The sequence below is a fragment of the Pithys albifrons genome, chromosome 12 (genome assembly GCF_047495875.1).
Source record: "Pithys albifrons albifrons isolate INPA30051 chromosome 12, PitAlb_v1, whole genome shotgun sequence".
Lineage (NCBI taxonomy): Eukaryota > Metazoa > Chordata > Aves > Passeriformes > Thamnophilidae > Pithys > Pithys albifrons.
This window is the reverse complement of record NC_092469.1, coordinates 19,956,368-20,097,681: the sequence shown is the minus strand read 5'-3', so window position 1 is coordinate 20,097,681 and position 141,314 is coordinate 19,956,368. Positions and strand designations below refer to the sequence as shown.

Here is a 141,314-nt window from a genome sequence, read left to right as displayed (position 1 = left end):
GGGCTCTCCTGCTGCAGCGGCGTCCCCGTGGACAGCACCTCGATGTCGTCGCTCGAGTTCTGCCGCTTCGGCCTCTGGCATTCGAGCCCTTTTTGCGTGCAGGGGGAGAGAGAGGGGGAGACAGAGGCGAAAGGATTATTTCTGCCCCGTGGGTGCCCACCGGGCTGTCCGTTTGGAGGGTGGGGGGCAGCGGGGTGGGACCGGGGCAGCAGCGGCTCAGCACAGCAAACAGGCACTGCCACTGCCGTGGTGTGGCACCGAAGCTGCCCTCGCACCACCCCGGTGCCCGCAGAGCCACCAGAGCTGGCACAGCAATGGGTTTGCAGCCCCGGGGACATGGGGAAGGCACCAACAATGCTGAGCTGCTGGGGGTGGTGGTGGGGGGGGGTTGTTAGTGAGTTTTTGAATCCATCTGACCACCCTTCCCCATCGGTTACCAGGCTGGAAGCAGGAGAAGGGTGTGATGTGGTTGGTGGCAGCCCGTGGCTCACCCTGTGCTCTGTGTTTGTGAGTGCTGGTGGCACTGGGGTCACCCTGTGTGTGCTAAGTGCCACTGGGGTCACCCTGTGTGTGCTGGGTGGCACTGGGATCACCCTGTGTGTGCTGGTGCCACTGGGGTCACCCTGTGTGTGCTGGTGGCACTGAGGTCACCCTGTGACTGCTGGTGCCACTGGGATCACCCTGTGTGTGCTGGTGCCACTGGGGTCACCCCATGTGTGCTGGTGCCACTGGGATCACCCCATGTGTGCTGGGTGGCAATGGGGTCACCCCGTGTGTACTGGTGGCACTGGGGTCACCCTGTGCCCCTGGATGCCCCATGGATGCCAACAGCCCTCACGCCTCTCCTGGATGGGAAACAAACTCACTTTCTGGCTCTGAGATACAGAAAGGAAATCTCACCTCAAAGGTTTCATAAGGAGGTGGCAACATCAGGGCAGATGAGCAAGAACCCCCTCACACACACACACACCCCTCATACCCAAGAGCTCTCCTGCCCCACACAGAGCAGGAGGACATGGACATTTCCCTCCTCAGCACCCCTGGATGTGATGGAGAGCACAGGGGTGGTCAGGCCTCACATGTTCCCAACAGCCTGAGCACAACATCCACCATCCTCCTTATCCCATCCTGCTGAAGGCTCTTCATTCCCTTCTAGTCCAGAGACTTTCCGGAGTCTCCCTGGGAACAGGGACTTCTAAGGGACTGAATGTCTCCTGCTGCTGAAGGAACAGTTACAAAAAACCTCCTGCTTGTTAATCATTGATGAAGCACCAAATTATTTCAAGGGGGTTCAAGCTAATAGTGGTTAATTCTCATTTTCCCCTCTCAAATAGTTCCCAGCTAAAGCCATGCTAAATTATGGGGATAATTTGATAAATATATTAAGTGCCTAATGCCCCTGAAAGGCGTCTAATTGCGATTGCCATGGCTAGACAAGAGATGAGGCTCCAAAAGGAGGAACTGAAATCCTTGTCATCGCTTCAAAACAAACGTTTGGAAAGGTCTGCTCTGATCTCTCTGCTGCCACTGAGGGATTTTCCCCATCACATCTTTCTGGGGAGCTGCTGGTGCCAGGATGTGCCTCCACCCAGAGCCATCCCCGTGTCCCACCACGCCAGGAGAGTCCCCATCAAAGCTCTTACAGGGCAGGTAAATAGTGACAAGGCTGGGAAATCTCCTACTGAAGCAATTTATGGGAATGATCACCCAATGACTCAGTTTTTTTTGGACAATATTCAGATGGTTCAGTCTTAGTTTGTTTTCTGTGTCCCTGTTTGTCTGTGGGATGCTCAGTCTCCTGGGATTTGTCTGAGGAATCCTGGCACTGGTGGGAAATTGCTGTGGAGGACAAAGGTGGAGCTCAGCCCTCTGTTTCCAGCAGAGTAACTGTCCTGGGATAAAACACAAACTGGTTTTGTGGCTGATGTTCAGACATTCCCGTTCCAGCCACCCTTTGGCACCACAAACAGGGAACTGAGGCACGGAGGGATAAGTGGCTGTGTGTGAGAAAGCTGGAAAGGCACAGCTGGAATGGGCTCACCCAACTCTGGAGTGTCCCTGTTTGCCTCAGGAATCTTCCCCAATTCCAGTCTCCAGGGGTATTGCTGGAATTTCAGGGACTTGAAATCATCCCACCAGCTGCAAGGACCCCAAAGCTGATCCCCAACAGCACCATCAGCCATGGCCTTGCTGCCCCCACCACTCCTGCACCTTTCCCTGGTCCCCAGAGCCCCACAGCGGGGGCAGGAAAACCCAAGGATGCTCCAGCGCCCTCCCCCTGCAGACCCACATCGCATTTTTAAGCCCTCCCCATCCCAGATGTTCCCCACCCGCACCTGCAGCGAGTTGAGCCAACTCAACCCCTCCATGGGTTAATTCCCAGAGTTGTGGAGCCCCTGGCTGGGCTCTGGGAGCAGCAAAGACCGAGGGGCTGGCACGGTGGGGGCACAGCAGCCCTCCAGCCCCGGGGCCAGCGGGATCCAGGCGATTCCTCCCGCAGGAATCAGCAGCGGCAGCGCTGCCGTCCGTCCTGCCGCTTCCCACCCCCGAGGATGCGCAACAATTATCCCGAGCTAAAATTAGGGGGGGAGCACGTGATGTTCCTGGAAAAACGGCTGCGAGAGCGCGAAGGAGGATGCAGAGCACGGAACTTGGGCTTTCCAGCAGCCCCGAGGCAGCTGTGCCCAGTCCAGGGGGCTGCAAAGCCAAACCCGTGCCCTCTGAGCACCCACATCTGGGATCTGGGAGGGTGCTGAGCTCCTGCCCCGGACACTGATGTGTCACTGTCACCTTGGGGGATTCGCTTCACCAGCACCACGGGCTGACCCTGCTGCGTGCAGGAACCGGGGGGGAACAACCTCAGTGAGAGGGAGGGGATGGGAGAGATCCCCGCGAGTGGTGAAGCTGGAAAACCACAGGGGAGAGGGTGGTGCAGGACACCGAGCAGGATATTTTCATTTTTCCCAGGTAGGCACTTTCACCTTCCAGGTAAAGGCGTTGCTGGAGTTGGTGCCTGCAGGTCTGGAGTCTGTTCTGTGGGAATGACCGGGGCAGGATGGTGGTGGGGCTGACCTTGAGGTGGGCATGAACCCCCCTGTGAGTGTCCCACAGCACCCACAAAACCCTGCAAGGGTCCCACGGCTCCCACAAACCCTGCAAGGTGGGGACACAGCACCCACAAAGCCCTGAAAGAGGGGGACTCAACACCCACAAAGCCCTGAAAGAGGGGGACTCAGCACCCACAAAGCCCTGAAAGAGGGGGACTCAACACCCACAAAGCCCTGAAAGAGGGGGACTCAGCACCCACAAAACCTTGCAAGGATGGGACACTCAGCACCCACAAAAACCTGTAAGGGTCCCACAGCACCCACAAACCCTGTAAGGAGGGGACACTCAGCTCCCAAAAAAACCTGCAAGGGGACACCCAGCACCCACAGCACTCACTGGGCAAGGTGGGTGGTACCCAGCACCCACCACACTGCAAGGAGCACATCCAGCACCCACGATGCTGTGCCAGGAGGGTACATCCAGCACCCATGGTGTGGGTGGCACAGCACCCACCACAGTGTGTACAGGGGGTGGCACTCGGGACCTGCTGCACCCTGGAAGGGAGTCACATCCAGCACCCACAGTGCTGTGCAAGGGGGGCAAATCCAGCACCCACAATCCTGAAGGAAGGGGGCACATCCAGCACCCATGACAGTTAACAAAGGGAGCACACACAGCACCCATGGCACTGTGCAAGGGGGGCACATCCAGCACCTGCAATCCTGTGCCAGGTGGGCACACAGAGCGCCCATGACACTGTGCAAGGGGGGCACACCAGCACCTGCAATCCTGTGCCAGGTGGGCACACACAGCACCCATGGCACTGTGCAAAGGGGGCACATCCAGCACACAGGACCCTGTGCCAGGTGGGCACATGGAGCACCCATGGCACTGTGCAAGGGGGGCACACCAGCACCTGCAATCCTGTGCCAGGTGGGCACATGGAGCACCCATGGCACTGTGCAAGGGGGGCACATCCAGCACGCGGGACCCTGTGCCAGATGGGCACGTAGCGCTCCCCCAATGACGTGCAGGATGGTGGCAGCTCCCCCAGCCCCGTTCAGCCCGTTTGCAGCCCGGGGTCCCGCGGTCTGTGCGGTGTCACAGCCACTCGCACCTGTTCTTCTCTGCCCGAGTCGCTCCGCAGGCGCTTCCAGCTTTGCCGACGAGTCTCGGCTGTTGTGTTTGGTTTTTAATGCGCTCTAAGCGGAGCCTCCTCCTCTCCCTTCCCCTCCATCCCCTCCCCGCACGCCCGACCCGCCCCGCCGCACCAACCCCGGCACGGCCGAGCACCGTGTCCCCGTCTGGAGAGGTAGTAAAAAATGTATTACCTAAAAATATCTTTCCAAGAGGTGATTTAAACCAGCAAAGTCTCCTGGCAGGAGGAAATGGAGCTGAGGAATATCTCCGGGCCGCAGAAGCCCCTGGGGCCAGGCTCAGATCCCTCGGTGGGAGGGAGGGATGCTGGGGGGGCTGAACATCCTTCAGCGAGCAGAGCCTGAGGCTCGGAGCTCTGCCAGGGAATGCTCCGCCAGCCCAAATGCCCGGGGCTGTGCCCTGGATGAGAATGTGCCTCGGCTCGGGCGGGATCGTGGCGGGAGCCGCGCCCCACACCCCGTCTGGCTCGTCCTGCTGAGCCTCGGGATGCCCCGATCGCCCCCACAGCCCAAGCGAGGCTGGACCGAAAGATCCAGTGATCCTTTTCCCCATCCTCAGGGAACGTGAGTCACCGGCACCAGCCCCTGGAGCAATTAAGCTGAATGAGTAATCTTCACTTGGAGAGCTGGGAGGGGGAGAAAATAATGACAGACGCCTCCTAATGAGGGCTGGGTGCAGCAAAACTTTTGAATAAACCCATTCCCATATATTAATTATTATGTTAATTATTGCTGTGGGGACTTGGAGCCGCCCTGCAGCCCCTTGACCCACCTCGACTCCCTCCTCCCTGAGCCTTTGCTGGGCCTGAACCTCTTGTCAAGCAGCACAAACCAGCAGGGAATGTTGAAGATGGAAGCAAAGCAGGGCTCAAACACAGGTTTTTCCAACAGCTTGGCAGGAGTACACCACTGATTTCCTGGCCAAGGGAAGGATGAGTGCCCAGAGTGCCAGTCCAGCATTCCAGAGAAACCAGGACCCACACAGGCCATGGGTGTGAAATCAGTGGTGACCTCTGGGATCATCTCTGCATTTTCCATCCAGAGCACTTGTTGGTTTTGTCTGTGCAACCATCGAGGGCTATGAATTAAAAACCGGGAATGTTCTGGTGTGAAAAGAGGAGACAAAGAAGCCCTGGACAAGGTGGAAGTGTTGAGGACTGAAAGGCTTGTGCTCCACCTTCTGAAATCTGGTATCACTGGCAGTTTCCCACCCCAAGAATGCCCATGGGGACCGGGAGCTGCAGGCACAGCCCGAGCCCGTGCCCAGGGCTCGTGGTTGGGGCTCTGGATGCCCGCAGGGCCCCGCACTGACCGTTTTCCCTGTGCTGGAAGGAAGGCGAGAACTCTTTGGCAGTGATCCTGGCGATCCGCGCTTCCTCCTGCGCCTTCTGCGCCGCCGTCACGGCGGCCTCCGCCTTGGCCCGGGAGTGGGAGGTCCTGCAAGGCAACAGGAGACAGCAGGGCCACGTTAGGCAGCCGAGCCCCCCAAAGTGCCCCCACAAACCCCCCTGTGCTCCGGGACCCTTCGGATGCCAAGGGGAGCGTTGGGGCTCACTGAGGAGTGAGGGATGGGGGTCACTGAGGAGTGAGGGATGGGGCTCACTGAGGAGTGAGGGATGTTACAGCCACAACACGTCCATGAGCTGCTTCTCAGCCTGGAAATAACCAGGAAACAGGAGCAGGATGGTTTGTCACCCCAGGGATGCATCACCCCAGAGCAGGCTGGTCCCCTCCATCCCACATCCCTCCAGGGGGGGGATCCCAGCCTGCAGCCTCCCCGAGCATCTCCCACGAGCCTCTGGGGCTCAAGGCCTGAATTTAAAGCTGGTTTGGTTTTTTTTTAACCAAACCCATTTGCTTTAGGATGAAAAAACCTGAAGATTTCCATCCCCACCCCCACGTTCTGTGTAAAACGCTGGATGTAAATAAATACTGAGGCTGGAATGGGGGTTTGGCACCAGTGCCACCTCCACCATCCCTTAACACATCCTCCTCTGGCATTTTTTCCACAGCTGTCCCCTGCACTCCCCAGTGACTCTCCAGACACTCCTGTTGGATGGCATTTCATCCCACCACTCCGGATTCACACCCTTACACAGCCTCTCTGCCGGGCTGGTTCATCCCTTCCCCTTTTCCCTGCTATCCAGGCACTTTTAAAAATTCCTGTTCCCTCCTCCTCGGTGCAGGCAGTGCTATAAATAGCTCAGCTGATTTCTTTTCCCTCCAAAACCAGGCCCTCCATCTCCTTTAATCATTTGTTTTCTGCCTCTCTCTGAATTCCCTCTGATTTCCCGACATCTGCATGGGGAGGATGCCATTCCTGATGGGCTCCTGGAGATGGAAACCAGGGCCAGGAACGTGCCTGGCACTGCCTGGTGTGGCACCAACCAGGGCTGTGGGATGGTGGGCCTGTGTTCTGGCCCTCCCTGAGCCTGCCCCTCGTGTGCCAGTGCCAGCACTGCCTTAGAAAGTGCTTTATTTCCACCAATGGGCTGCTTTGGAGTAGCCCTGGAAGTGGATCCGACCCCGTCATCCAGAGCTGTTGGAGGTGCTGGAGGGGCTGTGGTGATGCTGTGGCAGGTCCCACAGGTCCTCCATGACCAGTGGAACCAAAAAATTGGCTTTAAATGGTTTTTGGCCCACCCTGAGCCCAGTTCTCTCTCTGCTCCACGAGTGGACAAACATGGCACAGCCCATTCCCTGGCAGGTATCCCAGTTCTGCTCTTTTGGGAGGAGCAGGGATGCTCCAAGCAGGAGCTGCTGGGAGAGGAGGTGCAAACTGCTCCTGTTTTTCATGGAGTCATGGAATGTCTTGGGTTGGAAGGGGCATTAAAGCTCATCCAGTTCCACCCCTGCCATAGGCAGGGACACCTCCCACTGTTCCAGGTTGCTCCAACCTGGCCTTGGACACTTCCAGGGATGGGGCAGCCACAGCTTCTCTGCCCAACCTGTGCCAGGGCCTGCCCACCCTCCCAGGGAAGGATTCCTTCCCAATATCCCATCTATCCCTGCCTTCTGGCAGTGGGAATCCATTCCCTTGGCCTGTCCCTCCAGGTCTCTTGTAGGCCACAGTTTTGGCACAATGTGGTTGGTGGGAAAGGCTGGGGGGACATCAGAGCCCCAGTGATTAAACCCCCCCCCCTCCCAGTGCCAGGGATGGTGCCACCAGAGGCTTAAAATTCCAGTGCTGACCCCGAGGTTGTTGAACATCTGGATTCTTCCCTGAGAACCTCTCAGTGATGTGGATCTGAAGATCCTCCATCCATCTCTCCCTCTGCTGTCTCCTGGCCTGAAACCTGGGGATGGGCCTGCCCTTCCCATCCTGCAGCACATTCCCAGGACAGGCTGCAGGTCCCTGCTGGCCTGGAACAAAGGATTAATAACGTCTGGACTGAACTCAGCAGGCAGGATTACACTCTGCCTCCCAAACTCCTCCCTGGAGAGGCAGCGGGACACTCTGATCTGCCACAGCCTGCCAGGGAAGGAGGCTGGGAGTGCTGGAGAGCAGCTTGGGACACTTCCAAAGGTCGTGGGGACACATGGAGGTGTCTGCAGACAGTTCTGGGACTGTGTGATCACCCAAGCTCTGTTCCTTTCTCCAGCATTTATTTATCCTCCCTTTACAGAATCCCACGATCACTGAGGGTGGAAAAGCCCTCCCAGCCCATGGAGTCCAACCTGTACCCACCTCATCACCCAGCCCAGGGCACTGAGTGCCACATTCCTTGGGCACCTCCAGGGCTGGGGACTCCAAACCTCCCTGAGCAGCCCCTTCCAGTGCCTGACCACCCTTCCCAGAAAGAAATTCCTCCTGATGTCCAACCTGAATGGGTTAAAATCTCCATCCCTGGAAAACTCCCTCCAGCGCCTCCTGGACCAGCCCATCCCACCATCAGCCCAGGAAAAGCAGCGAACCTCTAAAAACTAAAACTCGAGGCTCTGGCCCAGCAAGGGTTAAACCCCAATCCCATTAATTAAGCCATCTCCATCCCAAATAGCCCGGATTCCCCAAAGCCGATGGAAAGCGCAGCCCGATTGTTTGCAAAGCCGCCTAAGAGGCGCGGGGCGGGGGGAGGCGCCGGCGGAGCCCAAGCAGAGAGTGCTGGTGATCCACGCGTTGCATAATAAAGCACATCAGTATTCCCAAATAAATGCCCGTAATCCCGTTAGTGCCTGCCTGGCTTTGTCACAGCCCGGATTTAACAGCTGTCTCCTCCACACGCGTCGTGGCGGCCGCAAAATCGGAATTCCCACGGAATTGCCTGAGTTTATTTCCTTGGAAAGTGGGGTTTTCTCCACGACAAACGGACAGGACATGACCTAAACACTCTCCTCCTCCTGCCCTAAGTGCTGCCATAAAGTTTTGGCTGGGAATTACAGTCAAAATAAGGCTGGATCCCTCCCTGTGGATCCCAGAATGGTGGAATGGTTTGGGCTGGAAGGGATCTGGAAGATCATCTCATTCCGGTGGGCTCATGATGGGATGAAGGAAAGAGTGATGCAAGAGGAGCTGTTTAATTCCTCCCACCTCTGAGCATCCTCAGCCTCCTCCTCCAGCTGGGATGAATCCAGAAACCTGGGCTGGTGGAAGGTGGGACCCCATGGCAGGGCTGGGACTGAATGAGCTTTAATATTCCTTCCAACCCAAACCATTCCGTGATTCCAGGAGTTCAGTGCACTCCACCATCCAAGCTGATCTGGGGGAAGGTGTTTCAGCAAGGACAGGGCTGGGAAGAGCCCGAGGAAAGATGGTTGGGATGGTTTATGGCTTTTGAGTCCCAAAGGTCCTGTTTGGGGCAGGGCTGAGAGTCCACGCTGGACCTGGCTTGGAATATTTTATTTATTAATTTTTTGCCAAGCTGACTCACCCTTCTTGGAGGCTGAGTGGGCAAATGGTCAAACTGGCAAGAGGAGCTGGCAGGAGGCAGGAAAAGTCCCAACCAACCAGATTCCTGCAGACCTTTGCAGATCTCCTGTGATTTGGCCAGAGCAGACAAGGGAAGGGATAATACCTGTCCCTGCTCCCTAATGCCAAGTTTATCAGCTCCAGCTAATCTATAAGAAGCTGAAATCACCTGATTTGCAGGGAAGAGCTTGGCTTTTTAGGAATTCCAGCAGTGCCTCTGGGCTGGCTCTGTGTGAGCAGGGAGGTGATGTGAGGCCTCTGCTGCAAACCTGGAGCTGGGGGCTGGTTTAGCCAAAAAGGGGGAAGCTCTCAGCAAAATCCTGATGGATTTGGGAAGGAAGGAAACAAAATTCAAACCAGGTGAGGCTTTAGATGTGTTTTGGTTAATGGAATTCTTTGGCAGGAGAACAAGTGGGACAAACTGCTTAAAAAGGAGACTGGGAATTAGAGCAAGTTTACAGAAGCCCAGAAACATTTCCAGGCTGTAAATGGGACACCTGGAATTTCTGGGATGGCACCTGGAGTCACAGGAAACCTGGGGCACTGCTGAGTCTCTCCCCAGCCATTGTTTGATTGCAGTGATGGTGAAGAAGGGGGAGCTGGATCCAGGTGAGGGCTTTGCCATCCTTATTCCTAATTTTGTTCCACTTCTGTATGAAATACACACTCCTCAATTAGAAAACAGGCAGCAGACTCTGAGCAAACTCATGTTTGGGGTCTAAGGGAGCTCTGGACACAGGAAAATCTGCATTATTTGGGCAAGATTTCTGGAAAAGAAGATCTGTTTCCCAAAATCCACGTGGCAGCTCTTGCCAAGGGATTTTTATTCTTTCCCAAGCAAACTCCTCACTTCCCTGGTGCTCCCAAACTCCAAGCCTGGCTGAAGGATCCCCTTCTCAGTGGGGTTCAGGCTTGACAGGAAAGTGTGAAATTCCTGCTTTGCTTCTGGAATTCCCTGCAGGGATGGAGACCCCAGAGCTGATGGAACCTCTCCCAGCTCCTCCCAGGAGCACACCCGAGACTGCAGCAAGCCCTAAGCCCTTTGCTCCCCACAAAAGGACCCCGTGGTCCGTGTTTTCATGGAAAACGTGTCAATCAGTCACCGAAGGCTTCACTGCAAGCACTGAGGGCTGGAGGCATCCCAAGTGGAGAGGATGGAGTTAACCTGCCATGAGCTCATCCTGGGCCATAATGAACAGCCTCGAGTTCTCCTGAGGGGCCAGGCTGGCTCCACTGGATTCACTCTGTCTGCAGGTCAATATGTAATCAGGCAGCTTTTGGGTTGGTGTTTTTTTTCTTTTTTTCTTTTCTTTTTTTTTTTTTGAATGCATCTTTATCTTTTCCTACAGGAGGGACGTTTTTTCTCCCTCCTTTACAGAGGTTCATGCATTTTTCAAACGGCAAAATTCAATTGAAACGCACAGCAGCTGAAAACACTTCAGGAAAAATTCTGAGAGGGCATTGGCAGGTCTGTGGGATCCAACCCCAGCTCCTGAAAAGCACAGGGGGGGCTCAGGGCAGTCTCAGGATGCACCTTGTGCTGGGAAGGGATGGCTGCTCCAACCAGGGAAAAGGAACTTTCCCATGTGGAAAGCCAGGCTGGCAGGAACGCGAGTCCCTGGGGTGGGTCGATCCCCCAGGGATTGTTTTCCACTCCCTCTGGCCCAGCAGAGCAGGATCTGTAGCTGCATTTGGAGAATTGCCATTTGTCACAAGTTGCACCGTTCTCTGTGTCTTTACGTCCTTCGGTCTGGCTTCTCGCAGGACTCTTGGTTATTTTTGGGGTTTTTTGTGGACTGTACTATGTTGTAGAAGGGATTTTAGCAGAGACTTTAGTCTTTGGGGTGAGAGGAGAATGGGATTCTAGGCTGATTCTCTGATCTGGTCCAGCACAGACGCCCCGCGGAACACAAAGCCCAAGTCGCCCCGTGCTCGATGCCGGGAACCAAAGCCCGGAGCGCCGGGAGATGGGAATGCTGATGCAACAACCCTCTCCCGAGGCTCTCCAGTCCCTCCAGGATGGCAGAGCGAGGCGTGCCCAGCTGCCGACCCTGCCAGCGTGGCATCGATCGCTGCAAGCAGCGCCGGGAGGCTCTGCCCGCTCCGGGCAGCATCTCCATCACCGCGGGCGAGGAGCGGAGGCTTGGCCGCTCTTCCTGCTCTCCTCCATGGGACAAATTGGGACTGAATTATTAATAGGCACTGCAGACTGTCTGGCTTTCCCTCTGCGGGAGCATCCCTGATTTAGGGCAGAGCTGGGCGAGCTGCAGTGCCCATCCTGCCTCCCTTTGCCCCTCCCGGGGCTTCACCGGGCACCCCTCCCGCATCCAGCGCCTCTCCAGCCCCAATCCCTGCCAGGCCGACCCAGGGCCAGGCTCTGTCTAGACAGAGAACGCCCTGAGGGAATGGGGAGATGGCAGCAATTAACAACCTGTTTGTTATTTTCCCTCTCTGGCATTTATCGCCCCGATAAAAGCCGCTCCTCATTCCGGCTCGGCTCCTCTCGCAGCTCTCCCGGCTCGTCCTTATTGCCCCAGCCCGGCCCGGAGTGATTTGTGAAGGCAGAAACAGCGCTGGCACTCAGGGGGTGGAATATGAGACACACCAATTAGCTTGCCGTGCATAAATTCCCATTTACCTGCTTCGCACTGGCACATTTCCCTGCCTGCGCCCTCCGGCTGCTTTTTCCTCCCCCCTCCCCATCTCTGGAATTCTTAATCAAGGGAAAAAAGCTGCTTAATGTGACCTCTGACATGACGTAATGCAGCCCAAAGCTCTGCTGGGGCTCTTTGCAGCCAGACACGAAGCAGGTGCTGTGCATGGCAAAGAGCGAGCCTGGCTGCCAAACCCTGTGCCAGGCTGCCCAAACCCTGTGCCAGGCTGCCCAAAACCCTCTGCCAGGCTGCCCAAACCCTCTGCCAGGCTCACCAAAACCCTGTGCCAGGCTGCCCCAAACCCTCTGCCAGGCTCACCAAAACCCTGTGCCAGGCTGCCCCAAACACTCTGCCAGGCTGCCCCAAACCCTCTGCCAGGCTGCCCCAAACCCTCTGCCAGGCTCACCAAAACCCTGTGCCAGGCTGCCCCAAACCCTGTGCCAGGCTGCCCAAACCCTCTGCCAGGCTCACCAAAACCCTGTGCCAGGCTGCCCCAAACCCTCTGCCAGGCTGCCCCAAATCCTCTGCCAGGCTGCCCCAAACCCTCTGCCAGGCTCACCAAAACCCTCTGCCAGGCTGCCCCAAACCCTGTGCCAGGCTGCCCCAAACCCTCTGCCAGGCTGCCCAAACCCTCTGCCAGGCTGCCTCAAACCCTCTGCCAGGCTGCCCCAAACCCTCTGCCTGGCTGCCCCAAACCCTCTGCCAGGCTGCCCCAAATCCTCTGCCAGGCTGCCCCAAACCCTCTGCCAGGCTCTGGCCCAAACCCTGTGCCAGGCTGCCCCAAACCCTGTGCCAGGCTCACCAAAACCCTGTGCCAGGCTGCCCCAAACACTCTGCCAGGCTGCCCCAAACCCTCTGCCAGGCTGCCCAAACCCTCTGCCAGGCTCACCAAAACCCTGTGCCAGGCTGCCCCAAACCCTCTGCCAGGCTGCCCCAAACACTCTGCCAGGCTGCCCAAACCCTGTGCCAGGCTGCCCCAAACCCTGTGCCAGGCTGCCCCAAACCCTGTGCCAGGCTGCCCAAACCCTGTGCCAGCCTACCCAGCACCTCTGGCAGCCTGCCCAAACCCTCCCATCAGTGGGAAGGGCTGGGGAGGGCTGGGATGGCACAGAATAGAGGGAATGGGGGCTGAAGGCTCTGCAAAAATGTCTCTGAAAATCACATTTCGAGAGAATTAAATAAAAATAATACTCAAACCCTTTAATCCTGAAAAAAAAAACCCTCAGGGAGTTTGTTACTGCCCAAGAAAGCAAAGCCCAGGAAATGGTGTGGTGAAAAGCCCCAATCCAAGTTTCCCTGTGGTTTTACACCAGGAAATGTCCCATTCCAAGGGGAAAACCATTCCCCAGGCAGCTGGGAGACCTTGTGGAGAGCAGGTGCCTGTGGTCCAGGAATTCCCCATTCCCCATTCCTGGGGCATGGAATGCAGGAGGTCCCCAAATTCATGGAAACAGGGATGGAGTCAGTTCCCATTTCCCTCGTTGCTCCAGGCCAGATCCTTCCCTACCTTTATAATGTTTGGAACCTGCAAATGGAGAGTGAATTCCCCGAGGTGCCTTTTGCCATTTTGCACTGAAATTCCATTTTTTTTACCCAAGTAACAGGAAAAAATAATATCCCAGGCTGTGTCCTTGTGTCCTGTGCCTTGCCTTGAAGGAGATAAAAGGAGTTTTGCTGCAGAACTGAATCCATGACGTGTAAAGGTGCAAAGTCCCCCTGACTTGGGGGACAGGGATGGGTCATGTCCCCAAAATTCTGGGAGAAACAGCTCAAGCCACATCCCTGAGCTGAGTCCTTCCTAGTGGAGAAGATGAGAGTGTCCAAAGGGCCATTACACCACCAGCTCACCTTGTTCCCATCATCCAAATCATTCTTGGGGCTGCTCAGATTTGTTTATTTTTATCCCTGTTTTTGCTAAACAGAAAAATCCCAGTCCTGGCACAAGAAAATCCAACTCCTCTGACTTCAGAGGGCTGGGCCAGGTGGAGGTGGTGCCCAGGGGCACATCTGCCACCACCAGCCAGGACAATCCCAGAGTCCCTCTGGCCAAGGGGCACAGGGAAGACTCAAGGCCAGGCAGAGTCTGCATTTCCCTCCCTGTGGGTTTCCTTCCTTTCAACTTTTCGCCCCCCAGCAAGGACAAAGCTGATGGAGACCCTGCCCTGAGATGTTACTCACAGCTCACAAGATAATTAACATCTGGAGAGGGAGCCTCATCCCCTGCCATCTGCCTCTTGGAGTGAAGCTCTGGCAGAGGCAGGTGGGTGGCACAGCCAGGCAGTTCCTGCCCATCCTGGTGTTCCAGGGCCTGCCAGCCCAGGCTGGGATTTGCCTTGGGAAAGGAGGGCTTTGATGCCACTGTCCCACCTGGCTGAGGTTTGGCCTCTCTCCAGAGCTGACCTTTTGCCAGCCATGGGACAGGGAGCTGACCCTGGATGCAGCCCAGCTCCAGGCAGTGCCCTCTCCCAAATCCAACACGGAGGGAAGAGCAAACTGCAGCTCCAGGGATGGATTTCCCCCTTTCCTCATGAACTGGGGGAGGCATGAGAGAACTGCAGCAGTGTGAGCATCATTATCTGCTGCAAAACCTGGGGGAACCCACTTGGAGAAGGATTTGGGAAGAGCCAGCTCCAAGGAAGGAGAGGAGTGAGCAGTGGGGTGCTTTGGACAGGGCAGGTTTCCATGATTTTACTGGATAATTGTCATGGACATTTGAAGTGGGATAGGCTGAGTCCCCTCTCCATCCCCTCCATGATCCATCCCAAAGGCACAGCAAGAGCTCCTCTAACCCAAAAATAGCACATTACAAACGAACCTGCCACTTCCAGGCAGGAGGTAAAACAGGCTGGGAGAAATCTCTACCAACCCTTGGAAAAAGGGGGAAAAAATAAAGAAAAAAACCAAACAAGAAAGAGCCAAGTGAAGGCACAAAGTCTCCGAGGAAAGGCAGGAAGGTGCTGGGTCAGCCACACACCCCAGAGCTGTCCTGGATGAGTGAAAAGCAGGAGTGGGAGGGCAGAAAATCCCAAGGGGTGGAGATTTGGGAATGCATGACAGGCCAAGCTGGAGTTCCCCCAGGTTTTGTGGTGGGACATTGTCCATCTCCATGGATTCATCGAGGACAGGAGGGTGAGGACGTGGTCATGATGTGCCCATGGTGGGGGGGGTTGGAATTAGATGAGCTTTAAGGTGCTTTCCAACCTAAACCACCCTGTAGTTCCATCATTACCTCCAGGGTAGCCACAAATCTGGAATAAATCTTTTGGGATGCAGGAAGGACCCTCATAAAACCCCTGGCTGGTGTGGACACTGGATCCTTCCCCTGCCATGCCCTGCCCCAGGCTGTGGGTCAAAAGGGGGAGGGTTTGGAGGACCATCAGCATCCCAGCCCCGCCTCCATCCTCAGGTGAGTCCCAAACACCCCATTCCTGCCTGGTTATCACAGGATGGGGATGGGGATGGGGATGGGGATGGAAACCTCAATGCCAAAGGCAGCACAGGGAGAGAAACTCAACCAGGCCAAGGGCACAGGGAGATGAGGGAGCTCCTGCTCTGCCTCCAGGGAGTCCCTCAAATCCCTCTGAGGAGCCACCAGCACCCCCCAGCCCCTGGGAATCATCAGAGGGTTTCTGCTGCAGCCAAGGGAGGAGTGCTGAGAATGGGAGAACTTGAGGAGTTCAGGCAGAACTTCAGGTGAGGGAGGTGCTGACAGGAAAGCAAAGCTGTTCTGTCCACTCGATTCCAGTTTCACTTTGACACTGCAAAGAACGAGTTAAACCAAATTCCAAAGCAAACCACAACAGAACTGCAAGGAAAAGTCTTTTTTTCCCCTTTCCTGACCCTTCACCCCCTTCGTGTTTTGGCTGAAACTCTTTGGCAGCATCACAAGTTTTGGGCACCTCAAGCAAAGCAGACATTTGGCAAATGAACTTTCCAGGCAGTTTTTGGGTTTCTTCCCCTGCTGTTGGAGCCACAAAAGTCCCACAGAAGCAGCAAAACGTTGAGCTCATGGTCCTCCCTGTCCCCTGGTGATGGGCTGGTGGAGAGGATGGGCCATTCCCTTCCTCTGCCCACACACCCTTTAAGCAGCAAACACACCCTGGCTCTGAGGAAATGACATAAAACCCTCCAAAATCAACCAAAAACTCACTTAACTAAACTTCAGATTTTCCTTCCAGCACAGCCTGGACTCGAGCCAAGCCCAGGAGCTGGAATGGCACTGGGAGCACCCACGATGCTCTCCAGCTGTGGGGCTGAGGTGGGGCTGATGTCCAATCTCACCCCTCAGGAATTCTCCAATGCCTCCAGGAGACAGGGCTCCTCTGCAGTCTGAGGGATGTGTTAAAACAACCTGGTACTCTGAAAAATACCTGTATTTTCACTCTGGAAAACTGTATTTTGACCAGCAGGGCCTTAAGAGATGCTTGGAAAGCAAAATATCTGAGCTGGGAGGAGGCCCATTCCCTGCCAGGAGGAGATGCTGGGGATGGGCACCACTCTGCACCTCTTGCTGCCTCCAGCCTGTCCAGGGTGGAGCTGGGGATGACAGGGAAGCTTTTCCCTGCTGTGGGATGACCCCAAAGTGGCTGGAGACAGCCATGAGTGGACACAACAGCACCCTCTCCATCCATCCCCAATCCCATGTCCAGCCCCTCCAGGAACCCCAGGAATGATGAGAAAGGGAACAAGGAGTGCTTTTGGAGATTTCACCTCATTTTAAGCACTGCCTGGGGCACAGACCACCCATCCCATCCCACCTCCCATCAGGGTCACTCCTGAGGCCAAACTGGGGAAACCAGCAGTCCCCAGATAACGTGCCATGACCCCTGGAGGGTGACACAGGGGCACAAGGAGGCTCTGCTGTGCCAGCAGGCAGTGGGCAGGAAGAAAAGGGAAGCTGCTCTCCATGGAAAAGGGGCATTGGAGATGGAATAAAACTGAAAAGTAGGTCCCACTGGGCATGGCCACGTCACTGCCACGATGGCATTTGAGGGTGCTCAGCACCCTGGAGAACTGGGACCTTTCTTAGTCACCACTTTAAAGGGATAATCAGTCAGATCCATGGGTTAAATCCCCCTGGGATTTTCAGGGGGGAAATTTGCTTAGCAGGGTCTACCATCAAATCCTTTAATTTCCTGGATTAGGAAGCCAGGACAGCTTTGTCCTCTGTGGAGGAGGCGACAGAAACTTCCTGGCCTGAGGCTTTTCAAACTGGCTACAGGAGCACAGAGGACTTGGGACCCCCCAGGCCATCCATCCATCCATCCATCCATCCATCCATCCATCCATCCATCCATCCATCCATCCATCCATCCATCCCTCCATCCCCTGTGCACCCCCAGGCTCCGGATGCAAGGAAAAGACTCAACATTTGGGCTCAGCTCTGTGAAGAAGAGCCTTCACCTTTCCCTTCCTCAGCCCATTCCCTCTTCCCTGGACAGTGCAGGCAGGAGGTGGTTGGGTCAGGAGGGGGATCCCACAGGGCTCCGAGGGGCTGGGATCATCCCACAGGGCTCCGAGGGGCTGGGATCATCCCACAGGGCTCCCTCCGGGGGCTGGGATCATCCCACAGGGCTCGCTTCGGGGGCTGGGATCATCCCACAGGGCTCCCTCCGGGGGTTGGGATCATCCCGCAGGGCTCCGGGGGGCTGGGATCATCCCACAGGGCTCGCTCCGGGGGCTGGGATCACCCCGCAGCGCTCCAGGGGACTGGGATCATCCCACAGGGCTCCGGGGGCTGGGATCATCCCACAGGGCTCGCTCCGGGGGCTGGGATCATCCCGCAGCGCTCCCGGGAAGGGCAGTTCCAGCGCGACAGCAGCGCGGCCGCTCAGCCCCTGCGCTAAACCGGTAAAAGGCTTGGATTAAAATCCGGGGAGATGATCCGGGCTGCGATGGGCTGCTGTGCGATGCCAGGGGGGAGGAGGAGGAAGAGGAGGAGGAGGAGGAGGCAGCGTCTCCTTTACCCCCTGCATCCTCCTCGCCTCCTGCCAGGCCCTCCGGGGCAGCCCCTTCCCCTGGGAGCGGTGCCTGCTGGCAGTGAATCCCCTCCACCCTCCTGCCTCGCTGCCACCCGTGCCACCCATCCCTGCCCGTTTCCAGCTGGTGTCCCTGCACAGGTGACCACCGGCTGTCCCACCCCTCCACCGGCCGTTCCTCTCCCTCCCCCATCCCCAGACGCCTCTCCTGCAAACCCATCCCTCCCAGTCGTGCTTTGCTGTGGGTCTGACACCACACAAAGCACTTGGATTTTGGAGCTCTTCCCTGAGGAGCACAGCTGGGCAGGACCAGGGCAAATCCCACGGGCTGGGAGTGTCTGCTCTGCCTGTTATTTACCCACAGCCCAGCAAAGCTGGGAATGATTACAGGAATGCCTGTCACCCACCTGAGCCACGGATATGGGGGGTTTAGCTGCTGTTTGGCCCAATGGAAAGGGAAGGTGGTGGGAATTGCCAAGCTGGGATCGATGGTGGTGGCTGAAGAATGGGAGGGCAATGACATTAAAACCCCAACGAGCTGCTCTCCCAGAGGCCACAGAAGACCCTGCCAAGGTTTTTCCAGTTGGATTACCCTGTAAAGCACCATTCCTATGAAAGACACTCCATTTTCCAGCCTGTCCATGCCTGGGGGTGGGTGTGCCCTGCCATCCCTGCCCCACAGGCAATGGGGTGGCACTTGGGGACACTCTGAGCTGGCCCTGCACAAACACAACGGCTGCTCCTGACTTTTGACACGGCCACAAAAGGGCTTAAAGCCTCAAATCCTGTCTGAGCAGGAAGTTATTACATTGGCATTGCAGGAGGACGTGAACAGTCACAGTGCCGACATCACATCCCGCCAGAGCCGGCGATGGGGAGGGATGTGGCACTCCGGGATGCCATCTGGGATCTGCTGATCCCGGAGTGGCCTGGACTAGGGGTGGAAATGGGCTTACCATGAGTCAGAGGTGCCTGTGTCATCCCGGCTGACAGTGACACACCAACGGGAGCAACGACAGCTGATCCTAATCCCATCCCCTGACCGCTGTCAACACGTAGGAGCCTGGCATGGGCGGGAGCAGGGAAGGAGCTGGCAGGAGGGAATGCTCAGCTCTGCCCATGGCAGAGCCTGGCAGAAGCTGCCAGCCCTGGGCTTTGCTCCTCTCTGCATTGCACAGGGGTGTTTGGGGGAGGGAGGGCAGAGAGGGACAAGCAAAGTGTGCTGAGAAGAGAATCACCTTCTGCCCCAGCTGGTCTTACCCTTTGAGCCACCTCCATCCAACCTTTCTGTGGTTTTCCTCCCTGTCTCTCTGCACCCCTCCAGGAAGGATGGAGAGACTGGAAGGGATGGAGGGGGTGTGCTCACCCTGCATGAGACCTGGCAGGTACCAGGTGTCACTGTTGGGACCCCATCAGTCCCCAGACCGTGGGTTCAGGGGACACCTGCAGAGCCCCTGGTGGCTTCCACAGCCTCGGGGAAAGAGGCAGCTCTTCTGCACGAGACCATGAGCAGAGGAACCCCCCATGGACCCAGAGCTGCCCAAAGAGGGGCTGGTGGGACACCCTGACCTGCTTGGGCCCAGCTTAGCCCCATCCCTGCAGCCAGTTCAGCTGTGACCATTCTGGCCCTGGTCATTCCTGCCATCCTGACCTGAGGAAGGGGACACACGACCCTTTTGGGGCCACAACACTCCCCTTAACCCCCACCCCTCCTCCTCCTCCTCCTCCTCCTCCCTTTGCATCCGCAGCCAAAGCCCCTGTGGCAGCAGGAGGCGGGATTAGGGGGACATTAAAGCGAGAGCCCGGCAGACAGACCCCCCAGGCCCCCGAAAAGCAGCGGGCACGGGCACTCAGAGGCAGCGCAGCACAATGGGCAGCGCCGCGGGCACGGCCCTGGCAGAGCATTAAGCAGCATTACGGCGGCTCCAGCGCCGGTGGGGACATTACCGCGGCTCGCGATGCTCGGGAGCGCAACCACAGCGGCTTTTCTTTTCTGTTGGGTTTCGCCCGGGCTGCAGTTCCATTTTTCTGAAGAAAATACCTGTTTGGCTCAAACAGCCTCCCTGCACTTTGCCGCTCAGCTCTCCGGGGCTTTTCCTGCCTCCCTGCTCCCCGTGGGATGTCACATGCGGCCGGATGATTCCCGATGCTGCAGCATCCTGGAGGAGCATCCATGCCGAGTCCAGACACTTCCCCCTAGCCCTCCTCACTGCCAGGTTGTCTTTATTCCCTTCCTTCTTCCTATTTTTCTCTGGTTCCCCTTGCTGAAGTTGAATGGCACTGTGGTAATTTGGAGCCCGGCTCCTCCCGAGACTGCCGAGCTTTAATTATATTTTTCTCATGGCTGGTGAAAGACTCGGCTATAATTATGCCAGGAAGAGCATTACTTAGGACTAACCTGAGAAGAGCCTCCCCCCCGGGGTGCCAGGGCACCAGCTGCTCCCAGGAGCTCTTATTTAAGGTTCTGAACAACAGGACCCACAGAGCTTGTGCTGGAGAGGGTTGGAGTGTTGCCACTTGCCACCCATCTGGGACTCATCCCAGCACCACTGATAGCAAAACCTTTGACTGAGGTAGCAGAAGGAAACCCTGGGGAGAATTAAGGTCTGCTTGGCATTAAAATCATCACAGAGAGCTGGAGTCAGTCCTGAGCTCCCCGTGATGTGCATCCAGCCCCCACTGCAGGCATCTGTGCCAAGAGCCAAGGGTGGGATGAGCTTCCTGACCCACCTCCCTTGCCTGGATATCATAGTTTGGTGGACCATGACCCACCAGTGCCTGTGGACAATTTGCCTCACGTATCAGTGTTAGCACTGATGAGGTGGGAGTTGGTCTGTCCAGAGCATCCTTCATCCTTCCTGGGTGGCAGCAGAAGAGTGGTGGCTCTTGGCTGGTGTGAGAGGGGAATGAAGGACCCCACAGCACCCAGAGGACACCCTGCACCTTCATTTTAAACAGGCTGAGAAAGGGTTCCCTCCTTGGCTACCTGCAAAAACTGACCTTGGTTTGGTTTGGAAGGGACCTTAAAGCTCCTGCAGTTCCACCCCCTGCCATGGGCAGGGACACCTTCCACAGATCAGGTTGCTCCAAGCCCTGTCCAGCCTGGCCTTGGACACTTCCAGGAACAGGGCACCACTTCCAGGGATATCCACAGCAGTTTCTCAGCTCTCACTCATATCCCTTCACTCCCATTCACTTCAACAATTTCAGAAAACGGGAATGATAAGAGGGAATAAAATGTTCTCCTATTTTAATTGCATCAAAGAAAATTTAGGAGAATCACCCACCAACCCCAAAAACTGTTCCTTAAATGAGTTTATTTATCTGTGTCACAGATATCACTGTAGTCCATTCAGGCTAAAAGAACTTTAGGAACCCAATTTACTTGTTTCCAGCCCGCTGTGTTTTTAGCCTACTTTCCTGAGGAAATGGGGCTTTATTCTGTGATTGTGCTGTTTATATATCTATATGCCATCACTCCCACACTAATAACTTTTGAATGTGCTGGCCAATTCCAACCCAATCTGACAGAGCGGCAGAGTTTTCAAAAATACTGAATTCCTACAAATTTAATGAAATCCGTGGGTGGGCACATATTTTCCCCCACCAAGGGAAAGGCTGCAGAGTGAACTCAGACAGAGAACACACACACACACACACACATGCCCAGGCACACCCCAGTGCTGTGTGAGCTCTCCAGGTGCTGCTGAGGTGGTAGGACAGGGGGGATGTTGCTCTCCTGGTTCCCAAAGGCACCAAAATGAGCCCCAGGATTCCTCCACCACAGCACCCACTGCCCATGTTGTGCCTTTCCTGCCCTTCAGACAATGCAGTTTGGTGTGGGCACTGCAGGGGAGTTTTCCTTCATTAGGAAGCTTTAAAATTAATCGGACTAATTAGAGGAAAGCCTTTCTAGCTGGATCTAGGTATGTAAAACCTTGCTCTCCTCTGGTCCTGCAGGCTCAGAGTCTTCTCTGCCAGAACCCTGGCAAAGGGGGAGAGCTTGAGATGTGGGACTGAAGGGTTCAGACAAAGTGGTTTAAGATAAAAGAGCAGAGACTTAGATTGGATATTAGGGAGAAATTCTCCCCTGTGAGGGTGGGCAGAACCTGGCACAGGTTGGGCAGAGAAGGTGTGGCTGCCCCATCTCTGGGAGTGTCCAAGGCCAGGCTGGACAGGGCTTGGAGCAACCTGGGCTGGTGGGAGGTGTCCCTGCCCATGGCAGGGGGTGGAACAAGTTGGGCTTTAAGTTTCCTTCCAACCCAAACCATTCTGAGACTGTAGGACTTTTATGATTCTGTGCTAAATCAGCTCTCTCTGCTTCCACACTGAGGCCATAGAATTGTAAAATCACGGAGTCACAGAATCATCACAGGATCAGGGAATGGTTTGTGCTGGAATTAAATATCACCTTGTTCCACCCTCTGCCCTGGGCAGGGACACCTCCCACTATCCCAGTCTGTCCCATCCAGCCTGGCCTTGGACACTTCCAGAGCTGAGCCTGTACACCCACCCAATCCATCCCACCCCCCGTTTCCAGCAAATCCTGAATCCCACAGTCCTGCCCAGCTATAGGCAGATGCTTTGGCTGTTCATTGATGGATTTGGGGGCCTCAGCACAAGCCATTAGCAAGGCAGCAAACATTCCCAGGGTGGTGCCACCCACCGTGGGTGAGCCAGGGCTAATGCACCGAGTCACGCTGGACCGGCTGTGCCCAGCCAGGCCTGGGCTGTGCAGGGGATCAGTGAAGGGCTTTCCAACACACCAGCAGCCATGGAAAGAGCCCAGCCCTGCATTCCCAGCACTTGCTTCCTTCCCCATGTGTCCAGCCAGGCCTGAGGGTGCTGGGGTCAGGATGGAGATGTTGAGTTGCTCACAGAGCATTTCCTGGCAGGACCAGGTTTGGACTCTGATAGGCATTTATTTCTTTGTACCTTCACTGAGGACTGAAGGGATCCAATCCCACAAATCCTGCAGCTTTTCTCCTCCTCCATGCACACATGTGACCACAGGCTGCATCCTCCCTCCAGTTCTTCATCCTCCCTCCAGCTCTCCATCCTCCCTCCAGCTCTCCATCCTCCCTCCAGCTCTCCATCCTCCCTCCAGCTCTCACTCCTCCATTCTCCATTCTCCATCCAGCTCTCCATCCTTCCTCCAGATCTTCATCCTCCCTCCAGCTCTTCATCCTCCCTCCAACTCTCACTCTTCCATTCTCCATCCTCCATCCAGCACCAGGATCACAGTACCCCGGGTGGTGCAGGTGAAAGGGGCATCTCCACCTGGGATTCCTATCTGACTTGATTTTTTCCTTCTCTCCCATAATTAGAAGTGAAATATTACTTGCCAAGAGCTTATTAAGCATTTCCAGCATGAGCTGGGGTGGGGGTGGGGTCACATCTCTTCCAATCCCACTTTCATGACATTCCAAGACCACCTGGAGATGGAGGATGGTCAAGCCCTCAGACCCAGCATCCCACAGCAGACCAGAGCTCCACATTTCCAGGATTTATCCCATAGCAAATGAGAGCTCCACATTTCCAGGATTTATCCCACAGCAGACCAGAGCTCCACATTTCCAGGGTTCATCCCACAGCAAATGAGAGCTCCACATTTCCAGGATTTATCCCACAGCAAATGAGAGCTCCACATTTCCAGGATTCATCCCCCAGCAGACCAGAGCTCCACATTTCCAGGATTCATCCCACAGCAAATGAGAGCTCCACATTTCCAGGATTCATCCCACAGCAGACCAGAGCTCCACATTTCCAGGATTTATCCCACAGCAAACTAGAGCTCCACATTTCCAGGATTCATCCCACAGCAAACTAGAGCTCCACATTTCCAGGATTTTATCCCACAGCAAACTAGAGCTCCACATTTCCAGGATTCATCCCACAGCAAACCAGAGCTCCACATTTCCAGGATTCATCCCACAGCAAATGAAAGCTCCACATTTCCAGGATTCATCCCACAGCAGACCAGAGCTCCACATTTCCAGGATTTAGGCCTTCGAGGCATTCCCATCCCCAGATCACAGGGAAAGATCTGCTCTTTCTGCTGCTCTGCTTTCCTACCTGGCATTCTAGGGGGATTTTTAGGGTTTTTTTCTACAGCTTTGACAACAATTTGGTACAACATCAGCTCAAAAACCTCATCAAGCCCAAAAAGGCTCTCAGAGCAGGGCTGGGAGTCTCATTCATATTGCAGATAAGCCACTGGCAAGGCAGGCTGATAAGGAATTCAAGTGTGACTCTGCATACAAATATTCCAAACCCAACAGTTCATGCAGCACAGGAGGCTGAGGAGGTACCTGGGTTTTTCCCCTAAGCCCAGCCCTTTTTCCCAGCCTGGCTGCTAAATATAGCTCTGGCTCAGGAAACAGAAAGGAATGACATGCTCTAATAAACCATCCCAAAAAGGGATACAAAGAGCCCTGAATTCTCCAGAGGAGCCTTTCCTCCTCAGCTCTCCTCACCTCCAGTGTGGGAGCTGCTGCAAAGCCACGAAGCTCCAGGTGCCTTTTGGGAGCCAGGGAGAAGGTGCTTGACCTGGCCCTGCTTTGAGCTGGGGGCCCTATTTCAGTCAGATTAGACATGACTCCTTCTCCCCTTCCCTCCTGCTGAGTTTTAGCTGGATTAGGTCCCAGCTTTGGATCGCAGTTCCATGCTGGCTACAGTCTGCACAGGGAAAAGGGGAATTATTTGGGCACCCAGATCTGCTGTTTCCCATCAGAGCCTCAGGCAGAGCAAACCCTCCCCAGGCATCACCTGCAGCCAGAGATTTCACTGGTTTTCCACTCAAAAAACCTTTTGGGCATGGAAATAGCTGGGAATCCTCCCAGCACAGGCCAGCACTGGGATGGTTCCTCTTGGCTGTAAATCAGACAGAGGACCTGACCAAACAGCATCTCAGGAGCTCTGTTGAGGGTACCATCCTGCCTCTTCAGGAGGACAGGGAAAAATGGGATGGATAACCCAGTAGCCCAGAAGTGACAGCCTGGGAGACCCACCTGTGCAGTCCCACCGTGGTGCCACCACCCCCTGCACCTGGGTGACCCTTTGTGGCCTCCCCAGCTCGTTTGGGAATGCTGTGCATCAAAAGCCTACTGGGATTAGCAGAGCAATAATTCACCTTGGATCCACCTCATTTTGAACACCATCCATGAGGCTGGGGTATGTCCAAGGGTGCTGCCTCCTCCTGCTTTGGGGTCCAGGCAGTACCAACCTCTGCTGTGCCTGCATGTGCCCACCACAGCTTCCCTAAAGCACCTCCCACAACAAAAGCTCCTATGCCACGTGGATAAAAAATCACAGAATCATCGAATTGATTGGGTTGGAAAAGACCTCTGAGATCATCAAGTCCAACCTTTGATCCAACCCCACTGTGATCACCAGCCCAGGGCACTCCGTGAGGTGGATCAAGACGTGGTAGATTCACTCACAGTGGGGTTGGATCAAGATGTGGTGGATTCTCACTCACATAGAATGACAGAATCACAGAATGGATCATCAAGTCCAACCCTTGGGCCAACTCCAGTCCCTTTACCAGATCATGGCACTCAGTGCCACGGCCAAGCTCAGCTGAAAAACCTCCAGGGATGGGGAATCCACCCCCTCTCTGGGCAGCCCATTCCAATCCCTGAGCACTCTCTCTGCAAAGAATTTTTTTCTGCTCTCCAACTTCAATTTCCCCTGGCAGAGCTTGAGCCCATCGTGCCCCCTTGTCCTATTGCTGAGTGCCTGGGAGAAGAGACCAACCCCCACCTGGCCAGGAGTGGGTGGCACCGCTGCCAGGACACCGTGCCGGGACGGACAGACCCCCCTTACCTGGACGCCGCAATCTCCGCCTTCTGCTTGGCGATGGTGGCCGCCCTCTCGGCCGCCTCCACGGCCCGGTCCACCTTCTCACGGATCTTGCTGGCCCTCAGCGGGATGAGGTTCTTCCTCTTGCCGCTGACCAGGATGTTCTGCTTGTACTTGCCCTCCTCCTTGGTGCCGTCAGGGAAGGTCATGCAGCCGTAGCCGTGGCGCTTGTTGTTGGCCCACTCGCCCTCGTACTTGAGCCCGTCGGAGCGCTGGCTCACGCCGAAGCCCGAGCGCTTGTCGTTCTTCCACTCGCCCACGTAGATCTCGGTGGTGGTGGCGTCGATGTCGTCCTCGATGACGGAGAGCTCGGCTTCGCCCTCGCCCAGGCTGATGGTGGAGTTGATGTCGCTGGCGGTGGAGCTGACGGTGCTCATGCCGGCCTCGCTCCGGAACGAGCTCTGCTTGCTCCGCTGGCTGGCCAAGGAGCTCTTGGACTCGGACTTGCGGAGCTTGAGCCCGCTCAGCAGCGAGCGCCGGAAGATGCCCTTCTTCTTGCTCTTGAGGATCTCGGCGTCGCTGTGTGCCATGAGGACGAAGCCGCCGCGGGACACGGCCGGGCTGCCGGCCACGGCCGGCGAGGCATCGGGGTGCAGCGCCGTGCCGTTGGTGTGCTCGCTGCGCAGAGAGTTGATGGAGGTCCTCAGGGGTGACCTGATAACCGCGGCCATGCCGTAGGGCACGCTCTGCCGCACGCCGTACCCCTGGCGCATCCCGCCGACCCACTGGCCCTGGTACGTCCCTGCCGAGGAGACAAAGCAAAGAGGGGGGTGATGGCACTGTGGGCCACTGAGGGCATCAGACTCCTCAGAGAGCCCTTTGGGGGCAGAGAGAATCAGAGAATCAAAGAATCAGTTGGGTTGGGAGAGACCTCCGAGATCATCAAGTCCAACCCTTAATCCAACCCCACTTTGATTACCAGGTCATGGCACTCAGTGCAGCTCTGGGTCCCAGTGCCATCTCCATGATGGGGACTGTGATGCCACGTCGTGGGAGGACAACAAAACACCTTGTCTGGGCTGCAGTTCTGCACCCCACCTGCATCACTGCACTCCCACCTGCATCCCTGCACTCCAACCTGCATCCCTACACCCCCACCTGCATCCCTGCACCCCCACCTGCATCCCTGCACTGCACCTGCATCCCTGCATACCCACTTGCATCCCTGCACCCCACCTGCAGCCCTGCACCCCACCAGCAGCCCTGCACCCCACCTGCAGCCCTGCATCCCACCTGCATCACTGCACTCCACCTGCAGCCCTGCACGCTCACCTGGAGCCCTGCACCCCACCTGCAGCCCTGCACTCCCACCTGCATCCCTGCACCCCACCTGCATCCCTACATACCACCTGCATCCCTGCACCTCACCTGCATCCCTGCACTCCAACCTGCATCCCTGCACTCCCACCTGCATCCCTGCACTGCACCTGCATCCCTGCATCCCCACTTGCATCCCTGCACCCCACCAGCAGCCCTGCACCCCACCAGCAGCCCTGCACTCCCACCTGCAGCCCTGCACCCCACCTGCATTCCTGCACCCCACCTGCAGCCCTGCACTCCAACTTGCATCCCTGCACCCCACCTGGAGCCCTGCACTCCACCTGCATCACTGCACTCCACCTGCAGTCCTGCACTCCCCCTGCATCCCTGCACCCCCACCTGCATCCCTACAACCCCACCTGAATCCCTGCATCCCACCTGCATTCCTGCATCCCACCTGCAGCCCTGCACCCCACCTGCAGCCCTGCACCCCACCTGCAGCCCTGCACCCCACCTGCATCCCACCTGCAGCCCTGCATCCCACCTGCATCCCTGCACCCCACCTGCATCCCTGCACCCCACCTGCAGCACGGGAGTATCAGAAACCAGCCAAGGCATTGAGGAACAGCCCCTTGGATCAATCCCTAACAAAGGGAAGGCAGCAGGGAGGTGGGATGGGGGAATGGTCACCCAGGAGCAGACCCCAATGCCATCCATGCTGTTGGCAGTGACCAACTCTACATTACACTGGATGGGTGGGATATAACAATACATTTATTTATACACATAGTGCCTTATTCCAGTGTGTTGAGGAAGGAAGCAGCTCTATGGAAATAAAGGCCTCATGGGGAGAGATCCATTTGGTTATTCCTCTTGGAAATATGTTCCTGTTCGAGCTCCTACATTTGTCTGGGCACTTACTGGAGTTGCCCTACTGATCATTAGTGGGAGGAAACACACACAGGACTTCACCATTGCACTGGGAAGGGAGGGACAAGGAACCCATCCAGCCTGGGAGGCACAACTGGAGCAGAGCACCCTCCCTGTGCACTGCAATGGGGGTGGGGGTAATCTGCTGGGGGTTCATAATCCCAGCCCCTCCCCGAGCTCAGGGGCTGGCACAGCTCCAGGCCTTATCCCAGCCAGCTGAACCACGGGGCTTGGTTTTATTCTTAGGTCGGCTTAACCTTTTCTGGAGCAGCTCGAGCCGCAGTGATTCACTGCTCACCTAAGCCCTCATGGGGCAGCTGCTGAGCCCCAGGATGGTGCCTCACTGGGCACTGGTGCTGCTGGGATGCTGTGGCTGGTGCCAGCCCTGGGATGCAAAGAGCTGGGATGGGCACAGGCAGCACCTCAGAGCGCTGGGACCTCCCTTTGTGCCAGCCCTGCTCCCTCATGCCAAGGGAGTCTAAAATAGACCTGCTGAAACAGTGAACTCTGCGTGAATCCAGCCAATCCTACCCCCAGGACTCCCTCAGGAATTTCCATGCCTGGCTTTTGGGGCTCAGCAGTAGCTCTGGAGATGGGTCTGGGCTGGAGCGCAGGAACTGCTTCTTCAGAGTGTGAAATCACCACCAGGGCACATTTTGGGGTGTATTTTGGGGTGCATCAGCTGCCTTTTAGTCCCCAGCACTCTGCACAAATCTCCTGGCACTTGGGCATCCTTCCTGGTGCTCCCATACCAGCAACACCCCAAGGTGCTGCATTATCTGGGTGACAGTTTGTGCACCCCAGAAAATGCCAGCCCCAAAGTGAGGGATCCCACAAGGAGTGCCATGGAGAAGGGTGTGGATTGGCAGGGGCAGGTGGGCAGGATTTACTGAGGGTTTATAGGATTAGCCCCGGGGAGGGAGCAGAGCACCGGGATTAGGGCAGGGCGAGGAGGTGGTGCCAGGGAGAAGGATGGGGCACAACACACAAGATGGCTGGAAAACAGCTCAGAGGAGACATCAGACATGTCCTGTGATTGGGTCAGAGCTGTGAGCCTGGCTTGTCCTACTGCAGTCCACCTTGGTGTCCCCAAGAAGAGGGAACAGCTGGTGCTGTGCCCCCATGGCTCTCCCCATGCCCAGTGGCACCCTGGAATGGTGGCTGTGGCAGGGAAGAGCCCACCAAGCTGTTCAGGCATCCCCTGGGGACCTGGCACTGTCTTACTCCCCTTTCTGGCTCCATCCCAGAGCATCGTGGCAGGACAACCTACAGTGAGTGATGGGCAGCAATTGGGTGAGAGAAATTCCCCTCCACCCTGAGCACCCTGCAAAGGAGCTTCCAAGATGACTTTGGATGTCCTCACACTGTGCTCAGACTTCTGTTTCCCCTAGAGGGGGATTCAGTGGGTCTCAAGGAAAGATGCCAGTATGGGAAAGGGGACAGGGAGAAAAGGTCCTTCACAAGATTCATCACACCCTGTCCTGCCCAAGTCCTGGTCTCCCTTTCCCTTGAATCCCCTGACTTGATCCCTGGCTCCAGGCACATCCTTTGACCTCCTCATCTCCTGGGAAACCTGCAGCTGTAAAAATCTGCCTGGATTAAGCTGAGGCACCATAAAGCAAGCACAGCCCTGTGCTGGAAACCCGAGGGATGGACAAAGAGCGGAACAAAGCGCTCCGGGATGGAGGTGACAGGGCAGGAGCAGGGACACAAACTGGTCCCAGCAGGTTCCAGCTGCAGCCTGAGCGTGACCCCAGCCAGGCTGAGGTGCCCAGGAAGCTCATCCCTGTGTGGCCTCAAAACCTACTCCTGGAATTGCAAAGCCACCAGGAGCAGTTTCTGTGGGTGATTTTTCCAAGTGGAGGATACAAGGAGCCATCCCATCCCATCCCATCCAGCTAGTCCACCCTGATCCTCCCCTCCCAGCAACTCCCAGCAGAGAGCAACATCCAGCCCCTAACTCTGCTTTCATGGGTGTCATTCCTCTCCTTGTTGCTTCCCTGTTGGAGGCAGCAGATGGATTATCTCCAGGGATTGCCTTGGAAGGCACAGTCATGGCCACCAGGATATCTGAGCACCTCCATGGCCTCCAGCAGATCAGAGAGCTCCCTCCAGGCAGCTGAGCTCACCCATCCTTCCTCACCCAACAGCACTGCTTCCTTCCTCTGACTTCAGGTTGTTTAAAACCCCTAAATATCCCAGGATTTGGCCATGGGTGACGGGAGGTTTCAGAGCTGTCTGATCTGCATTGCTAAGCAAGGCCACCTCCTCCCCTGGCCCTGCTCAGCTCAACCTCTGCCCTCAACATTTGCAGATCCTGCACGAGGTTTAATCTCACACAGAGCCAGGAGACTCTTTCCACCAGCAGAGCAAACAGCACTTCATGATTTTCCACTTGACGTGCCAGGATGGACTGGCTACAGTTCTCCCAAGTTTTGGAGCTCAGGAGCTGGAAAGGAAGCGAGTCGTGGGAAACTGGTGTGGTGGGAATCACAGGACAGGGCTGGGAGTGATGGAATGGGCACAGCTGATGGAGCAGGTCCCCACAGGGATCTGCTGGGCTGTGAAGGGAGGTCCCCAAGGATTTTGGTGCTAAGGCAGAGAGCTGAGCACCTCCCAGGGCTGGAAAACATGCCTGTTTTGGGATGGGAAGCAAGGAGGGAGCCAAGGCAACCCTGGCCACAGGCTGGTTGTATTGCCCAAACCAGCAAAGATGCAAAGCCACCATGATGGAGAATTGCTGGGGAGGAAAATGCCCCAACCTCTTCCCTCAGCCATGCAGGTCCCTCTTATTGATGCCTCCAAGGTGCCACAAATATCCATCTCACTTCTGTGTGGCCCTTTTGCACTGAGCAAAAACCACCACGAGCAGCCAAGAAAGTCTTGGAAAAGGAAAGAAAACCATCAGAGAATCATGGAACTATTTGGGTCGGAGGGACCTTAAAGCTCATCTGATCCCACCCTCTGCCATGGGCAGGGACACCTTCCACTATCCCAGGTTGCTCCAAGCCCTGTCCAGCCTGGCCTTGGACACTTCCAGGGATGAGGAAGCCACAAGATCCTCCAGAGCTCAGTAATTCCTGACTGACTCCAGCACTTCACCAGCAGCAGCTGCTGTGTCTGCACCGGAGCTCTCTCCTCACCACAGATATTTGCCAAATGCTTCCCAAAGCATTAATTGCATGAGATGATTAATGAAGAGTTTGCATCAGGGAAATGCAGCATCCATTTGGTGGTCAGGGCAGCATCTGGGGGTTTAAGCCATGGACAAGACCTGATAGGAGAGCACTGGAGATCCACCCCCATGATCCTGCTGGAAAGAGGGCTGGATTCTGGGAATGGGGTTTTGCAGCCAAATCAGAGCACAAGGGAATAAGCAGGTTGTGAGTTCACTGGTTGATCTTCCCACCCCAGAGGAGGTGTCTTGGCTTCTCATATCATCCCTCCAGTGGGATTTGGTGATACCAAGAAGGATGGGGAAGTGGCCACATCCAGGCAAAGCAGAGCTAAGTTGTTTAAGTTGAGACTGGACGTGGCTCTGAGTGCCATGATCTGGTGATCAAAGTGGGGTTGGAGTTGATGATCTCACAGGTCTCTTCCAACCCAGTTCATTCTATGATTCTATGACTCTATAAAAGCACTTGGAGACCAGTGGACACACGTGTGTTATTATCACCAGGCGACCTCAGAAACATTTAGAAAATATTCCTTATCCACTGAGTTAAACAAACAAACACAACCCACCATTGTGGGTCAACAGATTGTGTATTTCCAGGTTTGCTAAAATAACCAGGGGCATGGGAGCAGCTCCCCAGGCTTGGAGCAGCAGGAGGCAAAGGGCAGGTTCTCTGTCCCATCCTTGAGGCACAGCCAGGTCCTCCTGGTGTGGTGACTTTGCAACCCAAACCTCCCAGCTCGCTCTCCCTGCTCAGCAAAACCCAGGGAGGAGGTCTGAGGGGTCCAACGTGCCAATCCTCTACTCCAAACCAAGCCAAAGCCATTAGAGTTTACAAATTGCTGGTTTATCTTGCAAGGGATCCCTCCTGGTGTGCTCAGCCCCCTCGTATCTCCAACCTCTGCAGCATATTAATTAAAGATGTCCGATGGCAATAATTAGGCCGAGCTCTTAAATCCCCACTAAAAGAGGGAGTTTTACACACATCCCTTTCCAGCAGCTCGATATCAGAGAGGCCCAGGAGGATTCACACACAAATCCTGCTCAGCATCTCAAAAACACCTATCCCAGAGAGAATAGAGAGGACTGGAGGGTGCTCCTTCAGCCTCAGACCTGATGGGGTCTGTTGGGGACATCCTTGGTGGCCACCCTGGCTCATGTCCAACAGTCAGGGCAGGTCACTGGGAAAAATGTGCCCCCAAATGTTCTGGCTGCCTGGATGGCCCTCCCAAGCAGAGGATCATAGAATCCCAGAGTGGTGTGGGTTGGAAGGGACATTAAACCCCACCCCATCCCATTCCCTGTCATGGACACCTCCCACTGTCCCAGGTTGCTCCAAGCCCTGTCCAACCTGGCCTTGGACACTTCCAGGGATGGGGCAGCCACAGTTTCTCTGGGCACCCTGTGCCAGGGCCTGCCCACCCTCAGAGGGAAGGATTTATTCCTACTATCCAGTTTTAACCTTCTGTCCTTCAGGTGGGAAGCTGTTCCCCCCTTGTCCTGTCACCCCAGGACCTTGTTCCAAGTCCCTCTCCAGCTCTCCTGGAGCTCTTTTAGGCACTGGAAGGTGCTCTGAGATCTCTCTGGAGCCTTCTCTTCTCCAGGTGAGCCCCCCCAGCTCTCCCAGAGGGGCTCCACCCTTGGAGCATCTCCATGGTCTCCTCTGGAGATACTCCAGCAGCTCCACATCCTTTTTACCCTTTGGGGGACCCCAGAGCTGGACACAGCACTGCAGGTGGGGTCTCACCAGCGCAGAGCCGAGGGGAGAACCCCCTCCCTCACTGTGTGGGCATGGGGACATGTTCTCTGCCAAGACACCTCAGGAACTCTCCCTCCTGCACTGTCCCTCCTGGCAGCAGGACAGGGAGTTGTGCTGGGTGCCCTCCACGCCTTGCCCTGTCCCCACCTGCTGGTCTCAGCCCCCAAATGCTCATGGAGATCCCACACAGGCATGACATGGATGGCTGGGACTTTCCACCTGCCCTGCCCACAGTGAAAGGTGGGAATCTGTGATGGTTCACTCGTGCAACACCACATGGATACAGCAAAGTATCCCCTCTCCAGCCCTGCCAAGGCTTCCCTTGCCTCTGACCACCACCATGCCATGCTAAAAACACAGTCAGATGCTTGAGCTGTGGCTGCTAATTTGCCAAAAATACGCTCTGGTAACTGCTTACAGAGGGGGAGAAATAAAGTATGGATTTTTGAGTATGCAAATAAAATCTGCAGGCAGGAGCATGTGATGGATGTTAGTCATAGTGCCAGTGCTGGGCACATACAGACACAGTGGGCACAGAGAGGTCTGGGCATCCAGGGGGAGGGTGGAGGGGTGGAGGGAAAGGAGAAGGGAGAGGGGAAGAGTATCATAGAATAGTATCATAGAATGGATTGGGTTGGAAAAGAGCTCCCAGATCGTCAAGTCCAACCCTTGGTCCAACTCCAGTCCCTTTACCAGATCATGGCACTCAGTGCCACGGCCAAGCTCAGCTGAAAAACCTCCAGGGATGGGGAATCCACCCCCTCTCTGGGCAGCCCATTCCAATCCCTGAGCACTCTCTCTGCAAAGAATTTCTTTCTGCTCTCCAACTTCAATTTCCCCTGGCAGAGCTTGAGCCCATCGTGCCCCCTTGTCCTATTGCTGAGTGCCTGGGAGAAGAGACCAACCCCCAGCTGGCCAGAACTTCCCTTCAGGCAGTTCCAGGCAGTGCTGAGGTTACCTCTGAGCCTCCTCTTCTCCAGGCTGAACACCCCCAGCTCCCTCAGCCTCTCCCCACAGCACTTGTGCTCCAGTCCCTTCTCCAGCCTTGTTGCCCTTCTCAGTTGGGTTGGAAGAGACCTCTGAGATCAAGTCCAACCCTTGATCCAACCCCACTGGGATCACTCTGCCACTCTGTGCCCTGGGCTGGTGATCACAGTGGGGTTGGGTCAAGACATGGTGGATTCTCTGTCCCTGGAGGTGTTTCAGAGGACACTCAGAGCCACATCCAGTCCCTTCTCCAGCCTCGTTGCTCTTCTCTGGATGAGAAAAGGATGAGAGCAGAGCTTGGGCTGCTCTGCTCCTGCCTGGGTGCTGGGTAGACTTCAGTCTGGTTTGGGGCTCAGTAAATAATAAAATATTACAAGTTTACAGCTCATATCACCATGGCCAGCTTGTACTTTTAAAAGCAGAGACTCTCTGTGTAAGGGAAGCAAGAAGTGGAGGTGCTGGGTTTGGATGAGGCATCCCAGGAAAGGGCTTTGGAAGTGGGTAGGGATGGGAGCAGGGCTGGCCCTGGCAGAGGCAGAACCTCTGCAGGAGCAGGAGATGAGGGCTGGGAGGAGGAGATGGATTTATACAGCCTCACTCCTCAGCCAGGGAATCTGCCTCCTCCTCCTCCTCCTCCTCTGGGGGTGCAAACAACAACAGAAAGGATCCCTGGCTGAAATCCCACAGAACAGGGATTGTCACCTGCTCTCCATGGGAAAAATTCCTGAAAATCCCAGGTTTCCCTGTGGCAGGAACACTCACCCAAGGGATATGACCCCATCCCAAGCACAGGGAGACCTTCATGTTCTCATTGCCATCATTCCTGCCCCAAGGATACTCTGCCAGCAGCAGAATGAAACCTCTTCCCTCCCTGGCAAACATGAACATGCATCACAACAACGCAGAAACTGCTGGAATTTGCACTTACAGGTGGGAAACTGAGGCATGGGGAGAGGTGGAGGATGAGCTGCTCCAACCAAACAAGTGTGTGCCTTGTGCTGAGGGCACAGAGGGGCTTTGCAGAACCTTCAGCACACCCACAGCAGGGCAGGGAACGGGGCACAGCTGAGGTCCCACCTCTGAGGATACCCCCAGCTGCAGGAATGAACCCATTTTCCACAGGCACTGTCCTTTATAATGTTAAGGAGAAGCCACTCCAGAAAAAACTTGCTATGGAAATTCATGTCTTCAGGTATTTGCTTCCCGGGGGAATAACTCAGTTTGTTCTCCAGGAAAACACGAGTCTGTCCTGAGCATTTCCCTCTCATTGACTCTGCATCTCCTTCTTCCTCAGGCCTCTCAGTGAGTGCCTTTTCCAGACAGAATTCAGGGAAAGGCTTCAAACCCCTATAATGACAATCAAATCTCAGCATCCCTGATTCTGGTGGGGGTCACAGGGCCCGGGTGTGATTCCTCTCAAAGCACCTGGTCCTGGAGCCGGGGGAAATTCAGCTCTTAAAAAGAAAGGACTGAAGAAAGACATTGCTGGTTGTCCTGAGAATTGGAATCACTGGGTTTGCCAGACAGGGCAAGTCAAGGAAGCATCTCCCCCTGCTGAAATGGGCTCCAGAGTTTTTCCCAGGGCAGCAGAATCCTTGTGGATTCAGCCACAGACCGGGGTGAAAACCAGGAGGAGGTTTTACCCCAAGAGATGCAGAACACATTTAGATATTGCTCAGCACCTTTATTAAGGTTAATGTGCTCCTCTCACACAGCAGAGTGAAATGGGGCTAATGCCTCTTCCTTTAATCCCCCTGGGCTCTGAGCCTTGCTGCAAACCCTGGGATCTCTCCCCATCCCTCAGCAGAGCTCACGGGAGGAAGGGCTGACCCTCCACCCTCCTGGGGCTGGGGTTTGGGGGCTGCATCCCTGCCTGGGGTGGGGGGTGCCCAGCTGGGTGGGATCAGGCTGGGATCCCCCTGGATGGGCTTAGGAGGCTGCAGGGGATGGCACAGCATGGCATGAGGCAGGAGCAGAGTTTATTTATTTCCTGTGAAATAAATCACAGACTCACAGGATGGTCCTTAAAGCTCATCTCATTCCAACCCCCTGCCATGGGCAGGGACACCTTCCACCAGCCCAGGTTGCTCCAAGCCCTGTCCAACCTGGCCTTGGGCACTTCCAAACCCTTATTCAGTCCAGGGAAACACCTTGCAGATCCAAAGTGATGCCCTGAGCAGGAAATGATACCTTTAGAGTGATCATTTTGGTGTGAAAATCAGCAAAGTAAAAGACCTTGCTCTGGCTGTTCACTCATTCATGAAAATTCATGATGCTCTGCTGTTGCTGAGAGTAAGTGGAATCTCTTCAGGGAATAATGTTGGGAAAGGAGTGGCTGTTCTAAGGGAATGGTCACCCATCAGTTGCAATTTTAAAGATTTTTGATTCAAAGGCCAGAATCTGTCTTTGAAAAGTTAATATCAACACCAAAATATAAACATTTGCCTTTCCAGTGTTTTGTTTTCTCCAAGATTCTCTCTTTTTTTTGTGTGTTAAAAAATGCTTCAATTGTAAATTAAACAGGTTTTTGTAGGGGCAAATTAGCACCAAGACTCTCCTGGAACTCCTGCAAACAAATCCTTTCTTGATCAGGATTTCAATCAATGCCAAAACCAGACCCCAAAGAGGCAAAACCTGCCAAAATTCCCAAGACAGGTGCAGGAATTGCACAGTCTTGCCCCTGCAAAGACCATCCCCAAGCTCCCCCTGCCCAGCTCCTCTGTCTTCAAGCCATGCCCACATTAATACAGCTCATTCATCTACGTCAGCATTACCTGACTCAAAGCATTCAAAATTCATCAGGTTCATTTTAAAATCGAGGCATTTTTAACCAGGAGGCATTTTTAGCTCTCTGGTTCCCAAGCCTGTAAAGAATGACTTCTCTGCAATAGCCTGGGTGGAAACCTTGCTTCGAAACCAAAGCTGAAAATCTTGCAAAATCACATGATTCCACAAGCTGGAGCTTCTCAGGGGAAAAAAAAATAAAAAAAAAAAATGTTCAGCTCCAGGAGCAGATGTCACCCAACCACGAGGAGCCCCATGGGATATCAAATCACATGCAAAAATCCTGAGGTTTGCATGGAAAGCTGTGAGAAAACCCACCCCAGGCAGGAAAACTGGACTTCAGGACTCCAGTGTCCCCTCTGTTATGGGCACTGAGGGGGTTGCCAGGGTTGGGGTCCCTCTCCAGCCCCTGGGGCTGGGTGAGATATTTGGGAAGAGGGAGTGAAGGTCTGGAGCCTGTCTGGTAAGTTCTACCTCATGTACTTTTCCCTGGGGTGAAAATCCTTCTTCCTCTGTCCTGAACTGTACCTGAAACTAAGCAGCATGTTCCAGTGAGATAAGTAATTACCATGAGTTCATATCATTTCTTTTTAATGAGGCTGCTCAGAATCTTCATTTAGTATTTTGATTCATTTTCCTGCGCTCGGCACGTCCTGATGTCTCTGGTTTTGCTCTCCTGGAACCACTGCAAGCAACTTCTGTACCAAACCTAAACAGTGAGATGCTTCATCAATGAATTCTGAGCCTTTTTTATTAATTATCAGGCTGTGAGGGTGTTGAAAGGCCCAGCCAGGATCCTGCAGGAGCCGGGATCGAGGATCAGGGAGCACTTGGATTTGCTTGTTTCCACCCACCAGTTAAAGTGCATCAACAATTCCTTCCCAGCAGCAAAACAAGGGAAGAGCTGGTACTTTTAAGGTAATTCTGACATCTGTGCTATGAATAGATCCTTATGGAAATCTGCCCTGGCTCGTTGGTTCCCTGCACAGGAACCCTTGGAAATGCCAGCATGGAGAGAGGCACGAGGCCCCTGCCAGAGTGGCACTGGATCTTGGAATCCCAGACTGGTTTGGGTTGGAAGGGACCCTAAAGATCATCCTGCTCCAACCCTGCAGCACTGGCTGGTGGTGGTTCATCCCAAACCACGTCTCAGCTCAAGTGAGGGGTGAAGGGCTGCAGCCCCTTCTTGGACCCAGCATTCCCAATCCATCCCCCCAGAGGAGCCCTTTCCACTGGCAAGGCATCTTCTTTTGCAGAGTATTTCATGTTTTCCACCTCCCCAAGCATCCTGAAGCCATTTGGTTGGTAGCTCCTGGTGCACCTGCCAGGGGAGGTGTCACTGATGCCACTGCAGAGGTGGGAAAGTGGGACATGGAGCCACCATGGGCAGGATGGGCTGGGAGGGACCCACCCAGCAGCTCCCACTGCTCCCCTTCCCTCTCCCCAGGACAGGAAAATTTCCCAGCCCAGGCCAAGAAAACCCACTTGCCTACTCAGGCAGTGCTAACAATGCAAACACTAATTATCTTTCCCTCACCTATCAAAGGATGATTCACTGAGGTGAGTGGGCACGGAGCATTACACAAGATGAACACCACAGTGCGACCACCCGGCCCCTTCGGGGTAACCCTCCTGAGAAACAAGGACTGGGGAAGCACGTGGGGTTGGCATTGGGAGAGGGGTGGTGACAGGACAGACCTGGCAAGGTGGGGTTGGCATTGGGAGAGGGGTGGTGGCAGGACAGAGCTGGCAAGGCGGGGTTGACACTGGGAGAGGGGTGGTGGCGGGACAGACCTGGCAGGGTGGGATTGGCATTGGGAGAGGGGTGGTGGCAGGACAGACCTGGCAGGGCGGGGTTGGCATTGGGAGAGGGGGGGTGGCAGGACAGACCTGGCAGGGTGGGATTGGCACTGGGAGAGGGGTGGTGGCAGGACAGAGCTGGCAAGGCGGGGTTGGCACTGGGAGAGGGGTGGTGGCGGGACAGACCTGGCAGGGTGGGATTGGCATTGGGAGAGGGGTGGTGGCAGGACAGAGCTGGCAGGGCGGAGTTGGCATTGGGAGAGGGGTGGTGGCAGGACAGAGCTGGCAGGGCCCTGGTTCATGGCACACACCTCCAGTCTGTGAGCCATTCCCCAGGGCTGCTGGGCAGGGAGCATCTGGGATGGGGCTGGTCCCCTCCCAGAGGCCCTGTCCAGCCTTGGATTCCAGCTGCTCAGCTGGGAAGAGGTGCAGGGAGGAGAAAAACAGCGTTGGCAGGGATGGAAAGGGCAGAAAGCTGATCTGGGGTTTCTTCCTCCATCCACCCACACAGCCACGGCTTCGGCAGCTAAACCCAGACCCACCCAGAGCCCGAGCGTTCCCGTGAGGAGCCTGCAGCCACAACTCCAGCTGTCCCCAGGGCAGAATTACTGAGCATTCCCAAAGTGTCCAAGGAGGTACAAAAAGGCAAGAACCAGCTGAGATGTCTCCTGATCTCTCCAGACCTCCTCGGGAGAGGGTCTCCAACCCTCTGCCCCAGATTGGTTCCACCAGCTCTGCTGGGAGCAGCTCCAGGTCACCTCACAGCTGATCCAGGTGGATGCAGCCCCTCTCACCCTAAGCATGGGAGCAATCCTGCTCCTACTCTGGAGCTGGGATGAATCAGACCCAGCAAACGAGCAGTGCAACTCCAGCATCCAACTGAAGCAATCCCAGGAGCCTGGTTTATGTAATACCAGGGTGCTCCTGGAGGGGGGCAGGAGGTGCCAGGGATGTTTGGGCAGAAAGGCAAGGCCATGTCAGCAGTGCTGTGCTTTGGGGAGGTGCCAAGGAGCGAGTGTGCACAGGGAACAACAACAGGACAGTGCCACAGGTGCTGGACCATGGGGCAGGGAGATTGGGCAAAGCGTGGGCTCCTGGGAGAGCCCCGAGGCTCTCTTTGCTTCTCTGGGCTCTGCAATTGGTCTGTGGTGATGGACACACAGCTCAGGGAGTTGGGGGCTGGCACATACAGGGGTCAGGGAGTGCTGGGGGCTGACCACGTGTGTGTGGGAAGGGGAGTGGGGGGCGAGGTGTGGGGAGGAGAGGAGAAGCATATGTGAGTGTGTGTGTGTGTGTGTGCCCAGTGTGGGGAGCAGAGGGGGGTGTGGGTGTGTCTGTGTGTGTGCCCAGCATGGGGAGATGTGTGTGTATGTCCAGTGTGGGGAGGAGAGATGTGCGTGTGTGTGTGTGCCCAGCATGGGAAGATGTCTCTATGTGTGCCCAGCGTGGGGAGGAGAGATGTGTGTGTGCCCAGCGTGGGGAGGAGAGGTGTGTGTGTGCCTGATGTGGAGAGATGTGTGTGCATGCCCAGTGTGGGGAGGTGTCTGTGTGTGTGCCCAGTGTGGGGAGGAGATGTGTGTGTGCCCAGTGTGGGGACATGTCTCTGTGTGTGCCCAGCATGGGGAGGAGAGGTGTGTGTGTGCTCAGTGTGGGGAGGAGAGGTGTGTGTGTGCCCAGTGTGGGGAGGAGAGGTGTGTGTGTGTACCCAGTGTGGGGAGGTGTCTGTGTGTGTGCCCAGCGTGGGGAGGAGAGGTGTGTGTGTGCCCAGTGTGGGGAGGAGAGGAGAGGGGTGTGTGTGTGTGTGTGTGTGTGTGTGTGTGTGTGTGTGTGTGTGTGTGCCCAGCGTGGGGAGGAGATGTGTGTGTGTGCCCAGTGTGGGGAGGAGAGGTGTGTGTGTACCCAGTGTGGGGAGGTGTCTGTGTGTGTGCCCAGCGTGGGGAGGAGAGGTGTGTGTGTGCCCAGCGTGGGGAGGAGAGGGGTGTGTGTGTGCCCAGCGTGGGGAGGAGATGTGGGTGTGTGCCCGGCGTGAGGAGGAGAGGTGTGTGAGTGCCCAGTGTGGGGAGGAGAGGTGTGTGTGTGCCCAGTGTGGGGAGGAGAGGAGAGGGGTGTGTGTGTGTGTGTGTGTGCCCAGTGTGGGGAGGAGATGTGGGTGTGTGCCCGGCGTGAGGAGGAGAGGTGTGTGTGTGTGCCCAGCGTGGGGAGGAGAGGTGTGTGTGTGCCCAGTGTGGGGAGGAGAGGTGTGTGTGTGCCCAGTGTGGGGAGGAGAGGTGTGTGTGTGCCCGGTGTGTGCCGTGGGAGGTGTGAGAGCCACAAGCTGTGCATGCGGGAGGTGCTGCAGGGGGCATGGGGGGCAGTGGGAGCACCTGGGAGGTGACAGCCTGGCCCAGACCACCACGTGCCATCCCCTCTGCCCAGCACACCAACACATGCCCATCCAAAATCTGGCTCCCCAGTGAGTGCTGGGGATGTGCCCTTACCCACTGCTGTGCAAGGGAATGGGAAACCTGGAGGGAATCCATGGATTCTGGGGCATGTCGCCTCCCGAGCCTCGCTGCGCATTTAGGGGCCCAGCCCCTTCGCCAGGGCTGGGGAGCTAAAAAAAACAACGTGCAAGGGATGAATATTTATCTGTGGGTGGCAAGTGACAGATGCTGGGGCGAGGATTCTTGGATACTTCAGTTTGATGGAGGTAATAACTCGAAGAGATTAATGAGAAACATCCTTCCCAACAGTTGTCCCCACCGGTGCCACCCAGCACACCGCGGCCTCTGGCACACAAACACACAAAGTTCAGGGAGGTTTGGTGCCCAAAAGGTTGGAGATGCCCATCTTTGGTGTTTTCCACCCAGAAGGGAGCCAGGCAACTGGGAATGGGATATGGCATCTGGGTGCTTGAGGTTGAGTTGGTGGAAGTGACATTTCAGGGGGTTCTGGCCCAAGTGGGATGGGGAAGATGGTGTGGAGGGGTGTCCAAGGGTCCCATCGCTCTGCATTTCCCCAGCACAGCGTCCCTTCCTCCTCAGAGGGTTTGCAGAGTCCCAGGGGGACCATTTTGCCACAGCCCCTGCCCTTTCCCCACACCGATCTTCTTCCCCGCTCCCGAAATCACAACCACGCGATATCGGTCCCCAAACACCGGGAAGCTGGGCTGGCCTGACAAGATGGAAGAAAAAGCTCTTCCCTTCTGGTAGGTTCTCAGAAAACACTGAAACAGCCTCCCCACTGCAGGGATGCTCCCCATGTTTTCCCAAACCCCACTGCTCTGTAGAGGATGGGGAGCATGCCAGGGTGGGGGCACGTGCGTGGCCAGGGCCAGGGCCAGCCCTGCAACACCCAACCCTCAGAGACCTGTAGTGTGTCCAGACTTCTGTCTGTCCTCCCACAAACCTCCCAGGCAGGGGCTGGGTGCCAGGAGGAGACAGCACCCATGCTGGGAGCACACAGAAACCCCTCCACATCCCCTCCTGACTGCCTGGAACGTGGGAGACTGCAATCATTCCCTGCCCAGGCTTTATTCCTGGCTGAAGGACTGCTGGGATTTATCGATGGCTTCCAAACACACAGCCGGCAGATTCCAGCTCAGAGCCCAGCACCATTCCATGCAGCTGAAACAAAAGGTTGCAGCTCTATTTTCCTTTAGGACAAAGCCATTAGCACGAAGTTATCCTTAAAAACCCAGAGGTGGTTCCAGATTTCCCTTTGAGAGCATGAAAAAGCAGCTGCAGGTGAGGTTTAACCTCCCCTCCCTCCACAACCACAAAGCAGCAAACTGGGTTTTCCAGAGAAAGGTCTTGCAGCACCTTTCAGGAAGGGCTGTGGTGGAGCTCACTGAGCCTGCAATTTTCTCAGCGTAGCAGGATGGGAAACCAAAATGTCTTAAAAATACTCAGTGAGCCTGTTTTGGATGGCCACAATTCCCAGGAAAAGGAGGGGCCAGAGTGCTGGATGCCCCTGGCTGCTGGCAGGTAGGCCTGCCTGGGATTATGGAGGCAATTCCGATGGAAGTAGCCACAAACCATGAGAGAGGATGATACAGCCACTTACAGCACAGCACCAGCTGTTTCTCCCAGTTCAGCCTTAAAGCTTGTTAGTCCAGCAATTTTTTTGGTTTTGATCGCTCCAATTGGGTTTCCTTGTTTTCTATCTAATCCCAGTTTCCCCTCAGCATCTCGTTAAGCCGCGTTGACGGCAAAGAATAGCTCTGGTGATCCCTCTGAGCCCCTACGCTAAGCATTAAGCCGTAAACTAGGAATGTAAGACTCTTGTCTGAATTAAAGTCTTTCCCCTGCTATTATTAAGCCTTTGGAAGGGCTGGGGGACGTGCAGAGACCCAGGCCCCTGACTGGCAGCACTGGAGCTGCCCCACCTGCTCTGGATCCCACTCATGCTTTGCCTCCATCCTGCCCTGCGTTGCTTCCACCCAAATCCTACAGGTTCCAGTGGTGCAGTCAGAACTGCCATGTGCAACTTGGGTTGTCTCCCCATGGCTGGGCCCAACCCATCCTCTGACCCCTCTGGGCCAGAGCTGGGCATCCCCCCACCAGCACAGCCAGTTTTCCTTCCCAAATCCTGGTTGAGGACACGAAGGGGGTGGCCCAGGTGCCCAGGGACCTGCTGGACATATGGGGCTACCTGTGGCAAAGAGCTGGGCTGGTGCCACACTGGCCTGGTCCTTGTTTCCTGCGGGGCAGGAGCATCCCTCGCACTGAGCCAGCAGGTTGCAAACTCCCAGACTCCAACCCCAAGTCAGGCTCCCTGTTTGGAGGTTTGCAGCCCACCACCCCCCAGGAAGGGATGAATGCAGCACCTACCTCCATCCGAGTAGGTCTCTGTCCCGTAGCCATCCTGTAATCCATTGCTCCAGGTGCCTTCGTACTTGGCGCCGTTTCCAGTGCATTCCCGGACCCCGTACCGTCCCTTAAATCCATGGGTCCACTCTCCTTTGTACACCCACTTCCCTTTGCTCTCCATGCCAATGCCATGGCGCTTGCCCTGCGCCCAGGTGCCCTGGTAAGTGTTGCCACTGGGCCAAGTGTAGACCCCCAGCACCTCAAAGCCGTGACTCCAGGAGCCCGAATATTCACCTTGACCCTTCGGGCCGGTACAGATTCCATGGCCATGAGCCTTTCCGTCCTCCCAGCCTCCACAGTACGACCCTCCATCGTCAAAATTAAACCTTCCCCCACTGGACATGCATGTAATTCGGTTTGCAAATCTCCCAAAAGGTGAAAAAAAAAAAAAAAAGGAAGAAATGCAGAAAATAAAACGCGAACGATGACTTGGGGAAAAAAAAAAAAAAAGAAAAAATTAAATCAAATCAAACTCAATCGAAATCATGCACCAGATCCAGGGAGCTGCTTAAGCCAGTTTCTTGTGATTATTCATTCTCTGGGAGTATGTTGAGGATCAGTTCTCTCTTCCCCTGCTGTGGAAACAGGATCATTAAAAAAAAAAAATAGCAGCAAGAACAGCAGCAGCTATTGGGTTTTGGTGCAAACGACTCCACCTAAAAACCATCCAAGGCAGGGAACGGGGGTGGGGGATAAGGAGGGAAAAAAAAAAAGAGGCCAAATGCCAAGAGAAGCGAATAAAAAAAAATTTAAAAAAAAAATTAAAAATTTAAAAAATAAATAAAAAGGGGGGAAAAGCGAGCGCTGGGCAGCCCCGGGCGGGGGGATGCTCAGAGGCCCCGCGGAGCCCCCCGCCGCCGGCCGGGCTGGCTGGGGCGCAGGGCCGGGGGCAGCGGCGGGCGCGGCGGCATCGCGGGGCTCGGCAGCGGCAGCAGCAGCAGCAGCAATGCGGTGCCTCCTCCGCCGCCCTCCCGCACGGCTCCCCGGCCGCTCCCGCACCGCGCACGCCCCGCACACCCTCCCCCGCGCCGCAAACCTCACTGCCGGGGGGACCCGCTCGCCGCGCCCGGCGGATCCCGCATCCCGGCCGGAGGATGCTCGCGGCGAGGCTGGATGCGGGGCTGCGGGGCTGCGGGCGTGCACAGCGGCCTCGGCTCGCCCCGCGGCCTCTCCCCCCCGCCCCGCTGCTTCCCGGCTCCCTACGGGGATAAATCCCGCTTATTAATGAGCAGGATCCTGGGCTTTCTGCTCTGCCTCAGCTCCCGGCGCCGGGCTCAGGGTGGATTTAAAGAGACAGGAACTGCGTCGCCTTCGCCTCCCCCCGCAGCAGGCCCGCAGCCCCCGCAGCCCCCCTCAGCCCCCCGCAATCCCTCGCAATCCCCCGGGATGCTCCCCGAGCTTTATTGATCCCTCCGTCTCTCCCCCGCCCCGCGGGTGCGGCGAGGGGCCACCATCCCCCGGGGGTCCCGCTGGCAGGTGGGTGGGTGGGTGGGAGGGAGGGAGGGAGGGGGGACACCGGGAACGGGCCGAGCGCCGCGTTCCTCCCCCGCCAGGTCTCCGGGCAGACTCTGCTCCGAGCCGAGGCCAGCACACCGCAACTGCAACACGGATTATTTATTCATGAAAAGGCCGTGCTGTCGCTCCGGGGGGATGGCAGCGGTCGCGATTGATGGCTGTGTCCCCATCCAGCGGGGCTGCATCCCCATCCAGCGGGGCTGCGGCGCACCTCGGGGCCCTCCCTCCGACACAGCATCCCGGCGGGGTCCTCCCAGTCCACCGGGAGGCCCTCACCAGTCTGGTCCACAGATATTGGGGTTTTTTTCCCCCCCGGCATTGCTGGAGATGTGGAATCCTCCCCAGGCAGTGGCGACAGCCCGTTCCGTCCCTCTGGAGCGCGCGGGGTCCTGGTCCGGTGGTGCATCCCCTTGGCTCTAAACGCGCCCAAAATTCGCAGCCTCGAGGTGTCTGTGCAGGTCCCTGTGCCTGACAGATCCGTGTGTTTGTATGAACACACCCGTGCGTTAATACACAACTATTAAAGGGGGAGCTCTGCTGGAGGATAATTACAAACATGCTCACAAGTGCTTATAAAGCAAAATCCGGGCGATGTAGGAAAACACAGCCCTTGCCACAATCACACCCCGGCTCAGCTTTGCATCCTGCCATCGCCACCGGCGTTGCTGGAGGGTTTGTTTTGAGCCAAGCCTTGGATTCCAGACCCAGCTCGGCCAGCACTCCGAGGGAAAATACAAACTGTGCAATGGAAACCTGCGGGATTTAGGCTGTGCAGCCCCCCTGGAAGGGCTGGTGGTGCTCAGTCCCTGCCTCGTTGCCCACCCAGGAGGAAGTTTCAGGCTGTGTCTTCCCACTCAGTTGTTTGGTTTTCTTTCTCTTATCAATGCATTTTCTTGTCCATCCATGGAAACACATCACCATCCTCCCCTGGAAGAAAACCTTCCTCTCTCTGGAGCTGGAGGGAAGAGATGCAACCAGAGTGGGTGGGAATTTTCCAGCATTATTTTCCAGTTGAAAATGGCTTTTCAAACTACGCTGAGTCCTTTGTGAATGCCAGAGTTGTACTCATTGTACATGGGGAGGGTTTGGTTGTTTTCTTCCCTAAAAATCCCACGCTACAGGTACTGCATTTTTTGGCAAACACAAACTCCTGTTTTGTTTTTTTTTCATGGAGAGAGAATTTGGGTGGAAACCCCCAAACTTTCCAAGAAAAACACAAGAACTGACGTTGCTTAAGCACATACAAAAATTTTGGCAGGGGAAAAAAAGAAATTCCAGTTCCCTTCTGTTGCTTTCTCAGTAGCTTTGAGACAGTTTTAGCTGTTTTACATGTTAATTATCCCCTTAATTATTGGCTAGCTATTCCTTTGGGGGGATTTCATGGGATGTAGGGACCAGAGGCAAACACCTGTGCAGGCACCAAGGTGTGATACCCCTCTGGCCAACTGGGATGCTGCTCCTCATAAAACAGGTGTTTAAAATAACACCGTGTTTAATAGTACCTGGTGCAAGAGAAATTCCTAATAATCTGCTGAGGGAAGAGAGGGGAATGGGATTTCCTAGTGCCAGGCACAACCAGGATGGTGCATGGCTTTAAAGTGAGTGTTATTTTGGGAGAAGCACCTTTGTGATTGAAGAATGGGCGGGTTCTACACTGAAAATTCAGCCACATGTTACATCTTCTGTTCATGACCTGATTTAGGTTTTGGGGTGTGGCCGTGGCTTGTCATGGTGTCCTGTGGCTGGAGTGGAGGGTTTGGTCACAAGAGGCCATTTTGGTTCTCAAGGGGTTCAAGATGGGCTTCAGGAGGCTCCAAAAATTGCCAAAAGGCATATTTGAAACCAAATAAAGCAGATTTGAAGTGTCCAAGGCCAGGCTGGACAGGGCTTGGAACAACCTGGTCTAGTGGAAGGAGTCCCTGCCCGTGGCAAGGGGTGGAATGAGATGACACTGGAGAGGTCCCTTCCCACCCAAACCATTCCATGATTCCATGACTCTGATTGTGGCAACACCAGATGAAGGGGCTGGATGGACAATTACAGGTGCCAGGCAGTCGTGGTGTGGTGGCCAACCATGACATGACCACAACACAGCAAAGCTGCTGTCCCTGAGCCTGTCCCCAAATAAACCCTCCTTTCCCAGACTTTATCCAAAGGTCAGGATTTTGTTTAAAATAAAACCTCAAGCTCCACTCAGCTGAAATTTTCACTGCCTTGGGGAGGCCTTTCCAGAGCAGTTCATATTTCCTCGGTGCTGCTGATGTGCAGGAGGCTGAGGGAGAGGAAATTCCAGATTAGATTTCACCCCAGCCATGAATTCCAGCAGGCTTTTCCCTCTGGAAGATGCTCCTGCCACTGGTGAGTGCCAGGTTGACTTGGATGCTGCCATGTCTTGAGCTGGGCTGCAGGATTTGTCCTGTTATTCCAGAGATTTTTCCCCAAAAGGTACAGGCAGCATTAGAGAGGGCTGACAAATTGTGCACTTGTGGATGAGGGGATGAGTGAGACAAAGTTTGGGATAAAAGAATAATGATGAAGAAACACAATAAAAAGCAAATCAGCTTATGATAAGTCGATGAGGGAAAAAAATAGGATTGGGCAACGGGAATGATGCAAAATACAGAGAATAAAATTAGTGCTTGCCTGTTCCTGGTGTGTCTGGAAGAAAAAAAAGCTGGTGGAAAGGCACAGATTCCCAGTGGGTCCCAACTCAGAGTGCCAGAATGTCAACTGAGCAGGGCCCAGCCCAAGGAACAGCTCAGGAGGGATGGGGATGCAGGGAGGGATGGGGATGTGGGGAGGGATGGGGATGCAGGGAGGGATGGGAATGTGGGGAGGGATGGGGATGCAGGGAGGGATGGGGATGCAGGGAGGGATGGGGATGTGGGGAGGGATGGGGTGCAGGGAGAGATGGGAATGTGGGGAGGGATGGGGATGCAGGGAGGGATGGGGATGTGGGGAGGGATGGGGGTGCAGGGAGGGATAGGGATGTGGAGAGGGATGGGGATGCAGGGAGGGATAGGGATGTGGAGAGGGATGGGGATGCAGGGAGGGATGGGGATGCAGGAAAGGATGGGGATGGAGGAAGGGATGGGGATGTGGGGAGGGATGGGAATGTGGGGAGGGATGGGGTGCAGGGAGGGATGGGGATGCAGGAAGGGATGGGAATGTGGAGAGGGATGGGGATGTGGGGAGGGATGGGGATGCAGGAAGGGATGGGAATGTGGAGAGGGATGGAGATGTGGGGAGGGATAGAGACGTGGAGAGGGATGGGGATGCAGGGAGGGATGGGGATGCAGGGAGGGATAGGGATGTGGAGAGGGATGGGGATGCAGGGAGGGATAGGGATGTGGAGAGGGATGGGGATGCAGGAAGTGATAGGGATACAGGCAGGCCCCTGGTTTTGATGTACAAAATGGTTCAGAAAGACAAGTGCAGGACACTGGGGAGATCCAGCCTTCCAGAAATCCTGCTGGGAAGTTTAGCTGTGCTTAAGAAGGAAAAATACCTGTCACAGAGCAAAGGATTAGCTGGAGGAATCCATAGCAGCATCTGCAGGGTTAGAGGGGTGGGATGTATCTCTAAATGTCCAGCTGCCCAGAAAAACATCTCCAGCATCCCAGGAAGGCAAGCAGATTTTTTTTGGAATTTAATCTGTGAAGCACCACAGAATATGGGGAGAGGACGAGGATGGATGGCGTGGTGGCCTCCCTGAGCCTGGCTGTGACATTTGAAGACACCTTGGTGGGCCTCCATCCAGGGGGGAAGGTGTTCATGGCACTGGCAGCAGAGTTCTGCAGGTCCTCCCATGCTCCTGTCAAAGTCCCTCTCCACACACCTCTAAAATCACCCAGTCCAACCATTAAACACACACCACAGTCCCACTCTCACTGGCCATGGGGTGACTGGGATTTTTCCTGCCTGGAATAATGGACCCCTGTGTTAGATCCACCCTCTCCATTTGATTTCCTCTCGTGCTTGGAGATCTTTATCTGCCAGTCCTGCCTGGCATCCCTCTGGGACTGGTTTGGGAGCAGATTATCTCCTTCTCCCAAGCACTGTCTGGCTCCGAGTCACTTGCAACATGGAAATAAATGATCCAGAGGGTTTCTGGATCAATATCCCAGGAAATAAAGCATGAGGCAGGAAGGGTCTGCAGCAAACTGCCACTCTGCAGCAGGGACTCCACACACTTTGCTTCTTTAAGCAGCCACATCCATAATATCTAATAAAAACCTTGGGATCACTGGGGAATTCAGACTGAGCGATGGATGCTGGAGGCCCTGAGCTGCCAGTATTAAAATATCCTCAGAATTTCAGGGGGAAATAAAAAAAGATAATTTCCTAATGCAAAAAAAATATTGCCTCCAACACGAGGGAATTCCACCTTCATCCTCACTCAGGCAGGTGAAAATGGATTTCTTACTGTGCCAGGCACAGGCCAGAATGGTTTGATTGCATTTGTTATGTGCAAATCAAGTAAAGCTGAAAGCAGTAATAGATATAAATATATATATATATGTATTTACTTTCCACTTTAAAAGGTCCTGTTTCCTGTATCAGAAAATAATTACGAGTCAGATCAATTTGGAGAAGGACTTTAAATGAAAAATGTGTTGGAAAGGGAGAAGCCTTTGAGAATATTTTACCCAAAAAGCAGCAACGCAGAGAGAAATCTTTGTAAAAATAACCAACATTGCTTGGAAGGGAAGTGAAGGAGCCACCAAGACTAACACATAAAATACAAACACACCAAAAGAAGCAAAGGGAAACTGGTTGTAATTAATAGACCTCAGAATCTGGGGAAATTAAAGACAGAAGGATATTTTTCGAGGTTTTCAAGCAGAGGAGCTTTGCATTAGCAGTGGGAAAATACTACACAGAAATTGGAGGTTTATCAATAACACAGAAAAGGCAGAAATGCTCACTGAGGGTTTTGTCCTGGTATTTGGGGGGGGAAGGAAATACCACATGCCAATGAAACACTTTCCAGGAGTGCCCAGAGCAGGCAGCTGATGGAGCTCAGTGTTTTTAAACCAGCAGATTGAGTAACTTGCGAGAGTTGTAAAGGACGTGGCCAAGGAGCTGTCTGGATGGTTAATGGGGATTTGCAACAGGGCTTGGAACAGCCACTGGAAGCACCCGAGGGCTGGGAATGAGCCAGCGCCGCCCACGCCCCGAGGGGTGAGGGGGACAGCACCGGCCTGGAGAGGGTCAGGCTGGGAGGGATCTCGGACAATTAATGCAACCACAGGCACTGAACTGCTTAATTAAAGGAGGGTGGTGTCATGGCAAAAAATGGTAATTCAATAGAATCACAGAATCACAGAATGGATTGGGTTGGAAGAGACCTCCGAGATCATCAAGTCCAACCCTTGGGCCAACTCCAGTCCCTTTACCAGATCATGGCACTCAGTGCCACGGCCAAGCTCAGCTGAAAAACCTCCAGGGATGGGGAATCCACCCCCTCTCTGGGCAGCCCATTCCAGTCCCTGAGCACTCTCTCTGCAAAGAATTTCTTTCTGATCTCCAACTTCAATTTCCCCTGGCAGAGCTTGAGCCCATCGTGCCCCCTTGTCCTATTGCTGAGTGCCTGGGAGAAGAGACCAACCCCCACCTGGCCAGAACTTCCCTTCAGGCAGTTCCAGACAGTGCTGAGGTCACCTCTGAGCCTCCTCTTCTCCAGGCTGAACACCCCCAGCTCCCTCAGCCTCTCCCCACAGCACTTGTGCTCCAGTCCCTTCTCCAGCCTTGTTGCCCTTCTCAGTTGGGTTGGAAGAGACCTCTGAGATCACCAAGTCCAACCCTTGATCCAACCCCACTGTGATCACTCTGGCACTCTGTGCCCTGGGCTGGTGATCACAGTAGGGTTGGATCAAGACATGTTGGATTCTCTGTCCCTGGAGGTGTTTCAGAGGACACTCAGTGCCACATCCAGTCCCTTCTCCAGCCTCATTGCTCTTCTCTGGCCCCGCTCCAGCCCCTCAATCTCTTTCCTCAACTGAGGGGCCCAGAACTGAACACAACACTCAAGAGTGGTGTAATGAGGGGCAAAGAGGGGTTTGAGGGATCTGGGCAGTGGGGAGCTCAGCCTCTGACACCAGTGAGGTGAGGCAGAGATATTCACACCAGTGCAATGTCCTCAGCCTCCCACAAAACCCTTGGCTTGGTCCCTGCCGTGGATTGATCAGGAAAAATTACAAAATCAACAGGGCTTGCATTAAATAGATTAAAACTGCATAACTGAGAGGGCTCAAAGCACAGATGGAAAGAGGGAGTGAGTGGTGAGCAAGAGCATGTCCAGAATGGTGATGGGACAAGGGGGAGGGGTTTTGAACTAAAAGAGAAGAGATTTAGTTTAGGTAGTAGGAAGAAACTCTTCCCTGGGAGGGTGGGCAGGCCCTGGCACAGTTTTCCCAGGGAAGCTGTGGCTGTCCCATCCCTGGAAGTGTCCAAGGCCAGGTTGGACAGGGCTTGGAGCAACCTGGGCTGGTGGAAGGTGTCCCTGCCCATGGCAGGGGGTGGGACTAGAAGATATTTAAGGTCCCTTTCAACCAAAACCATTCTAGGATTAGGGTGCCTCACCCAATCTGTGACTGAGGAGATCTGAACATCCTGCCTGTTGCTCCAGCATGGAGGTAAATGCAGAGGTTCAAAGCAACCTGGAAGGAGGGAGGAGGAGGGTTATATCCTGTGTCACCAGCTCAGAGCTGGTGGGACTCTCCCAAAAGCACATCTCTGGCAGCAGAGGAAGGAGTTGGGGCTGCTGTGGGATCCTGCAGCAGCTGGAGGGATGAGAAGCCCTCTGGGATGGGATCAAACCTGATACAGAAATTTTTAAATAGACAGGGCACCTCCCCCCCTTCATGATGGCTCATCTTCTGTATCTCCCCTGGCACTGAGCAGGTGGTGCAGCCCCCACCCAGCACAACAACCAGGGGATTCCTGAGGTCTCACAGCATTAGGTGGGAATATGCAGCTTTGGAAACAGGGATTCTTTCCATTTTGGCTTCCTGCTCATTCCCTCCCCCAGTGAATTGAACCCCAGGAGTGCACCATCACCTGATGTTGTGCCCAGGTTTCCTCTTCTCTACTTGATCTTTGGCTAAATTACCCCAAGAGGCAATTAAAGAGCAGAATGATATTACAGCACCAGGACTGCTGCTAATCTTCCTGGAGATTGTAACTCCTGGAAGTGATTGAAATGGTGGGAAATTGCATTCCTTGGAGGAGGTCAGCCTTCCAGCTGTAAGTAGCATTTTTTCTTTTTTAATATGTGGCTGCTTCAATGCTCACAATCTCACAGGTCAACAAAAGCCAAGACCTGGGTTAACCAGAAAGAGAAACTCCTGCATGTCCTTGGGTTTAATAAGGGTCTGTGAGGAGCTGAGGGGAAAACGATGAAACGCTTGGCATTGTGCAGAAACCCTCAGAGGGGAAATGGGTTTGCAGGCAGAGGAAGGACAGGGCTGGCTAATGGGCATGTTACAGGCATGTGTACAATAAATTACCTTGATTGTCTTCTCTGGGCTGGGCATGGGCTGAGTGCATTTAGTGGTCACTGACTGTATCGCATTAACCTGCTGCACACAGGACGTGTCTGTTTATCCTGCCAATTACTGCAAATCTAATCAGCTTTGGCCGGGTAAAAATAGAGCCAGTTTCCGTGTGGAAATCAAGAGGCACAAAAACAGCAGCAGAGGAGCTGATCCTGATCAACTCAGCACACGGGAGCAGGAAATGTGTTATGGTGCTTTTCCCCCCGTGGGCAGGTGGATCTTTTCTCCCAGTTTTGGATCTCCCCCAGCACCCACCAGGCAGCCTGGAGGGAGGAGGTGGGGAGAGAGGGAACCCCAGGCAGGCAGGGAGCTGCTCCCAGCATGGATATTCCATGAGCTTCCAAGAGAGAAGGAATGGGGCTGGAAGCAGCTGGAAGGGACAAAGGAGGGGAGGCTGATGCAGAGAGGGCAGGGATGTGCAAGAGGGGGTTTGCAGCAAGGGCAAAGAAAGATGAGCAGGTAATTCAGGGGGAAATCACACAGTGCTGCAGGTTTAGATAAACTGGTAGATGGATCATAGAATAGAATTCCAGAATGGTTTGGGTCAGAAGGGAACTTAAAGACCATCCAGTGCCACCCCCTGTCATGGGCAGGGACACCTCCCACCAGCCCAGGTTGCTCCAAGCCCTGTTCAACCTGGCCTTGGACACTTCCAGGGATGGGGCAGCCACAGCTTCTCTGCCCAACCTGTGCCAGGGCCTGCCCACCCTCCTAGGGAAGAATTTCTCCCCAATACCTAATCTAAACCTACTCTCTTTCCATTAAAGTCATTCCATGATGATGGGTGGATGGCCATGGATGATGAACACATTTGAGTTCCTCTGTGCTGGAACTGTTCCTGTTTTACTCCAGCAAGTGTAAGACCAACCTGCTACCCCCTGCAAGAGCCCACAAAGGGTCTGTCCTGCAAGGAGAAGAGGAGCAGCACATGGCTCTGCAGGTGGTGGCCTCCCATCCTCCTTCCCTCCTCCATCCCTCTGTGATGTTTGCTGAAGGACAGAGGCAGCTTTGGCCTACTGTGATCTTGGGAGCTGAAAAATAAAACAAAGGAAAACCAACATGATTTTCCCCCAAAATGTCTCCTTTGCCCTTTAATTTTACTGAACCATCCTACAATAAATGTGTGTCAAGCTCTTTGGTCATGATAAATCCCAGTTCCTTCTCAAGCAAGGCACAACCTGCACCACTGAGTGGCTCTTCCTTGCCTGTCTCACCCCAGGTGGCAAATCTCCTTATCTGGAGGGCTTTGGCTTCCCCAGCCACCACATCTCTGTGTGTTTTCCACCCTGGAGGGCTTTGGCTTCCCCAGCCACCACATCTCTGTGTGTTTTCCAACCTGGAGGGCTTTGGCTTCCCCAGCCACCACATCTCTGTGTGTTTTCCACCCTGGAGGGATTTGACTTCCCCAGCCACCACATCTCTGTGTGTTTTCCAACCTGGAGGGATTTGACTTCCCCAGCCACCACATCTCTGTGTATTTTCCACCCTGATCACCCTCCTGGAGGTCTGGGATACCTCCTGGCAGTGCAGAAAGCCCACAGTGACCGATCCCCAGAGCTGAAAGATGGCTGTGAATAACCCTGAGGTGGCCAGTCCTCCCCAAGCAAACCCAGCCTTCCTTTGCAGCCTCTGCCTTGGCCATGTGAGGCCACGGGGCGGGCAAGGTGCCCACAGTGACGGGACATCTGTCACCGTGTGCTCCCGCTGGGCCTGGCAGGGCTCAAGGCTGACATCATGGCAGGGGAGTGAACCTGCCTGGAGGATGGCCTGGCAGGCTGGGGGCATCTCCATCCCTGCCACAGGCAAAGCTGCTCCTCCCTGTGATGGGAAGGGCTGCAGGGATAGAATCACAGAATCACAGAATCACAGAATCATGGAATCACAGAATCATGGAATCACAGAATCACAGAATCATGGAATCATGGAATCACAGAATCATAGAATCAGCTATCAGGGTTGGAAGAGACCTCCAAGATCATCAGGTCCAACCCTTGATCCAACCCCATGGTGATCACCAGATCATGGCACTCAGTGCCACGTCCAGTCTCACCTTTAAAACCTCCAGGGATGGGGAATCCACCCCCTCTCTGGGCAGCCCATTCCAATGCCTGAGCACTCTCTCTGCAAAGAATTTCTTCCTGATATCCAACCTAAGCCTTCCCTGGCAGAGCTTAAGTCCCTCTTGTCCTACTGTTGGTTGCCTGAGAGAAGAGACCAACCCCCACCAGGGTACAACATCCTGTCAGGTACTTGTAGAGAGTGCTGAGGTCACCTCTGAGCCTCCTCTTCTCCAGGCTGAACACCCCCAGCTCCCTCAGCCTCTCCCCACAGCCCTTGTGCTCCAGTCCCTTCTCCAACCTCGTTGCTCTTCTCTTCTCTTCTTGGGTTGGAAGAGACCTCTGAGATCATCAAGTCCAACCCTTGATCCAACCCCTCTATGATCACCATGACTTGATCCAACCATGACTTGATCCAACCCCACTGTGATCACCAGCCCAGGGCACTCTGTGCCCTGGGCTGGTGATCACAGTAGGGTTGGATCAAGACCTGGTGGATTCTCTGTCCCTGGAGGTGTTTAAGAGGACACTCAGAGCCACATCCAGTCCCTTCTCCAGCCTCGTTGCTCTTCTCTGGCCCCGCTCCAGCCCCTCAATCTCTTTCCTCAACTGAGGGGCCCAGAACTGAACACAACATTTGAGGTGTGGCCTCACCAGAGCTGATGTGGAGCTCACCCTGCCCACCCAGGAAGGGTCACACCTCAAAGCTTTGCCAAACCTCACAGCAAAACACATGTCTGCTCCCTCTGTCCCAGCTCAGCCCCGAGACAGGTTTCCACCTGCAGGAGATTAATAAAATGAACAACTAAGATGGTACATTTTTGCTTTGGGAGCATTTGGGGTGTTGGGTTTTTTCTGGCATTTCTTAACAACTACAGGAAGTCGCTTTTTTTGTAATTCTGAAAATTCTCACAACTCAGAGGAGTTGAGGTTGTGGCTGCCCCATCCCTGGGACTGTCCAAGGTCAGGTTGGACAGGGCTTGGAGCAACCTGGGCTGGTGGAAGGTGTCCCTGCCCATGGCAGGAGTGGGACTGGATGGTCTTTAAGGTCCCTTCTATCCCAAACCATCCTGGGATTCTGTGATTCATGAAAACTCCAACAGCTGAGCATTGCAAATATTGGCCAAAATGGCTTTTTTTTTTCCTCCCAATGTGCTGAATGTGAATATCTGACCTCACCAAGGGGGACTCTGAGGCAGGGACCAGCCAGAGGTGACACAAAGGCAGCACCTCTGCTGTCACCCAGCCACAGTCAGAAAGGGACACTCACTCCCTCTGGTCTAACCCTCTGGAAAAGGTGCTGCCCTGAACCTTGGGATTTGCTCTTGATGGAGGCAATAAAGCTCCACCAAGCATTTGGCACCTGATTAGAAAGGAGGGATCACACTCTCAGTTTAATGGAGATGCTGATGCACGAATTCCTACGGGAATAATGAATGTTTGGAAGTGCTCTGAGCACTGGAAATGGGAAGGACAATGAATTTCCCTGGGTTCAGAGAGCCAGTGGCAGAAAGTTCCCAGAATTGTTTGGACTGTAGCAATAGAGATTTATAATTCATAACAAAGAAGAAATGTCTCTCAGTGAAGCGAGAAGAAATAGTGATGTAAAGAGTTGACATTCCTCATATTCTTTCCTTAGGAAATATTATCACACATGGGCATCCAAGGACCTTTTTCTGGGCAGATAAATACCTGTGGAAGGATTTATTCCCTATCTGATGGAGGTTTTCCAACAAGGTTTCTTTCTTACAGCCTGTTTTGTAGGGATTTAAACACATGCACTCTGCAGTCTGGAATAGCATGTCTGGAATAAACATGTGAAATTCCCAAAAGCTGGAAGAGAAAGTTTTCCTACACGGGAAAAAAAAAAAAAAAAGCAAAGCACAAAGCAAACCTCCACAAAAGTCAAAGCCAGATTCATGGGGGTTTGAGATCTGCTTAAGGAATCAGCAAGCAGGATTCAGGAGCAGTTAATAACAGACTGCATTACATGGACCTATTAACATGGGATAATCCAGCAGGAAAAGAAAGGGTGAGGGATAAAGGAACGTCGCCCCAGAACAGTGAGACTTTCAGAAACCAAGCCCTGAGGATTCTAAACCAGATTAATGGAGCTGTCACTGTCAGAGACAACAGGGATGGGAACATGAGGGGGCTTGGAATTCCACGAGGATGGAATGCACAACAGGAACCCAGGAGCTGGAAAATCCCAGCTGGGAACCACCTTGCCTGCCCTCCACCTCATTCATTTCTTACCCAGCTTCATTTCCAGGCAGGAATACAATCTCCCTTGGGCTCCCACCTCCTAGAAATGCTCTTCTTCTCACAAACACCCTCCTTTACCCTCTGCTCATATTCCCCAGTATTACTTGATCCTTCCCTCCAAACTTCCTTCATGATTACCAGGATTTTCAAGACCCCGTGAGTTTTGGATGGTTAATTATGGAGATCTCAAGCTGAAAGATGATGCCAAATGAGGACCTGCTTCAACTTGTCACTTGCCTCAAACATCCCAGGCCCTGCATGTTCATCAGGAGACTGAAGAACTTACAGAGGCCTGAACTTTTAAACTAAAGGGCCCAAGTCAAACTCTGGAGTGAGAAGCTTCCAAGTTATTTGTTGAAAGGGAGAATTTGGAAGGAACTGGATTTCCATCTGCATGCAGGCACCCAACTGATTAGCAGAGCTGCTGAGCACTCAGATTTGGACTTCAGCTCTGGATGTATCGATCCCAAATGCTTCCACACAGCCCTGGAGTGCTGCAGAGCAGCCTCTGCTCCTCCTGACGTGCTGGCAGCACTCAGCCCTGACAGAATCCATCCCTAAATCACTGTACAAACCTCCCAAACCACCCCAGCCTGCTCTGCCTGCTGGGCAGAGGGTGGGAGAGGGATATGTCCCAAAAATGGGAAATCACATCCTGGGAAAAAGCAGAACCATCTGCAATGAAACGCTGGCCCAGCTGAAGTCAGTGAGGGTTTGAGCTGGGCTGGGATCTCGCTCTGCCTGCAACAGGCATCTGTTCCAGTGTCCCAGAAAAACCTCTCTAAACCAGAGCAGGCTGCCCGTGGTTCTCATCAGTCTCAAGCATTTCCTATGTTTATTTGCTTGGCCCAGCCCCAGGTTTGCCAGTTGCTGCTCTGTACCCTCTGCTGGCCTGCGCTCCCTCCCATGGAGTCAGATGTCCTTTCTTCCCTTCCTATCCCAAACTGCTGAGCTGTGCTTCTCCGAGCCATGGATCCCACCCCATCCTCCTTCACAAATACCTCTGGTTTATATTTACTCCCACAAAATGCTTCAGGATCGTTTTGGGAAGAAAGACACCCCAGCAATGTAAGATGACACCATCACCATCCGTCAGTGGCTCTTCCCACGAGGATGTGACTGCAGCCCAGGATCCTGCTATTCCCATCCCATGAAATCAGACTGCTCCAGACTGCCCCACACATGATGCTAATTTTTGGGTTCAGAAGAACCAGATGCCTCCAAAAACCAGGGAGAAAACCAGGCTGTGTGCTGGCTGCTGGCACAGCCCTCACCCACCTGGGCAAGGCACTGGTGCTCCTGCTCCATGCTGAGATCCCAGTGAGAAAAGCAAGGACCAGTCCTGCTGGTGGGGCTCAGGGTGTCCCAGGATCTGCTCTGAATCACCCACTCCCTGGGACAGGAGCAGACAGCTCCAAACATGGAGCTGAAGTCCATGGGAGAAGCTGTCAGATCCAAGCAGTGCTGGGCTTTGGGATGTAGACACTCTCCCTTTCCCTTCCCTTTTCCCTCACTACCATCACCTGTAGCTTTCCAGCCACTGATCCCAGGAAGGTTCTTATCCCCTTGTTAACTTGGCCACCAGAAATCCACGTGCTCCAGAAGAGCCTGGTGCTGGACAGGCAAGTGGCTCAGGATCTGCTGAAGCTGGGCCAGGACAAAGATATCTCCTGGTCCAAGATTTCATCCTGCTTTTTCCATGTTTTAGCAGCAGTGTCCCCCCTGCAGCTGCCCCACAACTCAGACTATTCCCTGATTCTACGATTCTACTTCAGCTGGCCCCGTTGGGCAGTACAAAAACGGGTCCAAAAATGGGTATGGATTCGCCTGGTCCCAAAATGTCCAGGACAAAGTTCCATTTTCCATGATTCCCGGGGTCTGCAGCAACAGTAGGTTCCTGGCACCCTCTAATGGAAAAGCTCAGTCACTGAATCACCATCTCCTCGCTCTGCGAGTCCCGGCTCCTGCCTTGCTATTTTTAAAGTGATCTCCCAGCAGTAACTCGCAGCCAGCACGGAGCTGGGGAGTGTGCTGAGCAAATGCCAGGGCTGCTCTGGGCAGGGAGAGGCTGCCTGGCCATCCCCCCAGTCCCAGGAACCTGCTGCACACAGGGATTGCTGCTTTACTTATGGAAATGCACAGCAGGAGCTGCTCAGCTCTGACATTTGTGCCTTGTCTGGGAATTTAAGGCACATGCTGGTGGGATGGTCAGGTTACATTGCCTGTCCTTCCCTTTCTCCCACATCAGTAGGATGGCATTTTCCAGGATATTTTTCAAAGTGTGTTGTCCTGGAAACACCTCAAATCTCTTCCCAGGTTGGTCTTGGCTCTGGGGCTGGTTCATAAACAGAATTCCTAGTTGGATTATAAGGTGTTTTTAAAGCTTAGCTCTTGCTAGAAAGTGCCACCCATAGCCAGGGAAGCACTCAGCCCTTTGGCAGAGCTGTCCAGGGATTTGTGCCCGGGTAGAGGGTACACCTGGCAGTTAAAGGCCTGGAAAAATCCTGGGCGGTGGCAGGCACAGCATTCCTGTGAGGATTGCCAGGCTCAGACAGCCAGGCAGGCAGAGGGGGTGGCACACTGGTGGCTTTTGGAACTTGGCTTTGGTCTGAGGATCCCTGGAGGTATCATGGGGAAGGATTGGCTTTTCCATGAGTGGCACAGTGAGATCCCTGCCCCAGGTAAAAGATGGCCCTTCTGCCACGTGAGAGTCTGCCCATTGCTGATGCCAGAGGAGGAGCAGGGCACGAAGTGGGACCCAACCCATCAATCCCACTCTTGTCCTTTATAAAATACACCCAGAGACAATAATTTAAATAACTGTTTCATACAATGAGATCTAATTTCTAGAAAATGCTATTCCATGCCAGTCTCAAAGCTCTGGAGAAGAGCTTGGTCCAGGCCTTGGAGAGAGATTCTTCACCAGGAACTGTAGTGATAGGACAAGAGGGAATGGCTTCAAATTGAAAAGGAGTAGGTTTAGATGGGATATTGGGAAGGAATTCCTGGCTGTGAGGGTGGGCAGGCCCTGGCACAGGTTGGGCAGAGAAGCTGTGGCTACCCCATCCCTGGGAGTGTCCAAAGCCATGTTGGACAGGGCTTGGAGCAACCTTGGTTAGTGGAAGGTGTCCCTGCCCATGGCAGGGGTGGGACTGGATGGGCTTTAAGGTCTCTACCAACCCAAACCATTCCATAATTCCATGATTGGCTGCAATGTGCAGGATGTTTACAAACTCAGCAGCACCTAAGCTGGTATTTTCCTTGGCAAAAGGCTCCCTGAACACAATGAAAGTGGGGGGAAAAAAAAAGGCAGATTGGCCTGAGCCTGGCAAATGTGCCATTGCTGACACCAAGACATGAGCACCCCCAGAGCTACCTGAGCATCTTTTGTCTCACAACAGAGAGTGAAAACCAGGCTGTGATGTGCCAAAAACCACAGAGGACCAGTGTTCCCAGTATTCCCAAGGGGCAGCTGAGAGCCTTGGATGTCTTTTACCCACAAGTTTAAGGCACAATCAAACACAGAGCTCTGGAAGTGAGAGCCAGTGCTGAAATTCAGCAGGTCTCTTCTAAATTCCCTTTAACATCCTCTTACTTTTAGAATCCCAGTTTCCACAGCAACAAGACACACAGCTCTCTGCGGAGTTTAGGGCTATAAATAACCCCGAGATCTATAGTTGTGATATTAGCCATGAGGGCTGAAAAAAAAAAGCATGTGGTAATGAAGGGAAAGGAGCAGCGCTGAAAGGAAACAAATTTAATGAGGAAAAGATGGTTCCTAAGTCGGTGGCTTTGAACAAAGGGAAACGGCACCTGGGAAGATCCTGCCTTTCCAGCCGGATTCTTGGGAATGGTGCACTTTTGACTCTGTTTAAACTCCGTGCTGCCTTAAGAAAGAGGGAGAGATGGTAATTAGCCGCGGTTCCTCGTTCTGGGGAAGCAATTAAGGAGGCAGATTTTAACAGCCTGATGCAGATGGAACCTTCCCTGCCACAGCAGCGGCCCCGCTGGCTCCACATCCCCCTTTGGAAAGGGATGTCTGCCCGTGCTGACTTTAAACAGCTTTTAATGCCCATCTCTGCTCCGGTGCCGGTCCCTGAAGCGCCCGCAGGGAAGATGCTATTCCATGAGACGCAGTCAGAGGGCAGGAATTCGGTCTGCGGGATCCAAAAAGCGCTGCCCTCACCCCCTGACATTAGCGTGTAAACAAAGGCGCAATCCCATGAGGAAAGATAAATATTAGCTGTGTAAGAAGCGAAGAGGAAATTAAATAACTATCAGATGGCGTCCAAACAAGCCGGGCAGGGGAGAGGGAGCTGGTTCTGAGCTCGCAGAACAGATTTGTACACGGTAGTGAGGAGGAGGAGATGAGGAAGGAGAAGAAAGGAAACAACAAATCAAAGAGTTATTTGGAGTTTCCTCTATTACAAACAGAAGGCCCATGTTATTCAAACACATGTACCACATGTCACCAGTTTGCTGGTGTTTGTTATTTTAAGGATGGTCTTAGGAAGAAAATAAATTCCACGCCGAGGCTCCTTTATATCCATTTTAGGCAGTCTGTGGAGAGAAGCCCAGAGTGGGGCTGTGGAGATTCCTGCAGGATGAGCTGGTGGTACATCCTCTGCTCCTTTTCCAGGAGGGAATTTTACAGAACTGCTGGGGTGAAAACCCAAAGAAGCTTCACATCAGGTCAGGCTGGGGTAGAAACCCACCAGCAGCACATGGAGCTGCATTGGTGCTGCTCACCAAGGGATCCAAGGAACTGGGAGGAAAATAATCTATGGGAAAAGGATAGACAAAATCCAGCACAAGTGCTGTGGGGAGAGGCTGAGGGAGCTGGGGGTGTTCAGCCTGGAGAAGAGGAGGCTCAGAGGTGACCTCAGCACTGTCTGGAACTGCCTGAAGGGAAGTTCTGGCCAGGTGGGGGTTGGTCTCTTCTCCCAGGCACTCAGCAATAGGACAAGGGGGCACGATGGGCTCAAGCTCTGCCAGGGGAAATTGAAGTTGGAGAGCAGAAAGAAATTCCTTCCAGAGAGAGTGCTCAGGGATTGGAATGGGCTGCCCAGAGAGGGGGTGGATTCCCCATCCCTGGAGGTTTTTCAACTGAGCTTGGCCGTGGCACTGAGTGCCATGATCTGGTAAAGGGACTGGAGTTGGACCAAGGGTTGGACTTGATGATCTGGGAGGTCTTTTCCAACCCAATCCATTCTGTGATTCTATGGATGTGTCACTGAGTGAGAATCCACCACATCTTGATCCAACCCTACTGTGATCATCAGCCCAGGGCACTCTGTGCCCTGGGCTGGTGATCACAGTGGGGCTGGATCAAGGGTTGGACTTGATGATCTCAGAGATCTTTTTCAACCCAATCCATTCTATGATTCTATGAAAACTTTTATGTGCCTATAGAAATGGGAAAATGCCCTCTGGCCAGCAATTCCCTACACAGTCCCCATGGAAAACAACTCTGCCTTGCAATGGAGGGACAGAGGACTCTGGAGCAAGACTGGAATAACTCATTTAAATGTGATGCCTTCAAGTTCAGCGCAGGATCTGAACATCCATCTGGGTTCTCTGTGGCCTCATCACCAGCTGGAAAAATGATGTGGATAATGATCTGCAGTTGTGCCTCTCCAAATTAATGGCCTTTGCAACCCAGAATAAAGCAGGAAGCAGGACTTTGGAGCCTCTCATGAGCCACACCAGGATCAGGTTTTGTTTCTCTTGAAGGTGTTCCCCTGGTGAGAAAAAGAAGGACATGAAAGATGTTATTCTGGTCCCTAACAAGTGGTTTGGTGGAGATCTGCTATTGATGCAAGTCTCTGACAGAGGCACCACTTTGAACTGGTGTTTTTTTCTAACACTGCCACGCTCAGAGCTGTAGGAATTTTTAGTGGGGAAGAAATATCACAACTATTATCCATATACAGTAAAAAAAATAATATTAAATGCCCAGCTGCAATTTCTGGGCTCAGAGTGCAAATATTGAATTCCAGCACCTTCTGCCCCAGTGACATTTCTGGATTGATTGTGTTTTCCAAAGGGCTTTTAAGCTTCTCTCCTCCTCAGTACCATTTAGTCTGGATGAAAGCAAAGCAGAGGAAGACATGAAAAACCTTCCCCTTCAGAGAACACATTGGGCAGAAGACACATGCTCTGGGACTGATGAGATGTCTCTTTTCCTGCAATTAACTGGTCATCACACAGGACATTTTAGAATCCTTTTTAATGGAAGACACACAAAGTTGGAATTGGTAAGAAATAGTAAAAAAAAAAAAAGCATAAGGCATTGCAGAAGGAGCAGGCACCAGGCCCATCCTCTGAGGGCTCTGTCCTGCTCCCACTGAAATCAAAAGGAGTTTGGAGTTGGCTGCAGTGGGAACAGAAACAGTCCTTAAGGCACTAATTAGTACAGCTGGCTGAATAATGCATAATGAACAGTTCATTCAGCTAATTTCATCTCTGTTTCTATTCATGACTTGCCCACGAACCAATCCCAATTTTCTCATTTTGGTTGTCATTCAGAAGTTATTTGTGGGTTTCTTGAGGAAATCATCCCCAGTGTGCAATTCCAGCATCACAACATGTAAATATTGGGAGTTTGCACAGAAAGGTTTGAGTGTGGGACCTGCAGGTGGGACAGGTGACATCAGCCCCCTAATGAGGGGCTGGGAGAGCTGGAGGGGGATCACCTGGAGAAGAGAAGGGCCCAGGGAGACCTGAGAGCCCCTTCCAGAGCCTAAAGGGGCTCCAGGAGAGCTGGAGAGGGACTTGAGACAAGGGATGGAGAGACAGGACAAGGGGGAATGGCTTCCCACTGCCAGAGTGCAGGGATAGGTGGGATATTGGGGAGAAATTCTTCCCTGTGGAGATGGGCAGGCCCTGGCACAGGTTGGGCAGAGAAGCTGTGGCTGCCCCATCCCTGGAAGTGTCCCAGACCAGGTTGGACAGGGCTTGGGGCAACCTGGGCTGGTGGAAGGGACAGAACAAATGGTCTTTAAGTTCCCTTCCAACCCAAACCATTCCAGGATTCTTGCCAAGCTGATATTTCTATAACCAAGTGCAGCATGAATTTCAAACATTGCAAAGAACACTGAACTCTACATTCATATCCAGTAAATACTTGGGCACTTTCCTTTTCTTGCTGGTGCTTTCTCCTCAAGCATTTGAAACAGATCTAGCTGGTTATTGGAATACTGACCAAAGGCAGCGAGGGGAGGGAAATGATGTGAAAACACCCCAAGGAATGTCACTGGAATAATCAAGTAAATACTTCCAGATTTTCCTTTCCAGCTCTAAAGTGTTTTGGCTCTAGCAAAGAGTAAATTAACATTGTGTAATGGATGAGGGTTGGAACCAGCCTGTGGGTCAGAGAGGACAACTCTACACTGGGTTGCTGCACATCCCTTGTTTGGCAGAGTCACCCAAAATGTGACTTCAGTGGGGAGAGATTTAAGTGAGGAATCTCTCAGAGACAGGAATCCAGAGGGAACAGCTGGCCTGGGATGGGGTGGTGTGGACAGGGAGGCTGCAGCTTCAGCAGAGACATCCCCATCCCTGCAGCCACACAGAGCAGGACAGGCCAAGGCACAGGCAGGGAAAGGTGGGTGAAACCAGGAGCGTTTCTTCAGCAGCACTTTGTGAGCTGGATGCAAGGAGTGAGGGAAGGGAGCTGGGACAGGGGCTTTGGCAGGGAGGGACTGGGGGGTTCACACTGAAACAGGTCCCACAGGGAACCATGAAGGTCTGCCTGGACCAAGGAGGGATGTGCCAGTGCTGTGCCCATGGGGAAGGGACACCGGGGACATGGACAAGGGTGACTGACACCTCCAATTCTGAGGCAGGATGGGGATTGAGGGGGGATCTCTGTTCAGGGAGAGGTGAGCTTATTTTATCTCTTACGCCTCCAGCTGGATAAAAACCTGGAAAACCTGTGTTTAAAGGCACTGCGTGCCTGCCGGAGTCCATCGGCAGAGGGCAGTGACACTCGCACACACATCCCCGCCAGCCTCTAATCCATCCTGCTCGTCCTGCTGTCCCCGCAAGGACACCTTTTCTCTCCTCCACCCTGCCCAAACCCACCCGGTTCAGCACTTGAAAGACAAACTGCGAGGGATGCTGCAGGCCCGACATCTGGCCGCTTTTGGGCTCTTTTTTTTTCCTCTTTTCCCAAAGTCCACGTGATATTTTTCTATGCGCTTCAAAGCTGGGGTTTGTTTGTTTTTTCAAACCCAAGAGCTCCAATTGCAGCATCTGCGCGAAACCCTGCAGGAAATAACCCGTGATTACAGAAGTAGTTGAGCGAACATGCAACAGCAATATTTATCTTTCCCTTCCGTGGAGCGGCGCAGAGGCACGAAACGCTCTTGCTCCTGTCACTCACCGCATCCCGGCAGGAAAGGAGGAGGAGGAGGCTGGGGTGGAGCCGCAGGATCAAAGGATTCCAGCGAGGCTGAGGAGGAATGGGAGAGGAGGAGGTCGGGCAGCTCAGAAGGGCAGCTCAGAGCAAGGTTTTGGAAAGCAGGGGATGAGCAGCAGTGGGAAATTTGGGAGAGGTGGGACAGAGCAGAGGGAATGTGAGGAGGTGGCACAGAGCAGCACAAAAGGAGCAGATATCAGAAAAAAATCCTTTCCAGAGAGAGGCATTGGAATGGGCTGCCCAGAGAGGGGGTGGATTCCCCATCCCTGGAGGTTTTTCAGCTGAGCTTGGCCGTGGCACTGAGTGCCATGATCTGGTAAAGGGACTGGAGTTGGCCCAAGGGTTGGACTTGGTGATCTCAGAGGTCTCTTCCAACCCAACTGAGAAGAGCAACAAGGCTGGAGAAGGGACTGGAGCACAAGTGCTGTGGGGAGAGGCTGAGGGAGCTGGGGGTGTTCAGCCTGGAGAAGAGGAGGCTCAGAGGTGACCTCAGCACTGTCTGGAACTCCCTGAAGGCAAGTTCTGGCCAGGTGGGGGTTGGTCTCTTCTCCCAGGCACTCAGCAATAGGACAAGGGGGCACGATGGGCTCAAGCTCTGCCAGGGGAAATTGAAGTTGGAGAGCAGAAAGAAATTCTTTGCAGAGAGAGTGCTCAGGCATTGGAATGGGCTGCCCAGAGAGGGGGTGGATTCCCCATCCCTGAAGGTTTCTAAACTGAGCTTGGCTGTGGCACTGAGTGCCATGATCTGGTAAAGGGACTGGAGTTGGCCCAAGGGTTGGACTTGATGATCTGGGAGGTCTTTTCCAGCCCAATCCATTCTGTGATTCTGTGATTCTATGAAAAGGAGGCAGCAGCTCCAGGGTGAAAGTCCCCAGAGGTCTCACTCCAAGAAATACAGAGTTGGTCTGTCAGGCTTTAGGTACATCCATGGACAAGAGTGGGCTTTCTCCCAGCAGATCATCCTGGGAAAGCATTCCGTCCCCAAAAGAGGAAAAGCTGGCTGGGCTGGAACCCACACCAAGGAAGGGTGCCCATCACAGCTGACTCATACCCAAGCCAGCAGTGGGTTCATCTACGGCTTTGCGAGTTGTTTTGGTAGAAGAGTTGGAATTTCCAGGCTGAATTTCTGGCAGAAACGCTTAAGATTTAAGCCACATTTAGGAGGTTTTAAATGTCAAATGTGTCATTAAATGGGCAGAGGTTTTTGTAAGTGCAGAACAGACCCCTAAAGGCTCCTAAATGGGATGGGAAAAAGCTCTGAAAAGGTCCCTGTGGAGGAGTCCTGTGGGTTGGGAGCACTGAGCACGAGATGGATTTGGGTAACACCACTGGCCTTTTAACCAGCAGCCTCCCAAACAAAGCCCCCTTCTCTTTTCCATGGTAGAAATTCTCATCTCTGTTGACTCTGTGGATGGATATAAAGTCCTTTCACACTGGACTCAGCCACCCACCTCACACTGAATTATTTCAATTAATTTTTATAGGCTCTTGGACATGCCAGTCAAAGTCACATGAAAAAGAAATTATCTGGGTGGATTGGGCTCTGTTGTCGCTGAAGGAAAAGAATCACTTCAGCCATGCTCGTTGGTTTAACAGGATTGAGGAAATCCAAGTAGGACAACTCAGACCCTTAAACCAGCAGGTGAGAACTGAAGCAGTGTTGAAGAGCTGAACCTCTCCCATTCCACCCAGAAACAGCCTCTACACGCTCTGAAAAAAGGACAATATTTTCACTCTTAGTTATTATTTACTGATTATTCCAGCAAGCAAACTCTCCCAGTTGTCCCAAGGGTGCACAAAAAGAATTTTCAGGGAGAGGACGGAGGAAACAGAGTGATATGGGGAGGAAAGGAGGAGCCAGTTTCGGCGTCCCGAGGGCTGTGCAGGGAACGCACCGAGGGGACACCCCGGCACGACCTTCAGTCCCCGCCCGCTGTGTCGGTAACACGAGCCCTTCCACCGCTGATTTATCTCGCTGAGGGCATTCCTTGCTTTGCCTGCTGGCTCACCAGGAATTCCTGGGGACAGAATTATATGTCACGCTCCTCCTGGTTTCCTCAGACTTCACCCAAAGCCACTTCTAATCAGAGAAGAGGCTCCCAGTTCATATATTACACTTCAGATTAGTTTGTCCTGCTGTCTGGCATCGGAGACAAACAATTTCTGGCTGCAAACACAGACTTGCTCTTCAGCAGCAGAATTCTCATTCAAACTTTTATTTAGGCTCAGGCTTGGACCTGGTTCCCAAGCAGAAAAGTTTAAACGTTCACCTTGCCACAGAAAGCTGACTTTGAGCACAGCGTGGTGCTTTCAGGATGGATTAGTGGATAAAGGATGTGCTTTCAGGATGGATAAAGACATCAATATAAGCAGAAAAGCCACCAAAGAACTCGTCATCCTCACAGCAACTGCCTGGCCCGTGCTGGATGGAATTCAATGCAGATTTTTCCTAAGGGACTGAGAGCACTTCCTCTGTTTTCCACATATCCCTTCCTCCAATGGACAATACTGGGCACGGCAGGAAAAGGAAGCCCATATGGTTTGCACTGGATGACGGATCACGGCAAGGAAAGGACACAGAGAGACTGTGGGATGTTCAAGGACCCTCTCACAGCAGGATCTGCAACAGAGGAGGGGTTGTGTGTCTTTACAATATATGACATTATGCAAGCCCAGAGTCCTCCCCCTGCTTAATCTTGCATTTCAGTGGGACTTCAATAAACGCAGCTGATGGTTTGCAATATTCCACAGGGAAATAAAAAAGGATAAACTACCAGCATTTGGAATTTTTTGTGGTGCAGCCGTTCGTCTTGGCAAGGTGTATAATGAGATTTCCAATAAACCCTCACCCAAAGGAATGAGCCTTTCTCTCTTCTGTGACACCAACACAAGTGGTCACACAACTCATTGGCTGCATTTGGGCGTCTGTGCATCCCATAAAGATCAACTCAAGACAAAATGCAATTTTGCCTCTAAAACCATCAGTGTTGGGCCTCCTGTTTATGGGCAGCGCAGCAAAATTGCACTTGTGAAAATAAAGCACACGGTCCATCTTCCAAGATTAGACTCATAAAAAAATCAAGTCTGGATTCATTTGTTGCCTGCCTGGGGCTACGTTTAAAAATGTTATTCCTGGCTTGTCCCACTTAAAAGATCTTCACCCGTGTCATTTATCCAGCTGATGTGTAGTCTGGCCAAACAGACTATGGAAAACAGGGATTGTGTCTCTGCCTCTTGGCTCCTGGATGCCATCCGTGCAATCTGCAGGCAAACCTGAGCCTGGCAGAGCTGCCACAAAATGGGCATTGCTGTCACAAATGGGCATTGCTGCCACAAAATGGGCATTGCTGTCACGATATGGACATTGCTGCCACAAAATGGGCACTGCTGTCACAAAATGGGCATTGCTGTCACAAAATGGGCATTGCTGCCACAAAATGGGCATTGCTGCCACAAAATGGGCATTGCTGTCACGATATGGGCATTGCTGCCACAAAATGGGCATTGCTGTCACAAAATGGGCATTGCTGTCACAAAATGGGCATTGCTGCCACAAAATGGGCATTGCTGCCACAAAAGGGGCATTGCTGCATCACCCTCAGCCAGGATCCCAGTTCAGAGTGGGAATATGGGGGGAATTACCACTTCTGAGAGGTCTGCAGTGTCTGCTTGGTTTCCACACGGTATTTAAAGACAACCTGAAGCAAAGGGTTGGGTTGTTGGTGGTGAAAGTGATGCTGGTGCCAAGAGTTTGGTCGGGGCTTTGGCATCACCCCCAGGACAGCATCCCTGGGGATTCCCAAAACAAAGGCTGAGGAACCAGGGCGTTGTAGCCATGAGGGGGTTTGACTGAAGAGTGAGGGAAAGGGCACCTACTGCCCCACATTGGAGCCAGCAAAGAGCGTGGGCGGCACTTTGAGTCAGTGCCAGACAGGACAAGCAGCTGCCGTGGTGGAGACGAGGCAGGAGGGCAAGGGGACCCACCCGGCCTGGGGTCAGCCAGGGTGGGCCCTGAGGCCCCTCTGCAGGCTGCAGGGACAGCTGCGAGGGGCGGGCAGGCCCCAATTCCTCACCACGCTCCCTCTGAGGGGTCAGCACGACACGGCCGTGCCCTGACCGGGGTCTTTGCCCCTGACAGCGCCCCCACAGTGGGACAGCCCCGACCCCGCCGCACCCGCTGCCCACGGGCGGCCCCACACAAAAGGCGACTGGTCCCGCCCCTCCCCTATTTAACAGCCCCTCCGACCAATCAGTGCCGGGGGCGGGGCTAAGGGAAACTGACAAGCCCCCAGACCCCGCTCTCGTGCGCAAGGGAGGGGGCGTGGCGAAGCCCCATCGTCAGCCAATCAGCAGCCGCGGGCTCCCAGCTGGGCCAATGAGCGTTGCGGGGGGCGTGTCCCGCCGGGGGTCAGGCCGGGAGCGAGCGCGCCCGTCGCTCCCTGTCCCACCCGCTCCGCTCGCGGCCGAGCCTGCTCACCGCGGGATCCCTCCGCCTGCGCGCAGCGCCGAGCGCGCCGCTCCGTCCCCCTCCGCCCGTCAGGGATTATTTCCCGCGCCGCGCCATGGAGGCACCGGGCGCCCGGCGCAGGGACGGAGGAGCCGCCCCGTGAGGGAGAGGAACGGGAGCGCAGCGCCCTCCTCGGGGCCGCCGGCGGGCGGGGACCCCGCGGCCAGGCCGCGCCTCAGCGCTCGGGCCTGCGCCGCCCTCAGCGGGGCCCGGCCCGGCCCTGCCCGCCCGGGGCTGCCCCAGGCCGGGCGTGCGAGCCCCCGGCGGGGCGCGGGGCACGATGGTGGAGAAGCGGTGCCCGCGGCTGCAGCGGGACGGCGTGTACCGCTGGTTCTCCGAGCTGCCCTCCCCGCAGCGCGTGGAGTTCCTGTGCGGCCTCCTGGACCTGTGCATCCCGCTGGAGCTGCGCTTCCTGGGCGCCTGCCTGGAGGACCTGGCCCGCAAGGATTACCACTCCCTGCGCGACTCCGAGATCAAGGCCAACAACCCGGCCGACCTGGGCAGCCTCACCAACCTGACGGACGAGGTGGTGCGCAGCAAGCTGCTGGTCTCGCTGGCGCTGCTCGGCTCTGCCCACCGCGAGGCCGCCGGGGTGCTGTTCCGCACCCTCACCCACATCGACTCGGTCATCAACAACTACGGGCTGCAGCTCAACGAGGGCCGCACGGGGGATGAGTTCCTGCTGCTCTTCACCATGGCATCCAACCACCCGGCGTTCAGCTTCCACCAGAAGCAGGTGCTGAGGCAGGAGCTCACGCAGATCCAGAACATCATGGCCAGCACCAGCAAGAATCCCAGCACCTCTACCCTCAACACCATGGCAACCTATCCTGGCTGCCATAAGGTGGGTATCCTGCTTTGCCACGCTGGAGTGGCACTTGCTGTGTGTGGAGCACGGGCGTTTTAGTGCTCAGTGGCAGCTGAAGAGGCTGGCAGGGTTGCTTGGTTGATGGTGGGGATGGTCGGCTGAGGGCAGAAACGGAGGATACTTGGAGGTTTTGGGTGCTCGTGGCATTTAAATGAGAAGGGCTTCACCAGCAGATTAAGAGCAGCAATACAAACCTTCCCTGAATGCTCCTCAGTGCTTTTTCTGGGGGACTGTCCTGCCCTGCTGCGTGGAAAGGCAGTGATTTGGGAGGGAAACAAGCGAGTCTCCAGGTTCAGGAGCAAACATCTGCTTAAAAAGTTTCCCTGGAAGGAGTTGGAGAGGAGGCTCCGCTTTGGGAGTAGCTGTCCAGTGGCAGAGGCGTCTCGGTGAGTCTGGGTGTTGTTTAGGTGGATGCGATGACAAACGTTTGGAGTTTCTGTTGGTAAACTAAAAGAAATGTTGTGGTTTCTTGTCACCCTCGGGTATTCTCGGGGCTCGCTGTCATTATGTTGCTTTTCTTTCATTCAGTTGCAGTAAAGCTACATAGAAACGTTTTAAGACGAGCTGTTGGTAATTAGATGTGTGACTCCTTAATGGCTCTCAGATTGCTACAAATTAGCGAGTCAAACTGTCTTTCTGCCCGATTTTAACCTGCTTTGAATGTTCAAACTAAGCAGCAGCTTAGCGGGTGCTTGTGAGCAGTTAACGGGCTGAGATGCTGAGGATGTTGGGGCTTGGGAAAGAGGGGCAATAAAAGCTGTGAAAAGCCCCGTGTTGGGCTAATCCCAAATAAATAAAAGCTGCTGTTGAGGACCCCACAGATTCCAGAATGAATGTTGAATTTCAGGCCCAGACAGAAATCTGTGCAGAGTCTTCCCCTGAATACAAATGTCCTTCCAATTTCGTGTTTCTTTAAGCACCTCCGCGCTGTAAATTTTGGATGAGTAGTGTTGAACTTCCTATTTTTCTTACTCTTCCCTCCCTATGTCTTTGTACCTTTTGTATCAAAGGGGAAGAACGAGCTATGGCAAAGCCTCTTCATTCAGTTTAAAACCCTGCGTGAATAAAACAGATCTGGAAAGAATATTTCACACAGGATGTAGAAGGGGGTAATTAAAACCAGAAAGAGCTTCTTTTCAGATACTTAACTACTTGCAGCTTCCCTTATTCAAAAGCTGCACCGACCCTGGCTTTGAAAGGAAACACTGCAAATCATACACAAGTTTTCCCCAAATAAGATGAGCTAAAAAAGATAAAATCAAGGAAGCTGGAATGGTTTTTAGAGTGTGCTTTCAGAGCTGCAGGTTTTATGGAGCTGAAAACTCTGGCACTATTTCTGTCAATCTAAGATGGACGGAGAATCCATCCTGCCATTTTTCCTGCCAGCATTAAGGCATCCAGGATGGCCATTAGATTTGTTGTTTTTTTTTTTCTTCTGAGCTCATGGAAATATTATGTCTTTAAAAAATACATTTTTATAAAAATTGGTGTTGAAGAATCCTGGTTGGGTAAGTGCAGAGCGGGTGAGAGGGAACACAAAGGTGACTTTGCCTTCACAGCCTGTGCATGTGCGTTTTGTTCGAGCTGATACAGATTTCCTTCAGCTCGTTATTTTCTTTCATTGTTAATGGGGTAATTTCGCTACTTTTGGAGTAAACAGTTGGCTTAAGGAGGGAGTTGGATGCAGCGAGTGGAAACAATGTCTTTCTCCGCTGAGCGCCGTTTAAATATGCGCAAATAAATTCCAACACGGATCCTCAGATCTTGTGATGTTACCAAGTCATGTTGTGACAACACTCGTGTTGTAACATCACCTAGAAAAAAAAAACCAACGTGGATGTGGAGAGAAAGTGAGTGCCCTGAGCTGCTGCCTGCCAAGAGTCCTGCGCTCCTCTTGCTCCTCGGAACTGGAGGAGAATTCCCTCGCTGGTGCCAGCACTTTCTCAGGGCTCCTGTTGCTTTACTACACGAGCCACGCCGAGCTGGGACGTGAGGCTGGGTGTGAATGTTGCTCCTCAGTGCTCACCACAAACCTCCCTGAGCTCATCCTGAATTCAGGAGAGGGACAAATCGTGGCCATCTGAGGCCCTGAGAGACTCTGGGAAGCTGCTGTGGATCTGTGATGGAGTGAGCTCTTTGTGAACGGTTATCCTGCAGCTTCTCCTTGTGAGGGTGGAATAGGCACTAACTTGTGACTGCCTGTTTTGCTGTTACAGTTTCTGATTTACCTTGAACTTGTTTGTTCAGGGAGATGCAACAAAACACCCGACCAGTGCTCTTTGTTCTCCTTGCAGAAACAAATGGGAATGTGCTGCTGCTGCTGGTCAGCCAGTCCTGCTAAAATATGGCCCAGCTTGATAGTAGCTATAATTTTTTCCAGAGGATTGGAGCTTGCCATCCTTTTTCCATCTCCTGTCTCTTTCCCATTTTACAGTGAAATCTCTCAAAAATAACTTGTGTCCAATAGTGAAGAGACTGAACTGTTGATAAAAGGACACTGTAAATATTTTATGATTCTTCAAGTTGCTTTGGGGGTAGGTGAACACATCTGAAGTTGGTCAGTGATGCAAACCACTGTTTTATCCTGTTTTCTTTCACTGACTGCAGTTGCTGACTATGTGGAGGCTCAAACCAGCTGCTCATGTATTTCTTTTTGCTTTAATTTGTGCTTTTTGAGGGGCTTCTTGGCTTATGTGAATCTTAACTTTGCAGGAGAAGGTGGCTGTGGCTGGCTTTAAGTAGGTCAGCAATTATTAGAGTCATGGTATAAAATGAACATTAAATTTCCTTGCCTTAAGTAGGGAAAATGCTGCTCTCTCCACATTGGTTTGGTCTCTGAGGTGGAATCATAGAATATCCTGAGCTGGAAGGGATCACTGAGTCCAACCCCTGGCCCTGCAGAGACACCCCAACAATCCCACCCTGTCCCTGAGAGTGTTGCCCAAACCCTCCTGGAGCTCTGGCAGCCTCAGGGCTGTGCCCACTGCCCTGGGGAGCCTGTTCAGTGCCCACCAACCTCTGGGGGAAGGACCTTTCCCTGACATCCAACCTAACCCTGCCCTGGCAGCTCCAGCCATTCCCTGCCCTTCCACTGCCCCTTGGCAGAAAGGTTGTTCTTATTCCTGCCCCTTTTCCTGTACTTTCTTCTGGTTTTGAGTGGTGCCAGCACTTGCAGAACCAGAGTTGTGGGTTCCTCAAACTTCTTCCTTGCAGGCATGAAATCTAAGGTGGCTGAATGGTTTATAAAAATTGAAACAATGCCAGTTGTCTTTGAATGAAGTCCAGGTATTTATACCTGAGGAATCATGTCTTAAACAGTTTTCTTCCTGGTGTGAACAGTAATGAGCTTATTTTTAACTGGAAATGTTTGTAGCTGAGTGTCTGGGCTGGTTTTGCACCCTGGGGTGCCCAATTCAGCCACAAAGGAGATGGGGTGGTTTTCTGGGCAGCACTTGGCACCTGCAGGCTGTGTCTGTTGGAGGGCAAAGTGCTGCTCTCCCAAAGGAGGCAGCTGAAAGCACGAGGGCACATGAAAACCAGGAGCCAAATCCCTCCTGGTTTGCAGCTGAATTGCCACTTCTGGCTTTGTGACCCCCAGAGAAGGGAAAATGACTCAAAGCTCTTTCCCAACACCTTGAACTTCCCGTTCCAGCTTGTGTTGTGGACACCTGTGATGATGAAATGTCTCTTTTGGCAAGAGGTGAAAACTCAACTGGTGTTGTTCACTCTTGGTTGATGGTTGGACTTGATGATCTTAAAGGTCTTTTCCAACCTTAATGATTCCTGAGGTTGTTTAGCCTGGAGAAAAGGAGGCTTAGGTGGGACATCTCCAACTCCCTGACAGGAGAGGGGAGCTGGGAGGGTTGGGCTGTGCTCCAGGGAACAAGGGACAGGAGAGAGGGAGAAAAGGAGGCTGGAGGGACATCTCCAACTCCTGTCAGGAAAGGGGAGCTGGGAGGGTTGGGCTCTGCTCCAGGGAACAAGGGACAGGGGAAAGGGAATGGCCTGGAGAAAAGGAGGCTCAGGTGGGACATCTCCAACTCCCTGACAGGAGAGGGGAGCTGGGAGGGTTGGGCTGTGCTCCAGGGAACAAGGGACAGAGGGAGAGGGAATGGCCTGGAGAAAAAGAGGCTCAGGTGGGGATATCTCCAACTCCCTGACAGGAGAGGGGAGCTGGGAGGGTCGGGCTGTGCTCCAGGGAACAAGGGACAGGGGAAAGGGAATGGCCTGGAGAAAAGGAGGCTCAGGAGGGGACATCTCCAACTCCTGTCAGGAAAGGGGAGCTGAGAGGGTTGGGCTGTGCTCCAGGGAACAAGGGACAGGGGGAGAGGGAACAGCCTCAAGCTGTGCCAGGGGAGGGGCAGGTTGGACATCAGCAGGAATTTCTTCATGGGAAGGGTTGTGAAGCATTGGAAAGGGCTGCCCAGGGGGTGGTGGAGTCCCATCCCTGGATGTGTCCAAGGCCAGGTTGGACAGGGCTTGGAGCAGCCTGGGCTGGTGGAAGGTGCCCCTGGGGTGGGACAAGGTGAGCTCTGAGGTCCTTCCAGCCCTGGTCATTGCGTGGTCCTGTGAGCTGTTGTGGTTCAGCTGCAGAGCTGGGGCAGGAGTAGCTGCTCTGCTGCAGCTTTTTCTGCTGGGAGGAACAAGAGGCAGTGACTCTGGAGTTATGTGGCCATTTCAGGTTGGTATCTTGTGAATGGGGAAAGGGCTCTTGCCCAGTCAGCCTCCAAATACTGCACCAGTGGCTATTTCCAGTTTGTAGCACAAGGCACTATTTTTCACTCATGCTGATTCCACAGGCTCATGTAAAACTGCCAGATAATCACAGAATATCCTGAGCTGGAAGGGATCATTGAGTCCAGTCCCTGGCCCTGCACAGACACCCCAGCAATCCCACCCTGTCCCTCAGAGATTCCCAAACTCTCCTGCAGCTCTGGCAGCCTCGGGGCTGTGCCCACTGCCCTGGGGAGCCTGTTCAGGGCCCACCACTCTGGAGAATGTTTATTGGGAGCTGTAGAGAGCTGATCCTCTGAGGGGTCCTGAAATACCTTCCTCTGTCTGCACTGTTTGCCTCAGGGGATTGAATGGCCATAACTCCATTCAGAAATATTCTGGGATTTCTATTTCACCTGTGGAGTGATATAAAAAACTGTCCCTTGTTGGGGTGAAACTCAGTCCTTAAGCCCTCACAGTCAAAGCAACCTCAGTCTCAGCTGCCTTTGGCTTTTCTGTGAGCTTGGTAGGCACAGAATAAATCATGACAAACCGAATTTTTAGCCTCTTAACCCACTGAGGGTATTTTCTGGCTTTAGTAGGTTCTCATAGCTGTTGCTAGCAGGGATTAGAGGTGTTTACTCACTGATATCAGTAGTTGCTATCTTGGAGTGATCTCACTTTCAAAACCACATGAAACCAACCTCAGGAGCTGCAGGGGCAGGTCTTGTACCTTCCAGCTGGTGACATGTGCCAACCCTCACATGGTCTTTGCATGTCCTTTTAGAATTCTGAGCACTTGAGGCAACAGAATTGCACAGGTATCTTTATTTAATATTCAAGTTTAAAAATGTGAGGCTTCCAGTTCTGGCTCTTCTCTCACTGAAGTTCTTGTTTAAAATGTTTTTTGTGACTCTGATAAAATGATTCAGTCTCAAACCTGCAATAGTTTCAGAAATGAGCTTTGACATATGAAGGAATATTTGGAAGACAGTGGTCTTCTGTAGTAACTGTTAATTACCACCAAATTACTTTGCCTGATCATATGTTAGGTGATGAACTTGAATTTGGGGACCTAAACAAGCTTGCTTGGGAAAAGCACTGTACATGCAAACATCAGGGACAGAGCAGCCAAAACAATCTGTGTTGAGCTAATGCTGATGATGTTTTTTCCATGAACTGTTTTCCCATTTTGGCTGAATGAAGTTTTTGTTCTGAGAGCACATTCTACTTCACTTTTTAAATTTACTCTTTTTTTCTGCTTCTTGCCTTGTAACTGTTGTCAGTGGAGCAACACTGAAGGCCTGGTCTCTTCTGGAATGCTGCTCTGGAGGGTCTTTTATCCTGCAAAAAAAGCAACTATAGGAGTGTTAGTCCCAAAAATATAGACAAGATTTTTGTGAATCCACAGAATCTTATTATAGAAATGCTGGATCTGATTTGTCTGTCCAAATGAGAACCATTGTCACACTTCAACTAGAATTTGACTTTACTCTTTGGCAAAAGAACTTGAATTGAAGTTGTTCTCCATTGGGATCTGAAATGGATATTAAATTGAGCTAAGAGACATTGATAAGGTCCAGATCTGTTTTGCTTTGTAATGAGTAAACACCCCAATTCCTTGCTCTTGCCTTGTGCTAAACCAGAATTTTTCCATCCCTCCCATTGTAGGATTATCCAATAATTGGGAGGTGTAAACCTTTAACAGGTGTTCAGGCCAATATGAGGTTTCAGGGTTTTTGAAAATAGCTCAAGTGATCCAGAAGTAATCAGACCAGTTAGTTAAGAATGAGATCTTAATTTTAATTAAAGAGCTCCCAAGTCAGTGATAAACAGTGAAAGAGAACACTTTTCATATGTGTTGGAGATTATTTTCCAGTGTTGTCTTTTTTTTTCACTGTAAGTGGAAGAAAGAAGGACATTGAGGGGCTGGAGCATGTCCAGGAAAGGGAATGGGGCTGGGAAGGGGCTGAGGGAGCTGGGGGGGCTCAGCCTGAGAAAAGGAGGCTCAGGGGGGACCTTCTGGCTCTGCAATCCCTGCCAGGATTGGGGAAACCAGGAGGGGTCGGGCTCTGCTCCAGAAACAGGGACAGGAGAGGGAACGGCCTCAGGCTGGGCCAGGATGGACATTGGGAAAAATTTCTTTATTGAAAGGGTGGTCAGGCATTGGAAGGGAATTCCCAGTGAAGTGGTGGAATCACCATCCCTGGGAGTGTTCAAAAAACATGTGGATGTGGGGACGTGGTTTCGTGGTGAACAACATGGTGGTGGTGCTGGTTGGACTTGATGACCTTAGAGGTCCTTTCCAACCTTAATGACTCTGTGATTTTATGATTCAAAGTAGGTTTATTACACTCAAGCCATTACTTAAGTGGATATTGAGGAGGGGAAGGACAGAGAAATAGAATTCAGTGGGTTTGTGACTCATCAGATAATTTCTTTATGATTGTTGCAGATGAGACCAGGTTGGCAATGAATCCTTTAACCAGGGGAAGCTTCTGGGTCATTGCTTGGCTTGTACTTCAGCAGGTTTTCAAACTGCTTCTTTGACTATCCCTTTACCTCCCAAATATTCCAACCCCATGGGAAAAACTCCCCACCCCAGTGAAGGCAACATAAATGTGGTAGCTCTGAAGTCAACATGAGAGTAACATTGTAAAGGTTTAATGGCAAATAAGGCTGTGCTGCACTGGGAATTCTCTTGGGAAGTGTAAGGAATCCTCCCTTCTGCCTGTGCTTTTAGGGTTTGGTGGTGTCAGGTGAAGGGGCAGGGACACACATTTATATCTGCACTGTGTGTTCCAAGGATTGGTTATTTACAGGTCTCTTGATTTTGAGGTGATTCCAATGATTGGTTTGTAAAACTCAGATTTGATGAGTCCTGTGGCTCTATGGTAGAATTATGTTCCTTGCATTAACTGTGTTCACAATTCTTTAAGCAAAAGATATTTAGTGGAAATTAATCTGTAAAACACAACCCCAGACTTATTTTGGTCCATCTGTTGTGCAGAATTTCTCAGGAGCTTTGGAGCAGGTGTGTGATTGTCCTGCAGTATTCAAGGCCTCATTTCATTCCAGAGTCTCACAGGACAAAACCATCTGATCCATTACCCACTATCCCATTCCCTGGGAGTTGCCTCTTCATCCTTTGTGTTCCAAGGGGGATCCCTTCTTATCATCTTCCTGAGAATGGGGATCTTTTCTAGCTGTTCAAACATGGATGCACCTGATGTTTGCATGTTTTGGTGGACCCTGATTGTTGGAACTGCATGAATTTCTGGCACAAACCAAACACTTTGTTGCTTCCATGTCCCAGTCCAGCAAAACAACTAAATGTGTGTAAATTGAAGCGTTGAGGCCTTTCCTGGGTATGTGCAAAGTTGGGTGTGTTTGTGAGCACTTCTTAAACATCCTTGGGAAGAGCCTGAATCTCCCACAGGAGCAGGTTGTAATTTTCTTCCTGTAGTGGGAGAACATTCAGGTATTTGTGTATGGAACAAATGCAGAACTGGTGCCTCAGGCTGTGGTTTCTCAAGGAGTTGGGCAAGCTAATGGCTTGTTCCTACTAAGGGGGAGATGTTTGGTCAGTCCTGCTCCTCCTGGTGTTGTCTCAGTGGATTTTGAGTGCTGGGTCCTTGCAGTGATGGCTCTTGCCTCTGGCTGGGGTTTAACCTTGTCATGCATCGACAGACTGACAGCTGAGCGTGAGCAAAGCAATTTTCCCAAATTATTTCAGACCTGGGTTCTGTCCCTGTGTTGGGAGGCAGCAGCTTTGTCACCCTGAGCATGCAAGGGCTGTACCCCTCCCACCAGGCCTCTGCTGGAGTTGCACAGTGTTACAGACCTTGGTGTTAACCTCAAAATAAGCTGCTGTTAATACTCACTAGTATGAACCTGGCAGGAGAGGAGTTGAGTTTTCCCCCCTCATTCAGTGCTCAGTTCCTCAGTGCACTTGTATTTGTGTTCCCTGCTGCAGCCTCGAGCCTGAAGGTCAATTTATGGCTATGAAAACCCTTTTTTTAATGGAGAATTCCAAAGCCAGTATGGACAGAAACATTTATCTGTGGGATTTCCCCAGAATATCACTGGCCATTGTTGGAAACTGAATGCCATGTGGAAGAGTTTCCCTGTGTGAGTTTCCCTGTGTGATCAGTGGGACAGTGTTTGTGTCACTCACTTAACTGACTCAGTGCTCTTATATTTTGTTCACTTTTCCTGTGTAAAGCATGACCTAAATTTCATACCTAGCCAGGTATAGAAATCCTTATTTTGTTCCCTGGGATCCCACCTCATTGTTCCATGTGTCCATGTGCTTTGGGTAGTGCCTACGTTGATTTTTTTAGTATTGGCTCCACTTCAAACCAAGTCAGCAAATACTTTGCTATTAAACCATGTATTTTCTGTGCTGTTATTTTTTTAAAGGAACAGATAATTGCTGTTTGGGTAAAACTCTCACCACATTAAGTGTGACCCCCATCAATCCTGTTACTCTTATGAAAGGCTTTGCTGTTAGGGAGCAAAGCTGATTGTTCCTGAGTCCAGCTTTCCAGATTTACCATTTTCCATAGTGTGTCCCACTGTCTTGGATAGTGGCAGAGCCACCTCAGGCAGCAGTGGCTGAAAGAGAAGCACCACCTGGGAAGTAATTATTTTTTTTCCCCCCACTGTGTGTTTTTTGATGGGTCAAGGGGTTTTGGAGGGCTTTCTAGAGCTGCTTTTGCTGTCCCAAGGAGATCTGAGCCTGCAGGACCTCTCTGATGCTGGGAGGAAAATCCCTGCTCTGTGGGGAAAAAAGGATGTTGTTGGATGGCAGGGGAAAATGGGAAAAATGGATAATGGCAGAATTCTAGGAATGACTTCTGTTCCCTTTACCCTTGTCCTCAACCCCTGAGTTGGAGCAATTGTTCCTCTCCCTGGTGACTCCTGGAGGTGGAAGGTGTGAGGGCAGCACTCAGTGATCCTTCTGTCTAATCCATGTTGGGAAAGATCCACTTTCCAGTGGCTGATACCAGTTCTGATCCATCATTACTGTGGAGAATGAGGCACAGGATGATTCAGGCTGAGCCTCAGTCCTTGGGTAGTGATCCATTTTCTTTGTAATTCTCAGCTGTGGCCACTGCTTGAGCTGGAAATGCAAGAGGTGTTCAGGGTTTGGATCCTGAAAATCCCAAGTCCATCTGTGGCCCAGATGCTTTGCTGTGGAGGGAGCAGATCAAAGAACCACAGGATCATCCAGGTTGGAAAAGGCCTTAAAGCTCATCTTGTTCCACCTCCTGCCATGGACAGGGACACCTTCCACTAGACCAGCTTGTTCCAAGCAAGGATGCAACATCAGAGTTATGAAAAACAGTTTCAAGAGTCTCTTCTGCACCAGGTTGAGTTGCAGCTTTTGGAGTCACTGAACAAGCCACTCTGATGTTAATTTATGAATAATGCAGTGAAACTGTGGTAGGTGCATCACAGGGCTCTCCTTCTCCCTGGTCCTCTGGAAAATCCTGTGCTGAGGGTGAGATCAGGCTCAGAGAATAACATTTAACTCTGGGCTTGCTGCTGTATTTGGTGGGTTTCCATGGACTGTTTCTGCTGATGTTCTCAATTTGTTGAAAAATCCAAAGTCCTCTATTTAAATGTCTGGTGCTGTTTCCTCTTAGACCTTGAATGATTCATGATCCTTTCCTGCATTTATAAAATGTCACTCCCGTGGTTTGTTATGATGAATGGCCTGAACATTCCTGGTTCCTGTGATGCCAACAGATCCACCTTTACTGTGGGCTGTTTATGGCCTCAGCAAACAAGCCTTGAAGGGTTCTGGGGCAGCAGATGTTTATTCCTTAATGGCATTTTGGCTTTCTCAGAGATGCTGCAGATCTAAAAGCTCCAGAGCAATTTGCTTAATACTTCAAATCTTTATCTCCCTGGAATGCCTTGTCCTTTATTCAGGATCCAGTGACTCCTTGTAGTTGTTTGTGCTGAGCCCAAAGCAGGGAATACAGGAGTGTTTAGGTATAAATTGGGAATATTCCTCCCAGCATTTACCTGACCCTGAGTTTCTCCAGCTGAATTTGGGCAGGTTCTTCCTGGGCATCTCCTGGGAAGCTTTTCCCAGTGTTTCTCCCAACATTCCCAGGACAATTGTCTCCTGCATTTCCAAGCTGTCAAGTTATTATTCCTCTCTTTGGATTGGCCTCAAATTATTAAAAAAAAAAGCTGTTTACTATTTTGGAAATAAAACATCAATTTGCAAATCGTTTTTTTTTGTTATTTTACTTTCCCTAAACAAATCCAAACCTTTTGCAGCATCGTTATGGTTAAGTCAGTGGAAAAAATGATTTAAAATTTGGAATGGAAGCTGGAAGCAGTGGGATTCAGTGGTTATAACACCATTCAGCTCCCTAACAAAGTGCTCCATTTGGAACTAATCAGAGCTTTGTGATTTTTCTAGGCCAATTTGGAACGGCTTTGATGTGCCACGGAATCAGATAGTGTGAGCTCAGTCAGACAAGACATATGGGCTAAATTAATCTTTACCAAGTATGTAAAAATTAAATCTTTATGGGGGAAAAAAAATGGAGGTTATGTGTAAACAAAATGCAAATTATGAACTGCACGCGATGGTTGTTGTAAGGAGAGTGGAGAGGAGGGAATAGGAGATAAGAGGCAATAAATTGTAACAAACTGCCTGCTCAGAGGTTTTCTGAAGCTCTGTGGCTGTTCTTACTCTGTTTCAAGAGCTGTAAGTGTTTCTATTTCTGATTGTTCTGAATGTTGGGGATAACACGGCCCTGCCTGACTCTCATTTCCCAGCTCGCTCCTCTCCCTGTGCCAGGAGGACGGTGCTCAGCCCTCTGGAACTTCCTCCCAGCAGCAACGGGCTGGAGGGAGAGTTTAATGAGCTCCAGGAGAGAGACTGTGTGAGATAAGCCTTGATAAAGACTGACTTTGACAAGGAAATTTAAACTCTTCCCCACCCTCCCCACGAGCCTGAAGTTTAATGGCTGGTCTGAGGGAAAGCTTGAATGTTTTGTTACTGGTGGGAGGACGTGCTGAAGAAATAGTCTATCATTGTATAATAGTATATCATTGTATAATAGTATATCATTGTATAATACATATATTTATGTATTTGCATATAAAATTAACTTTATTTTTTTATCTTAAGTGCTGAAAAGGAAATCAGGTACCTGTAACTCTGGTTTCTGGTATGTGTCACCCTCCTCTTTTCTCACATCTGCCTTTCTGGTGTGATTTCTTTACACATAAAGCTTTTTATGGATATCAGAGTCTTTCCCTGGTGCTGCTGCTTTAAATTGCATATAAATCTATAAATGTCAGTCTTAAAATGGAGCTTACAATGGGTAATTGTATGGAGTGGGGATGTGCTATTTCTGACTTTATTGTGTGTGCTGACTGACATGTAATGGTGGGGTGTGCTAAGTATTGTTTCCAGCATAAATTGTCCCAACTCGTGGCACTGTGTCAAATCCACAGGGTCTGAGGGAGCCTTTGCCCTCACAGGGACCTGAAGGTGTTTAGTTATCACAGAATCACAGAATGGATTGGGCTGGAAAAGACCTCTGAGATCATCGAGTCCAACCCTTGGGCCAACTCCAGTCCCTTTACCAGATCATGGCACTCAGTGCCACGGCCAAGTTCAGCTGAAAAACCTCCAGGGATGGGGAATCCACCCCCTCTCTGGGCAGCCCATTCCAATGCCTGAGCACTCTCTCTGCAAAGAATTTCTTTCTGCTCTCCAACTTCAATTTCCCCTGGCAGAGCTTGAGCCCATCGTGCCCCCTTGTCCTATTGCTGAGTGCCTGGGAGAAGAGACCAACCCCCACCTGGCCAGAACTTGCCTTCAGGGAGTTCCAGACAGTGCTGAGGTCACCTCTGAGCCTCCTCTTCTCCAGGCTGAACACCCCCAGCTCCCTCAGCCTCTCCCCACAGCACTTGTGCTCCAGTCCCTTCTCCAGCCTCGTTGCTCTTCTCAGTTGGGTTGGAAAAGACCTCTGAGATCACCAAGTCCAACCCTTGATCCAACCCCACTGTGATCACCAGCCCAGGGCACTCTGTGCCCTGGGCTGGTGATCACAGTGGGGTTGGATCAAGACATGGTGGATTCTCACTCAGTGCCACATCCATAGAATCCTAGAATGGATTGGGTTGGAAAAGACCTCCGAGATCATCAAGTCCAACCCTTGGTCCAACTCCATGCCCTGGTCTGGTGATCACAGTGGGGTTGGATCAAGACATGTTGGGTTCTCTGTCTCTGGAGGTGTTTAAGAGGACACTCAGTGCCACATCCAGTCCCTTCTCCAGCCTCGTTGCTCTTCTCTGAGTAAGGGATAACTAATTTTGTTGTGTTGAGATGCACATTTTCTCCTGTGGTTTGTGCAGGGCTAAAATCCACGTTAAATTCTAATTCCAGCTCTCCATACTGGCATTCCAGGCTGGTTCAGAACATGACAATTGAATTTCAAGTAATGTGGTTACTATGAGGAGTTACTGGGAGTGCTCCTGTTGGGCTCAACTCCCTCTTTTGAGCACCCTTTCCTCTTCAAGGTGCTCCAACCCTTGTGTTCAGTCCTGCAGGTGGAAGTGCTCATCCCTTCTGTTCTCTTAGAGGAACTGCCATGCTCAGAGAGAGGTGAATGTTGCAGTACAAGTGATGGATGTTTCTGTGTTGCTGCCCCACTGGGAATGCTCCGTGTCAGCAGCTGGAGTGGGCACTGCCAGTTCTGCCTGTTCTGATGCCTTTGGTTTGTGTCTGTGGGTTTAAGTGTGGTGAGAATACATTGGCTCACTCTAAATGCAGTTTAGAAGGCACATATGAGTCTGTGTTGATGCTCCAACCTTCTGCCTGGGCATTTGTAGTGTACAATCTTCCATTGAAACATGATCATAACAGGCTTTTTAATGGCAAAGATGAGAAATTTGGGTTTTTACTGAATTGGAATTTTTCATTGTAATCTGTGTGGGAATATTTGGAAGTGCCTTGAGTGTGCAGCTGTGGGGAGGTGATTGTTGTGGTTTGACCCCAGCCAGCAACCCTTCTCTCTATTTCCTTCTCTCTCCCCCTGGTTGGGAAGGGGAGAGAGAAGGAAAAGTGAGAAAATCCGTGGGTTAAAATAAGGGCAGTTTATGGGTAAAGCAAAAGCCACAATGCAAGCAAAGCAAACCCAGGGATTGATTCCCCCCTTGCCATGGGCAGCTCCATCCCCAGGACAGCAGGTGGGGTGGGATGAGGACTCAGAGAGGCCTCAGCTCTGTGTGGGCCCTTCTGAGCAGAGACTGAAGCATCCCAGAATCATCACCAGTGTCCAGCACAAATCCCAAACAGCCCCACACCAGATACTATGAAGAAAATGAACTCTATCCCAGCCAAAACCAGCACAGACATAACACAAAAATGACATTTTCCAAGAGCTTTTTTTCCCCTGCTTTTCTTGTTGTATTAACACTCTTCCATCTAAAACCACCACAGTGACATAAGATAAAAATGACATTTTCCAAGAGCCCTTTTCCCCTGGTTTTGTTGTTGCAAAGTTAAAAACTGTGGTGTGGAGAGGTTAAAGGTCTTACGATATCTCTCCAGTTGACTGCTGTGTGACTATTGTTTAAAAAAGAATTATACTGTAAGCAGCTTTATAGATTAGCCAAGATAATCTCGATTTGTGAATAGCTGCTGACTAAAACAACTTCCCTGAACTGTTACTTGGGGAATATCAGTAGTAACACCCTCTGTTTTAAAAGAAGGAAACTTCTCCCAAGTGCTTCTCTCCCTCCCGAGGAAGGTGTGATGTTTGTGTGTTCCCTCAGTTGATCTTAATGCAGTTCTCTGGTTTTTTTCCTTCCCAGGTCACTCCAAGGTCCGAGACCCCCATCAACAGTGTCAGCAACAGTTTGGAAAACGTGCTCCACACCTCAGCACATTCCATGGAGGAGTCACTGCCCAAGAGGCCTTCGGGGAAACACTCCAAAGGTGTGTCCCTCTCTCTCTGTGCTTCCAGTGAGGATCTCTCCGTGCTGATTAGCTTTGTTTTAATTGGGATTGGAGCCTGGAATTTCACTGCTTTACTTCTGGCATGGGTTGAGAGCAAAGGAAGTCACACAGAGGTTTGTAGAGTGTCAGTGAGCAGGAGATGAGGATCCTGATTTTTCCCTTGGGAAATAAGCAAGAAAATTCCTTATGGGTTGAAATATCAGCTTAACTCTCATGAAATATTCTCCAGGAGTGAGAATGTCAGACATTCCACCTCTCATCCTTGTATTAGCAGGTTATTGCTTGGATGAAGCCCATGGTGAGTGTTGCTTTGCTGGGGAAAAGGCATTTAAACAGTTAGAATTCCACCTTTTTCTTGCTTTCCAAGAGTGAGAAACTGAAGAAAGAGGAATGGAAGATGGGAGAGAGAACTTGCACCTTTCTCAGCACCCTGAGTGTTGTTACAAGTAAATCTGATTATTTTTAATGCTGTATTGTGAGGTGACCTGGCTAAAAACTGGGCTTAGCAAATCAGAGTTAATGATTCCATTTCCACACTCCAGGCTCTGATTGCAAATATGAAAATGTCCAGGTTAAAATGGGACTAAGTATTTTTGTTTAATGCATAAAAAATCACTGTTAAGTGAGGAAGGTCCCTGAACTGGGGGCTGCTCTTTGTGCAGAGCAGCCTTTGAGAGCTCTGTGGATTTGAACAAACAGCTCTGGAGGGCACAGCTAATGCAGGGGAAACACCATCATACCTTCAAATACCACTAAAAATATTGTCATGGATCATCTAAATTGTTACATTTGGAATTTGTCTTCTGAGTTCTGCTTTATTCTCTGCCACTGGCTTGCTGCAAAATACAGTTTAATATAAACAGTGAGAATTTCTATGTATGTTTTCACTTAGAGGATCTTTTACAGATCAGAAAGGGTTAAATGCCCCAAGAAAATATGAAGTTGCCCCCACCAGACCTCCTTTTCTGTGTCATACTCAACTGTAATCCCAGCAGTGCAAGGAGCAGGGATTTTTTACAGCAGAGTTTTGCTGTAAGTTGCCATTTCTCCAGCTGTAAAAACCATCAGGGCAGAAGAAAACGCAGCACAAGCAGCAGCATGGCTGGGTTTGTGGCTTTCATCTGATTAAAAATAGGACAGGGTTCAACACTGTTTTCATTTGTACTCAGTGATTGCTATTCCAGTACCATATATGCTAAGATTAGTCATGGTACGCTGTGAAAATTAATTAGGTTTTCCTCTGATCTGTTTTTCTCTTATAGAATCCCTGCTTGGTTTTCAGTTTAATTTACAGGCTGCCTCAGTGATGGTTGGGAGAAGGGGGTGTGGGACAAATACTGATTGATATTCTGCTTTCTGCTTCAGCAGCAGCAAAGATTGTGCTGAATTCTCCTTGATGTTTGGTGATCTCTCTGGGATTGTGTCTCTCCAGTCTGGAGTACAACTGGGGGTTATTTGCCAGCCTGAAGCCACCGTTGTTCTCTTACAGATCCCTTGTTCTCAGAGCAAACACAGCCCTTAATTTAGCAGGACTTGCTCACTTTTTAGCCTAGAGCACATAAAATTGTTGTGAAAGTTTGGGATGAACACGTGGCTTGGGTTTTGTATTGTTATTTTTTTAGTGAGACTTGTTTTAGACAGCTTGACAGGACGGGGTTCCCCTCAGAAGCAGCAAGAGAAGCTGCCCAAGGTCATCATTCCTCTCCTGGCAGAGTCCTGGAGCTGGAAGTGCCTCAGTTGTAGCTGAAACAGAAGAAAAATGAGAAATCTCCTGAAAAGTGCAGTATTTGTTGTGCTTAGTTGGATTAGAGACAATTTGTATTAATCCAGTGAATGGTTTTAATCCTGATTTGGAGAAATGTCAGTAATTTCACTTTCTGTAGCTGAGCAGTGAATGGGTTTGTCATAAACTTGGACCTGAAGGGGTTCAGTGACTGCATTTTCCTTAATCCACCACTTTTAGCATGAAATGTTTAAGGTTCTACATGGGAAAGAGCCAGAGAGTGTTTTGCTGGATTCTCTCACACGCAGTGGGGGCATCTTGTGTTTGCAGCTGGGCATGTTTGTAGGTCCTTCAGGCTGAGACTTGTCAAATAGTTGGGAATAATTTCCCCAGCCTGTCTGCACAGAATTGTGCTGCCTCAGGACATGGGTTTGTAACTGAGTGTCAGCCTGAGGAGTGCACAAACCCCTTCTGAGGCCCAGACAGCTGTGGGAGCCCTGACAGGCATTGAAAAGCACAATCATGGCATGGTTTGGGTTGAAGGGACCTTAAAGCTCATCTCATTCCAACCCCTGCCATGGGCAGGGACACCTTCCAGGAGAGCAGGTGCTGGATTTGTGCTGCAATGGCCACGTTGTTGGGAGTGGTGACAAGCTGGGAGCACTCATGATTTGTACATATTCATCAGTTTTTCTGTGCTGGTTCTTGAGTCTTGGCTAAAGCCCCTTCTCTTCTCCCTGTGGTTGTGTCGGTGCCAAAATGGAATCAACCAGGTGGCAGTTGCTGCAAAGGGAAGGCTGTGGCTTTAGGAAGCTCCTGGACCTGCTGACATAAACATTTTTGGATCTCTGTGCTCTACTGGGCTTTTTGATTGAAAAATAAAGTTGAAAAATTTGGCCTGTTCAAGTTGAGAAAAAAACATGGATGGGTTTGGGCAGAATTTCGTGGAGCTCTTGTGGAATCCAGTGGCTGTAACATGCACTGTGCTTTTTACTCCTGTGTTGGTCAGTGATTTAGGATTGTTCAGAGCTGTTTTCACAGAAGGGAGTTCAGCTGGAGTGACTCTGGGAAGGGGAGACTTTCCCTGTGCTCAGGAACTGGTGGTTGAGCTGGAACTGTGGACAGGCTCGTTCACAGGTTTGAAGGTATTGACAGATCAGACTGGGCAGGGAAAGCTGAGATAAATACAGAGATTCTTGTGTTATATATGATGAAAATTCCAAGAGGGATATGTTGCTTTCTGCCTCTTTTCCCACTGTTTCTAGAATGTGGTCGGGTTTTAATTACAGTTCCAACACTGATTAAATAAAACAAATTCAAATGAAGATTGGGCATTTTATGTATCCTGAACTTTTCCCAGTAGCAAGGTGGTTAAAAAAAACAATTTACTACTTTACAATTTTTATTTTGCAGGCAATCCTCTGCTGGTAACTAAGGGAAATTCAGGAAATTCCCTTATTATTCCAAAGTCCAGCTGACTGACCTATGGGAAGCCCCATGCACAGAGCTAATTTTTAACAAGCCTCTGGATGTAGAATTGTTCTGACCTTTGTGTTAATTCCCAAAAGAGAACAGTTTGGTTATCACAGCTGAATGAAAAAAGGAGTTTGTTTTGTGTTTTTTAAGAAAAGCAGTAGGAATTTTCCATGCTCCAGAGATGTTACTAATCCTGCAAAGTTCCAAGGATTTGGCCATTAGGTGGGACAGCACTGGGGACAAGTCCTGCTCTCTGCACGTGACATATTTCAGCAGTGTATGAAGCATTCTCAGTGACCACAGCATATTTTCCAAAGGCACAGCAGAATCAAGTACATTAGACCAGATGTTGAAGTGCAGAACAAAAGAATCCTTATAGTAACAGCAGAGTGAGTAGCAAACACCCCAGCACAGAGGCTGTGCAGCCTCATCCTGTATAACACTGAGGAAAATCCTGATTTGTCACAGCCCCAGGGTTCGGTTTCCTGCAGTGGGAGTTGCCCGTGGCTGCTCTGAGGTTTGCAGGTGGCATTTTCCCCATGCCCTCCCGTGATTTCCTCAACTGAACGAGACTCATTTTCTGCAAAGTGACAAAAAAAATCTGCTATTCTTGTCTTTCCTGTATGTTTATCTTGCCTTTCCGCTGTTGCCACACAAAAACCTCAAAACTGTCTCGGTGCCAGCCTGGTCTCAAATGAGGCAACTGTTGAAATACGATCCTTAGAGAGTGAAGCTGAATCACAATTCTTGCAACACATGAATCCAGGGATAGACACAAACTGCTGCTGGAGAGTGAGGAGTGAAGCTTTTAGGTGGGAAATGGGTGCAGGAGGCTTTATTCTGTAATCTCCTCTCCATTAGTTCTCCTGCTGAGCACAGTAAAACTAATTCCTTAATTGAAGGAACGCTCAGAGTTCACTCTCAGGGTCCTGCAAAGCCTTGGTGTGTCCCAGACTGGAATAAACACATAGAATCAAAGAATCATAGAATGGATTGGGTTGGAAAAGACCTCCCAGATCATCGAGTCCAACCCTTGGTCCAACTCCAGTCCCTTTACCAGATCATGGCACTCAGTGCCACTGCCAAGCTCAGGTTAAAAACCTCCAGGGATGGGGAATCCACCCCCTCTCTGGGCAGCCCATTCCAATCCCTGAGCACTCTCTCTGCAAAGAATTTCTTTCTGCTCTCCAACTTCAATTTCCCCTGGCAGAGCTTGAGCCCATCGTGCCCCCTTGTCCTATTGCTGAGTGCCTGGGAGAAGAGACCAACCCCCACCTGGCCAGAACTTCCCTTCAGGCAGTTCCAGACAGTGCTGAGGTCACCTCTGAGCCTCCTCTTCTCCAGGCTGAACACCCCCAGCTCCCTCAGCCTCTCCCCACAGCACTTGTGCTCCAGTCCCTTCCCCAACCTTGTTACTCTTCTCACTTGGGTTGGAAGAGACCTCTGAGATCATCAAGTCCAACCCTTGATCCAACCCCACTGTGATCACCAGCCCAGGGCACTCTGTGCCCTGGGCTGGTGATCACAGTAGGGTTGAATCAAGACATGTTGGATTCCCTGTCCCTGGAGGTGTTTCAGAGGACACTCAGAGCCACCTCCAGTCCCTTCTCCAGCCTCGTTGCTCTTCTCTGGCCCCGCTCCAGCCCCTCAATCTCTTTCCTGAACTGAGGGGCCCAGAACTGAACACAACACTCAAGGTGTGGCCTCCCCAAGGCAGAGTCCAGGGGAAGGGTCACTGCCCTGGGCCTGCTGGCCACGCTAGTTTGGATCCAGGCCAGGATCCCATTGGCCTTCTTGGCCACCTGGGCACACTGACTGGACAAGAAGAGCTGCAGCTTGTGGACATGAATAAAACCAAACTTTAAATGCATATCAATAATATATTGATTGAATTTTGTATCAATATTGGAATGTAAAGTAGCTCCTTGTGTTCCCTTTGGCCTCAGTGGGGTGAGCTGGGGGGTGTCAGTCTGGTCCTTATGTGCAGCAAACTTTGGTATCTTAATTATTTCATTACAATAGTTAGCAGAAATGTGTGATGTAAGCCTCCTAGAACTTCTCACCACTATTTTTGCTACTCTGTTTTCCTTGGCAAAATGTGTTTGTTTGGTCTTGCACCTTTTTTTGTCTCCCACTTCCTTGACTCATTCTTTTTCCATAAGAAACCAAACTGCAGGAGCTCTCCTGGTTAATGGCAATCAACAGTCCTTCCCTCCTGAAATGTTTGACACCAGTTGTTCAGGCTGCTGAAGGCAGGGAGAAAATAACAGGGAGATAAAAAAAAAAAGCTCTGAAATCCTTTTGGTTCAGGATCCAGACTTCATAGTGCCTTGTTCTGCATCAGTTGTGTAGCTGGATTATTCTATTTTTAAATGACTACATCATCTCCAACGATTTTGGGTCAACTACCATTGGGGTAGGGCTTAAGGAAATATTTAGGCTATGATAATCCTGTAGGAAAAATCTCCCTCTACCAACTGTATATAATTTTTCAGCTGTTTGTGTATGTCCTTGTTGATTTTGTCTCCAAAGGGGAGCTCTGCTTCTAAACTTGAGCAGTGCAGGCTGAGCTCACACAGGAGGCATCACATTCCTGATCTGCTGCTGTTTTAGGAGTACCAAGTATATTTAGAGTTAATTCTAGAAGTCAGATCCAAGTGTGCTTCCAAAAAAACATGTTTTGATGTTGCATATTCCCCCTTCGTGCTAGAAGTTTATTGGATTTTAAGGAATTTCTTGAAGTCTGTGTTGCATCAATCACCTCGTTTGTCTTCTGGAGTTGGAGTTCAGTTAGAGTTGGAGGTTTAAGTTTGCAATAAAGACAATACTCAAGCTGAGAGGGTAAAAAACCCTCAGAAACATTGCATTTCACCTCAGTTTTTTGCTGGTAGTGCAGTTGCAGGGAGTCCCATTTTGTCCCCAAATCCAGGGTCAGTGGCTCATCCTTGGGCTGTTGCAGAGCTGGAATTCCAAACTCCTGGAGCTGCATCTGAACTCTGGCAAATTCATGTTGTTCACTGTTAATAAGTCAACTTTTACACTCTCCAGAGATTGAAGTCAGTAGTTCTTTGTCATCCTTGTTACCTCCTTTTCCACCTGATAAGCCTTGTCAGGAGGGATCTGGGATTGCTGTGACAGGATACCAAGGGAAGAGGGGAGGGGGCAGCAGGGAGACCTCTCTGGCTGGGTGGGGAGCTCTGACTGTCCACTCGTGCAGTAACTGTCACAAACCCTTTGTGCAAGTGTGAAGGATGGTCCTTGCAGGGCTTTGTAATTCCATGGCCTCCATTCCTTGTCTTGGGAAGCCCTTGGTGCTCCACACTTGGCCAGGAGTTGCAGGGACTTGGCCTTAGTGGGAAGTCACTGTGCATGTTTGGTGGCCCTTGTTGAGCTCACAGAACAGAAGACTCTTTAATTTCCTACAAGCAATTTTAATTGTGTCCTGTATTCACCTAAAATAAGGGATATCAAACTGAGGGCCTTACCTTGAAGCTGCTGAGTGATTCTCTAACTTCAGTCTTGTTTGGACTTCCTGCTTGTTTTTCCTCCCTAAAGGTGATGGAATCCTCTGCTTGGGCAGCTCTGTCAGTCCTGACCTTATTCACTGCTGAACTTCTTGGTTAAATTCATTCAAATTTGACAGAACTATTTAGGATTTTATTTGAATTCTGAATAGAAAAGTCTCATTCATGCTGCCTTCAGAGGAGAGGTAAGAACAGTTTATTTACAGCACAGACCATGGGAAATAAGGACTCATTTTGCTCCTTCATAATCCATAGAATCATGGAATGGTTTGGGTTGGAGGTGACCTTGAAACTCAGCTCATTCCATCCCCCTGGAATGGGCAGGACACCTCCCACAGGCCCAGGTTGCTCAGAGCCCCATCATTCATCTTGCTTTTATTTATTCTTAAATTATATAAAGATTTGTGTACTGGGCAATGTAATTTCCTTATTAAACACTGAGAAATTACCAGTTTTCTGCTAATCTAAGGTTTGACAATGAACACTTAATTCTGAGTCCTGTGAATCCTGCTGGAATTGGCTTCAGTGGGAGTTGGCTGATAGTTCTGTTTATAATTAATTAGAATCAACCTACTCTGAAAAATACACATTCTAAGAATAGGATGCTGGTAAATCCAGCTGTGCCAAGGAGCTTTTTTGCTGTAATTCAATCCACAGGCACATTCCTGATCTTGGATAATGACAATGTAAGGATCAATAGCTAATGTGAGATTATAAAGTGATTATTTAATACTATTTGCCTTTTTCCATGGCTCTTCAGAAGCACAGGAGGCAACATGTGCATTCCTAGAAGGACTCTCCCCTTTCCCAGTCCATGTCTGAGAAGTCCTGGCAGTGCCTGTTGTGCCACGTGAGTTGTTGATGGAGGTGAAATTGCTCTGGAAGCAACAGCAGGACCTTCTGCTGGTAGTGGGAACAACATAAGCAACTTAAGCTTTTAATTAAAATTGCATTAAATGGTGAAAAATGGTTTTTCTCAGGTCTTGAGGTAATGCCTTAATGCAGCACATCTGAGTGAGGATGAAACGAGTCCTGAGAACTTTACCTGGTTCACATCGTGGTGGAACCAGCACTTAAACCTGCATTTTTACTGCAAATCCCCCATTCAAAGCAGGTGCTGTGAGAGGAAATTGGAATTAAACTCACTGAGGGATAAAAAACATGTCATTCAGGACTCAAAAAATTAAAAATCAGGGGGATGTTGAGTGCTGGTTCTTGTCTCCTGGCAAATTCCTGCTGCAAATGGCTGAGTAGGGCTGGGCATTCCTGCTGCCTGCACATGGAATAGGAGATGTGGGAAAGCTCAGAAATGCTCAGCTGTTCCTTGGGCCTTTAAAACTTCACACCCTGGAACATCTGGGGATGTCTGTTCTGAAACAGCCTGTTCTGCTGCCATGTTAAACAGAGGGATGCAGGAATTTAAAAAAGAATTTAAAATAAATGGCTTGCTTATCCTAATTGGGCCCACATATCCCTTAAACTAAATGGGACAAAAATTGCCACTTTAGAGAAGCAAATAGGAGTGATTCATGTGTATTCCTGGAAAACCAGCATGTCCTTACCCATTTTACAGACTGTCACCAGTGTACTAATGACTAAATGGCAATTTTCTGGTGCATGTTGTGCTTAAGAAGCTTTTATAGAGGGTTAGTTGTTACTGGTAAATGATCTTTGCCTTATTTCATTCCTAAATCCCCCATTTCCAAAGCACATTTTTCATTTCCTTTACATTTAGATGAATTCCTGCCTCCAGAAGCTGAGGGCAATTGGCTTAAAGTACAATAATTTTATCCATAGGTAGCTGAGTTTTTACAGGTAGCTGCATGTACAGGTTAAAAATGGTGTCATTCCTCATGGATTTTTGGGCTCAGAGCCAAAAATTCATGAATATTTAAAGTAAATCTTGGGTTTCTTGCTTCACTTTTCATGCCAGCATTAGGATTTGAACATTGAGGCAGACATGAGAGGCTGGAATTTTGGAAAACAATGAGATTTCAGCAGGGGAAAGATCCCAAACATTGCAGGACTGGATGTAACATCAGAGGAAAGGGGTGATGTTGGGAATAACAGATAATTCTGGTTCCTGGTAGGGCAGTGAGGCACAGGAGGAGGTGTGTTACCCTCAGCATGACACATTGGGCATGAAAATGAGAAAAAAAGTTGTTTATTTGCCAGCACTTTCCTTTGCTTCCCCTTCCACCACCACCACAACAAAGAATTCTTCACTCTGCTTCTCTTCCCTTCAATCCTAAATGACCCTACAGGGTGAATGACAACACTTCATGTCCATGGAATGCTCCTGGTTTCTCACATTCACTCTCTGGCACGAGGGAACAGATGGAGAGGAGAAGAAACACAAATGTCACAACCCTTGTGTTGGAGAGAGACCTTTTGCCAATGGGATCTGGTGGCTCTGCCTGCAGGACGTGTGGGATTAGTGGGGAGGGATTTGGTGCTTTTGAGACCTTTTTCTCCTGCCATCTGATCACAGACTCACAGACTATTCTGAGCTGGAAGGACCCACAAGGATCATCGAGTCCAACTCTTAAGTCAATGGTCCACAGAGGGGATTGAACCTGTGACCTTGGCATTATTAAAACCAAGTTTTAACCAACTGAGTTCATCTCAGGGTCAATGCCAACTTCATTCCCAGACCAGGAGATTTTATTGTTGGATTTTAGACTGTAGATTCCAGCTCGGAAGGAATCGATTCCTTGTGTCCTTCACTGAGCAGGAGCTCCTGATTCTTGTCTCCCAGATGGGGCTTTGCCTGTGATTAACCAGAGTCTTGTTCATGTGTCCATCACACTGGGACAGGTGGTGGTTCAGATCAGGGCTGGCCATGGTTATACAGCTCTGAAGAAAATACAGATTTATTTCAAAGTCACAGCGTGGTTTGGATTGGAAGGGACCTTAATGAGCATCTTGTACCCAAAATGTTTGGGATTTTTCCTGATTTTGGGTCAGAAAGGTTCTTTGGATGCTCTTTTTGATGGAAGCAAGTCCTTCCCCTTCGTTTTATTTAAATAGTTAAATGTTATGTCTTAAATTTTGTCATAGCTGCCCCATCTCTGGGAGTGTCCAAGGCCAGGCTGGACAGGGCTTGGAGCAACCTGGGACAGTGGGAGGTGTCCCTGCCCATGGCAGGGATGGGATGGGATGGGCTTTGAGGTCCCTCCCAACCCAAACTGTTCCATGATTCTGTTCTGTGAAAAAATAAAGCTGAGAACAGTCAAAGCAGTGGAATTCTGTCCATTAATTCAGTTCTTTTGGGGTTGTTTAAAGAAAGTTGCATTCTTGTGTTTAGTGTAGCTTTTATAAACTGCATCTGTTGAAAAATGCCAGAGCAGAGCCTGATCCTGAGACCTGGATGAGGAGACTGGACAGCTGTGGGTGGAAGGAAAACATCTGGAGTCGATCATGAATTGAGTCTAAGGAGCAAATTGAGACTGAAATCCCTCTTGGGGTTTGCAGAGAGTGGGAACTGGGGGGGTTTGAGGGGTGAACTGCCCCAGCCTGTGTGAGCAGCATCTCTGGGGCTGCCCTTCAGCATTCCATGGAATTCTCCCTCTGATCTCTGGGACTGCCCTTCAGCATTCCATGGAATTCTGATCTCTGGGGCTGCTCTTTAGCATTTTATGGAATTCTCCCTCTGATCTCTGGAACTGCCCTTCAGCATTCCATGGAATTCTCCCTGTGATCTCTGGGGCTGCCCTTCAGCATTTCATGGAATTCTGATCTCTGGGGCTGCTCTTTAGCATTTTATGGAATTCTCCCTCTGATCTCTGGGGCTGCTCTTCAGCATTTTATGGAATTCTCCCTCTGATCTCTGGGGCTGCCCTTCAGCATTTCATGGAATTCTGATCTCTGGGGCTGCCCTTCAGCATTCCATGGAATTCTCCCTCTGATCCATCTAGTGGGTCTCTTACTTTGTTCCACACAAGTAGAGGAAACAAAGTCCTCTTTGGCCCAGTTGAGGTGCTTTGAGTTCTCATTTCTAATTTCATTGTCTCTTGTTCTTTTATGCTGGGAAGTGTCAGGCTGTAATTATGCAAAACAATCGTTTTGATTAAAGTCAGTTTTTATTTTCAGGTGCACAGAAAGGCTAAGCTAAAAGGTGAATGTTTCATTTGCTTTCTGATTTGTTCTTTTATCTCCCTGGAAAAAAAAAAAAAGGGGGAGAGAGGACTTGCTGTGCTGCAGAATTCCCTGCCTGGAGTGGATGCATTTCATCAGAGGAGGGTGTGGGTGTTATTTTTAACAGTAACTCCGAGGGGCAGCCCTGCTAAAATTACATCATTAACACACACAGCTGAAAGGGAATGGCAGAAAACACAGCAGGGCCTGCAGAGTTTCTGCTTCTCGTGTTTTCCCCTTCTGTGCATGAATTATTCCAGCAGAGGTGCAGTTGACCTGCTATGTTTACAATCAGACTTGGTTTATTTGTAAACAGGCCCGAGGAAAAGTGTAATAATTGAATTGTCTGTGAAAACAGCAGGTATGAAATAGGAATTAGTGGCTTGGGGAGCTCAAAGTTTTTGTGTTCCTTCCTAAATAGCTCAGGGGTTTGCTGGATATCCAAATATTGCAAAATAAGGTGGGGAACAAGAGCTTTAAATTCTATTTTTTTGTTAGAGGTGTGTTTAGTTTCATTCTGTAATCCCTGCAGAAGAAACTGTGGGGATTCAGAACTTTGGGACTTGGAGGTTTTTAATGGATGGGGTTTGGTTTTGTTTCTGTTCTGTTCTGGCCATTCTCTCTGCCCTGACAAATATTAATAAAATCTACTTTGGTCTTTTCCCTCCTGTATTTGCCTCATAGATGTGTTACAGAGACACTTGTCTAATAGTTGTGCAGTGTCTCAAAATGAGCTTAACTGCTGAATTAGAACTTTTTTTCTGTCTCTTTGAATTACTGCTCAAATCTTGTCTGGGATCCAGAATGGAGGAACAACGATTTATACAGAAGTAGAAAAGGGAACAAGAATATTAAAGCCTGAGAGCAGAGACCCGAAAATGTACAAGGACTTTATTGCCACAAAAGGGCCTGAAAATGTTCAAGGACTTGGTTGCCACAAGAGAGGAACCTCACAGAAGTGGGATATTTGTCTCTCACTGAACTGAGCCCTTGAATGCATTTGTAGCTCTTGGCAAGACTGTCTGTACTCAAGGATTTGTCTGTTCCAGATGAGTCCCTTAGTCTGGTGTTCTCACAGAGCACACTAACAGAATTTTTTATTGTTTCTAGCAAGGCTGTAGTACCTTAGAAAATCAAAATTGCAGCTGCCATAAAATGCCTGTGCCCTCCCTGCTCGTGCCTGTTATTGCAGCCCTAGTCATGACTCTCACCATGCTGATACAGGTCCCAAAAATGCAGCAAACAGCACGTGCTTCTTGACATGAGCATGAAACTCTGCTGGCCTGGCCAGCCCTCCCAGCCCAGACAAGCTGCTCGGAGCCTGAAATCCACATTTCTGCTGGATTTGTGCTTTGCATTTGGAATCTCTCAGCTCCTCTGGGTGGCTGCAGGAATCCAGGCTTGGAGCCATCTGATCCCAGGGCTCTGGTGTTGGAGCTCCAGATTGTCCTTCAGGCCAGGGCACGTTGGCTGAGCAGCTGCTGCCTCGTCACGTCCCTCCAGCTCCTTCCATGCCAATAAAGGGTCACAGGCTGCACCCACAGCCCTGCTCTGCCTGTGCTGTTGGGTAAAAACACCCCACATGCTTGTGGAAATGTATATTTGTGTATGTGACTCTCAGGTCCTGACTTGGGGACTTTTAAGCTTAAACTTGTGCTGGGCAAATCCTCATCGAGTGCAGTTGGGATTGATTACAATTAATTGCTTTTATGCAGTGGGGACTTGGGCTTTTTAATAGAGTGGCAGTGGGTTGTGATTATCTAAGTGGCCTTAAATTAGTTTTATTCATTCATGAAATGACTAAAATCTTTTGTGTGATGAAGGGAAAACTAGTGGGTGGCAGTGGCCTAAACTCACTTCTAAAAAAGGTGGTTTGTGGTGAGCTCAAACTGCACCCAGAGTTGTTATTGCCCTGCTGGGTCTGGTGTGCTCCTTGGAGACTGGATTTGCCCATCAGGATTTAGGACATTGCTCCAAACTTCAAAGCAAATGCCAGCTCAGATTCCCAGCTGTGGTGACCCCTGAATGTGTCACATTTTCCCTGTTCTGGTTCCTCTTTCAAGGTTTGAATCTTCTTTCTATACTTGGAAAGTGGCTGTTCCTGCAGACCTGAAGCTTCAGAGGCTCCAGCTGGGCTGGGTTTGTTCCTCTGGTGATGTTTGGGATTTACTGAAGCCTGTGGTGTCTGGAATTTGGTGCACTTCAGCACAAAACCTGTCATTAGGGAAAGTTTTCCCTGGAAAACTGACTTTGCCTGTGTAGTTTTGCAGGTGAATGCAACATTCAGGTTAGAACTAATCCTCTGGCTCCTCAGGGAATTCCTGAGAAAACCCTTTCTAAGGAAGCAGGAGCCTTCTCTAGGATGAACAAAACTTCTCTTAAAAATGTGAAACAAAGTCAATATTTTCTTTAAAAGTGCTCTAAGAATAGTAAATAAAATAAGCACTTGATCAGATAAACCCAGACTAAATATACAACTGCATCTTACCCAGCAAGTGAAGTATTTATATACAAAGCTGAACATCTCTCTTGATTGCAGAGATATTTTTACTGGATAAGTTGCACACAGGCAGATTGCTTTTAATTGCCTGTACAAGGATGTGTGTTAGTGGTTACTGAAGTTGCCCTTCACCCTCGGAGTTTGGGGTTTTTGGTCACTTTTGCAGGAATATTTCTCCAAAAGAGGCGTCTGCTCCAGCTCCTGGAGAAGGGGATGAGTCACTGGGTTGGATCTGAGCAAATGAAGTCTCACAGCTGCATCCAGAGCTTACACATGCTCTTCTCAGTTGTGTGCAGATAGTTCATTAGCTGTGGAATTATTAGCCAGCTTGGGGAATTAGACAGTAAATGTCTTGTACAAATTAAATTCTGGAGGCCTTTAAAACTGCAGCCCCCAAGCTACTGAATCTGAGCAGTGTTTGATTTAACTCAGTGTTACTGATGGCTCTGATTTTGTTGTAGGATACCTTTAAACCTTCAGTATTTCACATCTTAACCTAAAATCGAGCTTGGAAGTGCCAAAGTGTTTCCATGGTGTTGCAAACCATCCTTCAGCATTCCTCTCCCTGATGTAAAGGGATACATCTTTGATTGGTGCTGCTCAAATTAAGGAATAAATTCTGAGCAGTCTCTGATGTCAAACTCTCACAGCCTTTCCTGGCTCAGCATCATAACTGTGTTTCCACCCAGCAAGATTCCACCCATTATTATCATATATTTCAGCAGAAAATCCTTGGGGGGTGGATGTTTCAGGGCCCAGCACCTGCTCAGTGACATGTGGTGGTGCTCAGATTTAGGAAGGAGCTGCTGCACAAGTGTGTCCAATCCAGCAGCCCTTTGTGTGTAGTTTATTCTGCAAAGGCTTTTTCTGGCCTTAGAAAAGAAGAAAGGCAGTTGTAAGGCAGTTGGCAGCAGGAGTAGGGATGGGGAGTGGTCTTGGCCTGAGGATTTGGGAAGAACACCCTTCAAACAGTGTTTGAAGCTGTATCTTGATTTTGGAAAGCAGCTGATGATTCTTCAGGGTTTTACATTTCCCTGCCCAGATGGGAGTCACAGAATCATAGAATCAGTCCAACCCTTGGTCCAACCCCACTGTGATCACCAGCCCAGGGCACTCCGTGCCCTGGGCTGGTGATCACAGTAGGGTTGGATCAAGACACGGTAGATTCTCACTCAGTGCAACATCCATAGAATGACAGAATCACAGAATGGATTGGGTTGGAAAAGCCCTCCGAGATCATCAAGTCCAACCCTTGGTCCAACTCCAGTCCGTTTACCAGATCATGGCACTCAGTGCCACGGCCAAGCTCAGTTGAAAAACCTCCAGGGGTGGGGAATCCCCCCCCTCTCTGGGCAGCCCATTCCAATCCCTGAGCACCCTCTCTGCAAAGAATTTCTTTCTGCTCTCCAAGTTAAATTTCCCCTGGCAGAGCTTGAGCCCATCGTGCCCCCTTGTCCTATTGCTGAGTGCCTGGGAGAAGAGACCAACCCCCACCTGGCCAGAACTTCCCTTCAGGCAGTTCCAGACAGTGCTGAGGTCACCTCTGAGCCTCCTCTTCTCCAGGCTGAACACCCCCAGCTCCCTCAGCCTCTCCCCACAGCACTTGTGCTCCAGTCCCTTCTCCAGCCTCGTTGCCCTTCTCAGTTGGGTTGGAAAAGCCCTCTGAGATCATCAAGTCCAACCCTTGGTCCAACTCCAGTCCCTTTACCAGATCATGGCACTCAGTGCCACGGCCAAGCTCAGTTTCAAACCCTCCAGGGATGGTGAATCCACCCCCTCTCTGGGCAGCCCATTCCAATCCCTGAGCACTCTCTCTGCAAAGAACTTCTCCCTCATCTCCAACCTAAACCTCCCCAGCCCTGAGCACAGGCAGCACTTGGGCTCAGTGAAGCTTTTGAATCCAGAGAAGTTGCAAAACCCTCCTTTAGGTTGATTGGCTTTTGTGGTTGGCTGAAGTGCTGACAGTGTCGTTCAGGATTACTCACAAAACGCATGAGTTCAATTAAAATCTCAAAAGCTGAGATCTACAGGCATTTTTTGTAATATCTGTCTATTCTGGAGAAACACAAGAAGGTCACTTTGTTGGCAAGTCAAATAAGCCAAGCTGAGGAAAGAGCAGGGCCGTGAAAACTGGTTGGGTTGGGGTGAGTGATCCAATCCCAGTGTGTTGTTGCTTCCTGTGTGCTGCCAAAAGTCAGCCCAGGGCCTGGATTTTTATAAAACCTGTGTAATTATTTCCTGTGGAATATTGCACTTCATAGGCCTTGCTTTTAAATTAAAGCAGGATTGACTTGTCACTTCAGCTCACGTTGCAAGTATGGGTTGGATTTGATCTTAAATATTCTCTGCATTGGAAGAATTCTTATTTCTTACATGGGAGAAATGACAGTTCTAAGGGCTTTTCCTCTCCTAACAGGAATTTTTCATTGTGTCCATGAAGCTTTAGTTTCCAGTCTTCCTCTGAAGGCAACAGCCAGCCAGGCTTCCTTGCTAACTAGTAAAATGTTCTGTTGGGTTACAAGTGTTTTCCTTTTACTGGAGCTTCCCTTTCCAGCAGACACCATGGAAAAGCTCCTGCATTTTTTGTTTTAAGAGATCCCAGCAGAAAACTGGATGGTGGGTCCTGTTGTGAGGCTGAGCTGGGTGTGAATGAGTCCAACATCCCTTAAACTTGAGTTGTGTCTTCCCTTTTTTCCCACCAAGAAATAAAAAAACAAAAAAACAGAGAGAAGATGATAAAGTTTTCATTGACTTTTAAGGAACCACAAAGTCCTAAGAGAGAGAACTAAGTGGGAATGGAGGGAGCAGCAAATCCCTGGTGACTTCCATGTCCAGGGTCATGGCAGACCCTCCTCCATCAGCTTCAGGCAGAGGAGTGGGGAGAATGGAGGCCCCTTTGTGTCCCCTCCTCAGCTTTCCCTGCTTTGTTTTTCCAAGTGAGAGCTGTGATGGGAATCAGTCCTGTCTCCTGTGTCATCCTGTGCCTCAGCCAGGCAGGATGAGTTCCTGCAGGACTTTGGTAATCCTTCAGGAGTTTGGTAATCGGAAAATGACTCTCCATTTGGAGTCTCCAGTCAATGTGTGGCTTCTTTTCCAGAGTGTTCCCATGATTTTTGTCCTGCTGTGATCATTGTTTCATAAGTGTAGCAGTCCTTTGGTTTCCTGGCTGGGTCAGGATTCCTGGAGTATTTGGGGATACCTGATGTGGGAAGAATAAGCAAAGATCTTACTGTGCTTTTATAGCAACCACATTCCCTCCCTTCTTTTCAAATGAGAAGTTAAATGTGATTTAACTTCAATATTTTTACATTTCAATATTTCTCTTTTTAAAAAAAATTAAATATTCAATTTAAGTATTTCTTATCAAGCAGCAGCTTTGTATTTGCATAAAGGATTTGGGCTCATGTAATTGTCCTAATTGTGCCTGTTCACACAATGTTTTCTCAATCCATAACCACTGTCCTGTGTGAAAACAGTTTAATTTCTTAACAAATTCCCTTCTGTGTCTGGAGAGTTCTGAGATGTCACTTCTCCTCCCCACTCATACAGTAACTAAAGGTCATCCTTACATGACAGCTCAATGCACTGAACTGCAGAGAGAATTGCTCCATCCTTTCCTCCTTTACTTTTTTTGCAAGTAGTAAAATATGGTGATTTTTAAAAAGAAACACTTATTTCTTTACCTTTCCCCCCTCATTTCTAAGGGAATATTCTAAGCAGTTCTTGATGTTCTCAAGTGGGAGCATTTCCCCCTCCAGTATCTCTGCAGACAAGCTCATGGCTTGTAAATAAATTTGCCTCTGATACCTTTTGATTGATGCACTTTTAAGAATATATTTGATATTCTTCCCCTCCCCAGCAGCAGTTCCTGCATGTCCAGACTTCCCCCACTTGGACTCTGGCCCATCAATATTTGATGCAGGTTAGATATCTCTTGAAAGGGAATGGTTTGTGCAGGAGTTAATGTGTCATGGAACAAGCCAAGGGGTGGTTTTGGTGGTTGTGGAACAGAGCAGAGTTCAGGTGGAATGGTCTCGGTGTCATCCTGTCGGAATTTGGTGATTCAGAACCTGTTTGGAAGTTTGGAATGAGCTGTTGGGACAGTCAGGGACGTCTTTTCTCTGCAGCACCTCAGGGACAGATCAGCAGTGCCTTGGCTTCAGTGACAAAGCTGTTACAAGAGAATATTGTCACACTGTGGTTTGTTGAAAGGAGTTTTAGTAAATAAACACGGGACTGATCTGATCCGAGGTCCTGGGGACATCCCTGGAGGTGCCCAAGGAGCGACTGGAGGTGGCACTGAGTGCTCTGGGCTGGGGGACAAGGTGGTATTTCCATGCTACATCCCACACAAACTGAACCTGCATCCTGGGATTTAGTTAAGGAAAACAACTGGCTGGGTGTGGAGTGGTGTTTGTGCTGAAATATGGAATATTATGGAAAAGGGCCTGGCTGCAACCAACACTCTTCATTCTCTTGGGTTTTGCTTTTTCAGGAGGAACACAAAATTCTCAGGTGGGTTGAGAGATTGATCTGTCTAATGCTTTTATTAGGATTGATCCAAAAGTTGTAAAAAGGGAGTTATAAAACCCACAGCATCCACTGGGGATATTAAAGAGGCTTCCAAAAATGTCTCTTCTGCTCTTGCCCACATCCAGTGCATGTTTTACCCTGGCCAAGAGTAGCAAATCCTGAAGGGTTTGAATCAGTCTTTTGCTTCATGTAGCTGCTGATATTTTGGGAAGAGGAGGAGATCCAAGACCTTGCCTTTTTGGAGGGAGAGGCAAGAAATCCAGAGGGTCACGAGGAGAGGTGAGGAATTGTGTGTCCCTTCACAGGAGCTCTCAAGGGATCAGATGCACCAATATCAGCCAAATGGGTGAAAATCCCAGGCTAGAGCAGGAAAACAGCTGAATAAAATGTCTGGATCTGCTTTCCCTGGGTGTGGGAAGGCACAGGAGACAGGCTGAGGGAGCTGCTCGTGGCTGTGATTCCTGGCTGTGCCTCCTGCTGGAGCATTCCAGGCCAGGCTCCCACACTGGAAACTGTAACATGGACAGTTAAAAACTGCAGGAAAAACGCTGCCCTTGTGTTTAAAATAAAGCAGATACTACAACTAATATAATAATAAAAACCTGAAGGAAAGATGCTGCAAGACCCTTGGACACTTGGCCTGTCCTACAGCACTGAGTGTCTCCAACCTCCTTTGTATCCTCTGCTCCCTTCCTGGGTGATCTCATCCAGCTGCTTCCCTTACCTTTCCCAGCTGTTCATGGAGAATCTCCATGGAAAATCACCTCCTGTGCCCCCCTGCCAGGCAGCTCAGGAAGCCCAGCAGGGAAGGAGTCACACACACAGAGCCAGGAGATCCTTTTCCAGGGAAGTTGTGGGAGAGAGGAGCAGACAGGAAGGTATCCCAGGCCCTGAGACCTCGTGTGGTGTCCAATATCCTGCCAGGCTGCTGGGCTGGGATCCTCCTCTCCCTCACATGGAGAGCATGGCTGTGATTTCCCATTCATTAGTTCCAGACCTAAAGCTCAGGTTTAAAGGAGCACAAATATGCTTGTTCTGGGAATCTCCTGAATTAGAAACATTAACTTGTTTTTCTATCCCCTGAGGTGGGAAGTTGGAGTTTTGCTGAATTCAGCATCCTGAGAAGACATCAGTGTATCATTTGTCCTTAATTCTGTACAAAGGATTCTCTGCTCATGGACTCTTTATTGGGATACTGAGTAGTTTTCTGTGCTTTTGAGAGTAAAAACAGTAAATAAAATTTCCTTTTTATTTTCTTTATAGTTTTGTGGAGAGCAGATTTAAATACCCACTCACTTGTGCTTGGTGGATGGCACCTCCTCTCCCAGAATTTTGAGGATTGATTTCTCTGAATAAAGTTCAGCTTCATGATGAGGTTTATTATTCTAATAAAACCAACCAGAAGTTAAAGATTATGTGAGAGACCACATAACAAAAACATACAACTTGCAAATTTAAACAAGAACTGTAGGTTTTGTTCAGCAGATGGTATTTTTCACAGTATTAGCCAGCTGGGGGAAAATTCCTGGAGCACTTTGTATAACATTAGGAATTATCCAGTGGGTTGTCCCTAAAGCTGTCACCATTTCTGCAGCACCATGAACTCTGTTTTGTGCTCTAGAACAGACCTGATCTTAAAAGATTCAGAAACATTTACCTAATGGTTCACTTTGCTAATTACAATAATTTTCCATGGGCAAATCCACTGCAGTTCATTTTATTAACTGGGCAAGTTCAAGCCAGAAGTTGAGCATGAAGAGGTTGGGAAATTTTAACACCCCAAAATCCATGGGGTGATTTAAGGTTTGGTTTAACCCTGTGAGGGAAACAGGAATAGCTTCGTTTATGGACAAGGCTGATCCAATTTTGCTTGAATTACTGGAGAGGAAAGATGAATGACTGGAAGGGATGGGCTCTGGATCCTGTAGCAGTGCCAGATGATAAGAACAGTTGCAGGAAAGTGGTGCTGGATTTGCTATAAACAACAAATGTTGCATAACACTTGCTGTGTTCTTCAAAACCAGATGTTGCATCAGTCGACTCTGGGCTCTCTGCAAGTTATTTGCTCACCCTTCAGCTGTTTCTCCAACATTTCACCTCCCAGGACCCACTTTACACATTCTCTCTCTAATTATAATCCTGTAGCACTTTTAATTCCAATCAATATTCAGTATATTTTAGCTGCGATCACAATTAAGGGGGTGGTGAATTCTCTGAAATAAGAGCACTGAGGTGTAGATTTTTCTTAAAATGTACCTTCTGCCTGTTAAAATCTTCATGTTAAAGCCTTTATTGTGTGGATGGCTCAGCAGTGTCTGGTGTGCAGATTTACCCCCTGTGGTGCTCAACACGTGGGGTAAAACCATTTCAGAAGCGGGAGAGGAACCCACTGAAATCTTGAGGAGGAAAAGTCTCTACAAAAAGCAGAATATGCAGGAGAAAGGAGCAAGTGATTAATTGCCATTATTCATAAGCTCGGGGATTTCTGTAATTGTAATTGGGAATTACATGGAGGAGGAACGTTTGGGGTGATCAGAAAAGGGAAGTTAATTCTGGGAATGGAAAGACAGGCACGAACATCTGTGGGTCTGTTTAGAACTTGGAGGTTCTAAAAGTTTTGGTTGTGAATAAATAGGACTCAAAGAATTTTTAAGCAGCTGGTAACATTTTTAGTTGAGCAGGACCTGCTGTGCTCCCCTGAGACCCTCCTGCAGTGCTGTGTCCAGCTCGGAGGTTCCCAGGGTGAGGAAGACATGGAGCTGCTGGAGCGAGTCCAGAGGTGCCCACGGAGATGCTTCAAGGGTGGAGCCCCTCTGGAGCCAGGATGGGAGAGCTGGGGGGGCTCACCTGGAGAAGAGAAGGATCCAGGGACACCTGAGAGCCCCTTCCAGAGCCTGAAGGGGCTCCAGGAGAGCTGGAGAGGGACTTGGAACAAGGGATGGAGGGACTGGACACAGGGAATGGCTTCCCACTGCCAGAGGGCAGGGATAGATGGGATATTGGGAAGGAATTCTTCCCTGTGAGGATGATGAGGGGCTGGGATGGAATTCCCAGACAAGCTGTGGCTGCCCCATCCCTGGGAGTGTCCAAGGCCAGGTTGGATGGGGCTTGGAGCAACCTGGGACAGTGAAAAGTGTCCCTGCCCATGGAAAACTGGATGAGCTTTGAGGTCCCTTCCAACCCAAACACTTTCGGATTCCTCAGGACACAATAAAATGTTTCAAAGGCTGCAATGAAACCTTCAGGCCAGGATTGCTGGGAAGCAGAGGGAAATGAAGCTCCAGATGAGCAAGAGGGAGGCTCTGGGTGGAGCCTCAGTGAGGAACAAGGAGATGGGAGGTGATCAAGCAGTTCCCTGTTGCAGTGTTGTCACTGTGACTTTTGCACTGCAGGGTTTTGTTGTGAGGAAGTTCCGTGGGATAAACACCAGTTTGAGTCTCACAGGTAGCAAAGAGTAGCCTTGAAAAGAGATAAACAGCTTGTAACTGGTGATTTCCTGGAAACAAAGTGACAGAGGTTTGGGCTTTGCTTGTTAGAACTGCTCAGTGACAGCACAGTGCACGCAGCACATGTCCCTGCAGGCACTGGCTGCTCACAGGAAAGATTCTGGGGACTTTGGTTTGCTGTAATTTTGCTTTTGTATTTTTTAAACCAATTTAAACTGGCTTTTTATCAGAAAAATTCCATGTGTGTATCCCCAGGTGTGCAGTCAAAAGGCAGGAAAAGCTGTTAAGAGAAACGGAAAGTCAGTGTAATAACCTTCAGAAAGCTTTTCATGGTGGAATTCCTGGTGTGGGTGTCTTGGGAAGTGAGTCTCCAAGAATCCAGCCTGTCACATATCTGATGGATAAGATTATGGCTTTAAGGGCTTTGTATCACATGACCTGTCCTGTCATTCCATCCTTTCCACAGTCAGATCCCATTTTTCCATACAACTTACTCCTGTCAGGGTAATTGAGGCAGAAGAGAGGAGGGAGGAGCTGGGGTGTCAGCACAGCAATAAACACACACTGAACTCACAAAACCAGGCCCTGAAACCATGGAGGCTTCTTCCTCCTCTCCTCCTCTTCCTCCTCGTTTCCCTCCCAGGGCTGGTGGTTGCTCCTGGATGTTCCTGAGACCATTCCATGTGTGTGAGAAGGCAGGAGAAGATCAAGAACTTTGCATTGAGTGTAATATTTGGGTTGAAATGAAGCTTTGCCAAGGCTGGAAGTGGAAGCAGCACAGAGTGGTGGGACCAACCTGCCCATCCAAGGGAGGAATCCGGAGCTGGGCACCTGGAGCACCATCCCAGGCCATTGGATGCCCTCCAAGCAAGGCCTGGCACTGCCCAGGAGTCATCACTCCTCCTGTGTTTGGGAATATCCTCCTCATTCTTCTCCTCTCTTTGTTTTTTCGTAGTGAGTGTTGAAAAAGTGGAATTGAAGGGACTGGCACACAAGAAGAATGAAAGAAATGTTGAGTATTCCTTTGAGGTGAGTTTGGGTTTCTTTTCCTGTGAAAGAAGGGAGGATAATATTTAAGGAGGAGTTAAGGAAATTCTCAGATTTCATTGTTAGATCCCAGAAATTGCTCCTTTGGGATAAATGGTAGTTTTGAATCAATTATTTGGAAGTTTTAAATAGGTGTTTATGAACACTGTGGGTGATGCTGAGATTGGTAGGTGCGGACTGGCAAAAAAAATACTCTCATGCAGCAGGTTGTGGCAAAGTGTTTATTTAAAGGGAAATACCCCACTTAGAGGATGGGGATCCATATCCATTCTGCTGGAATGCAGGAGCTGGAGAGAATTCAAGTCTTAATCTGGACAAAGGAGAGCAGAGACTGCACGTGTGGAAGGAGGCAGGACGGCAGCCTGTGGCACATGGGTTGGGCCTCCCAAAAGGAGAGTATGGAAAAGCTTTGGAAGTTGTTCAGGGCCTGAGGAAGGTGCTGTGTGGCAGGAGAGTCCCAGAGTTTGACTGCAAGGTGACTTCAGTATTGTCTAAAAGTGTTTTCAAAGGGACTAAAAGTACTTCACAGCAAAGGGCACGTTAATCCAGCAGCAAAGGCTCAACAGGAACTGCTGTCTGCAAACCAAAGCCAGAGTAACTCCGAGTGGAAGTGAGAGCAGTGCCTGTGGAATGAGTGTGGTTCACCACAGGCCACGAGGAGAAGCAGCTCCCTGGTCTGACACAGCTCCTGGAGTTCCGGAGCAGGGATGGCCTCCCCCCCTGGAACCCTCTGCAAAGGGCAGCCTTGGAGTCTGGGTGCTCCTTCCCCCATCCAAATGGAATTAATATTCCAAAGTTCACAATGCACAGCCCAGAAAGCATCTCAGGTTTGTTTAATGAGGCAACACAACCAAATGGTGGGTGAGAAAAGGAGTCTCAGTTATCCCCAACTTTCACCAAAAAGCACAAATCATTCTTTAAAACTCCCAGCCAAGGCAGAGCCTCAGCTCAGCATCTCTTGGGTTGGTGACAGCATTAACCTCTGCAGGACTTCATTCATGGAGAATGTCCTGAATTTCCTGAATCCCACGATTGTTCCAAATGTCATCGACAGTAGAAAGGATTTTTCCAGAGGGTTTTCAAAATCTTTATGAAGTCTGCAGTTGTCTCCACTCCAGTCAGGATCTCGTGAAAGTTCTTTTCCTGTTAGAGATTTTTCTATAAATATCAGAAATTACTGTAACCAGTGTCTCACTCCACAGCTGGTCACTGAGAGAACAGCCCAGGGCTCAGCTGAGCTAAGAAATTACAGCTTGCTGGGTTAAAACCCCAACTATTAAATGTTTTGTTCTTGGGAATATGAGCTCAATGGATAGAGCAGTTTAGTGTTTTCAGTTCTATGTAAATCAGTTCTCTGCATTTACAGTTCACATTATTGTTCTATAAGCATTAAAAATTCAAATTAGCAAAGCATAAGAAATGTTGGGTTATTACAAAACTAGGGAAAAAAAGGGAGAAATTTCTCCATATTTTTAAAAAATGTTCATTTATCACAAGCTTTAGGAAAACAAACAGCCCACAAACTTTGTAAAATCAGACAGAGCTAAAATTTTCTTTCTTCTTTTCTTTTTTCTCCTCTTTTTTTGGTGTCTCAGCTCTGCTGAGAGGAAATTCCTCCCTTATGTAATATATTTTGAAATACTCTCCTCTCACCAGTCGTTTTGGCAGCTTTTCTGATGGCTGGAAAAACTTTGTGTATGTTTTCAGTTGTCATTGAAACTCATGTCATGTGAGAGGATGGTCTGTGATCCTGGAACTCCTTCCCCTGTGGAACTGCTGAGGATCCAGATGCTTCCAATGGATACTTTGAGTCTGAAGGGATTTATCCCTGGCCTGTCTCACACTGATGTTCTTCATGCCAAGAAATGCTGATTTTTGGCTCAATCTCCATCTCCCAAGCCATAAATGCCCCTTATCTAAGGATGACTTGTGTGTATGGGAAGAGATACTGAATATTCCCTTTTTTTAGGGCCTGGACAAGATGGAGTCTGGAGCAGGAACTGCAGGTTCATTTCTAAGGTTTTGCCCTTTTTTGCAGGGATTTGCTGCTGTTTCCAGCTCCCCCTGGCATATGGAGGTGATTAATTAGGAAGAGGCAGAGTCATTCCTGTTGCACAGCAGATTCTACAAACCAGCTGTTTTCTTTAACAATAATGAGGAGAAAAAATTCCATTACTTAGTGGTCTGTTGCTTAACACTGACTGTCTGCAGTGTGTGAGGGCTGAGTAAACCATGAGGTGCTTTTCTGAGCATCCACAGCAGTTGTGGAGTGTAACAACAGCAAGAATGGGGCACTGAGGGAGGGCTGATAAAAGTTCCTTCTTGATATCACACCTTCAAAACTTCCTTTGAGTCTGTGGGGGATGTTTTATACCAATTATTGATGTTTGGGGGCCAAACTTTGATCAATTAATAACCCAAATCCTTCTTGCTCCCCAAGGTCCTGTGGTCTGATTCTTCAGTGACATTGGTAACCAAATCTTCTGCTGAAGTGACTGAATTTATTTCAAAGGTAAAGACAATCTGGAAAATACTTTGAAAATAGATGTTTTATCCCTGTATGGGATTTTCTTCAATGACATTTTTCATACCGAGATAATACAGATTGAATTTCATAAAATATTTGAATCTCATGGAAATAACAAGTCTTGTTTTCACTTATTCTTTGTAATATCCTTCATCTTCAGCTGTCTCAGCTGTATCCAGAAGAAAACTTGGAGAAATTCATTCCTTGCTTAGCTGGTCCAGATTCCTTTTACCTGGAACGGAACCACATGGACCTGGAGTCAGACCTGAGGTATGTTGGGATTTTGGGGGTTCTGGGCTTTGTATCTTGGCTTCTTTCACCAAAAAAAAACAGGAAACAGAAATATCATCTTCATATTTTAAATTGCTTTCAAGAAATTAGAGCCTTATTTCTTGATGTTCCACTAATTCCAGCACACAACAATTTTTCAGGAATTCTTTCTACAGAAGTACAGATGGTAATAATATTCTGGATTAAACTTCTTGGAGAACTGCTATTTCCTCATTCCATGTTAAAAGCAAATAGAGGATCATTGGCTTTGCAAAAAGTTTAGTTTGGACTCAAAAATGACCAGAATTGCTTAAAAAAGCCCCACAAAACTATGGAAAAATAGTAGCATGAATATTCATCCATCTGTATTGAGGGGATTGTGGGGATTTTCCCCCCTACCCTTTCACTGAGCTTTTTATTGTCTCAGTTGGTTTAGGTTGTCATGGTGTTTATTTTACATTAATTTTAAAAAGGTAGGTAGATATTTATATATTCCTGTCATGAAATTTTGGAAGCCTTGGCTTGTATTTCCTCAAATTATCACAAACCACCTGGCCATTATCTAATACAAAACAATATTTCAAATACCATTTTCTGTGGCAGATCACATCACTTCTCTTTCTAAATACCAAAATTATTTTCCTAGGAAATTTGGAGGCACTGAAATTATTTTCAGCTGCTCCTGCATGTACCTGTGCAAAATGAGATTATTGTAATATTAATATTATTATAATACTAAGTGACATTTTAAAATATTCATTAGCTTCATTAGGGCTTTTCTTCTCACCACTTTTCCCTAAGCAAAGGCAGGCCACAGTTTATTGGTTTTCCACAGTCAGCAGCCAGCAGGTGCCTGCCTGGATTATTTTTCATGGCAAAGAGTGTTCCCATTTGCAGCAGTCCTTGCTGTGCTCTGAGGATCAGAGGGGAATTTGGGAGAGGGAGAGGGAATGTGTGTGGCTGCTGTTGAGGCAGCAACAACCTCTACAAATCTGGGTTAATGGAGCAGCCTCCTGCACTCCCACAGCCCTGGAGCAGGGAGAGAGGCTGCTCTGAGGAGCTGCTGGTTTGGAATATTCACAAGGGAGCTGGGATTAGTCAGGCTGGGAGGCACCTGTGGGGGTGCAGTTGCAAAGTTTTTGAGATTGGCATTTTTCATAGAATTGTGGAATGGTTTGGGTTGGAAGAGACCTTAAAGCCCATCCAGTCCCACCCCTGCCATGGGCAGGGACACCTCCCACTGTCCCAGGTTGCTCCAAGTTCCATCCAACCTGGCCTTGGACACTTCCAGGGATGGGGCAGCCACAGTTTCTCTGCCCGACCTGTGCCAGGGCCTGCCCACCCTCCCAGCAAACAATTCCTTCCCAATATCCCATCTAACCCACTCCCTGGCAGTGGGAAGCCATTCCCTGGGTGCTGTCCCTCCATCCCCTGTCTCAAGTCCCTCTCCAGCTCTCCTGGAGCCCCTTTAGGCACTGAGATGCTGCTTTAAGGCCTCTTTTCCCTCCTAAGAGGCACAGCAATCTCAGGGAAAACATGACATAAGTTTTTCCCTACATTGCCAGACTCTACATCTGCTGTTTATCTCCAAGAGCAGAAAATCCAATAACAAATCCATTTATATTTTATATTCTTGGTGAATTTGAAAGGAAATTTTCAAGTTTATATTTGAACATTTTCTGCCTTGAAAGTGTTCAAGGTTCCTAAACAAAGCTGAAACACTAAACAGAGTGAAAGCAGCCCAAGGATAACAGAGTTTGGGATTGAGCACAGGAGTATCCATAAGTTTCTAGACCACTTGGATTCAGAAGTTTTTTAGCTTCTGAATTTCAAATCCAGTTTCAAAGTGTCCCATCCAGTGTTCAATCCTGATGGATCTGTGAGGCAGCTGCCAGTCAGAGCCAACAGAACAGGCAGTTTCTTTGCTTTTGATGCCCACACAGGTACTTGGCACCGTTCCCGTCCCATGTGGTGAAAAACGACCACGTCAGGAAGTTCTTCAGCACTTCATCTCCCTCCCAGCAACTTCAGAGCTCAAGTGAGTTTAAATAAAGTTTCAAAATGAGAAAGTGAGTTCTTTGTACTGCTGTGCATTTCATAAACTGATGCCATTTGTAATTCTATACCTTGTTTGTAGGTCCTGGCAACCCCTCCCTGTATAAAGTAGGAACGACGCTGGGAACATCTGGAAGGTGAAATATTTATCTTGTTTACAGCTCATTCTCTTAAGAGGCAATTTTCATTTTCTCCAACAAAAAAACCCAAATATTTTAATCCAGACCCCTCCAAGGGGCCAATATTTTGGCTTCTTTTGTCCCTCCCACATGGAAAAATTAAAAATTTCCACAGGATTATATTTAGGTTTCTTAATAACACAAAGCTGAACTGCACCATTTGTTAAATCAGAGGTGGCAGAATAGAAAACTTCTGTGATTACAGAGGGGAAAAACTCAGCTTAAGCTGAAGATCAGCTTTGCTCTGCCAGCACTGCCCTGTTTTTAGCATGCCATGGAGCAGGGTTGGTGCAGATCTCACACCCAGAATCACAGAATCCCAGACTATTCTGAGTTGGAAGGACCCACAAGGGTCATTGAGTCCAACTCTTAAGTCAATGGCCCACACAGGGGATTGAACCCATGACCTTGGCATTATTACAACCAAGTTCTAACCAACTGAGCTCATCTCAGGGTGTCCTACCAGGCTCCCCAACTGGCCAGGAAAACCTGGAAGTTTTGTTGGTGTGGACAAGCAGCCAGTCCTTGGCAGTGCCACCCTTGGGTTCAGACGTTCTCAGGTTTGAAGTTTAGTTCTTTGAGGAAAAAGATGATGCTGAAAATTTTTCATCCAAACTCCCAATTCCGTGGCTGCAGCAGCTGCATTTGGGGTGACCCACACGCTCCCAGGTGCCACATCCTGCTCTGTTCCCTTTTGCAGACCCATCTGTGGCGTGGCTGGAATTCAGGCCTCGCAGACCCACGTGCAGCACTCGGGCACCGCCCCCGTCGCTCTGCCCCACTGCGCCCACTCCGGGGGCGCCGGCACAGCCCTGGCATATCGCTCCCAGATGGACCCCCCCTCCTCAGCCATGCTGATGTCTTCCAGCCCACAGACCCCCCAGACACAGGAGCAAAACGGGATCCTGGACTGGCTCAGGAAGCTGCGCTTGCACAAGTATTACCCTGTCTTCAAGCAGCTCACCATGGAGAAGGTAGGGCAGGGAATCATAGAATGGATTGGGTTGGAAAAGACCTCCCAGATCATCAAGTCCAACCCTTGGGCCAACTCCAGTCCCTTTACCAGATCATGGCACTCAGTGCCACGGCCAAGCTCAGGTTAAAAACCTCCAGGGATGGGGAATCCACCCCCTCTCTGGGCAGCCCATTCCAATCCCTGAGCACTCTCTCTGCAAAGAATTTTTTTCTGCTCTCCAACTTCAATTTCCCCTGGCAGAGCTTGAGCCCATCATGCCCCCTTGTCCTATTGCTGAGTGCCTGGGAGAAGAGACCAACCCCCAGCTGGCCAGAACTTCCCTTCAGGCAGTTCCAGACAGTGCTGAGGTCACCTCTGAGCCTCCTCTTCTCCAGGCTGAACACCCCCAGCTCCCTCAGCCTCTCCCCACAGCACTTGTGCTCCAGTCCCTTCTCCAGCCTCGTTGCCCTTCTCAGTTGGGTTGGAAGAGACCTCTGAGATCATCAAGTCCAACCTTTGATCCAATCCCACTGTGATCACAAGCCCAGGGCACTCCGTGCAGTAGGGTTGAATCAAGACCTGGTGGATTCTGTCCCTGGAGGTGTTTCAGAGGACACTCAGAGCCACATCCAGTCCCTTCTCCAGCCTCGTTGCTCTTCTCTGGCCCCGCTCCAGCCCCTCAATCTCTTTCCTCAACTGAGGGGCCCAGAACTGAACACAACACTCAAGGTGTGGCCTCCCCAAGGCAGAGTCCAGGGGAAGGGTCACTGCCCTGGGCCTGCTGGCCACGCTAGTTTGGATCCAGGCCAGGATCCCATTGGCCTTCTTGGCCACCTGGGCACACTGTTGGCTCATGGGGAAAAGGCAGCCAGCTTTTAACTTATCCCAACATTCTCTAGGCTGGAAACATCTGAACACAGAACCACACAAGTTTTTGGCACGTGCTGGGAAGGCTTTTTGATGAAAACCTTTCTGTCTTCATTGTGTTTGTCCGGGTCGGGGTTGTCCGACAGCTGCTGCCTGTTCCAGGATTCCTCACTGAGTGCTTGGAGATCCAGCTTGGATCCTGCCTTTAGAGCTCTGCTGGGGCTCCTTGGTCATTCTTTGTTGCCCAGTAGATACTTAAATTAATTGCTTTTTTATTATTATTATTTCTACTTCTTGGTTGATTTTTCTCCCCAAATATTTGGTTATCCTTAATTATAATAAATAGATTCTTAGAGACTTCTGGGCTGAATTTGAGTGAGTGAGTGAGTGGGTTTTGTTTCCTGCAGAAGCTCCTGTGGAAAAACCATCTCTAATGTATTAGCATTGTAAGAGTCCTGAGAACAGCTGTGTGTGCAGGTTTCAGGTTTTACAGAATTTCATCAGCTCCACTGGGGAAATTCCTTGTCCTGTTTTTTGGCCTCGAACGCCCTCCAGTGGAATGAGGGCTTGGCTTGAGCCAGGGAGGGCTTTGTGCTGGTTCTGGGGTATTTTGTGGATTTAACTCTAATCCCTTACCAGAGTCTTCTGATTTGTTTTTCTTCATTATATGAAGAGAAATACATAGGGTTTTTTTTTCTTTAATAAAGTAGCAGAACTGCAGTCTAGTATTTTTTAAAAAGTAATTACTGCTACCCATACCTTGCTAGTACTTAATTTTAATTACATTATAATAGAAATTATCATTATTATTATTATTATTATTATTATTATTATTATTATTATTATTATTTAAATGTCTGTATTTTCTTATTCTAGAAACATAAAATTATAAAATTTATAAAATTTATTATAAGATTTACTGGAGTTCTATAAATTAAAATTTACATTATTATTATTATTATTATTATTATTATTATTATTATTATTATTTAAATGTCTGTATTTTCTTATTCTAGAAACATAAAATTATAAAATTTATAAAATTTATTATAAGATTTACTGGAGTTCTATAAATTAAAATTTATAGGAGTATTATAAATTATAAAATGTATTTGAGTAAATCTTCTGGTTAGACTGATGAGACAACTGTACTTTGTGGTAAATGACACAACTGGGAAAACTGGAGTGGTTTTTGAAGAGAAACAGATCCTTAAACTCCCTGATAGCACAAAGCTCTATTTTAATTTCATTCTATTTTAATACATGCAGGAGTTACTTTGCCTTTATTGTGAGTGGTTAATAGGAGCACCCAGCTAATTAAGTTTAATCTACAGATGTTCCTTCTTTCATGCCAGGCCCCCACACTTTCATTTTACACTGATTCAGTAATTGAAAACTGGAGTAGAGGGTTTCTTTGAATTAGCTGTGTTTTAAAATGGCTTTAAAGGTGCTTTTTTGGAATTACTTTTCATCGAAAATGTGAAAAAGAATATTTCAGGCTGTAAAACCAAGCACTTCCTTTTTCTTCCCAAGTTTCTGAGTCTTACTGAGGAAGATCTGAATAAGTTTGAGTCCCTCACCATGGGAGCAAAGAAGAAGCTCAAGACCCAGCTGGAGCTGGAGAAGTAAGTGAGGGCTGAGGGAGCTTTTTAAGGTCCTAAAATACTGAGTGGAAGTTCTACTGTTTACAGACCACAAACCCATCAGGATCCCCAAATGCAGGTGTGGATGGTTCTTATCTCCCTTCCTCTGTATTTGCTTTGAAAAGCTCTTGAAAAGGGAACTTACCAGATAATATTGAGTCCTTCCCATTTTACTGCTGGTTGTGATAAGAATAACCAATTATTTAAATTATCTAGGAAAGATACATATTGTTGGTTAGTTTTTTAAACTTGTATCATAAATACTGCAAAGCCCACCATGGGCTGATGGAAACCGTGGGATTTGCAACCCCAGGGGATGCACAGCCAAAGTCAGGGTGCCCTGCAGGACTTTTTCCTGGTAGGAACTGACAAACTTTTGGCTCTCAGTCCATGTGGATGAAGCACAACTCCTTTGGGAGCTGCCTCAGTGTCCCACTGTGACCCCAGGCAGCTGTGACAGCCCTTTGGGAAACTGATGCAACAGATTGTCCTGGTTTTCACATCTCCACTTAGAGGGAGCTGCTTATTCTGAAGCTACCACAGTTACTTAAAAAGCAATTAACAATCCAAAGCCAGGCTTGTTTATCAGAGCTCTGTGACAGCATTTCTCAACAGTCTTAGTTTTTCTAGAGTGTGTTTGGAAAATGAAAACATGGGACTGTGTTTGGCTTCTCCTTGGGTTTGGTGTGCACAGTGCTGAGGTAATATGTAATAGAATTTTAGCACTTAGTCACCATTTGGTGATGTTTTGCCCTGTACAAATAAGAGCATTAGTGTTGTAATCAGATGGCAGATAGTCCAAACCTCAGTGCTGGCAGTTACAGTCAGGACTGATGTGATTTCCAAATGTTTCCATTTGAAATGAGCATAACATTCAGTGGGGATTGTTCACTGGGCTTTGTGTGCTTCGCTTTCATTCAGAAATGGATTTATCTGTGGTTGTGCTTTGGCCAGTTTCTGTTCCTTCATCTTTTTCTCCTTCTCCCTACAGAGAGAAATCAGAGAAACGGTGCCTCAAAGCCCCAACCCCTTCCTCAGTGAGCAGCAGTGGGGTGGCAAGGGTGCCCCCCACGTCCCACGTGGGGCCCATCCAGAGCATCCGGGGCAACCACGCCGCAGGTGAGAGCAGAGCACACTGTCCCTGCACGAGGGCAACCTCCTGCTTGTACTGCCTTGTCACCAAAAGGGAAAAAGGGAGCAAGCACAAAGTCCGATTTTGGTGAATATGGAGGGCCAGAAAAGTGCATGGCACAAAGTCTGATTTTGGTGAATATGGAGGGCCAGAAAAGTGCATGGCACAAAGTCTGATTTTGGTGAATATGGAGGGCCAGAAAAGTGCATGGCACAAAGTCTGATTTTGGTGAATATGGAGGGCCAGAAAAGGCAGTTCCCTGTGCATGGCTCCCGTGGGAATGGCCAGTGCTGTGCTCAGACTGTTCAGCCCCCTGTGTGTCCCTGTAAATGCCGAGTGTCGCTGTGTGTTGCTGTCCCGAGGTGCTGCCAGGTGGGTGTTACCCCTTGTGTCCCCCTGCCTTTCCCACAGAGCTGCGAGTGGATGTGGACCAGCCTGCCCATGCCCTGCCCCGGGAGGGCAGCTCCTCCGAGTACTCCAGCTCCTCTTCCAGCCCCATGGGGATCCAGGCGCGGGAGGAGAGCTCGGACAGCGCCGAGGAGAACGACAGACGTAAGCAGAGCCCCCTAGCGCGGTGCCCGTGCCCTGCCCAGGGCTGCTCTCACTGCTCTTGTGTCCCCAGGGCTGGACATCCACCTGGACGGCTCCGAGAAGGAGAAGCCGGTGATGCTGCTGAACCATTTCGGCTCGAGCTCTGCCCGCCCCACGGCGCAGGTGCTGCCTGTGCAGAACGACGCCGGCTCCAGCCCGTCGGGCCACCACGCCCTGCCCATGCAGATGATGTCAGCGGCCCCCACGCACATCCCACCCATCCGGATGCTCAGCTCCGTGCACAAGGCTGACCGTGGCAGCGCAGACATGAAGCTGCTCTCGTCGTCTGTGCACTCGCTTTTGTCTCTGGAAGAAAGGAATAAAGTTTCTCCTGGATCGAGGGGCAGCATAAAGATGGAAAAGAGCTTTGGGAATGCAGTGGTGGATGTCATGTCCTCGTCTTCTCCCCACCAGCCCTTGCAGGTGCTGTCGGGGGCCACTGAGAGCAGCTCACCCACGTCCACCATGAGCTTTGGGCCTCGAACCAAAGTCGTCCACGCTTCCAGTCTGGACAGAGTGATCAAACCAGCTCAGCAGCCAGGACTCATAGTGGAAACGAGCACTGCTGCCACAGTGACGTCCAGCACGGTCTTCCACGTGGCTCGTCCACCCATCAAACTCCTGGTGTCTTCGTCTCTTCCTACCGACTCTGCCATGGCCGGACAGACTTCCTGCTCCAGCAATATGCAAATCACGGTGTCCCCTGCAATAATCAACCCCCGGACTGCTCTGTACACAGCCAACACCAAAGTTGCCTTTTCTGCCATGAGCAGCGTGCCCGTGGCGCCCATGCAGGGCAGCTTCTGCGCCAACAGCAACGCCGCCTCCTCCAGCAGCCACCCGTCCCCGTCCTTCGCCACCATGGCCAACCTGCCCAGCTGCCCCGCGCCCAGCTCCAGCCCCACACTCTCCTCCGTCGCCGACAACAACTTCTACAGCAGCAGCAGCAGCAGCAGCAGCAGCAGCAGCAGCAGCAGCAGCGGGTCGGCGGGCAGCGTGCCCGTGCCCACGCAGACCCACCACCACCACCACCACCAGCAGCCGCCGCCGCAGCCGCCCGGCTGCATGGTGTGCACCTCCTGCGGCTGCAGCGGCAACTGCGGCTCCAGCGGCATGACCGTCAGCTACGCCAACTACTTCCAGCACCCCTTTTCAGGACCTTCCATGTTTACTTTCCCCTTCCTGCCCTTCAACCCTCTGTGTAGCAACGGCTACATCAACACGCAGCAGTACAACAGCAGCACCACGTTCCCTGTGGTGCACACGGCCTACAACAGCGGCCTGGCACCCGACTCGGTCATGGCCGGACAGTCCACCTTCGCCGTGCCCCCCATGCAGAACTTCATGGCGGGCACGGCCGGGGTGTACCAGGCACAGGGGATGATGGGCAACGGCAACGGCTCGAGCCACAAAAAGAACGGGAACCTCTCCTGTTACAACTGCGGGGCCAGCGGGCACAGAGCTCAGGACTGCAAACAGCCGCCCATGGATTTCAACAGACAAGGTGAGGGCAGGGCACACACAGTGGGGAGGCTGTGCCTGCTGTGCCCCGGGAGAGAGGGGTCTGATGGGGGCTTGGAATTGTTGACTGGTGTGAAAAAAAGTGTTTTGAAAGCTGGTGGTCTGAGCTGCATTTGCTAAAGTTGGGGCTGAGTTTCAGGCAGACCCATCAGGAGGATCCTTGTTACAGCCATGGGTGCCCTGTGGAGATTCCACCCATTTTGGGGAAGGGAAGAAGGTCCAGGGAGGGAAGGGGGGAGGGAGCTGCTGTGGGCAGGTTGCAGAATTGTTGCTGCTGTGATCCAGGTCAGCTTTGGTTATGACTGCAAGTTCCCCTGGAATTCTACAAACTGGAATCTCTGTTCTTTTTCCCTTCCTCCCCAAGACAATAACCTACCCGAACAATTACTGTTCAGATAGCCCTGTTTGCTGCTATAATTATTTTATAGGGCATTTTGCTTCAGTTACAGCACATCTTCTCCAGGAGATGAATCCTTAATTCTGGATGGGAAACAACTAAAACAGAAATGCTGCTTTACCAAGAGCACTTTGTAGTCCCCTTTTTCCTTTTAACTTTGTCATACCGTGTTGAGATAATTTGCAAGTGGTGTAGGCTTAAAAAATGAAATATGAACTTTGAGTGGAGTGAATAGCACAGAGATTCCATTTGACATCATGTCTTGTCTGTAGCCTTTGCCTGGATTCATTTTTAGATTGTCTGGAGCATTTGAACAGTATAAATTACCAAGTGTCAGGTGTTGGGGCAGCAATTTACAGCAGCACTGGAAGGTAATTAATGAGTGGAATTCCTGTGGTGAATGTTTTGATGGTGGCCAGGGGGAAGCAGAGCTGCTGTCTGGGACAACTCCAGAAGAACAGCAGGCTCTGATGTCTTTTTAAGATGGATTTTATTTATTAATTAAATTTCCATTTCAACTCTCACAGACTTTTCACAAGGGCGTGGGGTGACAGGACAAGGGGAATGGCTTCCCACTGCCAGAGGGCAGGGTCAGATGGGATATTGGGAAGGAATCCTTCCCTGTGAGGGTGGGCAGGCCCTGGCACAGGTTGGGCAGAGAAGCTGTGGCTGCCCCATCCCTGGAAGTGTCCAAGGCCAGGTTGGACGGGGCTTGAAGCCACCTGGGCTGGTGGAAGGTGTCCCTGCCCATGGAGGTGGATGAGTTTTAAGGTTCCCTCCAACCCAAACCATTCTGTGATTCCATGAAAGGAATTGTTGCCAGCCTTAGAACTCCAATCCAAACCATGTTCTGCCCCAGTATCAGATTTTCCATGTTTAATAAGCAGCAGGTTTGGGAAGTTCTGAGAGGTAACAGATGTGAGCAGGATGATGTTTGATTCCTCTGTTCCTCTCCCCAGGTACGTTCAGGCTGAAATATGCTCCTCCCTCCGAAAGTCTGGACTCCACAGACTGATGTTTTCCCACCTGGCACGAAGATGCCGCAAGCCATGGAGATCAAACTGCAAAACTGAGACGTCCAGTTGCTGTTAAGCTTAATGTATTTTTTAATCCAAAGGTGCTTTACTTTATTAGACTAGGTAGAAAATCTAGCTTAGGGGTGCATCCAACCCAGTTTTGATTGCCAAATCCGAGCTTGGATCTTGTTGGAACTCCTGACTACGTGTCCTCGGACGGATGGACGGGTGGATGGATGGATGGATGGGTGGATGGTGGAGCTGTCCAGCTGCATTTCTGTTGCAAGTACAACACCTGATGTACAGTTTTTAGCTGGAGAATGTTGCCATATGTGGACTTTGTGTGGTGAACCTTGTCCAGGGCAGCTCCGTGCGTTGGGAAGGTAGGAGTGGCCAGAAGGACTTTGGCACCCCGGGCTAGGTAAAATGTCTACTTTTTTTCAAAAGTGATCAGGCACTAATCTCTGGGATTTTTAAGGATTGCACTACAGAAGAATGTAAAACTCTTCAAGCTTTCTGCACTTTTAGCAGACAGTGTCACTCTGAGACCAGTGCAAGAGGCAAAGAAGTTCCAACCTTTACAAATTGGCACCAGCAGGCTTATGGGACTTAACTCCACAAAAAAAATCCTAAAAAGTCTCTCCTTTCCCTTCCAAAAGAACACACACGGCAGTTTCGGTTCCTTCTGGAAACAAACTTGTGCTTCATTGTCTCACCTATTACCATCTAGTGCTGGGCTCCCAGCACTGGAATAAACTTAGTTTCCAAGGGTCCAAGTCCCAGAGACTCCAGAGTCATAAAGGCTTCAAGGATATTTTCCTGTAATCCACAAAACCTTTACGTCCTGTTACTGTACATAGGTCTCTTTCACAGAAACCTTATTATTCTGCTTTTGTAAATGAATTTTAAACCATCCTAAACAAACAAACAAACAAACCAAGAACTCTGGCAGCAGAGTTTATAAGCTTTTGCTTTACTTTATATAAAAATACCCTTTGACTCCTATCCCAGGATTCAGGAGTGGTGGGAGTCAAACATGTAAAAGGTAGTAAAACTTTCATTATTATCAAGACTTGGAAGGATTTCTTGTCGGCCTCCTTCGTTGCAGTAGGTTGTAGATGAGTAGCTTTGGTGTTAAACTACTTAGTCCATCATTTGTGGGTGACAAATCTAAATTAAGACTCGAGAGGAAGCCAAACCCATCTCGAACTGCTAATTTGAAACACTTTGGTCCTGTCTGGTTGAAAGAAGATCCTAATCCTCATGGCTCCCGCCGGGAATTTGACAGCATTAAATGGGTGAGGCCTTCTCTTTAAAAATGTCTGACAGAGATATTTGCATCCTGTAATTTGGGAGACACCTTGAAAGTCTGAAGCCTTGTTTACACTTGTATTCCTTACAGCGGTTTAACCACAGCAGGATGAATCCGTAGGATCTGTAGTGGCGAGCGACGCTCACTCGGGAAGTCCTCTTGGAGCAGGAGGGTTTGGAGCAGAGCAGAGACAGGGCCGTGTGAGGGGGCAGAGCTCAGACCTCCCTGGGCCGTGCTCATAGGAAAGGAACGTTCTGGGCCATCCCTGGGTCCCGCTCTCTCCCTCTCCAGAGGCATCTCAGCCTCGCCAGGAAGGGATCCTGAGCATCGGGAACGTGGGGTGGGCACAGTCCACACTTGGCCCAGAGAGGGACCTGCAGCTCACAGCTTTGGGGAACCCAAAGTCTAAATTTGCAGAATGGTTGTTTTAAACAGGAAAAAAAGTTAACTTTTATTGCTATGCAATGAGAACCCCCTGGTTTGTGTATTCCCAGCCCGGCTCACACTCCCTCTTGGCTCTGCCTGCGTTCGAGGACGTTCCCCGTGTTCCCATGAACAACCTTCAGACCTACAACACTAAAGGGATGAAAACTGACAATGCAATTTACTTTGCCTTAATGAGCTCGAGACAATGGTAGGAACAGTGTGTCCCACTGCATCACACCTGAGGAAATGTGCAGTTCCATGTTTACGATTTGCAGCTTTGAGGGTCTCTCCAGTGGCCTGGAACATGTGCTGAAAGCCAAACTTAACCTTGTTATTATTATTATTTTTTTTCACTTTTTTTAAACAATATTTTAAAATTGTATTTAAAGAAACTGTATTTCAATACACATGTGAGTGTTAAAAACCCTCTTGAAACAGCAAAAAAAAAAAAAGAACAGCAAAAAAAAAAGTCCTTTCTGTACCAGTTGTGTTTTGTTTTACTGCCCAAGACTGGGCACAGTCGTGTCTGAGAGTCATCAGAGAGTCAGAATCATATCAAAAGGACTGTAGAACTGAACTTCTGTCCAGCAAACTGTTTCATTCCTTTTTCCAGAACTTTCTTTAGGATCGCTTCCTTTGTGTAGAGTTAAGGCTGATGTTTCCAGCAAACTGTTTCATTCCTTCCTTTGGGATTGTTTCCTTTGTGTAAAGTTAAGGCTGATGTTTCTTCAAGTGGCTCATGGGTGCGTTTGGGTAACGCTTTGGAACGGTTGGGTCTGGTTTTAGACTTAAGTTCAAATCCAAAAGTACCTGGAGGCAACACGAGTGCCAGATGGAAAAGTTTGGTGAGCCAGCAGCAACCTCAGAGCCTTCCCTAAATCCCAGCGAGCTGTGGCTTCAGACCTGCCAGTGAACACCCTCCACTTTGTACCCAGAACAACCAAAGTTGGTAAGTCTGAACAGAGCACCTTAGTTCCATAAAATAATCCTTAATCTGTTCTTAAAAGGCACAAATCCATCTTTTTTACCCTAAACAACAAGGCAGCTCAGTTTGGAATAGTAGTTCCGGCTGCCCTGCCTGAAGGAACCAGTTCTTAAACCCTATTTTTGTACACTGAAAGACAGAGATTTCCATGAATGTTATTTAGTCCTATCTTTGTCCTACAAGTATAAAAAGAATTAGTTCTCCAAGTGGATTTCACTGTGGAATAGGAATGATTGTTCAGTGTGAAAGGGAAGGGAATCCCCAGCCATCTCCCTGCAGGGGGGTGAGAAGTCAGCAAGGAGCCTTTCCTGGGGGAGGGAGCGTGTGGTGCAGTTTCAGCTGCATTTTCCATTTGCTGATGGAAAGACTCGAAATAGGATGGAATTTCCAGCAAACTCCTCCTCACCCTGCAAATGGAGCACTGATGAATGTGCCAGGCTCAACCCCAGCAGCGGAGAGGGAGGAGGGAGCCGAGGTGTCAGTCAGAGGGTTCCACCCTTCTTTAATTTAAAACTGTTTCAACTGTTACTGAGGTTTCTAAGTTTATCACAACTGGTTTTATTCGAACCAGCTCTGTCACACTCAGCTTTTTGGGAAACCTTTTCATACCACAGTCATTAAATCTTGGCAAATGAGGCATCAGCCTTCCAAAAATACCTGTCCAGCCCCAGGCCTTGGCCATCCCCCCGAATTCCGATTCCTCGCTGGCCCTGTCCGGGCAGAGGTGCCCTGGGATCCCTTGGGATAAGCTGGGCTGTGGCACTGGCAGAGCAACACTCCTTCCCAAAGTCCAGCTGGTCTCAGAGCGCTGGATCTGCAGTGGGCTGGAGCACCCATCAAATGGGAGGAGTATGGGCCAATCTGGACAAGAATCCACGTACCGGAGCTTTAGTGAGAGTAGGAATCACTTTGGCTGGTTGAGGCCCCACAGCTCTTGTAATAAACCCTTGGAATTCCCAGTTTTCCCCCTGAAATTTTCCTGACGTACACGAGAACCGTGTTGGTACTGAAGCAGAAAGCAAATCCCGTGTGTTTTCAAGTGCAGATTAACAGCTTCTCTTGGACATAACTTTCCATTAGGAATGAAGGAAATTCCTGCTCCATTTGAGCCATTTCTTTTACTTCGATCACTTCTAGTATTACAAAATTCTGCATGTAACTTTATAAATATTTTAAATAGTTTTGTAAATATTTAATATCAGCTAATTTGATTTTGAATTGTAAATGTCAAGTATTCTGGTATTGGGATTTTTATGTTTTATTATACTTTGTTAAAAGTTAAATTGTACATTTTTAGAATGTTTTTATCTGAGTAAATTTAATGTATGGAAAATAAAGAGTTAAACAGAATCCCTTGGTACTGGTTTTCATTTAGAGGGAACTCATCTCTGTGGGGGCTTCTCCAGCTTTGGCAATCAGGGAATTATTTTTAATTCATTATTTTGCTGTCTCTACATTTCTAGGAATAACCACACAAGCCATAATTAAGTTGGGATGTAATCCATCCATATCAGCACTGTATTAATTTTAAAAAAGCAACATTTGTACAGGAATATCAGTCGATCACGTCGTAATTACAAGTACGGTCAGTTATGAGTTAAACGAGTTCTCACACGAACAAAACTAAACAGAACAAGCTGCATCGAAAAGTTTACGTCGGAGTAAAAACACAAAGGACAATAAAAAAAGGGCAGTAGGCCCTGGGGAGGAGATGCATGCAAAGAGGTGGAGTAGGTACAACGTGTGGTAGGTACGACGTGTACACTTGGTGAGTGCCAGACGCAGTAGTATTGCTTCTCTCCCCCGTTAGAGTACGTGAGCTCCCAGTGCCACGCGGAGTTAGTGCACACACACCGGATACACCGGGAATCTCGTCCCGCTACGCTTCACTTGACAACGACTAGAGGAAAACATGGGTTTGTCCTACGGGATAACTCTCCTCTGCACAGCTTGCTCCCTGCTCGGGGCAGCAGCAACACCAGGAGTGCCAGGAGGCTCCAGTGATGCCCAAATTCATTTGTTCAGCTCTCAACAGCGACTCCCAGGCCTGAGCTGCTTCTCCCTGACCCCCAGGCAAGGGAATGGCAAACCTCCAGGCTGGGGGGGGGGGATGATCATATGGATCATTGGAAGCCAGCTCAGATGAACAGCAGTGGTTCACTGAACACACAGGGATTGGAAATTCGTAACAGACTGGAGTTTATTTCAAAGTTACCTGTCCAGGTGTGTATTTTATAGTTAGACACTTCCTAAGACTACAATAAAGCTGTGGTGTTTGGTATGAGTATTCCAGAAACGGGCACCGCCCTAAGTGTGCAGTGCCCAAAAACCAGAGACAAAAAGAGTTGTCCTCCCCCAGCTCACCCCAAGCACTTGCCTTACTCCCTGCAGCACGAGTCTGATGGAGCTGCAGAAGACAAAGCTCCCCTTTTGGAACGTTAAAATGCATTTGCTCTCATGAGAAACCTTCCCATTAAAAAAAAAAATTTAAGGAATCATAGGGAGATTTTGCAGCAAGCTCACAGGAAACACTTGAGCTCCTCCCTGGTGCCTGTTTGCTTGTTAAAAGTCAATCGAGTGTCCCTTTCTCTGCAATTGCCACATGCACAATTGGGCTCCTTTCGGCAGGTCCGGACATGGAAATGTGCCTGTGTGGAATATTATTAACAGCAGGTTTCAAAGCTGGAGGTGGCTCGTCTGAACTGTTTAATTGTCACAAACAAGGCAAGGTGAGATGAGACACCTGCTAAAGCAAGACTATGCTAAAGGACTGAGAGCGTAGGTGACATCCGGTTCTTTCCCTGGGGGGTGTGTGGGGAAGAGTGGGGGTGATGGCCAAGGGGCAACCAGAATCCGAGGCTGGGAGCCGCCCCGGGGCGTGTCCTAGGCGGAAGGTCGCGCTCCGAAGGTCTCCTGCGAGGCGTAGACCATGTACAGGAACCCGTCCTCGTCCTTCTCGCTCTCGTACACCTCGGAGATGGGCGTGGAGACGCTCACCATGCTGTGTCCGTTCACCAGCAGGAAGAAGGCCTGGTTGGAGTTCAGCTGCAGGCGCCTCCTGGGAAAGGGGGATGAGGGGGAAGGAGTGGCACAGTGAGCATTTCCACTCGCCATGGCAAAGGACAGTCCTCCGACACTCAGAGCAGCAAGATCGTATCATGGAATCACAGAATCAGGGAATGCTTTCCACACCTTTCACTGATGTTCCCCCTGCAGGAGGGGTTTGCTGCCCACCCCAAAGATCTACTAAATCCATCCACTAAATCCAGTCAGGTGTATCCACTGACAGCCCTTACTGGTGGGAAAAGTGATGCTCTGCAAGGACAATAAACTGGAGGGACAAGGAAGAGGCACCCGTGGCCAAGGTGATCCCAGTACAACCAGTAAACATCCTGCAGGACCTTTGGCTTGCAGCTCAACAGCATCTCACTGGGATGAAACCCAGAGATCTGTGGGGATACAGGGAGGGTGGACAAACAGACCTTCCTTACAAAAACCTGGGAAACTTAAATTAACTCACTCTGCTACCAGCTCTGTAACAGCCTGAGTTCAACCTTGGAGCACTTTGGTCCTTCTCCTCCCTCCCAGGAGGAACACGTGGGAAGGTCAGGGAACGACACAGTGAGCAGCTAATTCCTGGGTTTCCCTTAGACTGATCATTCCAGCTGGGGGGAAATGGGTATTTCTGCTACGCTGCCTCCTGGAAAGCAACTCTGCAGAGAGGAGCTCTCCTGCCAACTTGATAAACCAAGTGAGCAAAAGGAACTTGGGTATGTGGAGCTGCAGCCAAAGAAAGGGGAAAGAACAGACCAGAAGAGCTTCCTGCTGCTTCCACTCGCTGCTGAGGGGCAGCAGCAGCTGGAAACAAGGATTTATTTAGCTCCCAGCCACAGCCCTGGACAGGGACCCTTCCAAAACCAGGCTCTAATCGCTGCAGAGACAGCAGGCTGGGGGAAGGCAGCAGCTCTCCAAGGGCTGGGAAGGACAGGCTTTGCTGTGCACCACTGGAGCTGGCTGAGGCCCAAGTCTAGCTGGTACCAAGTTATCTATTAACAGTAAAGCCAAAGAAAAAAGGTAGAAAAATCCTTCAGCTTGGAGTTAAACTCTTTGCCCAGGGCCTTTCACGTTCCTGAGATATTCTGGAAGACTTGAGCAACCTGGCTCCTGCCTCCAAAACCCTGTTTCCCTTTGTTACTCGTGGAGGAGCTGGGATTTGCTTGTGACAGTTTTTGTGGACAGTTTTCACACCTGTGGCCTCCACGAACCAGCTTCTGCTACACCGTGACCAACACAAAGCAAACTGGTCTGCTGCTCACTTCCCAGTTACCACTGGAGAACTCGTTCTGCTCCAACAGCCCTGCTGAGCCAGCACAGATGCACTTCTAGCACAACTTTTGACCACAATTTTGGCCACACAACTTCCACATCAAGGCTGTTTCCCTTTGCCTTTCCTGTAAGCTGAGCTCAAGCCACTCTGTGCAAACAGCCAGGGCAGACAGACTGGCCTGAGTCGGGGTTTTCCAGGTCTCAGCACTGGCACTGAGGGAAACCTCCCTTCCCAAAGGATGCCAACACCATCCCTAAGCAGCCCTGGCCACGAGCCCAAACTCCCCTTCCCAGTGGGTAGGAAGAGGCAGCCACTCCAGAGGGGACTCCATGGCAGAACACTCAGAAGGCATTCCAAAATAGCCAAGCAGGAAGTGCTGGAGCCCTGGGCCAGAAGAACCCATGTTAGACAGGGATTCACAGCCCCAGATTCCCTCCTACAGCCCTGGGAACCAGTTATTTCTCTTGGAATCACACTAACAGCTCAGCTCTTTTCAGAGTGGGATTTTCCAGCAAAGCTAAAGGAAAAGCACCTTCCCCTGGATTTTCCCTAGTGCTAAGTATGGGAATTTTCCATTTAGTGCTCCCAAGTGCCACACCAGGTAGGGAATTAACAGAGCACCACAATCTGAGGTTGATGCAGCTCACACTGAAATCCCAGCATACTACCTGATAATTTTGATTAGCTCGCTCATGTTGACATGATCTGGCACCAGGAACTTGGTCTTATCCAAAACTGGAAGCTGCTTCTCTCCCTTGTACCTTTCAATGATCACCTAAGAGGAAAGACAAAAAGAAAGGAGCAGATGTGAAAGGCAGGAACAGTGCCAGGTGCCTTCATCTCCCCCCTCCAAGCTCCATTTCCCTTCATTTGTAAATTCAGGATCTGGAATCTGAAAAGAAACAATGATCTTAAAGGTCTTTTCCAACATCAACAATTTACATTTCTATGATAATTAAATTATCTTCATGTGCTCCTCTGTTCTGTTTGCAGGAGTCACTGCATGGAGGGGGAACACACAGGGATTTTACAGCACCCTCCACAGCTTCAGTGCAGCTTTAGAACAGTTCCTTTGCTGCAATCATTTAATCCAGCACTGAATTACCCAAGGAAATCCAAGGAAAGATCAAGCCCACTTCCCTCTATTCCAAAGCAGTGGCTGACTAGGGGCAAGGTGCCAGCTCAAGCTGTTTGCACTAGAATTTGGCCAGTTTCAGGCCATCTCTAAGAACTGCACCTCCAGATGATTCTGCTGTTCTGTTCACCTTCCACAGTTACTCTAAAGCTATTTTTGAAGGGTTTAAACCCTCAAATCTCCAAATTAAGGACAGAATTTCCTCATGACAGCATGCTGAGTAACCAGCAATTCTGCCAGGATTGTTGTGTGGTAACCACTTAATTCCCTGGGAACCTGCAAATTTCCCAATTTAATGAACACCCTGCTCAGCAACCAAACACAGTTCCTGCTTTTAAGAAATGATCTCAGGATTTGTGTGCTCCTGTTTCCACAGCCACGTGGGGTTTGTTGGTTTTAAATCAACAGGGGCAACGTGACACCAGTCATTTGGATCCTTTCCATGCTCACGGGGTCTGGCTGTGTTGATATTAAAAAGCTGCACAGGTGAGGAGACACTGAGCCAGTTTATCAGAGAAAGAGCTTGACATCAGTTTGAACAAATGCTGGCTCTCTCTGGAAAACAAACCCACAGTATTTCTAAGAAGTCAGACCATAACCAATAGATATTTCCAACAGCAGGATGAAGGATGTTGACAGCACAGGAGGGATTTACTATCTGGTGTGACATTGCCATCTTATCTCACCCAGAACTGCTAATGACACTAACGAGGCAGTGCCTGGCCCAGCAGGGCTCCAGCTGGGAGTTGGCACCACCACATCTCCAGCAAGTTCCTTTGGTACCTGGGAATTTTTGCTTGTACTCTGTCCATGGGTGAGTTAAAAGGAGAGTTTTGCCATAAATTAACAGCTTTCAGTCTGTGGTCAGAGCTGGGGACTTCAGCCAAGTGGGCTGTGAAAGGTGAGTGAAAAAGCAATTTTGGTCAGGAAACAGATTTGTTAGGAAAGCGCCTTTTGGGAAAATGAAACATTCCAAAAAAAGTCAGAAAACCTCTGCTGTAAAGTACTGCTTGTCTCCCTGCCCAAGAGCACAGCAAAACAGCAGCAGCAGCTCTGAGGTGCAGGAGTTCAGAGCCAAAGGACGGCTGGAACCCTTTCGGTTTCTGTTTCTGCAGTTCTGCTGTCAGGGAACCTGCACAGGGACCGTGGAGTGTTTGCAGCAGTTGGTTCACAGCAGAATTTCCACGCACAGGGATCCCCAGCTCTCACCACAGAGCCAAGGTGAGGGTACAACTAAGTTCTCTCTACTGCACAACTCATCAATGACAGAACATTATCCATGCCTTTGCCTTGCATGAGAATGTCATAAATAAAATACACATCCAGCTAAAGAGTGGTCAGGTGAGGGTTGATGTGCTCTGTAAGGTGAGCTGGGGGGGTTGATAGCCCAGCAGCACTCCTGGAGACCTCAAGCACAGTCCCCTTTCTCACAAGAGAAAAGCATTTCTGTCCTTCTCAGCACGGATTGGTGATCAAATCCACACCTGCCTTGACATTCCTGTGTATTCCTGGTGAGCCTCTGCAGAAGAAAACCACTGAGAGAGAAGAGCTGGGCACTCAGTACCTCAGAGCTCAGCTGTGGTGTGGTTTTCTAGAACACAAAACTGTAACACAGCAGAAACCTCTTCCCCCAGCCCCAGGGAGCACCTTGTTCCACCACACCAACTGCTGCTCACTGAAACTCAGGTTCAGCCACCCTGAACGGCCACATTTTCAATTGCTCTCCTCAGGACAGCCTTTTCTCACTGCTAAACAGCACATGAGACTGGAAACTGGAGTGAGTAATAAAGAGAACTGGACTTACTGGTATTTTAGTTGGATGCTGATCTCGAATCAGTCGTACATCTTCCACTCTTTGCTCTGCAAAAAAATTTTTTAAAAATCAGTTAAAACACCCAGTTAATGCTGTTACTGCCTTTTTTCTTCACCACTGTAGAGAGAGATAGTGTGTTGATAAAAGGCAGAAGAGGAAATTCAGGCAAAGCAGTTTCCAAATGGGACAGCTCTGTCAGGAGTACAGCCTCTCCTGTGACAGCTGATCCTCTGCTCTTTAACCCAAGGTGACAAGTGTTGTGTGCACCTGCCTGGCACTCCTAGAAAGTGTCAAAGGAGGTCGTTTCCTCCTCAGCCCCCTCACTTTCTGCCCACTGAGGCAGACATTTAACCTCATCGATTTATGGCCTCAAATTACACCACCCAAGTTAACACCTAAATACTCTGTGCTATTTCTGTGAGATCCCAGAAGAGGAAATGGTCAACAATTATCCGAGTCCCAGCCCTGGCCGAGGCCTGGCAGCGTCAGCTTTCGCTGTGTGTTCTTGTGTTACCGAATTCCAGGGTTTATTTTGACTCTGCCACACCCACTGTTGCAGGAGCTGCTGGAGGTCCTGGGGTACCTGGACATTTTGCCCCTCTCTGTGCCAGTTTTCAGGATAAAGTTCACCTCTCCTCAGACAGAAATATTAATAGAACAGATATCATGCACCAGGCTAAAGTACACGAGGCAGAGTAAACAGGCCAGTTGTTCTCAGAGGCTGCTGCGTCTCCCCTGCCTACTTTCAGATTCAGTGAACTCAGTTTTAACCCCTTCTGTTGTTTTCAGCAGGACGGGGCTTTCCAGGCCATCTCCACATTACAAGCAGCGCTCAGAGAGATGATTTAGTGTTGCATCAGGGCTCTCTAACACACACCTGCCTGGGGAGAGGTGCTGCTGGGGTAGGGAAGCACTTAGCCCAGCTCCCCGCTGGAATGCTAATGGCAGGACACTGCCCGTGCCATCACTCAGCAATAACATCACTCAGTGTCCATTAGCCCATGTTTGTGTCCATGAAATCCATCCGTGTGCCTTCCCACGAGGAAATGCAGCTCACGTGAATCACGGGTTGAAGGTGGAGGTGAATCAAGCAGAACTAATGCAAGGAGCATGCAAAGCCTTCACCTGAAAGCCATCCTGCCCCACATCCCACATCCCACATCCTACATCCTGAGCCAGGCTGCCACAGCCCAGCAGGAACACTTCAAGGGCAGCCATTTCTACCTCATTAAAATACTTTTTAAGATTAACCCGAAACACAAGAGATATGGGGAGTAAGCCAGAGCAATATCAACCTGGCAAGCACAGAGAGGTCGCACTAACTCCTCAGCTGGAACAGGTTTGTTCCCGGCAATGTTATTCAGCAGAACTCCAGGAGGAGGAGGAACATGAACCGGACAAATCATGGAGATTATTGTATGTGGTGTGTTCAAAATCAGGCCTCAGTCAGACACAGATAAACACTGTTCTCTGACGACATTAGTTGCAGTGGCAACTGCTTGGCTGCCATCCTAGCTGAACTTAATACCTGCCACAGAGGCTGCTGACAGGCGATGGGGTCAACAACAGTTTTTGGAAAGCTCCAAAAAAAGGGGCAGCATAAACACAGACTTTGTTAGACCGAGATTCTCCCCTGCTCAATGCAGGGAATGGGCTTACATTTACACAACAGCAAAGGCAAGGGTGGGCACATCACAAAGCTGTCTTAAGCAGCTTGACTTTAACCCAAAGGCAGAAAGAAAGGAAAATCTGGATCAATTACTTCCACCAATTCCATCTCACGTACGGGATTTCATAGTTCAAACAGAAATAGGTTACGCTGCCAGTTCTTGTTACCTCCAAGCCCACCCCACTGACACACACGAGTAACGCAGCGCTGGGCCCATCCCAGCACACACACCAGCCCTGCCACCGCTCTAAGCAAGGCTGTTCCTTCTCCAAAGGCACTAATCTCATTTTCCCAGCCATCATTACACAGCTCTTTTCGATGCCTTGCTAGTGCTCAATAACACGCCCCGGTCCCCTCGCAGCTCGGCGGGGACACAATTCCTGTCCCCGCGCCAGCTCCTCCTGCCAGCCGGGCTTTAATTCCGCTGCCACCGGCGCAGGGGCCGCCGGACACTGAGCAGACACCGGAGGGAAGGGCAGGCCCAGCTCCTGGCACACACACCAGGGATGTTTCCAGGCTCCTGGGAGTTTTGCAGTCCATAATGGATGCGTGAGGAGCTCTCCCCACCCCAAGCCCAGCGCTGGCACCGCTGCCACCCCACACCCGCTCGGCCCCGGCAGCACCGCAAACCCCCCGGGGTGTCTCCGGGGTAAACAAGCCGCGGGGGCCGGGACGCGGTTCGGTTCCACCCCGGCCCCGAGCAGGCCGGGCCGGCAGCGGGCCCGCTGTCAGCAGTGGATCCCCCCCGGCCGGGCCGCCCCCGCCTCCTCCTCCTCCCCGCCCGGGGCACTCACCGAAGGTGCGGCGCTGCTTGAAGCTCTTCTCGGAGGGCATGGCGGCGGCTCGGGCGGCGGTGGCGGCCCGGCGCTGGCTCTGAGCAGCAGCAGCGCACACTCCGAGTGCGGCGCCCGCCCCTCGCCGCGGCCGCGGCCCCTCCGCCGGTCAGCTGAGCCCGCGCGTCACCGACGGGCCGCCCCGCCCCGCCCCGCCCCGGCACGGCTCGGCACGGCCGGCCCGTGGCCATCCCGAGTGCGGCGGGGACGGCACGGCCCGGGGGCATGGCCTGCCAGGTGCCCCTCAGTGACACACGGCATGGGCGCCTCAGTGACACACGGCCATGTCCTCCTCAGTGACACACGGCCATGTCCCCCCTCAGTGACACAGGACCATGGGCGCCTCAATGCCAGGCCATGTCCCCCCTCAGTGCCAGGCCATGTCCCCCTCAGTGACACACGGCCATGGCCATCCCAGTACTCCCTCAGTGCCCTGCAATGTCACCCCTCAGTGACACGCAGCCATGGCTGCCTCAGAGCTGACAATGTCCCATTTCAGTGACACATGCAGCCATGACCATGTTCCTTCTCAGCAACATACAGCCATGGCCACCTCAGTGCCCTCAGTGCCAGGCTGTGTTCCCCCTCAGTGACACACAGCCATGGGCGCCTCATTGACACACAGCCATGGCCACCTCAGTGCCCTCAGTGCCAGGCCATGTACCCCCTCAGTGCCCTCAGTGCCCTCAGTGCCAGGCCATGTACCCCCTCAGTGTTCTCAGTGCCCTCAGTGCCAAGCCATGTACCCCCTCAGTGACACCCGGCCATGGCCACCGCAGTGCCCATTGATGTCCCCACTCAGTGACCCACAGCCATGGCCACCTCAGAGCTGACAGTGTCTCATTTCAGAGACATATGCAGCCATGGCCATGTTCCTTCTCAGCAACACACAGCCATGGCTGCCTCAGTGCCCTCAGTGCCAGGCCGTGTTCCCCCTCAGTGACACACAGCATGGCGATCTCAGTACCAGGACATGTCCCCCTCAGTGACACACAGCCATGGCCACCTCAGTGCCAGGCCGTGTACCCCTCAGTAACACACAGCCATGGCCACCTCAGTGCCTCACAATGTCTCCCCTCAGTGACACACAGCCATGGTCACCTCAGTGCCCTTTGATGTCACCCCTCAGTGACACACAGCCATTGTCCCCCTCAGTGACACACAGCCATGGCCACCTCAGAACACCCTGACAGTGCCCACCCTCAGCAACAACAAGCAATAATTTTCCCAGGAAAGTGGTGGGTTCTGCAGTGTTGGTCACTTTTAAGATCCAACCATCTTGCCTAGCACAGCCATCTTGTGCTTTTGCCAAGAAAGGTTGGACCAGATGATCCTTGAGGTGCCCTCCAACCTGTTATTCCAGTACTAGGAAGACATTTTTTACAGAGAGAGTAATCAGGAATTGGAACAGGCTCCCCAGGGAGGTGGTGGATTCCTTGTCCCTGGAGGCTTTTAAGCTGAGACCGGATGTGGCACTTGGTGCCATGGTCTAGTAAGTGCAATGGTTGGATTAAAGGTTGGACTTGATGATCTTGGAGGTCTTTTCCAACCCGGTTAATTCCATGATTCCCTGATTCCATGATCTCACAGCCAAGGTCACCCTGGAGAGGCCCACCACGTCCCCCCTCACCAACACGAGCTCTTAAGCACTTTTCTCCACTCAGAGTTACAAGTTTAATGATTTGCCATCAGTTTACCCTCATGTGGACATGAGTAGATGGTAAAATTCACATTGGGGGGAACAAAATTTTAGGAGCAGGTGTTCCAGTTCTCCTGGAAGCCACCACCCAGCCTCGTGTGGTTTGTGTGGAGCTGATTAAATCACAATTTCAGTCGCAGATTCTGCGCTGTGATTAGAAGTGCCCAACTGTTTCCTCCTCAGCAGCTTTCTGAGACAAGCTGTTGGCTGCAGCCTCTCTGCTGAGTCTCTCCTTCTCTCTATTTCCCTCACATACATTCCTGGGACTGTATTTTCAAATTTAAGGATGATTTTGCAGCCACAGGGCTGCAGATCCTGCAGTACAACCCAAGGAACAGGGAGCTGCAGCCAGCAGTGTCCTCAGGAGGACGGGGAGAAGGAGAGTTTTCTAACCAGCTCAGAGACCATCAGTGGTTTTGCATTTTTAGGGTGGAATGATGCACTGGAGTTGGAGTGAAGCTGCGCTCACACACAGGAATGAGGGTTCATCACCTCCTTTTGTGATTCAGGGTCATACAGTTCTGGTGGTGTATAATTATGAGGACATTAAAGATGTGACTCACAAGGAAAAACAGCCCTGAGGTGTGTGAAGGCTCCATCCATCACATCACTGCCCAGGGACAGCAGGTGAGACATGTGGACCATCAGCAGAAGGCTGATACACCTGAAACTTAAACTGGCAATCCCAAATTTCAACAGAATTATTTAATATTTAAATGTCTAGGACATTTTCCAGGCTGAGAAAATTCCACCACGCTTTTGGAATTGTCTCTGTGGAGTGAAGGGAAGTTCTGGCCAGGTGGGGGTTGGTCTCTTCTCCCAGGCACTCAGCAATAGGACAAGGGGGCACGATGGGCTCAAGCTCTGCCAGGGGAAATTGAAGTTGGAGAGCAGAAAAAAATTCTTTCCACAGAGAGTGCTCAGGCATTGGAATGGGCTGCCCAGAGAGGGGGTGGATTCCCCATCCCTGGAGGTTTTGAAACTGAGCTTGGCCGTGGCACTGAGTGCCATGATCTGGTAAAGGGACTGGAGTTGGACCAAGGGTTGGACTTGATGATCTCAGAGGTCTTTTCCAACCCAATCCATTCTATGATTCTATAAGGCAGCAGGAGGAGCCCTGGTGAAACCCTGGAGTGCTGGGTTTGGGGTGTGCATGTGAGTCCTGGTGCCAGGGCTGACAATTCCGAGCTCTGTGTGCCGTGTGGTTTGCATCTGATAGCAGGGCTGCAGCTCGGGCTGAAAGCATCCATATGGTGCTCAGGGAGAGCCACACTCAGAGGATCTGCTGACAGGCTGGGCTATCACATGTTCCTCTCATAAATAATCTGCAGAGACTGTGAGAAGGAAACTTAGATCCACACCCAGACCTGCTTGACCTTTCCCTCCTCATCTCAGCCTTCACCCGTGTCTGCGTGTCGACAGCACAGACAGTTGGTGAGTCTGGATTTGAGGAAGGTGTTAGGAGCAGTTGGGATGACAGCATGGACACAGCCTTTGGGATCAGCACAGCTCCCCATCCCCAGTGCTTTACAAAGCATTTAGGCTGAAGAAGAGGAGACTTCACCGAGAGGGGACACTACACCCTCTTCAAATATGCAAAGGGTTGCTGCAAAGCAGGAGGGAATTAGGTCTTCTCTGCATGTGGTGGGACTAGGAGGAGAAATAATGAGTTTACACAGCTTGGAAATGGTGACAGAAACTAGGCATTGGGTTAGGGGTATGGATAGCTGAGCATCAGAACAAATTCCCTAGGAAAAAAAAGGAATAATCACCTTTGGATATTTGTATTTAACAAGAAATTAGTAAAACATCTGTTCTGAAGAGTTCAGGGAGAATTGTTCTTATGTCAGGGGGAAGGATGGGGTAAATAATCTCTTGGCAATCCCTGTCAGCTCTAGTTTTTCAGGAAGCAAAGCAGATGTGATTTCCCAAACTTACAAAGCAGGTTAGAGCACAGCCTGGGTTTGGATTCCAGCTCAGATCCTCCTGTCTACACCCAATACACTGGGCTATACTAAATATTAAGGGAAAATACCCCAGGTTTTCCCAACTGTTCTATCTTCCACAGGGTTGGAGTGTGTTTTTTTGTTAAAAAGCCAATATGAGCAGTGACTCCAAACCTTAGCTGATATTTTCAGCATTTCCCTGGGGGAAAACTCCCACTTTTCCTAATTTTCCCCACGCATCAGCTGCCTCACAATGAAATGAGTGTATTTCACATTCAGAATTACAAACCATCCCCTCGTTTCTCTGGTACAGTGGAACTGAAAAGGCTTTTTCAGCAAAGAGATGAAGCTGTTGCTCTGCAGTGCTGCACCTTTCTGGAAGGCAGCTCAGAGCTCAGCAGCTGCCAGCACTAAATTCACCAGAAATATGCAGAGAAACCCCCCTAAAATAAAAAGGACACTGTGCTGACAACAACTTGCATTCCAACCTGAATCAAAATCCCTCCCCTCAGTTGTTTTCTCACAAATTGTTCTCATCGACCCAGCTCAGCTGAAGATGAATGTGGGTTTGGTTTTTTTAACAGTGTGCAGCCATTACCCAGCTGCTATTGGAGATTTGCAGGCAGAATCCCATTGTAGCAAATCGTTTGTAATGCTTTAAAATAACTCTTCTGGGAAGTTTTCCTCTTAAATTTCCCTTAAGATGGTGGCTACCCTCTGAACAATTCCCAAATTCCAAATCATAGAATCACAGAATCATAGAATTGATTGGGTTGGAAAAGACCTCCCAGATCATCGAGTCCAACCCTTGGTCCAACTCCAGTCCCTTTACCAGATCATGGCACTCAGTGCCACATCTCAGTTTCAAAACCTCCAGGGATGGGGAATCCACCCCCTCTCTGGGCAGCCCATTCCAATGCCTGAGCACTTTCTCTGTAAAGAATTTTTTTCTGATATCCAAGTTAAATTTCCCCTGCCAGAGCTTGAGCCCATCGTGCCCCCTTGTCCTGTTGCTGAGTGCCTGGGAGAAGAGACCAACCCCCAGCTGGCCAGAACTTCCCTTCAGGCAGTTCCAGACAGTGCTGAGGTCACCTCTGAGCCTCCTCTTTTCCAGGCTGAACACCTCCAGCTCCCTCAGCCTCTCCCCACAGCACTTGTGCTCCAGTCCCTTCTCCAGCCTCGTTGCTCTTCTCTGGCCCCGCTCCAGCCCCTCAATCTCTTTCCTCAACTGAGGGGCCCAGAACTGAACACAACACTCAAGGTGTGGCCTCACCAACGCAGAGTACAGGGGAAGGATCACCTCCTGAGCTAGAATTCTAGGAAGAATTGGAGAGAATGGTAAAATCTCTCTCTATTTTGGGGGTAGAAAAGTGTAATTTGAGAAAAGTGAAGATAAAGAAGCCACTCAGAGAGCATTTTGCCTGGGTTGGTTTTCTCTGAAGTCTGAAAACAGCTGAGCCCATCCCTCAGTGGGAACATAACCCCTGTCTCTTCTCTCTGTCTGACCACCTATTTCCCAATGATATAACCCAATGATATATCCCAATGGGATATAACATGTTCTGTATTATTGTTTTTTTGGTGGTAAATCTAAATTGCCACACAGATGTGAGCACTTTCGTCACAAAACCATCATTTTCACAGGATGTTTGGCTAAAAACTCACTGAATTTCCCCTGCACAAAGTATTGCCTAAGACATTGCCATGTACCATAACTCTGACATCAATTCCTGCTGTTCCTGCTGTTCCAGCAAACGGTTCTTGGCTTCAGGATCAAATTCTAAATGGGAGATGGTGGTTTCACAATGGAACACAGTAAATAAGTTGGTGTAAGCAACAGTAAGTTATGTTTATGTACTACTTTTCACTCAAAAAATCCATAGCCTCTTGGCAAGCAGTAACACCAGCGTGAGCATGGGAGGCAGAGCAGGGAAACTGTGGAATAACACAGCCTGTGACATGGTTTTCCACTGATTTTTAATACTCCTGGGATTTAAGCAATTCCTCACGTGTTCAAATATTAACTGAGTCCTGTGGCTTCAGCAAACACCCTCAGTATTGACACTGTGAGGAGACCCACAGAGCTCTGGGGGCTGCCTGGGCTTGCACAGCCCCTGCTCAGCCCCTGACCCAGTCACAGCACCCCCAACACCTGCCTGCCTGTCCAGTGACCCATCCAGAGCAGGGGAATGTTTCTGCAACAGGAGCTGCTGGAGGTGTTGGGCACAGCTAAATTGCTCAGGCTGGACTGTGGCCAAAGCTGGAAGGACTTCTGGTAGAAGTGCAGTAAAGTCTTAGGTGGTTCCAAGCACTCATGACCATTAGATTGACTGATACGTTGTTTTTTTGGGTTGGAAGGGATCTCAAAGCACATCTTGTTCCACTCCTTGCCATGGGCAGGGACACCTTCTACAGCCCAGGTTGCTCCAAGCCCTGTCCAACCTGGCCTTGGACACTCCCAGGGATGGGGCAGCCACAGCTTCTCTGCCCAACCTGTGCCAGGGCCTGCCCACCCTCCCAGGGAAGGATTCCTTCCCAGTCTCCCATCCAACCCTGCCCTCTGGCAGTTGGCAGCCAAGTAAAGAGAGGGCACTAAGCTCTGCTCTAAAGCAAGAGAGTGGAAACCACTTCCTGAGTCATCATCAGCATTTCTGCAATGCTCTGGATTTCCCCTGAAGGGCCCAGCCACTGATGTGCATCCTGTAAAATCTGCTGAGTGTCCAGACAGAAAGTAAGAAGGTGGGAAATCACAGAACCAGGACAAGAAGAGCTGTGTTTCAACTTAAAATAATGAAAAAAAAAAGAACATCTGAGATGAAAATATGTACATTACAAAAACCAAAGCATAATTCTTCAGCCTTTCTACTGAAATGTTCTGTCTTCAAAGTGTCCTGTCTCCAGGGATGGAGGCAGCTTTTTAGGAGGCAGGAGGAGCCTTTGTTTCTTATTACAAAGCAGAAATCGCAGTGCAGGCCTGTGCCAAAAAAACATGCTGCAAATACTCTGTGTGGCAAACAGGGCTTGCAGAGAGGGTTTGTTCATCTGTCTCAGCCTGCCTTGCCATACTTTTCTGTCCCTCTTGCCAAATGGAAAATAAATAATTCCCTCCTAGCTGTTCAGGTTATAATTGGCTGGATACACCATCGGCTGGCTCATCCCCACTCAGAGTCTGGGAAGGCATAAACACTTCCAGGATTACAGAAAATGAGGACACCAACTTTGGGACCAATCCAAAGCCCTTCAGTGAGCGTGAGGACTAATTGACTACAGCGAGAGCTGCATCAGCTCCTTAATTGCAAGGGAAATGAAACAATAACATTTCCCCTTTCGGGACATCCTTTTTCAAGAGCCCTGTGATAATGGACACAAGCTGCCTGCCTGAGACAGCAGGACTGGAAAGCTCTGGGTTGTTACTCTGGGAGTGTTTTCAAAGGAAGGTGCTCAGATAGTGCCACAGAAGATGGGAGATGATGATAATGCACTTTTCCTGTTTTCCCTATTTTCACAAACAAAGCTGGTTGACTTAGATAATGGATTTGGTAACATAGAGGAGAAAGCACCAATTTTATAGTTTGATAACAGCGTGGTGAACACTGAAGTTGAAAGTTATATTCAGTTATAACCACCCTGTTGTGCACCAGCTCTTTGCCTTCTGGGCTGTTCCCAACCTTCAAAACTATTGTGTGATTCTGAACAAGAACAGCCCTGGAAACCTTTTCTATCTGGCACTTGAAACTTGGAGAGGAGGCAGCGATGGTTTCTCCTCTCTGGTTTGATGAAAGGCTGGGATTCCCTCACTCTGCTCCATGGGAAGGGCAAACATGGTCACCCTGAGTACTGAGAGGTCTGTCACGTTGCCTCAGGTTTTGCTGGCCCCTGGGTGACATCAGTGTGTGATGGAGGTGGCTTCTGCCTGACAGAATTCTCCCCATATTCTCCCTCATCTGGAGGAAATAGAGCAATGGATCTCCGTGGGAATTGGCGTGGATTTATGATGTATTGTCCTGCCTTCTGCTGGGTTGGACTGGAAAGGGGGTCAGTGGGCCAAGGGAACATCTGAGTGATGAGAGGGTGGAGCAGTGGCTCAGCATCCACGCAGCCAAGGCTGTGGGATAAGGTTATGGGGGTCAGGTGGGTGAGGGAAAGGCAAAGAGGTTGTAGAGTGATTAGGCACAGAAGCAGCATTTGGAGGAAAAGGAGAAAGAATAAAGTTCAGACAAAGATAGAACCAAAAAGAGGGGAAAGCACGTGTGTGCTGCAGACTGCTGAGTTTCTGCTCGAGGCAATGTCACCAAGGCCATCTTTCGTTTCACTCACACGAAAATCCTTGCCATCAGTACTTTTTGCTGTCCTCTACATGAATCCATCAGATCCTAAACAAACAAACAGACATGACAAGGCCTTCTCGAGCTGTGTCAGAACCTCTGAGTGCCAGCAGAGTGTAATGTAACATGAGGGAAAAGCCACGTGATTCCACACAGGTGGAAAACAGCCACAGATGCATTTCCAAAGAGTTGATGTTTGGTTTAGGTGACTCACGGTCCATGTGCCTTGTTTTAGATGCTTGGAGCAG

The 141,314-nt window shown here is 50.5% G+C and overlaps 3 protein-coding genes across 5 annotated transcripts in view; 1 reads left to right on the top strand and 2 right to left on the bottom strand.

Annotated features, from left to right (window-relative positions):
- The window catches only part of JPH3 (junctophilin 3), a 59,461-nt gene extending 15,076 nt beyond the window's left edge, over positions 1-44,385 (bottom strand). The window contains exons 1-4 of the mRNA XM_071567795.1: positions 43,113-44,385; positions 25,571-26,348; positions 5,518-5,642; positions 1-88 (exon numbers count right to left, since the gene is read on the bottom strand). The exon at positions 1-88 is cut by the window's left edge and continues 808 nt beyond it. Of these exons, the coding sequence (XP_071423896.1) occupies positions 1-88; positions 5,518-5,642; positions 25,571-26,348; positions 43,113-43,494 (1,373 nt within the window). The 5' untranslated portion in view covers positions 43,495-44,385. The remainder of the gene's footprint in view (positions 89-5,517; positions 5,643-25,570; positions 26,349-43,112) is intronic.
- A 25,014-nt stretch (positions 44,386-69,399) lies between these two features.
- On the top strand, positions 69,400-124,663 carry ZCCHC14 (zinc finger CCHC-type containing 14). 3 transcript variants are annotated; one of them, XR_011698902.1, is made up of 14 exons: positions 69,400-70,320; positions 84,913-85,036; positions 107,352-107,425; positions 109,884-109,955; positions 110,131-110,240; positions 112,184-112,278; positions 112,378-112,432; positions 113,175-113,448; positions 115,830-115,921; positions 116,931-117,058; positions 117,483-117,623; positions 117,694-119,166; positions 120,540-120,697; positions 122,403-124,663. XR_011698902.1 is itself a non-coding variant. In XM_071567885.1 (13 exons), the coding sequence occupies exons 1-13, from the start codon at positions 69,757-69,759 to the stop codon at positions 120,593-120,595; spliced, it is 3,258 nt and encodes a 1,085-aa protein (XP_071423986.1). In that variant the 5' UTR covers positions 69,400-69,756; the 3' UTR covers positions 120,596-124,663. The 3 variants fall into 3 exon arrangements, 1 of the variants encoding a protein (XP_071423986.1); XR_011698901.1 differs by having other exon boundaries at positions 120,540-121,894; XM_071567885.1 differs by having other exon boundaries at positions 120,540-124,663.
- Positions 124,664-124,803: 140 nt separating this feature from the next.
- Positions 124,804-133,210, bottom strand: MAP1LC3B (microtubule associated protein 1 light chain 3 beta). The gene is made up of 4 exons (XM_071567887.1): positions 133,058-133,210; positions 130,586-130,641; positions 128,315-128,421; positions 124,804-126,377 (listed from the first exon to the last, which is right to left on the bottom strand). The coding sequence occupies exons 1-4, from the start codon at positions 133,095-133,097 to the stop codon at positions 126,203-126,205; spliced, it is 378 nt and encodes a 125-aa protein (XP_071423988.1). The 5' UTR covers positions 133,098-133,210; the 3' UTR covers positions 124,804-126,202.
- Positions 133,211-141,314: the final 8,104 nt, after the last annotated feature.

Excerpts from the sequence above, each read along its gene's own strand:
- ZCCHC14 (XM_071567885.1), top strand. The coding sequence starts at position 69,757 with ATGGTGGAGAAGCGGTGCCCGCGGCTGCAGCGGGACGGCGTGTACCGC. Across the intron at positions 70,321-84,912 it reads CCTATCCTGGCTGCCATAAG|GTCACTCCAAGGTCCGAGAC; the intron begins GTGGGTATCCTG and ends TTTCCTTCCCAG. Across the intron at positions 117,624-117,693 it reads CGCCGAGGAGAACGACAGAC|GGCTGGACATCCACCTGGAC; the intron begins GTAAGCAGAGCC and ends TTGTGTCCCCAG.
- MAP1LC3B (XM_071567887.1), bottom strand. The coding sequence starts at position 133,097 with ATGCCCTCCGAGAAGAGCTTCAAGCAGCGCCGCACCTTCG. Across the intron at positions 130,642-133,057 it reads CAAGCAGCGCCGCACCTTCG|AGCAAAGAGTGGAAGATGTA; the intron begins GTGAGTGCCCCG and ends ATTTTTTTGCAG. Across the intron at positions 128,422-130,585 it reads AGCATCCAACTAAAATACCA|GTGATCATTGAAAGGTACAA; the intron begins GTAAGTCCAGTT and ends CTTTCCTCTTAG.